The 127,763-nt window shown below is 42.5% G+C and overlaps 4 protein-coding genes and 1 long non-coding RNA gene across 5 annotated transcripts in view; 3 read left to right on the plus strand and 2 right to left on the minus strand.

Annotated features, from left to right (window-relative positions):
• Positions 1-4,493, plus strand: part of adcyap1r1b (adenylate cyclase activating polypeptide 1b (pituitary) receptor type I) — a 30,786-nt gene extending 26,293 nt beyond the window's left edge. Inside the window, 3 exon segments of the mRNA XM_065956417.1 lie at positions 156-285; positions 1,550-1,591; positions 3,022-4,493. Coding sequence (XP_065812489.1) covers positions 156-285; positions 1,550-1,591; positions 3,022-3,468 — 619 coding nt within the window. The 3' untranslated portion in view covers positions 3,469-4,493.
• Positions 4,494-10,719: 6,226 nt separating this feature from the next.
• On the minus strand, positions 10,720-41,217 carry ghrhrb (growth hormone releasing hormone receptor b). The gene is made up of 13 exons (XM_020658718.3): positions 40,847-41,217; positions 34,308-34,416; positions 24,978-25,085; positions 20,932-21,032; positions 19,138-19,235; positions 18,459-18,591; positions 15,905-16,058; positions 15,737-15,797; positions 15,422-15,491; positions 14,370-14,461; positions 13,584-13,713; positions 13,377-13,418; positions 10,720-12,122 (listed from the first exon to the last, which is right to left on the minus strand). Exons 1-13 carry the CDS (start codon positions 40,928-40,930, stop codon positions 11,928-11,930), a joined length of 1,377 nt encoding a protein of 458 aa, XP_020514374.1. The 5' UTR covers positions 40,931-41,217; the 3' UTR covers positions 10,720-11,927.
• Positions 16,071-18,141, plus strand: LOC114921828 (uncharacterized). The gene is made up of 2 exons (XR_010666593.1): positions 16,071-17,547; positions 17,917-18,141. It is a non-coding gene; the product is annotated as an uncharacterized lncRNA (long non-coding RNA).
• Positions 41,218-73,900: 32,683 nt separating the features above from the next.
• Positions 73,901-85,431, minus strand: cyldl (cylindromatosis (turban tumor syndrome), like). Its single transcript, XM_065956420.1, has 15 exons — positions 85,131-85,431; positions 83,710-84,182; positions 83,140-83,418; positions 81,736-81,814; positions 81,455-81,645; positions 80,961-81,126; positions 80,261-80,402; positions 78,622-78,732; positions 78,439-78,530; positions 77,965-78,028; positions 77,716-77,848; positions 76,984-77,092; positions 76,650-76,768; positions 75,122-75,341; positions 73,901-75,044 (listed from the first exon to the last, which is right to left on the minus strand). The coding sequence occupies exons 2-15, from the start codon at positions 84,145-84,147 to the stop codon at positions 74,860-74,862; spliced, it is 2,328 nt and encodes a 775-aa protein (XP_065812492.1). The 5' UTR covers positions 84,148-84,182; positions 85,131-85,431; the 3' UTR covers positions 73,901-74,859.
• Positions 85,432-85,640: 209 nt separating this feature from the next.
• On the plus strand, positions 85,641-121,345 carry zc3h3 (zinc finger CCCH-type containing 3). The gene is made up of 4 exons (XM_065956421.1): positions 85,641-85,769; positions 88,450-90,037; positions 90,285-90,436; positions 121,149-121,345. The coding sequence occupies exons 1-4, from the start codon at positions 85,724-85,726 to the stop codon at positions 121,241-121,243; spliced, it is 1,881 nt and encodes a 626-aa protein (XP_065812493.1). The 5' UTR covers positions 85,641-85,723; the 3' UTR covers positions 121,244-121,345.
• The last annotated feature ends 6,418 nt before the right edge of the window (positions 121,346-127,763 follow it).

Raw genomic sequence — 127,763 nt, forward strand, 5'->3', positions numbered from 1 at the left:
TTAATGAGACAGGATGTTGTTGTAACTTCCTGTGCCGATTTTAATGAGGACATGCATCCTGTGTTCCAGTTTTCCTTTTGTAAACTGTGTGTGTGTGTGTGTGTGTGTGTGTGTGTGTGTGTGTGTGTGTGTGTGTGTGTGTGTGTGCTCTGCAGGAGGTTGGCCCGCTCCACTCTGCTCCTGATTCCTCTGTTTGGGATCCATTACACCGTGTTCGCCTTCTCCCCCGAGAACGTCAGTAAGAGAGAGCGTCTGGTGTTCGAGCTCGGCCTCGGATCCTTCCAGGTGACTGTTCCTCCGTCAACGCCCGTATTTATAAAAATATTTATAACTTAGATAAATAAATAACTCACAGATACAGCCAGGGAAGGAAGGAAGTGGAAATGAACAGAGCTGTAAACTTCAGGGTTTACAAATATTATGGTTTTAGCTAAATGTCTTTTTTTTTAAACAATGACAAGTTGCATAAATCGTTAGAACCTTCAAAAACTCAAATAGGTTCTACAAATCTAAAATTCAATTAGCAGGCATACATCTGAAAGTGAGAACAACACAAGTGAGAAACAGCGAGAAAAAACATTGGAAAGTGCCAATGAGCAGCTTCAGTCTGATGTTTAAGAGGTGCTGACAGGCAGGTAAAGACAAAGGTGATTAATGAGTGTTACTAGGCAACGACTGCTGCTAGTTAACAGTTAGTTAATGAGTAGATGATGAGTCACTCCTCTTCAGTTCAGAGTAAGTACTCATGATGATGCCTCACTTCATCCTCAGTCCATTCAGTGAGCTGTGTAGAGAGTGAGATGATAAAGGTATCTTACTCTCTGATCATTAAGGAAACATGCTATGTTGAAGTGTTGGCTTCTCTGACAACAATGCAGCAGCCAGTATGTCCTCCTTCTAACTTTAGATTCTGCTCCTGAATGCTTTGGATTTGTTTGGACCAGAGAAGGTAGGCGCTTTTAAGACACGCCCCCCACACGGCCGTTTTGGACGCCCCTCGGTTTGTCAGATATGAGAGCAGTTATCAGGTCAACAGGTGTTGCAGCGATGGAAGCGGTCAAGAGAAGTGGTTCAGATAGAAGTGATTGTACCCGACCTAAAAAGCCTCTGCATGTTTCTAATAAGCTCCACGAGCAGAAACGTGCTCAAACTAGGATCAATATTGGAGATGCTTTTGAAAAATGGAGAGAGGTTAGAACACAGAAAGGTTTACAGACCCATGCAGAGCTGGATAAACACTGAAGCTTCAGAGTCCACCACATGGTGACCTGAGTGAGGGGGGGGGGAGACAGCTCTCTACAATGTTTAGAATTTTAACTGCAGTACCCATTTTAAACACTAGGGGTCAGAGTTACATACTGCTCCTTTAAGTAATCTCTACAGAATGGATGAGTAGTAACTCACTATCTACCCTGTAACAGTTAGCTAGTATTTAGTTCCTCATTTGTTCCTCAATAAGTTTTCATAATGTTTGTACCTCATTGTGAAGTGTTAGCAGTTAGAGAAATGAACATGTCGTCTCACACTCTGACTGTTTTTGTCTCCTCAGGGCTTCGTGGTGGCCGTTCTCTACTGCTTCCTGAATGGAGAGGTAAACATCATTTAAATCAGTTTTTACTGGTTTCCATTATCTACACTATTTTAGTACAAACACACAACATTACTGATCAGCAGCTTGAGGAATAGACGAGTGTGTAAATACAAATATCTTGATTTATTGCTCTGTAATGTGTAACGGCTCATTCTTCTAGTTTTGTGTTTCCATTTGTCATTAAAATCACCTGGACATACAAAATGAAACTCCTGCACACTGTCTGTCGCTTTTGCAATTATTGAAAGTTTATTGAGTATAAATGTTTTTGCCTTGTTCCCCAGTATACCAGGATGTATATCTTAGTTTGTTAGCTTAATGCTAAATCATACTACATATATATTAGCATTACAATAATGTTAACTTATAGGAAACAATCTATCCATCCTTAACAAAAGCATTTCAAACACAGAAGACGTCTATCACATCAAAAGTAACCATTATTCAAAGTTGTATGGAAAGTTTCTCGTAGATTTCCCATCATTACAACATCTATAAAAGACAAAGTGCAGCAGTTCTTTGTTTCCAGGTCCATGGTCTTCTCCATCTGGCATCCTACATGCACACACAAATATTTAAAATTAAGTTATCTCGATCTAATGTTTGGTGAAAATCTAAATATCTCACTGAACTGAACCCTGATTGACTTTCTTTCTTTACTTCAGTGTTTGATCATTTTTAGTAATCTGACACATTAAAGCCTGGCTCACACTGTATGAGTGAAATCAGGACGGAGCGTTGACAATTGTTAATTAAGTTTCATTTAAAAAAACAAAAGGACGACGGCTGGTGAAAGAGAAGGAAGTGGAAGTTGTTGTAGGATATAGAAAAGTTGATGTAATCGTAGATATATGGAGACAAGTTTCAGAAAAGTGCTGCACTGATGATCTGTACAGAAACCGCTGGTCGCCATGACTACAGTCCTCCCTTGTCTCTCGTGATTATATTGTAGTCACACACAACTTCTGCCGGACCCTTTCATGACGTATATATATTAAATAAAATAAATATCAAACATGTTTGAAATAAATCAGGGACGTTAAGATTGGATCTTTGGACCGCTCACTCTACGAGATAATCTGAGCAGAGAATCGGGTCCGAGCAGCCTCGAGTCGGGAGAGACCCTGAGATTGTCGGGAAGAAAGAAGAATCGGCCCGATTACCCTGCAGAGTGAGCCAGACTTTAACATGCTCATCTGCATCTTCTCATCCTTTCTGAATTCTTCTCTTCCTATCATGTTGATTATTTAATTATTGCAACAGGAAATGCATTTTATTTTGAAAGTGTGGGGACATAAAAAGTGTGTGATTCTCCTTTAAGGACAGTTTAAGTCAACATGCAGAGCAGTGAGCGTTGAACAGTCAGTTAGAGCGAGGGACAGTGAGTGTGTCTCCTTCCAGCGAGGTCCATTAATAATGACCTTGTGAAGTATATCCCTCAAGGTGCAATCGGAGATCAAGAGGAAATGGCGCAGCTGGACGGTGAACAGATACTTTGCTGTGGACCTGAAGCACCGGCATCCTTCCCTGGCGAGCAGTGGGGTGAACGGGGGAACGCAGCTGTCCATCCTCAGCAAGAGCAGCTCACAGATCCGCATGTCCAGCCTGCAGGCGGAGACCCCGGCCACCTGAGCGCCAACGCCGGGGACGCCGCGTCTGGAAAAGACAACGCCAACTCCACCACCGCCACCGCCGCCTCTGCCGCCTCTGCCGCCTCTGCTTCCCGACCTGACGCAGCCAAACCTGCCACGCCCACCCTCGTCCCCATGACCTGCCTCGACAACCCGTTCCTCAACCCGTTCCCCAACCCGTACCCGGACGGGACCGAGATGGAAACACAGCTCAACTCCACCGACCCAGAACTGCCTCCAGTCTGACCCGCCTCACACACACACACGACCAAACCTGAGTGTCAGGCTGCCAAATAGTAAACAACCTCATGTCCTGACCTTTGACCTGGATCAGGTGCAGCTGGAGAGAAACGTTGTCCTCCTGTTCCTGCAGCCTAGGACGTGTTTAGGATTTGATGTCGAGTCTTGTTGAGCTGAAACCTGCAGAAGAATCGTGTTTTCTCTGTACATATTGTGTGAGTATTTAAACGTGTTTGGTGCTACAGTGTTTGCTGCTGTGAAGCACAGAGAAACCAGTTTACTGCAGCAGCTCCACAGGCTGCTCCCTCTCCCACTGATCATTCCAGTCTGACCCAGGACGTTTTTTTTAAATATATTTTCCTCCTCAAAATGTATTTAAAACATAGATATTGTTCTTTTCTTTTCTCTTTAAATACCGACTTCCAAGCTGCCAGGCCATGAAGTGAGTGGCAGACAACACAGGGAAATGTAAATACCCTAAAAGAGGGGCGCTTATCTATTTAAGTTCAAATATGTAGAGGTGGTAAATAACCCTAGTGATGTCACAGTGATGTCATCAAAAGTTTTTTGAGCATTGGTTGGAAACTTTTAACCGGTGCTCAAAAAACTGACCGAATGTTGAAAGACTGCAAAAGCACAGTGTCTTTAGAAAAGATTAAAAAAAAATGTGTTGCATTGTGGGAAATGTAGTGTGAAGAGGGTAGAAAGAAAAAAAAAAGCTTGTGATGTCATTAGGGGTTATTTTAGACAGTAATGTTGACAGAAGAAACTGAAACGGAAGACTGGGAAACATTCATGAGAAGGAGTTGTTGAGGCAATGTTGCATTATGGGAAATGTAGTGTCCAGTGTTTTTAAAGCTAAGTTTATAAAGCTATAATTCGATAACTCTGCTGCTTCGATTCTTACCGGCCCGGATGTACAGATAATATTGACTGAAGATTAAGACTGAAGAATCACTCCCACATCGGTGTTCATAAAATCTCCATAAAATCAGTGTTATCGAGGGCAGAGGGGGGCGGGGGGGGGGGGGGGGGGGGGGGGCGGGGGCGGCTGGAACTTTATGCACACTAAAATGTGGCTGATTTCAAAACCAAGACTTTACAAATCACATTCAGTGCTGAAGAGGACAAAACAAGGTCTTAAAGTACAAACAGTGACTCTGTATTATTTGCCCCAAAACCGGCACAATTTTTCATTTTTGTGACCGGTCTCTGAAGTTGGAGGAATGTGGAGGAGGAAAATTCATCTGCTCCGCGGCGGGTGAAAAAAAACAGTATTTATGAGAAGGAACTTATTTTCTATCGTTGTGTGAAATACCAAAAAACAGAAAAAAAAAAACACACACCAGGGTGACATGATGACCTCGAGGGTCTTCTTGGGATGTGCGCACAGTGCTGAGGTTTGCCGACTACGACCACAAACACAACACAAGCCTTTGAAATCTCAACACCAGAAAACAAGAGAAGAAGAAGACGCCTTCTGGAGGTCAGAGCGTCTGTAGGTTTTACAAACAGCCGTTAGTACAGAAAATGTCAACTATAACGGACTCATGGCTGAAGTATCATGAGTCTGACTTCTTGCATGAAATTGCAATTATTGTTCATGTGTTTGATTTGTGCAAATTCAGTGTTTTACAGCAATCTTTTTTCTCTTTTCTTTTTGAAACTCTCCGTGTTTATCCGGCTGTTGAGGAAGGGACAGGAAGTTAACAGCCTCCTGCAGGAGACCTCACATTGTTTACTGGTCAGAATGAAAGGGTGGAAAACAACAGGATACGTCTTTTGTTTTTGGGATGAGATATTCCTGATTTCTCTCTGAAATTCTGTTTTTTTTTTATTTCGACTAATGAGGAGTTTCTTTTCCTGATGAATCCCTCGTTCTCCCCCTCTCAGTAACTCTGTCTCTCTGCTAGTGTTTCTCTCTCTGATTTAAAAAAAAGCACACAAAGTTGGATGTTACTTTCAGAGAAAGAGAGAGATTTTAAACCTCCGGGGTAATCCTCTCGTTCCAAAGACAAATGAATCGACTCCTCACTGAGTTTTTCTTTTGTATTTTGTGTTTTCTCTGTCTGAGCGAGCTTTGCGACTGATGTCACTGCAGACCCTTTTTTTTATTTTTTGGTCTCACTCTGAATCCCCGACATCGTGTCTCCAAAAGTGCCTTTAAGCACAAAACAAGTATTCTGACTTCTGTTGAAGATTTCAAACAAGAAAAAGAAAAGAAAGAGAGCGATTTGTCTTTTTTAATTTCAGAACATAACTGCAAAGTCAAGTGAAGGAAAGGGGTTGAACAAAGTGCTTTTTCTGACGCTCCACACTAAATCAGTGTTTTCAAACCCGGAGGCCTTCAAAGTACTTTAACTCATCTCTGCTGCAGATGAGCAGAACATACGACAGATTAGTGTTTCTGTCAATAAAGCACTGCTTCAATATTTACTCGGTATGTCAATGTGCAGAACACTTTATCACATGCACACGAGAATAAAACATGTTTATGCTTATTTTACACATCCTTTACTTTCCCTCAACGGCAGAGAAATGGAAAATGACCGGACTAATCTCCTGCACCTGAAACACTTTCAGACAGGCCGATATATTTAAAATAATCTCCGACAAGTGTCCAACAAGAGGAGCTGTACTCTGATATACAGATATGACTGAACAGCTCAGATCTGCATGGACAGAAATCACTACAGTGTGATCAAGAGTGCAGCCAAAGTCAAACTGCAAAACAACAAACAAGTACTTTTTTTTAAAGCATATTCTTCCTGTTGTGAATGTAAATGAGCTCGGTTCAGCATTGATCTCCATTCTTGTAGAAGTCATAAAGATAAAACATCTTTTTTGGTCATTTGCAGGTTAAAAGACTTTCAGTACGGAGTCTCAGAGCAGACACAAAGTGAACATTTATTTAAAGATAATAAGTAAAACATGTGATAACTGACAGGAAGTGAAGTGAGGGCTGCACAGGGTAAAAAAACAGAAACAGGATGTGAAGGAATCAGGCACTCTTTAAGACAACACTGTCAAGTTCATGTTGAACAAACTGGAAGTCCAAACTGACAATCAGAGGCATGCAGAGTGCCTCCGACTTTCACTTCAGACTCTCCAATTATTCACCAGGAACTTTGTTTGCATAAAACCTGGACAGACGTTTATTAACCTGCTCAGAATATAACTCGACTTTTTGTGTTTCTCCTTCTTGTTGGAGGTGAAAGTCGACACATGAAACCTTTTTTTTATGTTGTTGTCATTCTTCATTGACTATTCTCACATATCTTCTGTTAAATTCATCTCGTTAAGATAGCTTGAAGGTGTTTCAAGACTTCTTTGTTGCTAACTTAAAACGACCGTTTTATCACAAACGGTCCAAAAGGACGAGGCGTCTGCGTCTCCCTTGGCGACGCTGCATCCGGTTTAAGACTCAGACACATTTTAAGAATGTCAAAATCAATGAAAAAATGGATTTAAAGAAATGTGGAGAAAGCTTTTTGACAAATCTGGTTGTTTTGAGAAGTTCTCTAGACAGATGTTTGTTAAATAAAATAACAGGAAAGTTCCGCCTTTTTAATGCTTCGATGCCAAATCCAATCTGAGATAATAAAGACATTTTAATTCTTTAAAAAGACACCAACATTTCAGAGCAGGATTTACTCAAAAAGAGGAAAAGGAGGTTAAAGGGGGGCGGTGTGAGGTGTGTCCGATATCAAAGATAATTCTCTTTTTCTCTGAAATCCGAAATATCCGCACACGTCTTTTAACCTGCAAAATGGCCGACCTCACTCCTCTGGTAGTCAGGACGTGTCAGGGCAGAGAGAGATAAAAAGAAGGGCTGACCGGTTTACTGTCTCGTTCTGTTGCTCTGCTCTGTGTTCAGTGGAAGCTGAAATAATCAGAGTGCAGATCCAACAGCAGCCATAAGGGGGCCCTGTTTCACCGCTGTGATGTTTGAGGAGAAAGGGGAAAGGGCTGGACAATCACCACCTCCTTGCTCTGGTTCACATGAATGTTCAGACGAGCTCGTTTCAGACAATCTCACTTTAGTTTTATCGATGTGTTGACGTGGGAGTCAGAGCCTTATATCGCCCAGTACTAAGTTGATGTCAGACAAAGATGGTTGCTATATAATGAAAAGATCAATCCATTTTCAACCGGTTGTTGTTGTTTTTTAATTTTTTTTTATCTCTGACGTTGTTAGTGGAAGTGTTTTTGAGAGGTGTGTGTGTGTGTGTAGCAAACCTTTGTGATAAATAATCTGCAGCTTCAATGTGCCGCACAGAGACGGGTTGCCATGCCGACGTCGTACCTTGTAAACCTGTGCTTCAAAGTGAATTGCTGTCATTTGAAAATCTTGCGCTGTGACTTTTCTCTTACTTTTTACTTGTTTTTTCGTGTTTGCTGAAGTATACAGCCTCCTGTGATGCCTCTGTACTTTCCTAAAGGCTGATTGATGCATGCGTCCTTTTTTTCAAGCGTTTTGATCTCAGATGTTTCTCACTGGAGGGTCGAGGTATCAGGGAGTGTTTTTTAAAAAAGTGGACGAGCCAATTAGAAGCAGGACGTTGGGGTTTCAACTGTGAAGAAAGTGTTGCTCCAGTCCCACAAAGACCCGCTGAATACTTTTCCTTTGAATGTTGATCTTTTTTCAGACATGAGGAAAAGTAAAGTGCCATAAAAATTGCCATTTTTTTTTTGATCTTCTCTGCAGAGCATGACAAGAAAAACATTTTTACTTTTGAAGCTATGTGATGGTGGTTATGTTTTTTTATCTAGCCTCGTTGTTCCCACTGCCTGTTTGAAGCGTAAATATTCTGTATATAGACAGGGCTGAGCAGTCTGTGCACTGATGTGTGAATGTAACTCTGCTGCTGTGAGCCTGTGTCTGTCTGCTCATGAGCTCTTTTCATTTTCATCTCTTTCTCTGCACAGTGTGACCTTTTCCCCTGTTTTGGTTGTGCACATTAGAAGAGTGTTTTGTACATTATGGAAGTATCGACAATAAATGTTTTTAACTTGCTGGCTCAATGGGTTTTTGTTGCGTGCTACAGTTTTAGAAGTAGACGTGTTAAATGAGGCTGACACATACTGGAATACAACCAGAAGCAAAAATGCATTAGTCTGTTTTTGTTACTCCTGAAATAAAAGTTGTGAATCTTTCAAAAAAATAGGCTCAAAATATACAATATCATCGTCTTTAAAGGTCACATATTAGTCAAAATATACTTCCCCATGTTCCTCTAACTCTAACATGTGTCTCTAGTCCGTCTACAAACCCCCCAATGATGAGAAAAGTCCATCCTCTCCATCTTCTGCCTGCTCCACTTTTCAGAAAATGTGTGCTCAAACAGGCCGTTTGGAGATTTTCCCTTCATGACATCACAAAGGGCAGTAGCCCCTCCCCCAGGTGGGTGACACTCCCACAGCTAGGTGTTTGTTCTGCCCTCTGAGTCTGCCTTCTCACCGTAAACAATAGGACATGGAGAGAGAAAGCACCGAGTACACCCAAGTCCTTCCAGAGAGGGGGCGTGGTCAGACACAGCTCATTTACATATTTAAAGGTACAGACACAGAAACAGCCTGTTTTGAGCAGGGCTGAAATAGAGGGGTTTATAGACATGATCAAAAACAGGATCAGAGTGGATTTAGAACAAGAAACTTCACACACATGTTTTGAGGAGCTCTGAGACTAACTGGTTGAAGAAGAGGAGAATATGTCAACTTTAAAGGAGCAGTCATTTTCTAAAAGTGAAACCTGCAGTAGGCGGACTGGAGGAAGAAGAACTATGCATTTGTCTGAACTATTTTCAACAGTGGATTGATACATTGGCATGATGCAAGCCAAAATTATTAGGAGGGGGTGGGGCAAAGAGAGAGAGAGAGAGAGAGAGAGAGAGAGAGAGTGGGGAATAAAATGCAGCAAAGGAGTAGCAGGTCGGACCCGATCCTGGGCCACCCGCCCCCAGGACCGCAGCCTCCACACATGGGGTACACAAATTAACCACCAGGCCGCCAGCGCCCCTGTAAGACATTTTTTTTAATGACTTTAACCTTAAATGCTTTCACTTTTTTTTTATCTTTGATTAATCTTGATAATGATAAAAAGATCAACAATCCTCTCCTCCATCTCCTCCTCTCGTGTCCGTCTCAACACAAATAAGAAAAAAACACCAAATGAGGAACCTGCATTCAAGTCGTAAACTGCAACCTGTGAAAACAAACAATAACAACAACATCACAGTTTGGAGAGCGCAAAGAAAAAAAAACCATCATGAATATATGTGATAAAAAAAGTGGGAAGTCCACACAACATGAAATCTTTCTTTTAAAGAACATCACATCACAACATGCTCTGATAACATCATCCATCATTAAAAAAAAGTCTGGACTCTGGACAGAAAACTTGTTCTCATTAAAGCAACATAAAGCACAAGATTTGATGCTGCACAGCCCAAAAATAAAAAACCCTGATACAATCTGAAATATATGATTTTATTACAGCGATTTGAACTGCAAACCTACTGAAGGTTCGATCCCCCTGACACGTGGAGTCCACCTGTCCGCTGAAGGCACTGCAGTGATCAGTGATGAACCATACTTTACATAATGTTTGTACTGATAACGGCCTGAAACAAAGAAATGATCAAACATGACAACAGCTCAGATATTCACCCTCAACGTAAAGAGGATCTGAGTTAGCATTAGCATTAGCATCAGCACAGAAATCAGAAGCTCGCCTTCGTTAAAACTTTGCAAAACATCAGAAAGTGCATTTTTCTAAAAAATTTTGCATTATTACAGCATAAAAGACTCAAACTAAAATAACATTAATGATACCAAAAATAAGCTAAATATAAATATCTGCTCTAAAGTCAGTTGTTGTTTCACTCTTTACGTCGTATTGTGAAGGATTTATTTTAAAATGATGACGTCATCTTTTTAAATAAATCTCTTAAAGGAGCTGTGCCGTTGTCATAAAATACATGTAAATTCTAGTTCAGATCTATTTACAGTCACACAAAGACGTGAAATAAATAGCTTTACAGTCTAGTGCTCCAGATGTGCGCTAGTGCACTGTGCAACATGTTGCATGCAGAGCCACACGGGCACGATCGTTCAAACGGGAAGTTTGAGTCAAGACACCAGCGGCACTGAGTCGGTAACAGAGGGAGTGACGAGACGGGGAGTGAAAGGTTTCTTTTGAATTCAAAAAAAATTCAACACAGATTTCTATAACGGAGGAGCAGTAAGGGCTTTAACTGGGATTTGTGACTGAGAAGTTCACTTTTTATTATTTGATGCTGTGACGCCATGATTGACAGCTCTGTTGATGAATGAGGCTCCTGTAGCGCTGCGAGCATCGGATTATCAGAGAAGAGGAGGAACGCTGAGAGGAAACATGACGAACACAAGAGTCATTGAACATTTTCAAACTGACTTCCTGCTGAGAACTTTACCATCCTTTCAATTTTTTTTATCAGTAGCTGTTTTCACACATGCACTCCTTAAATATCTAGATGATTTCAGGAGGACTGCTCCGGATATTCTCCTGACCTGGCTGTTCAAATATGCTCCTCACAGCGGGAGACTATCCCTTTCAGACAGGAGGGGCGGCAGAGGCAAGCTGTGACGTCAAAAAACAACAACGAGGAAGTGGCAGGCAAAAAAAACAAAGTCTAATATACGATACTAAAATGAGAATATTTCCCTTTACGTCAATACTGTGTGTAGCTCAACAGAAACACAAAATCAACAAAAAGAGTCGAGCAGCAGTCGGACACTCGGACTTATATACACAGGATCTGTCAGGAGAAACTCCAGGTGGAGTCAGAGGGAAAAATTCAGCTGTTCCTGGAAATATCAGGATTTTCTCTGGAGTTTTCTGCAAGTGTGAAAGCCCCCCCCCCCCCAAAAAAAAAGTTATATGCATGTTTTGTGGCACTATTAATAGCCGAACATGTAAATATATTTGCAAAAGTTATTACAACATTTTTAGCAACAACAACACAGCAGCTGAGAATAAAACCCAGGAGCACGATGAATAATAATCACAGGTTTTGATAGTTATCTGTCTCAAAAACAAAAGTTTTTTTTACGCCTCATTCATTGTGTACTTGTTGTGTTATTAGTGCTTTTTTGTGAGGGGAGGGGTGAGTTAGTGGCTGCAGGTCCCAGAGCAAAAAATGTTGCCTATGAAAGGAGCCTTGACCTCTCTGACCAAAAGCCCGTAAGGTGACAAATAATGAATATCAAGGGGAAACTTAGATGTTTGGATGATGGTGAATAAAAAGACGTTTAAGTAAACACAGGGTCGACCTGACAGCCCACGCAGGATTCTGAAAACCCTTCACAACAAACAGAGTCAAGAGGAGCTACCTCCAACATTCAACATCAGACTCTGAGTTCAGTCACTTTCTCAGGATGTGGTGTGATCCTGGACATGAAGCCCAGCGTGGTTAAAGTCTTCCTCATACACTGGACACGTTGTTGCGCGTGAGGGCGTGCGTCTCCGATGGCGGCAGGTCTTTGGGGCTGGATTTATCCAGGACAGATATCTGAGTGACCGTGCTGCTTTCAGTGAAGAGGGTACGCCGTCGTTTACTGTAGCTCAGGTAGCTCTGAGTCTGCCACTTCCAAATCCTCTTCTTCAGCTCCGCCTGCACCTGAAAGAAACATGATGCAACATTTTAACTCAAGGAGTTAAATCCCTTATAATGTTGGAGCCAAAAGCTTTTTTTTAACCTGCCAAGAGGACATATTACCCCCCTCCTCCACCTTTTCAAACAGTCCTCCTCCTCCACCTTTTCAAACAGTCCCCTCCTCCACCTTTTCAAACAGTCCCCTCCTCCACCTTTTCAAACAGTCCTCCTCCTCCACCTTTTCAAACAGTCCTCCTCCACCTTTTCAAACAGTCCCCTCCTCCACCTTTTCAAACAGTCCTCCTCCTCCACCTTTTCAAACAGTCCTCCTCCACCTTTTCAAACAGTCCCCTCCTCCACCTTTTCAAACAGTCCTCCTCCACCTTTTCAAACAGTCCTCCTCCTCCACCTTTTCAAACAGTCCCCTCCTCCACCTTTTCAAACAGTCCTCCTCCTCCACCTTTTCAAACAGTCCTCCTCCACCTTTTCAAACAGTCCCCTCTTCCACCTTTTCAAACAGTCCTCCTCCTCCACCTTTTCAAACAGTCCCCTCCTCCACCTTTTCAAACAGTCCCCCTCCTCCACCTTTTCAAACAGTCCCCTCCTCCACCTTTTCAAACAGTCCCCCTCCTCCACCTTTTCAAACAGTCCCCTCCTCCACCTTTTCAAACAGTCCCCCTCCTCCACCTTTTCAAACAGTCCCCTCCTCCACCTTTTCAAACAGTCCCCCTCCTCCACCTTTTCAAACAGTCCCCTCCTCCACCTTTTCAAACAGTCCCCTGTGGTCTAAATGAAACATCTGTGCTGTGCTTTGGTCAAAATATAACATGAATCAAGCACCAGAGGAGGTTTGTGACCCTGTAGAAACCAGCTCTCTCAGAACGCTCCGTTTTGGTGTGTGTGTCTCTTTAAATGAAATGATAACTGATAACATGATATGTTCACAAACACTGTACAAGTGGATTTTTAATAATATGTCAGACGGTCTAAGCTAGTGACACGCCCCCTGCACACAATATGAAGATTTTTTTTATTGATATTTATGGTCTTGGTCTTCACTCGGTCTCAATCCCTAAATGTCTCGGCCTTGGTCTTGGTTAGTGTGCTCTTGACTTTGGACAACATTAGGTTTGCTTTCAAAGAGTCACTACACGTTAAGTTCACTCTGCTGTCAAGACGTTTGAACTGGAAATGAAATAAACTGCACAAAAAGAATGATTGAAGAAAAATAATCACAATTACATCAAAATAAAATACTAAATACTGATGTTTACTTACCTCACCATTCAGGAAACAGTAGAGCAGGGCCACAACAAATCCCTTCAGAGCAGAAACATGTTCAGTATTAAATAGTAGTCATATAGAATACATCCTTTTTAACTTGTCTGTGTGTGTTTCCAATAGATCTGTGTGTTCTTGTTATAAGACAGGTTGATGATCACAAAGGTTCACCTTCTCTAACTTTGTGCCCGTGTTGTGTATTACCTGAAAGGATCCCAAACCAAGCTCTATAAAGAGCCGAGCCTCTGCGCCCGTGTTCTCGGGCAGGAAAGCAAACACCATGTAGTGCATCCCGAACAGAGGGATGAGGAGCAGAGTGGATTTAGCCAGCCGCCTGCACACACACACACACACACACACACACACACACACACACACACACACACACACACACACACACACACACACACACACACACACACACACACACACACACACACACACACACACACACACACACTGATGAGAATGGTGAGAAACAAACCCATGAGGGAGACATATAAGGTGCGTCTGCAGCTCATCTTCTTAAAGGCCTTACATGTGATTTTTTTGATCCAGCAGATGTCGCTCTTGAGCTCCAGCATGAAACCAAAACAACTGCCGCTGCATTGTTGTGTTAGCATGCTAATGCTAGCGATCTTTATTATGCTGGTATCTTCACACTGCATGTAAATTTACCTGAAATGAGCGTGATCTAAAAACACAGTTAAGCAGTGAGTACAGTATGTTATTCTTCTTTTCTCTAGTCCCTCAATTAAACAACTTTTATACACGAGGGGAGGAGTCAGCCGGCCGTCCTGGCGATGTAAACAAACTGAAGATAGGACTCTGAAAACTCTGAAAACATCACAGACAGTGGGACTCGGGTGTTACACCCATTGTAGACAGTCATGACTCACAGAGTTATTTTCAGAGGCGATACTTGATTTCTACATTTAAGTGTGAAAGATCACATATGAAGTCTTTAAGCCTCATTCATTCTCTGCTCACTTGAAGTGACTCGTGTCGTTGCCGCCGACACCAGGAGACGTCAACTTCTGGACCAGAATGCGGATCACGTTGATGAAGATGATGAAGTTCACCTGCAAGAAACAAACACACAAAAAAAAGTCACAAGGAGGCTGATCTCAGACTAACATGTGAGCAGCAGAGTGTAAATCCTTCCCTCTGAAGCTTGTCACTTTTCAACATGTTGCTTGTAGCTTGATATTTAATTTTTTGAGGCATGCTTTAAACAGTTATCACTGAATAACTCAAGTTTGTTTCAACCTCCATCTCTAAGAAACGACACCAAACAAAACGAAACGCCTGGCAGGAAACATGGAGTTCACTGACAGCTAAAGTTAGCTGCCAAAGACAACGAGTAGTTTCCTCTCTGCGATGCAGGAAATGAAGGAACTCTTCTTCACTTGTTGTTGTTAAATGTAAAATAAAGGACAAAAAAAAACAGGCCTGCTCCATCACTCAGGACTCTTATAATCCCTCAACTGTCTCCCAGTGTGACAGCTCTGTATCACAGACTGTTAATATTAATGTTTGAGGCCTGAGTGACGTCCCCCGTCTGTTCCTGCAGGGGGCGCTGGAGTCCCATCGATGGCGGTCTCCATGCTGGAAATGCTGTCTCAGTCTAACTTTCAGTCAACCTAACGACAGGCTGAGAGCTGGAGCTGAGGCGGGTTTTAAACCTCCTGACAAACCGTTACACCGCGCCCACCTGTCAATCAGGTCAGCTACACGCCTTATTGTGAATAACTCTTATCCTTCATCAAATCAAAACTGATGAGTCATCAAAACATTCACCCCCCGTACAGTGTGTGTCCATCCAGACATGAGCTAATCACACCTATTTGGTTTTTTGAACCAGGCTGTAAACATGTTCATCTCTGCTGTAAAAACAGGCTTTTTAGAATGGGTGTGTATGTGACTTCCTGTGCTTCTGCAGCCAGCCTCTAGTGGACACTCCAGGAACTGCAGGAGTTTGCAACTTCAGCATCGGCTTCATTATTCAACACAGGAGGTTTAACCTCTCGCTCTGCACTCACCAGAAGTGACGCTGTTATCGGAGCCTTTATGATCCACCAGACGAAGGCCACGTCTGTGTCGTCCCAGCACCTGAGACACACAGCAGATGTCGTTTAGAAAGACGAGGCGATCACAGGAGGTGTAATAATGAACACGTCACCGTAGAACGCACGACTCACTGTCCCCGAGCAGAAGGCTGTCATAGAGGAAAACCTCGAGGGGAAAGAGTCTAAATCTAACCCCGAGATTAACTCTGAGGATTCTGCAAAAACAACCATGCAGACTTCATATCTGTACAGATTTACACTCATCATGCAATCACTCCAGCAGCTCACCCCGTGTTATCGTAGAAGTTTCGAGTGAGGATCCACACTGTTATGATTGTCGTTGGGAGACCTGGGGGGGGGGGGGGGGGGGGTCACAAAGAGACCGGATCAGTATCACAAGTCCAAGCAGAGTGCTCTACAAATAGAAAAGGAGGCCGTGCATGTTGACAGGCTAACCCCAGCCGATGAGTATGTACCACCAGAAGTATTTCTTCTGGAAGACAAAGGTGAGAGCGAGCAGCGTCTGCAGGTACATCCCCTCCACCAGCAGCCAGAAGTAGTTTGCCAGGATGCTGAACTGGAAGAAGACCACTGCCGATTTACAGGACGCCTGTGAGGGGAGAGAACCACATGCCAACAGTTATGCATAACGTTGTGAGATTACAGAAGAATCCTCCTCTGGGATGTTTTCATTGGATTTTGGATCATTAATAAATAATCTCTGTGTTAAACACACGTTTCTGAAGCGTAGGCGTTTTGTTCAGCAGGATAATCTTCACAGATGAACGCCATCTTTATGATGTTTGAAGCGTTAATGCGGCCGACAGAAGTAAAAAGCTAACGTTATGCTACAAGCTAACTACACCACGGTGGGATGATTGTGACGTCACTAGCGTTATGCTTCAGACGATCTCCGATAAACTAATCCACGTAGTTTAATAAATAGTTTACTAACATAATCTTCACCTTAACCTAAAGATTAAACCTACAGGAGACATCTCCGACTAGTGAGAGAGTTCCCGCCCTCTGTGTCCGGCGTGATGACCTTTAATGTCCCCGACAACCACTGTAGTCACATTTAGCCGCTTGTTAGCAACCGCCTTTTTAAAGACGAGTAAAAACTTCAAACTTCACAAGTGGAGGTATTACCTAACGTAGTTTATGAGCTCTAACAAAACACCAACATCTCTTCAGCTTGTGTTAACCACAGACCTTATTTCAGGAGTCTAACCACAAACACATTCAAAATCCACGTTGACTTTTAGACGTTAGACCCCATGGCGCTCAAATGCTACTTCCTGGTTTTAGGACTCATTCCTGTGGCGCTCTATTCTGCTTCACGTTACTTTGGTGATTTTACAACAAATGTCTTCCTGCCTAAAAACCCGACAGCACTGGATGTCAGTACGCTGCTGCAGCGTGCTTGAGGAAGCTCAAGCTAACGTTAACTAGCAGTAATGAAAAACAGCTGGGCGCCATTAATTACAGAGCAACACACAGCACGGACTGTTCAGAACCAATCAGAACGACTTAGAAGCAATTTATGAGAAGACAAAGTGTTGTTTAAGATGACGACATAATAGCAGATGTGCGACCATGACAGGTTTTGAATGTTGGTTTTGGCGGGCAGCTGCTCGCCCCTCTTTTCAGGACTGCACACCATCACTGAATCTTTTATTGGTAAGTGTTAAAATGAATAAATGGACTCAAGACACGATGCTTCCTCTTTCAGCGTCATGCAGAATGAGGCATTGCGGCCTCAGCAGGCATAACTAATCAATCAAATGCATTATCTCTTGATAGACATTACAGGTAGATCACAGGTTCATAACTCTTGGCAGACACATCTGTATATTTCAAAGTGTTTTAAACAAAAAACTTGTTTTTAAAGTGTTTTAAATCCTTCAGACTGAATCTGTTTTTAACACTGTCTTGTATCTTTTACACATTTTGAACCTTAAATTAACTTCTACAATTGTTTTAGTCTTTAAGCCTCATTCATTCTCTGCTCACTTGAAGTGACTCGTGTCGTTGCCGCCGACGCCAGGAGACGTCAACTTCTGGACCAGAATGCGGATCACATAGATGAAGGTGATGAAGTCGGCGACAAAACCATGTTGCTGCTTCTAATGGTTTATGTCTTCTTACCCCTTTAATATCATATATTTTTGTTTTCTTGATTGCATATGTCATTATGTGCATCTACCTCTGATGATTTTGTGTGGGTGCTGTGGCTTTGCGGGAGGGATACGTGGGCAGATGGGTGTTTGAGAGCCTTTATGTTTATGTATTTTGTGCTCGACTGTCTGCATCACACTGAACTGTTGTGTTTTTGTTTTTGTGTTGGACCCCCCCTCGAAAACAAGATGGTTCATCTCAAGGGGCAATCCATCAAATAAACAGAATTTCTCACTTTTTAAGATAAACACACTGGAGCGCTCTCTCATCGTCTTCTCTCTCTCTTACAGTCGTTCTCCACCTAACAAGTCTCGGTGCTGATTCCGGTCCCTCGTGGTCGGCTTGTGAGAGGCACTCACCTCCTTATCAGCCGGGAAACAGGAAGAGGAGCCCTCGTCTTAATCCTCAGAGAGCGTCTCCTTCTGCATTTTTACCTCCGCTCTCTGAGATAATAAGCTCCTCTCAATCTGAGATGTTCATGTAATACAAAACATAATGTACTTTTCTCAACCTGAGCTACGGACTGGATTATTTCCTCACCTTGTTGTCCTCTATTTCACCGCGTTAAGTCCTTGTTTTCTTGTTCCTTTCTGCTTATTTTCATACTTTCATTTTTTTTTTTTAGCGAATCTTAAAGAACAAAACTCACCAAACATCAAACCTTTAATTCACTCCTCGTTGCATTTTGCAGCATGTTTCCTTTTTCTTAGACGTCTTTATAAACTTTCTTTCCATTACATGTGGTATTTCCCTTCAGTAAAGGACGCGCGTCCTTCATAGGTAAACACACACACACACACTTCTGTAGCTGTAGTCGAGGGTTAGTACTCACACTGGACATGAAGCAATGGTCGAGGTCTTCATCAGAAAAAAGGACGCCATCTTTGATGAAGACAGCGCTCGCTCTCAGGATGAAGGAGAAGAACAGGTTGATGTGGATGTAGTTCCTGGTGCAGTGAAACTTCCTGTACAGCAAAAAATGTTTTTTGTGGATACGTTTAGTTTATAAAGTTAGAGAAATAACAAACAAGTTCTCCAAATGTTTAATGAGTTAATGCTTTTACAAATTACTATTGAAAACATCTACCAGTTTCATGGTTTAATGACATGAAGGCACAAACAGGATATGGTTTGCTACATTGCACCTTTTGTACATTTTGTGTTTTTTATTTTTTAAATATACAATTTTTAAATCCTATTTTATATATTGTAATATCTTCTTATTCTGTATTATTTAAGTTGCTGTTAGTTCTGCTTTATGTCCTTGTTAAGTGTTTAGCACCAACACACCAAGTCAGATTCCTTGTATGTGTAAATGTACTTGGCAATAAACCCAGATTCTGATTCTCATTCTGAAAATGGAATTCAGGATGGGTTCGGCTTTCTTAATCCAATAATGCCCCAACTTTCTTATTTTCAATGCTCAGAGGTACTGCAACCACTAGAGGGCACTGTCCCTTGATAATATTTTCCCGGCGACTTGGACGGAAAGCCCTCAAAACTAAAATTACCTGAAAACAGTGAAGACAAAAATAGCCGATATAAGCGAGATGAGGGAGGTGGCGTAGCCGGCTGTGTACAACTGTTTGAAGTTGGAGAAGTATGTCGTCTGAAAACAAAAAAAATATCCATTCAGAGAAGTATTAGCAGGTTTATATTAGCATTAAACTTCTCACTATATCATGTGATAATGAGTGACAAAAAAATGAAGTCAGTCAGGAGCTGCTGCATCTTAATGGACTGAATTCACATCATGTTGATTATTTGAACAATATCTAGAGCTGGATTTTTTCATTTTTATTTAAAATTCATGAACAAATGGATATCACGTCAATGTCGAGCTACATTCCTGCACATCTGCACTCTGCAAGACTTAGATTAAATCAAATCATTGATATATAGAGAGTAACTTTCACTCCTTCTTTGGTTTACTGACTGTTTCTGATTATGTTGCTTTGCTGCGACTCAAGTCTCGTGCAGTCTTTGCATAACATTTGTTGTCTTGCATCTCTTGCCCTACATCCAAAAAACAGACAATGACACTTGACAATACTTTTCACACTGCAATTTGACACCCTGGACACTTTACATTTCACTGCACATCTGTATGAGCACATGACAAAGAAAAATCTTGAATCTTGAATATTGAATCTTTTTAAGGTATAAGCTCTTGAACTATTGCTTCAGATTTGGCAACATAAAGAAGCTGAAGAGAGCACCGTCCCGTCCCGTGTGAACTTAGAGCCGGAAACAACAACCCAGAGGGAGTTTGACTTCACTCTTACCTTAACATAACTCACAGGTATTTTTAGATTGAATATATGATATCTGCTATATTAATGTTTCAAATGCTGCATAACCTTTAAGGCTGCAGAACGATGCAGCAGGATAGATGTGTCCAAACACGATTTGCAATTCATAGAATTCAAAGTTAGAAATCTGACCACATCCTGCAGGACCTTCAGCACAGAGTCTGAAGTGTCTGCTGAGTCCGACTCGACGTGCTCGACCCTTTAGTGCCTTGTTCTCCTCAACGAGCGAGCGAGTACTCACATTCTGCTTCTAAATTTCATATTGCAGAGCAGTGGCTCTTTGTGCTGGCTGCTAAATGCCACATCCTCCACATGTGCTCGAGTGTTTGATATGCTGTTCACTTGTGCACTCGTTCAAAGAATTTCAAAGATTCTCTCGTCTCTGTATGAACATAAAACCGTCCATCTCGACCTCTTCTCACTGACTCTCTGCACAACTCCAACATCGCATCACTTCCTCTTTCAGAGTCAATATTTAGTCGACAGCAAGAGGTCACCGCTCGGGGAAACGCAGGATATTTATAGAATTTAATAAATGTCCAGCGCTGGAAGGGTTCATGCTGATCTCTCAGAGTAAGAGAGAAGTGTCAATCATTTTTTTGTACCGCCCCGCTTGCTTTTAATAGCATCTGTCACAAAGCCGTACTTAACCATAGCAGGTGAAATTATGGGCTGTCGCTGCCAGGCTAGCAATTAAAGTTCATCAGTGACAAGAAGGCATCAGAGGGGAAGGCGTGTATGACACTCATCTTCAGCAGAGCAACAAGGACTGTCTGGTGAGTCCTCAAATATCCACCAGTAAGAGAAGATGGAAAGGCCGACATCCTGAGGTGAACGCTTAAACACGACCAGCAGACAAACGAGAGGTCGATATGAGAAGGGAAGGCAGGAAATAGCCAAACAATTAAAAGTGAAAGTACTTGAAGAATACTCCAGCCAAAAACAAGAAAAAAACTGAACTGAAAACTGTGAGTTCAAAAAAAAAACACCCACCTCGGGTTCTGTCACTTCGTACTCTGTGAACTCGCAGGCGTCCTCATAGGACGGGTAGAGCTCGGTCCAGCCGTCCTCAGTGCAGTTCCTGTAGACGAAACCTTAAAAGAGAAGAAAGATAAATATCTGTAAGTGGAAAGAAGGAGAAGAGAGGATGACAGTAAACCAGAGGAAGCTTGTACATCAAGACGATGTGTGAATACAAAAAAACAAAAAGAAATTCTTTATCCATACTCATTTTGCTCTCACTGATTCCACTCTAACACGCATGAGGCAGTGCAGTATGAAGAGTGCAAAGTGAGATGTCAGTGGTGTTTGAGGGAATTGAATGTGACACAGAGATACGGGACATGTTTAAGTGTGGTTAAAATGAATATTCCTGAAGTGTCAAAATGTCAAATATTCTAAAGTAAGATGCACTAACGCTACAAGAAGCTTTTCCTCGGTCAGTCCTGGCATGAGGAAAACCTGGAGAACCAGTCTCTCTCGCTCGAGCCAGTAAAAATTAGAGCGGGGTTCAGATGAAACAAGGACGTGATATGTAGCAATTTTATTTATATTCATTGTTGTTTGGATGTGTGTGAGATATGATTGTCAAAGCTAAGGTTGGGGTCTAAACTAATGTCAAGATTTCTGGCCTGCTCGCTGTATTTCATGGACATGGATTTGAGGTGAAGATGGTAACTTTCAGGTAAGGGGCTTTATAGATGTATTGATGCCAGTGAATATTGTGTCTTTCAGTAAGAATGAGAAAGGCAGTATATTTTTGGTATGAAAATAAACGACTCTGACATAGGGTTAAGTTACTAAAAGATCTTTTATCTGTTTTTTTCTGCAGTTTGATCCCAGAGAAGAACAAAAAATTTGTTTGCTCACTTTCCTGAAGGCTTCAGGTAACACTGACAAGGCCCGGTCAACTGAAGGCTGTAAACGATGAATTTAAATGAATTTTCATCCATTTTCTCCCACCATGGCCTGCAGGGAGGATGATGGCGCTCTACAGTACTGCCGCCATGACGCACACACAAGGTCATCCGGTGTTCGGTGAGAATGTGCGTTCACGAGAGGGAGGATAAAAAAAAGTTCTTCGGTGATTTCACGCTGTGTGGAATCTGCTCGACTGGGCAGAGTGTGGAGGTTTTGAGTCGTGGGTGGTTTGAGCGATATCCAGCTGCATTAGCCTCAGAATAAGGTGGCGTGCAGAGCCTGCAGCGCCGCAGCGTCGGCGGGTGAACGGCTGGATGTGAAAGGAGGGTTGAAGGCCGAGGCTCCGGGGAGGACGCTGGTTCAGCTTTAACGAGCAGCTCCAATTCCTTCCCCATGCTCATGGGCTATCGGCGGTGAACTCTTTGATTTTCCAATTCAATATTTTCTCTGCTCGCCGCCTCCCGTTGGAGAGGCTCCATCTAACCGCTCAGCTTCAGCACTTGACTTCTCAGAGCGTCTGTGGAGGAGGAAAACCCAGCGAGGTCCAGGGACCCACTGACACAAAGTTATGAGGTCATTAACAAGAACCCCCCCCCCCCCCCCCGATCCGTCGACACAAAGTATGAGCTCAACTTTCTCTACAAGGAGCTGATCTGTGTTCCTCTTCTCGTCTTTCAATCTTGCTGCTGGAAATCAGTCGAGTGCATCATCTGAAGCTGATCAGCCCACATAGTGAACATGCTCTGAGCTGCTCTCTGTGAGAATCATATATCACCTCCTTGTTACATCTAAACCATGGAAAACTGCTTTTAGTGTTAGTGCTGCATGAACTCCTGGAATATTTTACAACAGGACCCCTTATGGACACTTTAGGAATATTATTTTTAACCGCTCAATACCTAACTGTAACTGTTTGATCTGATTTTAATTGCTGATTTATCACTGTAGTAATTTCAAGCTTTTAAATCATTTTAGTGTATATATTTTATTGCTATTTTATTGATTGTATTTTCTGTAGTAGCTTTAGCATGCTGTGTTGTTCTCTAACATTCAGAAATGATCAACGCTACAAGTTGAATTCACCCTTTTTGAAGGCCCGACATTCAGAGCTGAGACTTTGGAGGGTAATATCAAATCCCCCAGGAACCTCATTCAGACCCTGGTCCCAAAGGTTTCTAGTCCCAGGGGAGGGAGACAGCAGAGGTAAAGCTGCTATTGATTACTAAGAGGAGTTAACATTTGTGTCCAACTAAAATGTTTTCCCAGTTACATCGTAGAGAGAAATGTTTTCTCTTTCCAGAATCACTGCTGTCGGGATAGATGATTGTGGATACACACCTTTCTATAAACACTCCACAGATTGCCTATTTTACAGATAAAAAAGACCAGCGTTTGGTTTAGTTATTGGGAGAAATGGAAGAAGCATTTGTGCACAAGAAATTACTTTTTTTCCTCCTGTGAAAATAATATAATGTTTGATCAAACTGACAGAAGAGAAAACATAACGTCATTCCTCATAGCACACACAAACAAAGCTGCAATTTAAGCTAATCTAATTCATCTTATTATTCTAGAGACCTGAATTTATCCATATAGGGAGTATATGTTTTTTAATATCTGGAGTTCTTCAGGAGTTTTCTGCAAGTGTGAAAGTGAAAAGATAACACAGCTCCTCAGAGAGATGTAAATATAACCTGCATGGTCACTGCGCTGAGCTGGAGGCTGGAAGATGGATAAACTGAGTTTAGTCTGCCTGTTCTGTTTAAGTTTTTTTTTGGCTTCTGATTTTTTTTTTTTTTAAATGAGAAAAATAAACCGTGTTGTACAATCATCGTGGCCTTTAAAACAGAACACCAACAGAAAACATCAATGGAGGAGAAACAGCAGAGGTGGATAAAGAGACGGACTGCGGGCAGAGTTAGTAATCATCTCTCCATGACATGACCATCTCTGCTGCCTCAACTTTCCATTTAAGAAAAAGAAAATGTACAAAACTAAACATGTACAATGCTTACAGAATGTAACAGAGTGTCCCCGAGGAGCAACTTGGTTTCCAACAGCTGTCCACAACAGCTACACATCATCATCATCGCAATAAATAAAAGACGTGCAGTAAATACGTGAATATAGAATATTATAAATAATTCCTGCCGATGTCACCATGGAAGATGTGCACTGAGATATGGGACAGAATGTTTGCCATGGCAACAAGGTCTACAGTTTGTTTGAAGGTAAAAATGGTGCTGGGGCGCCGGTAGCCTAGTGGTCAGTGTACGGAAGCTCTGGGCCTATGAGTGGGCAGCCTGGGCTCAAATTCGACCTGTGGCTGCTTTCCTCCATGTTATTCCCCACCCTCTCTCTCTCTCAGATTGCTGATTCTATCTCCTGTCTGGTCTCTAAATAAAAGCATTAAAAGCCCAAAAATAAACCTTAAAAAATTTAATATTATTCATATGTGACTTTCTGATTTTCTGATCCTGTATTTTGTTCGATGATTACATGCAGTGTTTTATGTCTGTAAGCCTGTCTCGGCTAGACCACTTTTGATCCAGTAGATGTCGCCCTTGAGCTCCAGCATGAAACCAAAACAAACTTCTGTTTGGCCACACCTCCTCCATACTGAAGCCTCCGCTCTCCTCCAGAGACACACCTCCAACCCCCCTCCAAATGAGCGGAGGGGGGTTGGAGTGAAGCGTAAGCGGTGGACAAAATAGTCTTTGGCTCAAGCTCATGTAAACTGACACAGAATGAGCGTGATCTAAAAACTCTTACTAACATCCAAATAATCAGTGAGTATGTTCTTCTTCTTCTCTCTAGTTCTTGACTAAAACAGCTTTTATACACAAGGGGAGGAGCCGGCCGTCCCGTCCATGTAAACACGGCTCTGACAACAACACAGCCAGCAGGACTCGAGCTTCTCCCTCATTGTAGACAGTCAGGACTCAGAGACACATTTACACAGGACAGACTTTATGATTTATTTATGTGGAACATGTTGCACTTTCTTCCATTACCTTGAATATTGCCTTAGAACTATAAACATAAAATGAATAGTGCTTTAGAGAGTCGGGCACCACAGAGTGTGGGGAACTGTGATTAGCTTCTCAGAGGTGACTTACCTTTATTATTAGCAAACAGCTGGGAGACGTTGGAGCACAAGACGCTGACCACCTGACCGACCTCGGCACGAGACCAACAACGAATATCATCCCACAGCGTCGGACAACCTGAGACAGAAACACATTTATGAGTAATGAGCTCAGGGTGCAGGATTCACAAATAAGAAGGGATAATTGGAAAAGTGTACTAAAAGCAAGCGCAGTAAGTCAACCCAGACTTCCCTCTCCCCAGCAACGTTTTCCAGCTCCTCCTCCCGGGGGGGTTCCCAGGCCAGACGGGATATATAATCCCTCCAGTGAGCTCTGGGTCTACCCCTGGGGTCTCCTCCCAGTTGGGCATGCCCAGAAAACCTCCAAAGGGAAGCGCCCAGGAAGCATCCCAATCAGATGCCCAAACCACCTCAACTGTCTCCTCTCGATGTGAAGGAGTAGCAGCTCCCTCTGAAAGTCTGAGCTCCTCACCCTCTCTCTAAGTCTGACACCAGACCCCCTCCAGAGGAAACTGATTTAGGTCACTACCAAAGCTCCTGACCATCAGGTGAGGGTTGGAGCGAAGATTGGCTGGTGAATCGAGAGCTTTGCAGATCCCTCTTCACTTCAACGGTTGGACGCTGAGCCAATCCGCCTGTCAGTCATATCTTACCGACAATCAAGACCCTGAGATACTTAAAACTACTTCACTTGGGGCAAGGAGTCACTCCCCAACCTGAGGGAGCAATCCACAGTTTCCACATCCATGCACGCTATGACTCTGACTCCCTGAAAGAACATTACATAATGCAACATGCAAGAAAAATAAAATGTAATCTGGCAAGGATGCATACAAGCAAACATGTTTTTAAGATCGCACTAAAACAATTTGATGTGCACTTGCCACCAAATCTTCCTCAGTTAAAAGATCATAAAAAAGTATAAAGAAAAGTACGCCATGAGAAGGCAATTTGAGGAGAAGACTTTTCATCCAATCCTGACTACAGACGGAAAGCTCGACTTTTCTTTCCCTCTCTCTCTTCCTGCAGAGTGTTTAAAATTCTGCCAGCGAGCGACTTGTTCGACCTTGAAACACCTTCTGATGCCACAGAAATGCAAATGCCAGGCGCAGATTCCCAAAGCTATTCAGGGACATTTTGATGTGTAGTGAAACTGACTCATCCGATGTCATTTTTAAAAGGGGTTTCCCCCACACTGGGTTCAAAACCAAGAAGTGGGGGGGTGACAGGCTCAGCCCCTCCCGTTTGCCCTCACACGTCTGACTAGCTGTCTTTCAGCCTCTGTTGCTTTGTCGCTCTGAACACAAGGGGGGGAGGAGGGAGGAAGAGGGAGCAGTAATGAGGAGCTGCCACCACAATGTCTCATACATCAAAGCCGCTCGGCCCCGGTGTCAATTAAAAGAGTAGCGCGTGGAGACGCGGCAGCACTCATTCATAATAAAACACAGCTTCTGGCTGCTGCTCCAGGTTCTCCTGCCAAAGCGATGTGATGAGGCAAACATCTCGACGGATAAATGTGACTTTGAACTCTCCTTTCTGGAACATTTTCGACTGTACACTGAGGACTAGCTGCCGCCGCTGACATGTTAATCTGCTGCATCGAGTGAAACTGCGAGTCGTCATATGTGTCTCTAATAATGCTGAAGCCACTCTGTGTTGATTATCAGACTGCAGAAGTATAAAAGGACACCGCTCCTTTCTTTGAACGACAGTGTGTGTGAAAGGATCGCAGCAGGTGTCAGCAGTACGCTCCTTCATTAAGGTGCTAATTAAAGTGAAGCGGCTGACACTCTGACAGGACGATGCAGACGCTGAACAGACTGCTGCTTTCCTCGTTCTGCAGGAATGGACGGATCTCTTTTTAGTCCAGTTAGCAGAAAGCATCCCGAGCACAAAGCCTTGTTTCTCTTCCTACTTTCTTAAATCTTCCTCTCAGGGGTCTCAGTTATCTCGTTGTTATCAGCGGCCTGTGTGGCGACCGTTATGTAACGTTCTTTATCAGTGTTGAAGGCTCACATATGCATGAACATGCCTGTAAATGTCTTCCTTAAATGGCAGTGGTTGGGCGGTGCCCTATTGTCTGCTATTGACGGGGCGCCACTGCATGTAGCAAAGTGGCTTGTTAGCGCAGAGGTAAAGCATTGGGAATTGAGTCTAATATAGCATACGAATACTGCGACGTTGTTTGGCTATCAGTAACCTGCAAACGACCCCGTCTGTATAGCCGTATAGCCTTGCTTTCGGGTCTACACACTCCGGCCGGTCACTCCACGCGGAATGGCATCTCCTGTGGCTAATGTACCTCACACAACCCCCCTAAAAAAAACTATCCCTTTAAGAAATAACCATGACAAAGAGCAAACACATGAAGCCTCATCAGAGCTGCGGAGAGGACGGATGACTTTACTCTCTCGGACGTTCACAGGACAGCCGCCTTCAAACTCCACTTATTAGATCATCTCTCTTTGGCAGGTAAACAAAGTCAAACCCCGAGCTGTACGTCCTGAAACTTCTGTCCTGTTTTTAAAAAGATTCACCCCTCTGACATTAATGTGACTTATAGTCGACATCAAGAAGACGTTATGAGGTGAGTTTGTCATTTCTGAGGGGCAGCCGGGATGTGAGACGGAGAATTAGATTCACCAAGCCTCCATCTTGTATTTCATATCTTTGTGTTTTTTTATTCCTCCTCTGGCCTGACCTCTCACACTTCACTCTCAGGTTTTTGTTCATGGTTCAATAAAGGATTTGTCATTCTGTGTGTCATGTGCAGTGCTGCTGCTGCTGTAATATCGTTTGAAATATTACAGCGGAGAAAGCTCCACAGGGACGTCTGCTTCAATATCTGTCCTCTAATAAACAAGTTAACGTGATAAGAGAGAAGCAGAGGTGGACGGAGGAGATGTGTCAGAGGGGAGAGATTCAAACAGAGATATGGACCTGTGTGGTTAAACACAGATTATGGAAACATAACATTTGTTTTATGTTTCAATCTTTTATCTCAGCTCCCCTCCGCTCTGTAAAGCCAACTTTCAGTCTCTAGACCAAATACTTAAAACACAACGTTTACTGCATGTTCAATCTTTTCCACCTCTTCCTGTAACTTTTATTTCAGGCCTCGGTTCATCTGCTGTTCTTCATGTTTTTCAGTTTTCAACCTGTTCGTTCTGAATCCAAAACAAATCCATGAATTTGTTTTTTTTTCCTTCACTAATTTGGCACTAATAAAACGAAGGTCAGCTCATAGCTAGCTTTAAAGGCAGGGTTGGTAATTTTCCATTGGAGGTTTCCCTGGCAAGGCCAACAGGTGAGGAGACCGAGGTGGACTCAGATTTCACTGGAGGGATTCTATATCCTGCTGGCCTGGAAACGCCTTGGATTAACCCAGAAGAACCCAGGAACGTTGCTGGGGAGAAGGAAGTCTGGGTTGACTTACTGCCACCGCGACCGACCTCATATTAGCAGAAGAAAATGGACTGATGGAAATATGAAACCTGTATGTAAGTGGTCCCTAACTCAAATTATGTAGATGCTGGAGGTGAAGATGTTTTTATTTGAAACTCTCCGTTATCACGTAGCTGGAGTTCTGTCTCATGCATGGACGGCTCGTTCTGAAGAACTGGATATACCACAAACTTTTTTTCTTTGAAAACTAGAACAAGGGAGCCGTCAAATTTAACCCCTCAAAAAATAAATCAGATGTCAGTCTGTCTTCAAACTGTCAGCCCGTCAGTTCAACTTGAACTTCAGGTGTAGACGGAGACGGTCTGGTGTCAGGTGTTGTTCTAAACCTGCAGGCTGCTTCTGAAATATTAAAGACGCTGACAACTTTCAAGTGAGTTTCAAGTGAGTAGGTGCCACATCAACACAACTTTCAGATGTAGGAACAGCTGGTTTGGTGTTTTTATACAAGAGAATGTTCTTTTCTTCATTTTGTTCTGGCTTTTCTTATAAAACTTAAAGGTCACATGTTATTTTAAAATCCACTTCTCCATGTTTCTCTAACTCTAACATGTGTCTCTAGTCCGTCTACAAACCCCCCAATGATGAGAAAAGTCCATCCTCTCCATCTTCTGCCTACTCCACTTTTCAGAAAATGTGTGCTCAAACAGGCCGTTTGGAGATTTTCCCTTCATGACATCACAAAGGGCAGTAGCCCCTCCCCCAGGTGGGTGACACTCCCACAGCTAGGTGTTTGTTCTGCCCTCTGAGTCTGCCTTCTCACTGTAAACAATAGGACACGGAGCGAGAAAGACCGGAGTACACCCGAGCCCTTCCAGAGAGGGAAGACGCTTAGCAGACGCTTTTATCCAAAGCGACGTAACTCAGAGAGTAAGAACAACACAAGCAATGATCTAGAGAGGAGGAAACAACGTCAGGAAGTGCAAACAAATAGCTTTAAGTCTGATCAGATACACAGGAAGTGACCAGAGGCAAAGCACAACATCGACAGCTGTTCTTAAAGAGTTCTAATCTGCATCAAAAACATCCTAAATATCATCATCTTCAATATCGTTAAGGTTGTAGGTGTTCAAAAAGCTGGGTCTTTAGCTTTTTCTTAAAGGTGCAAAGAGACTCTGCGGATCAAATGGAGTTTGGAAGTTCCTTCCTCTACCAAATGCGACAGATGAGAAGAGTCTGGTTCAGTGATACTCAACCCGAGGCTCTCGGGCCATGTGTGGCTCATTTGGGACTAGTTGTGGCTCATTTGGGTCTTGGAAAAAAAAAGTAATTATTTAAAAAAGGGAAACATTGTCAGCAGAAATGATTCTTTGAAAGTCATTGTCACTGTGTTTCCCAAATAATATTTTAGGTATTAGTATTTTGATTGTGGCCAATATGGCTCTTAAGTCTAAGAAGGCTGAGTACCGCTCGTCTTTTAGAGACTTAGGACCCTGTAGTGAAGGTTGGATCAGAAGGAGGAGGAGACGTTTTTGTCGCTGTTTTGTAAGCGAGCGGCAGAGTTAAAACTAAATGTGATGCGAGCAGTAACTGGGAGCCAGTGGAGGGAGATGAACAGCGGAGTGACATGTGCTCCTTTTGGGGAGGTTGAAGACGAGTGGCACTGCTGCGTTTTGAGGATTGATTAGTGGATGCAGCAAGACCCGATTTAATGGGCGTTGGCAGAAAAAGTTTAAGAACCAATTGTTTAAGGAGAATTAACTTATTTCATTCAAATACAGATTGTCTTCACCCGCACACGTACCAGACGGCCAGAGGTTGCACAACGTCAAATTCACCCTCACCTTCCCCCCTCTGGTATTTCATCTGGGTAATTAGTTGTGAAACTTGACAGATGTGAGTGAGGACGTGGAGACGAAGAGGGTCACTGTGTGTAATGATGTGTGGAAATGCCAACAGTGAAACAAACACTCAGACTGTTACTCACTGTGAGTCTAATTACCAGTCTCTCCCTTAGAAAAGGACCAGACTGTTAACCCTCTCACTCTGTTTACTGACTCTCTGTTTCCCTCCCTGTCCCCGCTCCTCCTCTGACGGGGTTTCCTGTGAGGCTGCAGGTGTGAAGCTAATTAACCCGAAGAAGACCAGACTCTCCTTAAAGAGGGCACAGGTGGACAAGTCAAGAATGAGAAACATCCATGAAGTGGTGCTGCTCTTCTAAACTACTTTTTTTATTCATCACAGTCAAATAAAAACCACTGTGAATATAATACAGTTATCCATTAGCAGCCTCTTCCTCTTGAGCGGCCTTTGAAAGTCTTTTGTAACATCGCCATTAGGAAATTTCCCCATCACTCTTCTATCAACCGCGTCGCCCATTCTGCCCGAGCTTCGTTAAGTCACATCTGATGGATGCTTTCACTCACTGATGAATCATAGCGCATTAGTCTGAAAGGGTTTGCAGGTGAATCGTGTCCTTGCATGAACCTGTTTGCGTTCATATTGAAACTAAAAACGTTGTCTTTTTGTGCATCGAACGACAGCAGAGTTTTTGTGTGGTTATCAGATGATGACACGGCCACTTTCACAAAAAAATCTTGAATACACTTACAGACCACACAGAAGCAAAAATAAAAGCATCAGATCTAAGGATTGAAAAGCAGCGATACAAATGTTTTCTGAAGCCCCTCTCGTATTGGACCCCCGAGGTCAGTGTTTGCTGCAGCACATTTGCACAGGAAAAAGCAAAGCCTGTGACTTACTTTACCTGCTGACGTTTCTGACTAAAAACGTTGAGGCGCTGCATGTTTATCGCCTTGTCTCTGGGGGAAGCATCACACTTTACAGCGTACAGCCTGTCAGACATTCATTAGAAGAAGAAGACGTTCCACAGACGGTACTTCAACTTCCACAAAGAACCAAACAACAAGCACTCAAAACACCTGGCAGGAACATGATTCACTCTTTGACATCTGGATCTTTTAATGGATTTTTTTGTTTGCTCCTTCTCCGATGGAGTCCCAGCGAGATGAACCAGCTGAACGATGTCCAAAGTCTTCATGTTGCAATGTCCAGCTGCACAGCCTCCATTATTCTCCAGAGGGAAAATGGGCTGCGGAAACCTTCTTAAAAACAAACTTGCTATCATTAATAGCTGTGATACCGATTCTGAAGGGATTACTTTAAGCAGGAATTGTTTTGCCTTTATTTGACAGGACAGTCGTTACAGTAGGGAATTGGGAGAAAGCAGGGGAATGACATGCAGGAAAGGAGCCACAGGTTGAACCTGAGCCGCCCACATTAAGGCCCTCTGCCCTCTGTACATGGGGCGAGACCTAACCAGCACAGCAGTCCGTCTGCGGCCCCTGGAGTTTTTACTTTACAACTTACAGACATGGTCGATTCACGCTGGTTTAAAAACACAAATGTCCTCCCCAATTATTAGAAATGACTACAGGTCCCCAGGTAAAACTAATCCCATTGTGGATAGCGTTTCAGGTAAAGAAATGGTAGATGATGAATATTGCAGATGGGAGAATCATAGTTTGGCAGGCTCTGACAGAAAACTAAATAGCTTTTATTCTTAACTGTGGAACAGAAATCAGAGGAGGCTGAGAGTCTCAGGTGGGGTGTTTGCTCATAAGGGGAGTGTACAAACGCAGTCAACGCTCCAGTCTGAGTCATTAGTGAAGAGGTCAAAGGCGAGTCCTGGACTTGAGTACCGCATTCGACTGTGAAGTGGGAAAAACAAGATTGAATGCGCCTTGTCACTATAAATCAATGAATCAATCAACCTTCATTTATACTGGAGGAGGGATGTTAAGGGACAACCTTCAATGACATCAGGTGAATTATAAAAGCTCCTTCAAACCTCGCCTTGCATTAAAGCACACAGACGACCGGATGTTTCCGGCGTCTGGAGATTGCAGCTTTTTAATCAAAATCATCAAGAGCGTACATCGGCCTCTCCGATGACCATCCTTTATTTGGCAGAGCAGCCAAAAAAACAATCAAGCTGCCTAATCAGGTGAGGAGAAGTCTGGATTGAAGCGGCTGATTGGTCAACCCGGCCTGGCCTTGTTTTCATCAGTGCAGCTCAGGTAGAAGGTAGAGCAGATTCATCCATTATCCTCCCTCCACCAGCTCAGGAGAAACAAACTCAGCCACCGGAACAGCTCGTCCCTCAACAGGCCAGAGCTCCACTCTCCATCTCAGGTGCTGTCTTTAAAGCTGTGTAGACAACAGCCGATATGTGAATTCTCTTTCCGTAGGAGAGTTATGTGACTGGGGTCATTCCAGGCAGGTAAAGCTCTGCTCTCTCTCTCCTCGCTCCATCTGAAAGCATTGATGAAAGCTACAGACTCCGAGGGGATCGTCTGTGCATGACACATCTGGTGTCACTCAGAATTAATTGCACCGTTTTTTTCCACCTTTCTTGTGATCATGCGAAGCAAAGACGGGACAATTAGCTGTTCAGGCAGCGAGTACGAGTCGCTTCAATCCCCAGACTGAACCCCGGCAGAGGCATTCAGCCGCTTCATTTCTCCAGTCAGCCTCGACCAAACTGGTCCTGTTTGTCTCCCTGCTGGCTTAAGCATCTCCCAGCACTGCGTCATGAAATCAATCAGATTTTATTTGTATAGATTCGGCAAAGGTAAGCAATCTCATTGGGTTAGTGGCAGAGCTGAGGGCGCTGAAGTTATTGGACAGGCTGGCGGGGAATCATCATCCCCGACCGTAGTCTTGACGACCGGGTAAAACCGACCTGAAGAAGAGAATATGTTTACCGACTTGCTAATGTTTCCAAGTAGCAGCACATACAGCAACAGAACGGCAGCTTTCTCATGCAGTGGTCTCCACGGCAACGATAAACATTCTGTCTGTCATGGCGGCTCTACAGTATCTATGTTGGCCATCAAGGCGAGACATGGGCTGTTACAACTAAAAATAAAAAATATATTTTTCTGGCTTTGATAACTGTTGGAAATATTTGAGGTAACTCAAAAAAAAAAAAGGTTTAATCAGTTTTGAATTCATTTAGATTTTTTAATGTAAACATTGCCGTACAATTTTGTACATCTGAAGTAATGACTAAAAATGTGACTTTTTATTGAATGTTCCAGATGTTGTTGACTAAAACTAGACCAAAGCTTTAATGAGTATAAATGACATCAATTTTGGTCTGAAGATGAAGACTGAATCCAAAAAGAGAACGGCAACAACGGGCTTCATTTGGTCTCCAACATGTGGTCTCTGGGTTGGATGAAATCATTACGGGAGGATTATCTGAGGAGCTGAAGTGTTTGTAAGCCAGATGTCCGGGGTTGTTATCCTCTAATGAGAAACCTCGGTACAGTAATCAATTCCCTGGACAAAAGATCTCTCAGAGCTTTGTCGATTTTTTTTTTTCCTTCCGGCTCCTGACATTAACTGTCGATAGCTTCAACACCTCTCAGTCCTCTTAAACGCCCTCTGAAGACGGCGAGGAGGAGAGGGAGGTAAAAGTGACCCTTCAGCCAATAACCATTATGATGTGCACGGTCTAAAGATGGACAATCATTGACAAAGAATAATGACTTTAATGGCATCTTCTTCATCATCTTGAAAAGCGATGAGAAAAAGAGTGTCATGGAGACAGGACGGACGTGCAAGCGCTTTTTTTTCTCAGCGCACAAACACTCCTGAGCACACAGCCAACGCTTTTCTTCCCAGAAAAAAACGCTAGGTGGACACATGGCCAAAGGTCGTTACCTGCTTTTTGTAACGTTTCTCGAGATGACATTTGGCGCTATACAAATAAAGATGATTGAAATCTCGGGTTGCACTTGAGATGGCCAATAAGATTTCAAGGGGGGCCCATGACACTCCTCTGGGAACACCCGTGGTCCCCACTGTGCGACGCACACACACACACACACGCGCACACACACGCACACACCTGTCCTGGTGGAGCGGTTCTTCTCCTCCCCTCGGAGGATCTGGTTGCACTCTTCTTGGGCCTTCATGTGCTGAACCACCAGAGCGCAGTCTGGGTGGATGGCGTCCGTCTGTTAATGGAAAATAAATATCAAATTAACCCTGATAGGATAATCTCATAAAAAAGGTATAGACCGTGCTCTTTGTAATATTGTTTACAAAAAATATTTTTTCTTTGAGACAAACAAAGAAACAATAACAACAGCAAAGACTAAAACAGATGTAGCGCTACAAGTCCTGGAATGAAAAGAACTCTTTAGAAGAAAAGTTAAAAACGTCTTCATTCATCTGGGGTTTTTTTTTCAAAGTGAAAAAATGCTAAAAGCATGAACAACTTAATTTAGAAAAACCAGCAGAGTTCCAACAAACCAAAGTGGCACACATAACTCTGCTGTGGGTGTTAAAAACAGGGCGACCCTGCAGGTACCTGAAGGTGCTCACTTAGCTTCTTGTTAGCGTTTATTGTCCATGCTTGTTGCATTTTCACCGTGCAATATATAACCAAAAGTCAAATTTATTTTTCAGAAAGAGTGCCTTGATTTTTCTCTCGCCTTGAATTTATGTGTTCCCAACCACACAGCAGATAAATTACTTTAAAGGCTTTATATGCTAATTCTTTGATCCAGCAGATGTCGCCCTTGAGCACCAGCATGAAACCAAAACAACTCGAGCTGCATTGTTGTGTTAGCATGCTAATGCTAGTGATCTTTACTATGCTGGTATCTTCAGGTTTGAATCTGACACCCCCCCCCCCCTCACTCTCTCCTCTCTACATGTCCTGTCTCTCTCTTCAGCTGAATTCTTCTTTAACACATCGTTTCACAAACACCTCGGAAAAAAAACAGATGTTTGCTTTTCCTCCCGCAGTGATGATGAACCTCTGCGCAGTGTTGCACCTGACAGCTGAAACATGAGAACTCAACGACCTCCTCTTAAATCCCTGACATCTGTCAAGGCTTCCCATCATGCCGTCTGAACAACATAGAAAGGATGTTGACAAAAATCAATCAATGTTTAGTTCAGTTTGTCTCATTAATTGTCACCATAATGCACAAATTTCCCCCACGGGGGATCAATAAAGTTTATCTTTATCTTAATCTTTATTAAGACTTTTTGACTCCTCATGTTTATCTTTATGCTTTTTTTAAATTCTTGCTAACATTTATTTGTGTTGAATCAAATTCAGAGAAACCCAGATGTTGACTCGTCCCCAGCAGTGAACAACCTCTGTAGGGTGTCTAAATCCCCTGACATCTCATCAGGCCGTCTGAACAACATAGAAAATTTGCAGCTGGACCTGAAATAATCCAAAAGTGTGGATTCCCCCGCAGCTTCTCTGCCCTGCAGTCAAATTAATTATCTGTGCTCTGAAGTCACTCCGTCTATTTATTAGCCGTCAGGTGAGAAAAAAGTCCCAATAATTGCCTCGGATGTGTCTAATTGATTTTCATGGTGAGGGAATTGGATTAGAAATGTGTGAGAAGACCGGCCATGTGGGACAGATGGAGACACGGCAGGTGAGCGTGACCTTTGACCTCATCGTCTCTTGGCGAGCAGGACGAGCATGGCAGGAGGCGCTCGCTGCGATTGGACGGGAACACCTCCCCGGCCTGTTTCAGGACATGTTGCCCCCGCAGCTGTCGAGATGTTGTTTTTTCAGTCCGTGTGTGTGTGCGTGTGTGTTTCTTCTTCATGTAACAGCTCGTTGAGAGTATAAATAATAAGATCTTTTTGTTATTGTTGGAGTCTCTAATCTGAGAAGCACACTCTGGAGACGGACCTCGCTCGCCATGGAAACACAATGATTGACTAGAGTGACAGCGGGGCGCACAGAGAATGTGGAGGGAGGTTGGGGTGGGATATATAGGAGGAATTATTTTCTTTGCCCCCCTCATTTGCCATTATTCTTCACTTATTTTTATACTTCCTGTGTTGTGGTAATCCAGGGCCCCTTTGCCCCTTGTGCCCCTTTTGTCTGCTGTTTTCATCCCTTCTTTTGAAATGTATTGTACAAGGAATTATGTATATGATTCTCCTCTCCTGTATATTTGTGGGCTGTTGTTAAAACCACAACATCTTGTTTTTTCCTTTATTGTAAGTGACAATGTTTAAACATAAATAATAAAAAAGTTATCACAAAAAAAAAGAACGGATCTTAGGTAAAGAAAAAGAGAAGGGAATAAAAACTGTAAAAGAAGGATTTGTTTGCATTTCATTGTTTTTTGTTTCTTGTGGTTCTTTGGAGGTGACGACTCTCTGGTTGTACATTACAGGTTTTAATGTGCTTGGTTGGGACCAGCAGGAGGGACTGTCCGAGCAGCACGACGGGCGAGGTGGTCTTCTCTTGTCAAAAGAGAGTTCTAAATACATCACTCACATCTTCTACTTTAAGAATCAGCTGATAAAAGAACAGTGCCCGTCTAAACACCAAAAGTATAAACAAGGAGAAGTCACAGGGACAGGACTAAATATTTACTACTGGGTGGCCGTGAATCATTTTATAGTTTAACCTGCTGCAGCAAACAAATGACAAGCAGACGTCAAACAGCTCCGTCCTATCTGCTGCAGGTTTATGGAACAAAAAGAAAAAAATCCTCTAGACCAGCGAGACATCAGTGCCACGAGCCGCCTCTGAAATAATCACATCATGTGATGAAAACTGTGAAGAGATGTGCGGAGAATCTGGTGCAAGGCAAGCGATGGCTGGAAGACGCGTTCTGATGTTTATGGAGGCACAATAATGAAATTTAGATTGTGATTGTGCGAGACAATGAAGAGCTTTAAGTGCCATTTAAGCAACACTTCAATAATGGTAACCTTCGCTGCTGAATGGAAACGGTTTACGAGGCTGTAATGTTATTTAAATTCAATCAGTGATTTAATAGGGTCGTTATTGAGGGCGCAGATCACCTCCAGCCAAACATTTACCCAGCCGCCATCCTTTACATTCAAAACTCTGCACGATAGGTAATCACCAGGTAACTGATTTCATTAGTGTGTGTGTGTGTGTGTGTGTGTGTGTGTGTGTGTGTGTGTGTGTGTGTGTGTGTGTGTGTGTTTCCATTATTGGCCCGTTAGTGTTTTTCAATCTACTTCCCACCTCGGGTCAAGTCATTTGCGATATTTCTTGTTATGCTGATGATACACAGAAATCCATCAGAGCTCTCCTAACCAAAACACCCCGCAGACTACGAAGGAACAACAAGAGAGTTTAGGAAAACTCAAGTCAGATTCTGACATAAACCAATGGAACGTCTCATTATCTGCCTTCTGATTGGCTGTAAACACATTCATGGCTCACACACAATATCGACCTATAAAGTTAAACGGTAAATGAAAGCTTGAGCTTGTTTAGTTCTTTTCTCGTCTTCTGACTACTCAAAGTGCTTTTCCATCGCAGGTCACACCTACACACTCACACACTGATGGTAGAGGCTGCTGGATAAAGTGACAATCAAATCCCAGGGATCAGGTAGCGTAGTGGATAGTGCTCCGGGTGTGAATGGCCTGGGTTCAAATCCGACCTGTGTTTCCTTTCCCGCATGTCATTCCCCACTCTCTCTCTCTCTCACCCTGATTTCTGTCCTGTCTCTAAAACTAATCCCATTCACACACAGCCAACAACGCAGCGGGAGCAACTTGGGGTTAAGTGTCTTGCCCGAGGACACATCAGACATATGGCTGCAGGAGCTGGGGATCGAACCCCCGACTTCTCAGTTGTGAGACATCTACCAACTGAGCCACAGGTGCACCTGATCTATCTTTGGGGTCAGCGATTTTAGAATTCAGGGCATGCATTCCCATAGCAGTATTGTAGCACTGCAGGTCATACTTGAGATTTTATTATGTTTTTATTTAGAAAAGATGATATATTGTCAAACTACAGACTTCCAAAGGGGGCATAGGGAACCGACTGTTCACGTCATGAAAGCTAACTACTCCTTTTTATGAACTCAGGCACGAGCCTTCACTTCATTCTCTCCATTAATTCTCTTCAATTCTTATCAGGATAAAAAAAAACTCTAATTCATCCATAGTAAAGGAGGGTCTTTAATATGACATCATTCCCTTATTTCAGGACTCTCAAACCCCTCCAGTGTTTGTTTCCAGCATGTTACTCATTACCAATCCATAAAAACAATCTATGAACAAGATCAGCCAGAACAGAAATCTGTCCACCAGGAGAGGAAACTGAGAGAATTTAGAAAAACAGGATCACATTCCCTCCACTTTGACCTTTCCGTGATGGTCACCTGTGGCATTTAGAAATTGATTTTAAGGTTTCACAGCTTCGAATCAATACCACAGTTTAACAGCTTCTATTTAAGGGAAGAGAGGCATTTAATGTTAGGGCTGTAAAGGTGCGGAAGACCCTTCTGTTGGACATCAGACGGGAAACCAGATTTTCCTTTGTAAACGTTTTGAAATTCCCACATTTTCTTTCCAAGTACGTTTTTTTAAGCCAGTGAAACCGCTCACATAAACTCTCTTCTCCCATCTCCTGAGAGCAGCCCTGCCCTGGCAGCCCTGCAGCGTTCTGCCCCCCTGGAAGGCTTCCCGAGAGCTGACCAATCAGAAGAAAGTGGGCACATGGGTAAAGGGGGGGGGGGGGGGGGGGGGCTTAAAGAGCAGCTGAAACAGAGGCTGAAATAAGGGTTTTTAACAGATAGCAGTCTGTCTTTTTGAGCTGCTCTATAGGATCCACAGACTGATACAAATAATGATTGACTGACTGATTGTGACGTCTGTAAGTTAAGATAAAATTAAAATAAAAAAGTAAAAACAGGAATACAATGTCAACAAAGATCATGAATAAGGACAGAAAGAACTAAAAGATGGATGTGTTCATTCTAAATTACTCCTGCTGTGTGAGCTTTAGATGTCATTACTGAGATCCTGCGGGTAAATAAGAGGTATTTAAAAGTCCCTCCTGCCGCCAATAGAAGAACAATGATCTATAATGAAAAGCAGGGAGGAAAAAAAACACCTTCAGTCCTTCTGCCAAACAGACAAGCTGAAGAGTCTCTGGAGGAAGAAGCTAATAAAAGATGGGACAGCTCCGGATCATACGCAGAATCCTTCAGGATCAGCAGAGACCAAATCCTTCGTCATGATTCAGATTCTGATCGTCCCTCAGGTGAGCTCAGAGATTAAGAGGAGGAGATGTCTCCATATAGCATCCAATCAAAGGTCAAGTGAGGATGAAATCGAGTGAAATGGAAGATTCTTTGGCTGTATTTGAATTTCAAACGTGCATATTCAGGATGTAAAAAAAGAGAAGATATTAATGCTTTCTCTTTGCTGCCGTCCGTCTGCAGCACCGAGGCAGCGGAGTCAAGTGTGTGTCCAGCTTTGATGGAGTCATCGGAGACACGACACCATCGATGCTTTTTCACTGATTGAAGATATTTGTGGTTTCATCACCGGATGCTCCTGTCGGAAGTTGAGTTTCTGTGAGGTCATCGAGGGCTCTTCTTTGAGAAATGTGCTGGTTTACTTTTACTACCAATTGATTTTAGTCTCTGAAGCCCATCAAACATGAAAAACAAAGAAGAAAAAGCTCATCATGGCTTCAGAAAGCTCAACGTGCCATCTTCAAACCCCCCCTATCCAGCGGGCTCTGGGTTCGAATCCGGCCTCATGTCATCCCCCACTCTCTCCTCCCAAAATGTTCCTGTCTCTCTGCAGCTTTTCTTTCCAAAAGTTTGGACTGCAGACGGTTCAAGACATGACAGAACAAAGAAACGGAAACATGTTTGAATAGCTCTTCACAGACTGTTTTTTCCCCAGGTCCACTGAAAAAGTCTTTGCGACCAGCTTTGGGCCCCGACCCACCAGTTGAGAACCACTGATCTAAAAAGCAGCTGAAAGATATCTGCAGAAAAATGCTTCAAAGCCTAAATGATTTTTTTTTTTTTTGAACATACACTCTTTACAACAAACATGAGCAAGACGTAACATGACCCTAAGAAACTCTACTTTTCATATCTGCATTTGCAACTAGGCAGAAAATAGCACAATGTTTTATGAAAGAATCATCAGGGGCGCTGGTGGTTCAGTGGTTAGTGCGCGCCCATCCATGGAGGTTGTGGTCCTCCGAGCAGGCGGCCCAGGCTCAAATCCAACCTGTGGCTCCTTTCCCGCACCACACTTCTCTCCATCTAATTTCCGACCCTACCCACCGTCCTCTCTCTACAATAAAAGCCTCAAAACAAATCTTTCAGAAGAAGAATTGTGCCAACAAATCTGTGAGAGCAACATAATTCTTGTACATGTCCTCCTCCTTCTATTCAGACTCTTTATTTGAGCCGTTTTTGAGATCTGTGGCATCATTACGCATGATGTCTAAAAAGTGGAAAGTGACAATTGTCAAACCTTTAAAACTGGCAGATTGTGACACAGACTGATTTTAGGAAGATCAAATCAGTCTTAAAGAACCTCGTCCTGAATACTTAGTGTAACTATGGAGCTCCGGTGTGAGTGTTTAGAGAGGAGACTCACCGTTTCCAACACCGCCAGCTGCAGAAACAGACCCACGTGAAGGTACGATGCCATCCTTTTCATCCACGAGCCTCCACACAACATCTTCACGATCGGATCACTTTTGGAATCACACGCTCAAAAAAGTTTAAGATTAAGTTGGAAGAAAATTATCAGACTCCAAGAACACGAGATGACAGTCTTGTGAAATGTCCAGGCCAGGAGACAGTCCGTGGAGTGAGCCGCATGTTGGACGTTTTATCAGAGTGAGTGCTGTCCGGTGCAGCAGGAGCAGGATGAGCAGGTCTGCATCAGGCGCGGAGGACAGCACAGACTCGACTGAGCTACACACAGTGCGCTGCGCTCCTCCTTTAAATAAAAAAACAGAGAGGTGCAGCGCGCTCAATCAGAGAGAGAGAGAGAGAGAGAGAGAGAGAGAGAGAGAGAGAGAGGAGACAGGATGTGGATATTACGCACAAATAAAGGTGCACAACTTCCTGTAAACACCAAACGAGCAGATATGAGAGTTCTGATAACTGTGCAGAGGCGGAACTACATTTTTTTGACTGGGGTGGCCCAACTTGGACTTATACAGGGGTGGCCTTTGTGCACACAAACACATGAAAGAATTGCATTAATTTACCTTTTCCGTCTCCACTAATCCTCCTATAGAATAGAATTGAATTACTTTATTGATCCCAAACTGGGAAATTGTTACAGCAGCAGGTTATCAGTGCAAATAAAACAATATAAGAATAGATACTCTGGTTGTTGGTGAATATGATAAACTGCACAGCAATACAGTCATTTAATCCACAATTCAATGATTAAGACTTATAAATCGGAATTATTATTATGTTTCAAAACGATTGCTGTCAAACAATTTACATTTTTAATCACCATTAAATGCTAGATTTCATTAATTGAGTTTAATCACATTTTTAATTGCAGGTTTTAAATTCCTTTGTTTCCCATCTAAAAATACAAATAGCTTTTTTAATTTTATTGTTGTTCTGTCTTAAGCTGAGAGAACTTTACTTGCTGTGTGCTTTTATTTTGAAATACAGTAAGGCCCCTCTGGTAGATGGAAGGTTATGACATGATCTTAAAGGCTTTATATGTGAATTTTTGATCCAGCAGATGTCGCCCTTGAGCACCAGCATGAAACCAAAACAACTGGCGCTGCATTGTTGTGTTAGCATGCTAATGCTAGCTTTCTTTATTATGCTGGTATCTTCACACTGCATGTAAATTTACCTGAAATGAGCGTGATCTAGAAACACAGTTAAGCAGTGAGTACAGTATGTTATTCTTCTTTTCTCTAGTCCCTCAATTAAACAACTTTTATACACGAGGGGAGGAGTCAGCCGGTCGTCCTGGTGATGTAAACAAACTGAAGATAGGACTCTGAAAACTCTGAAAACATCACAGACAGTGGGACTCGGGTGTTACACCCATTGTAGACAGTCATGACTCACAAAGTTATTTTCAGAGGAGATACGCCTTTAAGCACAGAAACAGGAAGTGGTTAGGGATCTGTTAGATTTAGGGGATTAGTTCTTGATTAATTCTTGAGTTACAAACTATCTGTTTCTATTTGGACCACTAAACTCTGATTAGTTCTTCCTTCGGTCTCGGTGGATAATCGAGCAAATGTGAAGATATTCCCTCTGTGTGTTAATGAAATTTCTAATTTACAAATAACTTTGGAAACTGAATAAAGAAAAATGAATCCTCACATGAAAACAAAATTGTTGTATGTAATTATGTTGGAAGCACTCTCTGGGGAAATTTCTCAGACTAAATGTTCATATTAAAACTGACTTAGAGAATCTTACTCGGGAAGTGAATGGGCCTCTTCTGGGGAGGATTACACTTTATAGAATCTCCAAAAGAAGAAATGAGTTGAATTCATCAGCAATGACACACCGCCGTGTTCAATCAAGAACACTCTGAGGCGGTGTTCAGATCAGATGTAAATCAGTGATTGACGCAGAGCGTGCACAGTTTGACCTCGACTCAGAAATTCTTGTGACGTGAAGACACCTGAAATGAGATTGGTGAAGCAGTTGAAGTTGAATAAAACATTCATTAGGGCAGTCAGTGGGCACCCAGAGCTCTATGAGTCAACATCTTCACAGTGACTCTGCAACAAAAGAGGAGATGACGGCGAAGGCAGAAGGATAACCTGAAAGAAATGTACCTCACTTTATTTCAGCTATCAGTGGTTGTCATGAGAACATTTCTGTGGAACTCCAATCGCCATGTTTGGTGATTTCAAGCAGCATCCTCCGCTGTTGAAACATGAAGCCGTGCTGAAGTGCAAAATCCTGCAGTTCATCGAGTGTCCACTAGAGGCTGGCTACAGAAGAACAGGAAGTCACATACACACCCATTCTAAAAAGCCTGTTTTTACAGCAGAGATGAACATGTTTACAGCCTGGTTCAAAAAACCAAATAGGTGTGATTAGCTCATGTCTCCATGGACACACACTGTACGGGGGGTGAATGTTTTGATGACTCATCAGTTTTGATTTGATGAAGGATAAGAGTTATTCACAATAAGGCGTGTAGCTGACCTAATTGACAGGTGGGCGCGGTGTAACGGTTTGTCAGGAGGTTTAAAACCCGCCTCAGCTCCAGCTCTCAGCCTGTTGTTAGGTTGACTCAAAGTTAGACTGAGACAGCATTTCCAGCATGGAGACCGCCATCGATGGGACTCCAGCGCCCCCTGCAGGAACAGACGGGGGACGCCATCGATGGGACTCCAGCGCCCCCTGCAGGAACAGACGGATGACGTCAATCAGGCTTTGTTCGTTAGTTACAGTTATTGCCAACAGCAGTTTGAATCATAAAGCCTATACAAAGAAATTAGACTCTTATTGAACAAATAGTCAGCAAGTGTCACTGCACAGTTAATGTTGTTACTTTGTAGCAACAGTTTGTACTTTCAAAGGTTGATTTAAAGAGGACATATCATACCCCTCCTCCACGTTTTCAAACAGTCCCCTGTGGTCTAAATGAAACATCTGTACTTTGGTCAAAATATAACATGAATCAAGCACCAGAGGAGGTTTGTGACCCTGTATAAACCAGCTCGCTCAGAACGCTCTGTTTTGGTGTGTGTGTCTCTTTAAATGCAATGATTCTCCTGCACAGTGAGGTTACCAAACCAGACTGTCAGTGAGCTGCTGAGAATGCTTTTGATAGCACTCCTGTAAAAGTTATGTAAGATGTGCCCGTTTAAGGTAAAGTCTTTTAATTTCCTTAACAAGAAGAAGAGACACTGTTGGGACTTCTTGACGATGTTACTGGTGTTTAAGTGCCGGCTGAGGTCATCTGAAATAGTGACACCAAGAAATGTAAAACTCCTCACCTTCTCTACGGCCTTGCCGTTTATGATGATGGGAGGATGGGATACCCTTTCCCTTCTGAAGTCAAAGACTAATTCCTTGGTTTTGGAGGAGTTCAGAATTAGATTGTTTAACTCACTCCACCTGACTACGTTTTGTACCTCTGATCTGTAGTGTGGTTCATCAATAGAGTTAATGAGTCAGTAGTATCGTCAGCATATTTTACTATAACGTTATTATCATGTAAAGCAGTACAGTCATAAGTACACAAGGAGAACAACAGTGGGCTTAGAACGCAGCCTTGCGATGCTCCAGTACTTAAAACAAGTTCATCAGACAGACAATCTCCGATTTGAACTCTTTGAGGTCTCAGAGTCAAGAAAGTAAAAATCCATTCACAGATAGCATCACACAAACCAAGGCACAGCAGTTTGCGAATCAGGTTTGAAGGGATAATAGTATTAAAAGCAGAACTTTAGTCTACGAAGAGCATCCTGACATAGGATTTCCCCTTGTCTAAGTGTTCATAGACAGTGTTCAGGGCCACAGAAATAGCCCCCCCTCAGAAACCGGAGTCCATCATGGTCTTATTGTGGTAATGATTGCAAACCTTTAAGTTGATATTCAGTGTGTTCTTAAAGAGCCCATATTCTGCCCTTTTTGGGGTTCGTATATTTAATCTATGTTCCTACTTTTGTACGTTCACAATAGATAAAGTTCTAAAAAAGTGTCTGTTTTCATGTACAGCTCCTCCTTGCTCCCTCTACGCTCTGAGTCCGTCAGCTACACTCTGTTGAGCCCACACTGTTAGACCCCACGTGGGCCAAGCTCTGATTGGTCTGCCGATCTGCTCTGTCGTTATTGGTCAGTTGCTCAGCACGCGTCTCAGAAATTTCAACATGAGCTGCTGGGCCACAACGAGCCAATGGGTTTAGATCAGTGACATCACACTGACAATGACGTCACACTGACAATTTTTTTTTGAGGGGGGCTTGAACCGAGCGTTACATGCAGCTAATGCTACAGCTAACAGGAGGACGTAGGAGAAGCCACGTTTCCGCGGACTTTGAATTTTTACACATAGATGTGACTAAACATGCACAGGACACTTGGAAAACACACTGTGGAGCAGATAAAACCAGAAGAAGAAGAATATGGGACCTTTAAATGCTTCAGAGGTCATTCAGTCCTTTTTATTCAGGCTTCATATCACTGAACACAGATCATATTTACCCTGTTTTATTTCTATACATGGCCTGTGAGAGCGGAGGAGTGTACTATTGCAGGTTTGATTTTTGCCTGCAGTGTTTGTTTGTGCCGAGTGCTCCGCTACAATAGTCATGCCCTCGCAGTTATGTTTCATTACTCAGGACGCTTCATATAAACAGTGAGAGTAAACATAAACAGTGCGGGTTGACAGCAGCCCACAGAGCCGCAGTGTGTGTGTGTGTGTGTGTGTGTGTGTGTGTGTGTGTGTGTGTGTGTGTGTGTGTGTGTGTGTGTATGTGTGGAGGGCACTGTGCTGCACACCTTGCAGAGGTCGATCGATGACAGACGGTGTCTTTGGCGTCGCCCGGCAGACCACCAACACTGCAAATGGTGCAGCACCTGTTTACAAAGAAGAGGAGGGATAACAGGCTGATTAAGCTGCACATGTTAGCAGTTTAATATTTGTTTCGTAAATAATGCAAAGCTGCATTTTAGAGCCTGCAAAACATTTCAGTTTAATGCATGATAACGCTGGTCGTCAAAAGTTAGCTGTTAATATCATCGCCCTGTTTTCATCATGTATGGAGAGGAAAGATTTTGAAACTGACACAATATTGTTCAAATAATGTTTGAATGCTGCTGCAGCCAAGGCAGAAGACCTGCCTGTCGGTGGCGGTGAGGACGAGGAGCCGGGGCCGGCTCGAGCTGGTGCAGACTGGTGGTGTCGGTGCTCTCACTGTTTGCCAGATGCCAATTCCTTCGAGAAGAAATATCAGAAAAAGTTGAGGAAACGGCCGTACGTGAAGTCTGTAAATAGAGGACCTTAGCTTCAGTGGGAGTGGCCTGCGGTGCTGTGTATTCTGGGAGTTGGTGTCTTTCATCCACACGAGCCAAAAAGACACTTTCTGCCTTTTCTCGGTCAAGAAGGCACCAACTTCATTATACATATACTACATATATATGACCCAATGTCAATAGAGTCATGTTTCAACTCCTGTGGACAAGTGTTGTGAATTAGCATGTTTGCTAAGGTAAGATAAGATAAGATAATCCTTTATTTATCCCACAACGGGGAAATTTACTTTGTTACAGCAGCAAAGAGCAAAGATTGCAGACAAAAAGTAAACACAGTACAATTTCAATAAAAAAAAGAAAAATTAAGAATGTACAAAAAAATAGATTTAAAAAATAAAAAATAGATTTAAAAAATAAATCAGCTATTGACAAAAGTGTAGTCCGTAATATTCCGTGTAACACAGACATGCACACAGTGCACATAAAGTGTAACATGTTATTGCACAAAGTGGATTTGGTAAATATAATATAACATTAAAACACTCAAACAATCCACTGGTTCATCCAACATCATTGTGATGTCCATGTCAAATAGAAATCTATCTGACCTACACTTTACTGACAGACATCAACGCTCCGTCCTGATTTAACACGCACAGTGTGAACACTCGTGTTGTGTCCAATCGTAAAGTGTGAGCGCATAAATCATGAGCTTTTGGTCGTGTGTCGGAAAAGATTCTCTTGTATTCATTCTGCACGACATTTATACAATCATACAGTGAAAGCCCTGCAGCCTCAGGTCTAATCAGGTTTGCCGCCTCGTTTTAGAAAAACTAAAGTCCCATCTATTCTGTTTGCACATTAACTTTTTCCCACGCTGTCCTGCCGAGGCCGTTCTCAGTGATGAACAGTTACGAGTGGTTATGAATCACACCAGCTGATAAAGCCGCAACCTGTGCTGTAAGGTGCACACTCACATCCAAACATGTCACAAGGACACTGTCTTGATTAATAACTTCAAGCTGAATGGGAGATGTGTGCTATGTTAGCATAGCATGAGTCAGCATCATCATCAATTATCTAAAAGTTTAAGGAAAGCACAGGCAGAAAAAAAATCATGCAAAGAAAAATGTTCCAGTGGTGGATGAAGGATACCGAGCTCTCGGCTTGTTTCACTTGAGTGAAATAAACTGTTAGAATCTGTAGTCAGAGCTTTTATCCAACATTTAAGGAAACATGAATGAGGACGCCCAAACTTCAAACATAACCGGAGACAGAGGGTTACAAAAAGTGGTCTTGAGACCAGGACCGATCTCAAGTACTAGTAAACACTAGACTCTGGGTTTTCAGGACTATGTGGTTCTTCAGCTCGTTGTTTGCAAACTGTTAGCATGTGAAGTGTGTGTTTGTGTCTTAGCTGTGGCTAAATGTCTACATGTAGAGAGGGGCATTTATTACATGCTAGTTGAGATATGTTTGTGAAGCTGCTATGTCACAACTTACCTCAGGAGTAACCTGATAAGTAACCTCTTATCATTCAGCCATGGGGGACAGGGATGCAATGTCACTTCCTGGTGAAAAATTCAGGGGTGTGGCTTAAATCTAGGCTCAGCCAAACCACTAAAACTCTTGTGTTTCGGTAATGACTTGAAAACAAGGGACATGATTTTTTGAGCATAGTTTTTTAATTTAAAAATTTAATCTAAGTATTTCAACATCTGTTTAAACTTAATCATAAAGATCTTTTAAATTACACCATTAAAACAAATCTAAAATATGTTTTAAGTGGTATTTACATTAATTGAAATTTAGGGGTCAAGATTGGAGACAGCTACTTCTCAATAGAAAGTACCCTATAAATGATGATTTTGTATTTATTTAGCTTATCATTTTCTCATTGAATGCCCTGGGTTTAAATAGATCATAATATAATCTCAGTAAATATCCATGTCTGAATACTTATTGAATAGAATGCCTACAGTAGTTTAGCATGAAGGTTATGGTGTTGTATAAAATAGGATAAGCCTGCAGGGAGCTGATATAAATCTGTACAATCTCCTCTCAAGAACAGAAGTCATAACGCATCAAAGAAGAATAATGTCAATCTGAACGACTTGGGGACAATCTGACCTCCTTTTCCGCTGCTTTTCCACATCTGATGTCCCGGTTCATCACAACAGATTATTTTTTCCATTATGACAGAACCCACCGGAGATTTACTTTCATGTAAGACGTGATTCAGTCCAGCTCAACACATCACAATGCAGCGTTATCGAAAGGCCGGCTGTAAATATTAAAAACATCTGAGAGGGAAAATGGCAGAGAAAATGTAGATTTGACCATCAGGGGACCGATGATGCTTTCTCTGTTTGTTTGATCAGAGACTGCAGCACATGATCGAAAACAAACTCTGAATCAGATATTTACTTAAAATTCCCCATTAGAAAAATATGTTCAGTACATTTACATGAACAGTTAAGTTGAGCTATGGTGACAGCTCAATTAGGTCATTTATTGGACTACTTGTCTTTGTCCTGGTATACATGCACCGAGGGAGAAGCTATGGCAAGCCGTTCAGGAAATTAATATATTGAATATATTGAACAAAGTCTGAATATATTGAATGAAACTTTGAATATATTGAATGAAAACTTGAATATATTGAATGAAACTTTGAATATATTGAATGAAAACTTGAATATATTGAATGAAACTTTGAATATATTGAATGAAAACTTGAATATATTGAACAAAGTCTGAATATATTGAATGAAGTCTGAATATATATTGAATGAAGTCATTCCATATATTCCAAGTTTCATTCAATATATTAATTTCCTGAACGGCTTGCCATAAGAATCGATTCATTGATGGAAAATTTCAGTCCACTAAGGTACAGTAGGTGGTGATACGTCCCCTTACAGTTAGTTACAACTGGACCTTCTTCCATTCGACCTTGCTAACAAGTTAGCAAACGGCAAAGTGGTGGCTGTATGTCGATCGGTTAAAAACATGGACAACTTTACATCTGTGTACATGTTGAACGCTTCATTTTTGGTTCAAATGTGGTGCACGCCATCTGTCATGATTTGGTCTTATATAGTTTGTATTTTCAGTTTATATTTCCTGTTTTAGTAGTTCTCGTTTCCTAGCTTAGTTTCTACTGTTTTTATTTTGGTATTTCTTATCCCAGTGTTCTAGTGTTTATCTACGTTGAGTTCTCTGTCTCTTTAGTGTTTTGTGTTTTAGATTATAGTTCTTGTCCTCAGTGTCTCTTGTCTTGTATTGTCTCCCTGCCTCTGTGTGTTTCCCTCTGGTTTGATTGCCCTGATTGTCTTCACCTGTGTCTTGTTGGTCTCACCTGTGTCTATTTAGTCTCAGGCCCTTTTTCAAACCAACCCCTACACCCTCCCCCTCCGTGACGGACTACACCCCGGCCCTTTCCAAATATCCACAGTTCAGTAGTCAGTACTTTTCAGTAGACTGAACTTTCATAGTCATTCATTGGTCATTTTTTGGGTCCACCTCAGTATACTGAACATTTCAGTATGGATACTAACTTCCTGGTTTTATGCAGTATGGATCGGATGTGTGGTTTCAGGAAATAAATTGTATTTTACCCACAATGCTGTGCGAAATGAAACGTAAATTGTCACGTCACGTCCGCCTCCAAATCAAAACAAACGAGTGTGGATTAATTTAATCCATTTTTAATCAAGAGTTAAAGTCCCGACTGAAATCACTACTTTAAATTAACAACAGAAAATAAAACAAATATCTGCATTATTATAAAACCTTTCTCCCTCTATTTAAATAATGATTTCACTATTTAAATAATGATTTCACTATTTAAATGTGTCTTTATTGGTTTATTCTGTATATTACTGTCTTTCATTTGTTCTTTATGTACTGTATGTGATTTAGTTATTTAATCTTTTACTTGATTTACATTGTAATATTGTTTTTTGTTTACCTGACTGTATATGCGCATTACTCTTCTTGAATAAAGCTAAAAAAAAAAACTTTAAAAAAAACGGGTGAATGCGGCCGGTTCGGGAAACGTAAATGACGTCACTTCCTTACTGAATGAATCAGAAGAAGTAGGAACAAATATCTGCCTACTGAATAGTAGGTACTAACAGTATGCAGCACAGATAGTAGGTACTAACAGTATGCAGCACAGATAGTAGGTACTAACAGTATGCAGCACAGATAGTAGGTACTGAACAGTATGCAGCAGATAGTAGGTACTAACAGTATGCAGCAGATAGTAGGTACTAACAGTATGCAGCACAGATAGTAGGTACTAACAGTATGCAGCAGATAGTAGGTACTAACAGTATGCAGCACAGATAGTAGGTACTAACAGTATGCAGCACAGATAGTAGGTACTAACAGTATGCAGCAGATAGTAGGTACTAACAGTATGCAGCAGATAGTAGGTACTAACAGTATGCAGCAGATAGTAGGTACTAACAGTATGCAGCAGATAGTAGGTACTAACAGTATGCAGCAGATAGTAGGTACTAACAGTATGCAGCACAGATAGTAGGTACTAACAGTATGCAGCAGATAGTAGGTACTAACAGTATGCAGCACAGATAGTAGGTACTAACAGTATGCAGCACAGATAGTAGGTACTAACAGTATGCAGCAGATAGTAGGTACTAACAGTATGCAGCAGATAGTAGGTACTAACAGTATGCAGCACAGATAGTAGGTACTAACAGTATGCAGCAGATAGTAGGTACTAACAGTATGCAGCACAGATAGTAGGTACTAACAGTATGCAGCACAGATAGTAGGTACTAACAGTATGCAGCAGATAGTAGGTACTAACAGTATGCAGCAGATAGTAGGTACTAACAGTATGCAGCACAGATAGTAGGTACTAACAGTATGCAGCAGATAGTAGGTACTAACAGTATGCAGCAGATAGTAGGTACTAACAGTATGCAGCAGATAGTAGGTACTAACAGTATGCAGCACAGATAGTAGGTACTAACAGTATGCAGCAGATAGTAGGTACTAACAGTATGCAGCACAGATAGTAGGTACTAACAGTATGCAGCAGATAGTAGGTACTGAACAGTATACAGCAGATAGTAGGTACTGAACAGTATACAGCAGATAGTAGGTACTAACAGTATGCAGCACAGATAGTAGGTACTAACAGTATGCAGCAGATAGTAGGTACTAACAGTATGCAGCACAGATAGTAGGTACTAACAGTATGCAGCACAGATAGTAGGTACTAACAGTATGCAGCACAGATAGTAGGTACTAACAGTATGCAGCACAGATAGTAGGTACTAACAGTATGCAGCAGATAGTAGGTACTAACAGTATGCAGCAGATAGTAGGTACTAACAGTATGCAGCAGATAGTAGGTACTGAACAGTATACAGCAGATAGTAGGTACTAACAGTATGCAGCACAGATAGTAGGTACTAACAGTATGCAGCACAGATAGTAGGTACTAACAGTATGCAGCACAGATAGTAGGTACTAACAGTATGCAGCAGATAGTAGGTACTAACAGTATGCAGCACAGATAGTAGGTACTAACAGTATGCAGCAGATAGTAGGTACTAACAGTATGCAGCAGATAGTAGGTACTAACAGTATGCAGCACAGATAGTAGGTACTAACAGTATGCAGCACAGATAGTAGGTACTAACAGTATGCAGCAGATAGTAGGTACTAACAGTATGCAGCACAGATAGTAGGTACTAACAGTATGCAGCAGATAGTAGGTACTAACAGTATGCAGCAGATAGTAGGTACTAACAGTATGCAGCACAGATAGTAGGTACTAACAGTATGCAGCAGATAGTAGGTACTAACAGTATGCAGCAGATAGTAGGTACTAACAGTATGCAGCAGATAGTAGGTACTAACAGTATGCAGCAGATAGTAGGTACTAACAGTATGCAGCAGATAGTAGGTACTAACAGTATGCAGCACAGATAGTAGGTACTAACAGTATGCAGCAGATAGTAGGTACTAACAGTATGCAGCAGATAGTAGGTACTAACAGTATGCAGCAGATAGTAGGTACTGACTACTGACAGATTGAGTAGGTACTTGGCAATTTGGATACAGCCTCCGTTAGAAGTCACTCTCTCAGCTGACTGAAGTCCCCTTCATCAAGGTGTAGGTAGAAATACAGCGGCAGGCTTTGGGACAAACTTCCCTCTCTCAGGTGGAAACAGGAACTGTGTGTTACCATGGTTACTCAGCGGTATCTTGCGGGACACGCAAACGGAGGGGTTGTGGGTAGGGAGAGGGTGTAGTGGCCGGTTTGAAAAAGACCCTCTGTGTTTCTTCCCTTCTGTGTCAGATCATTGTTGTAAGTAGAGTGTAGTTTGTCTGTCTATGTCAGAGTTTCTAGTGTTTCCTTGTGGCTCCTTGCTTTCCCCCTTTGGCTTTTTGTTTAATAAATTTAGTTTCCTTTGTATCTGCAGTTGGGTCCACCTAACCTTCGTTTTCCAACCGTTCATGACACTATCCCTCTAGCTTCATGGTGATGCATGAGGGCAGACGACAACGCGACTTATGCTAAGCTACGCGTTTATACTGTTCGCCTTCCAGGTTGTTGTCGGGCGTGGGGATGGTACTTTGGAGAGTGAAGCAGCAGGATGTCAGAGGAATTCCTCTGCACTGTGTGTGTGTGTGTGTGTGTGTGTGTGTGTGTGTGTGTGTGTGTGTGTGTGTGTGTGTGTGTTGTCACTATTGGACACCTGCTGTGTGCAGCTGCAAGTCCCTCAGACCGTCACCAGAGACGCTGTGAGACTCTGAACCCCCTCATGGGACAGACTCGACCACCGATGTGTCACGTATCGACTCCACATCTTGGGAGTTCATCACAGGAAGAGATGTGAAGAGAAGAGGAAGCCCGAAGCTGTCGAATGTCAAACTCAATCATCAGATTTAGATGAATGTAAAGTATACGTTTTGTTTGGATTTCAGTTTGGGATTTTTTTCCCATTTGCCCAAAAATGTGTTCCATGTTAGTTTCCCCCCTTCATGTACAAAACGATCTTCTTATTATGCAGAAAGGTCGAGCACAGAACGACTCTCACCTACATGTGTGTACACACTGTGTATGCTTCATCTCCATATTATCACGCCCCGCTTGTCCTTTGTGCAGCGCCCGTGTGTCCTCTCGCTCCTCATGTCTGCAGCGTCTGGTTTCAGCAGCGAGATCTCTAAAGGCTGATGACGCATCTGACGGACGTTTCATTGACAGGCAGGACGCGATAACCTTCAGACTCCCCCCTCTGGATTCTGTGAGGAGACGTTTAATGAAGATCAGTTGAATGATAATAAAGCAACAGCCCTCATTATGTAACATTTTAATATCTGGTATAAATATCCCGAGTGACTTTTAAATCATCTCATTTGATGATTTCACCGGAAGGACACTCTCTAACCTTTACCGTTTACGCATTTCATCCCGGTGTGTCTTAATGATTTGCTGCTTGTCTTTATGATTGTAGATAAGAATTTACAACATTTGTCCACTTGACACGAACACTGAGACTGTCATCAAACTTTAAGTGATCAAAGTAACCACATGAGCACGGCTCTCTGATATTTACTGTCACTTTCACTAATAACTCTTTCACATTTAAAGACATGTATTAAAGAGGACATATTATCCCCCTCCTCCACCTTTTCAAACAGTCCCCTGTGGTCAAAACCAGCTCTCTCAGAACGCTCCGTTTTGGTGTGTGTCCCTTTAAATGCAATGACCCCCCAGAGTTTTCCCTGTAGACATCACTCCTCTGTAGGGAGAATAAAAATGGCCGATCTGCTCAAACGTTTTGTTCTAGTCTGGAGGTGGAGTCCATGGGTGGAGATACCAGGGGAGGGGAGGGGACTTTTTTTTAAACCAGAATCCCACTGTGACATCACAAGGGGAGCACATTAGAAACAGAGCATTTTCCTCTGTGTTGTAAGACTTATGCAGACCACAAACAAAGGACTGGATGGGTTTATTTCACATGTTGTGGGTCAGTAGACTCTCAGGTTACACAGATAAATGTTCAGAAACACACAGTGGATTTTTCATGATATGTCCCCTTTAAATAATTTAGCCTCTGTTTTTTGTGTACTGTGTAAGTTTAGTCATCAAGTCAACATCGAACATGAGCTCGGGCTGTTTAACATTTTTGTGGTGATTTAAATAAACCTTTTAAAGAGTAAAATTAATGTAAATGTGTGTAAATCTACGGCGGGAATTCAATGTTGAGATGATGTGTGGAGAGCATTTTAAAACATGGTCTCGTAGAGGCATTTGAAGGTCAGATTTAATCATACCACATAGATGAATGTCCAGCTACACAAAAGCTTTTATACGTACGACTCTAACTGAGACGGTCAGAGATGATGCTGACAGAGCTGGTGGTAAAATGGGGCCAAGGTTGATTTTCAGGAAGTCATCTAGTCATCAAACCATATAGTTATTCTGAGGTTGAATGAACGATTTATGGCAGTTCAAAGAATCCACCCTGTGAGCTGAACTCTCTCTAATGGTGTTTTTAATTTGTGTTTTTGTGTCCAGTGGATGAGTAGCAAGCACAACATTTTGCAGCTCCTACTGAAGAAACAGCTCTTTGAGTTTGATGCAGATCAGTTTTAACACGACTGTAGAAGACTTGAAACTAAAGTAAAGCATCTGGACTTTAAAGATACGATAGAAAAGTTAACTTTATTGTTTCCTTTTGTAATAAATTTACTTTGTTACTGCAGCTAATGAAAGTGATACAAAAAATGGAAAATGGTGGTTTGTAAAAAAAATGCAAACAATATATGATATGATGCAAAACATTACGATCCTTACCATGCTGTACGTTACAATCTGATACATCATGATTTGGTACATTATGATGCGATGTGTTGTGGTGCGATGTCAGTTTGTTTGTTCCTTGTTGTTGTTATTGTTGCTAAGTTGTGATTTTTGTATTTGATTTTGTCATTTGTATCCTTTTCTTGTTGTTTTTCACCCCTGTGTATCATGTCTCGTGTTTCTTCTCTTACTTCCTCCCTTGGTCTCCTTTCCCTCCATTTTGGTTGGCCTGATTGTCTTCACCTGTGTCGTTAGTCCCCCCCCCCGAATCATGAAAGGCTCAGACCCCGGGATGGGCAGCATTAATTGAAAGGCGCAAAATAAATTCAAACTTTTGCCAAACTTGCTGTCATAACCTTGTGATGAAAAACTCATGGAGGCCAAAGGTTGGTGCACAGGAATCATCAAAGCTTTTCAACAGACTGCACGTTCCCTACTTTAAAACCAACACGACCTTTAAACGACCACCACTGTGCACGCTGTCTGTCTTTGCACTGAGAGGCACCAGAGGTCAGACTGAAGTTTAAATACTCGATCAGTTCCCTGAGCCACTCTGAAAAGTGTTCTGTTATCAATGAGTCCAAATAGAGTCTCACGCTGTAGAACAACCAGTATGTGGCCTCGACGTCCTGACCCCATACCACTGAGATGCTTTATAACAAGAGCATCATTAAAAATAAACACGATCAGCTTTATCCTAACAAGGACGGAAAACAAAAGCAGCAGCAGGTCCGTCCCTGCTGACTGAGAGGAACTCTTCAGTATAAAGAGTCTGTTTCCTCCTCTCTCATCAGACCTGACCGAGGTCAGAGGTCAGAGGTCAGAGGTCAGGACAAACTCTAAAAGAGAGTAAACAAAAGAGACAAATTAAAGAAGTTTTCTGACTCTCATCATAGACTGTAAGAAGGAGCGGACATTGATTTGTGTTTCAACAGTGAAACTAACAAGGAAATGCCTTTAACCTGCATTCTTCCCAATGGCCAGTAGGGCGAGAATTTCTTAATGAGTGTATGTTCTCAATCACTAGTTTCTCCAACACAGTGTGATAGATGATAAAGTACACTTTCAAACAAAGCCTGTGATCAACCTGTTGCTTCATCCCAACCTGAGAACCAGGTAAGAGAAGTCAAAATGCCTTTTTTACTCTCTCCTGAAAACATTGTGGCTTGATGTTCCAAAAACAATTCCCAACTAGAGGTTTTAGCAGGTGGGGTAACAATCCAAATTGGTGACAACGTGGTCACAACAACCTAATCCTTTTGAAACTCTTACCAAAAGTCTTTATTTGGATGGACAGACGGACAGACAGATGGACTTTTGGGAAATTGTGGAAACTATATAGTAAGTGTGTTATCATGATTTCAGTTCAAATATACAAATCTAATTTTAAAACCTCAAAGCAGACAAAGAAGAAACACACTTTGGAAACATTGAAACATAAATCCTTATAAACCATCGCTTAGACTCCATTGTCTTTACTGCAGACTTCCGAATTTTTAAGTGTTTGAGAGCATGTTAGCTCGCTAAAAACACACTTGTACTATCGTGAACCACGATTATTTGTGTACCAAATATGGTCTGATTACATTTTTAAAGGCGGTGTTGGTCATTTCCTCCAGATCCTCTTTTTTAAGATGTTGGTGTAAATTGTCTTCATGTCCTGACAGAAATTAATAACTCATGTTCTCTGAAAAAGGAACAAATAGAATCCATCATCTGTATCAGTTTGTAAGTCTGTAAAAACTTCCACCAATGTCTGCCACGAGGTACCAATCTGATGAACCAATCAGACGCCTCCCTGTCTCCCTGCTCGCTCTCTACCTCTTGTAGCTCACACTCAGAGAGCGTCACCGATGACTTTAGGTGAGTTTACTGAATGAGACATGAGACGACGTAGTTTCTACACAATGCAAGAGGTGAGCTGAGGGGGCGTGGCTTCTGGAGCAACGCCGCTCGTGCATGTAAGTGAGGGGGGCGTGGCTTTAGAGGGAGCACAGAGGGGAGGGGGTGGGGGTGCAGACAGAGCACTGAGGGAATGCTACTTTCAAAATCATGCTAGTTTTCAAGAATTACCAACCCTGCCTTTAATGAAGCAATAATTCCCAGGATTTACAAATGTCTTGAACAAGCCCTGTCAGCTCTGTTCCTTTGTCTCTTACAGGACGGTGAGCCCACAGCTTCTCTTTGTGCTTCACTGTTCAAAGTGATAATTGAGGAAATCAGGCTGCAAACAGAAAGCTGAGCCCCTCATTAAAACCTCTTCTAAAGGTTGACTCTTGTGCCTCTTAGAGACAATCATCCATCTCCTCATGTTAGCATGTTTTCTCTCTGCAGGACCGAGCTGCTGCTCTCTGTGGTGACAGTTGCTATAGAGCTTCAGAGTCTCGCTTTAATCAGATGAACGCGTTGAGTGGCACGCATTATCTGTGAACACTGCTCACATTCTTTCCATTAGGCTGGCCGACGTTCATTAAGATCATTAGCTGTTTAAAGTGCAGCATCGCTTTCAAGAGCATGGCGCAGTATATCGATCTGTGTAAAAGCTCTCCTCATCTAAACAGCATCTGTGATGCTTCTTTGCATGTTTCCAGGAAGAACACGACCACCTCCTCCTCCTCCTAGGTACACAAGGCAACGTTGGTGTTGTGGAGCCTGATACTCAGCTCTCTTTTTCCAGTTTAATCAGGAACAACTCTGAGATACATCTGGGACTTCAACGTCTAAAATCAGGCTAATATTTACAACGATGTCAATGAAATTAGGAGGAAAGGCCATTTAATGAGGAATGACTTCATTGTTGTTTAGACAGTGATGTGGAATTATAGTTTAATTTTTATTTTTGCAACAATAAGAAAATATAAGTCTCATGGTTATAATGCAAAAAAGCAAAACAACAACGTCCAGAAAAAAGTTGAGGAAACATCCATCTATGGATGATAAAACAAACCGGAACAGATGTGTACCATAGACTGTATATACATATGGACGTAGCCTCAGTGATGTCACTCATGGTCTTTTCCAACATTGTCCATGCATAGTACACGGTGGTCCGGTAAGCACCGCGTTGGCTGCCACTCTACTCAATGATTGTGTTTCCACAGCGTCTCTGGAGCGTGGTCTATTTTCTCCACTTGGAGCGCTGCAGGCGCTGCAGGAACGCTTCAAGCTGGACAGGATATGACAACCCGGACAGGAAGTCAGAAGAGGAAACACACAGAGCATCTGGTCAATTTCAAAATAAAACACAACTTACGGACTCACAGTCGTGTTTTTCATCACTTTATCAACATTACATTAAAAACAGGCACCGAGTGAACAACAACTCATCCTCCGAAAGACAAAGCAACACGTTTGTGTTTGCATGTTTTTCTCTTTTTTTTATCATGTGATCTTGTAGTTCTCGCTACTACGCTCACGTTCAAGAAAGAGATCCAGTGAGGCAGGGAGCGTGCCGTCTGAGGGAGCTAAAACTGTGGCGCTGACAGACGGAGGCGTGCATTATTTTAATTTTTTGTCTTTGTTTGTTTGTTCTCGCTTTAGTTGTCATGTCTATATACTCTTGTTTCATTTTGTTCAACTTATCACCAAGAAAAAATAAATAAATGAAAAATCATGGACACAGAACAGACTGACACACACACACACACACACACACACACACACACACACACACATAACACACTCTCTGGAGATCCAGGGTTTCTGGGGGGGAAAAAAATAATATGTGGAAATTAGAACAAGACCAAGGATCGAAGAAGACCATTGAAGACCTTCACTTTGACTCTGCCTGTTTTTAAATTTTGTAGAAATCTCAAACCTGACATTGTTCAGTCCGGTCTAAAAAGATTTACAGTCAGTGTGGCTAAAAACATCCAAACACTCCCTAGATGAGCAACACAACCTGATATTACACATCGTGATCATTGTGCCTCGTCTCGTCAGAGCTCTGTGCTCTTTCAGTCTGTCATGAGAAGGTGACATTTGGAAGCTGTGGCAGATGTTGTTCTGTTGAAGAGATGCCGAGGGAGCCGAATGAAAGTCCCTCAAAGAGCCGTTAGAAAGAGTGACTCCAGCACCCGCTTTAATCGCAAAGTAGGACATTAACAGACTGCCACCAGTTCTATCGAGGACTGTCGACCGGTGGTTACTCACTAAACACCTTGTCTCAGAGAGAACTCATCTCTGTGTTTATTGTGATGGATAAATCAGTCGCAGTCCCCCTGTGGCAACTTCTCTCTGAGCACGACAACAAACACAACATCATTCATTTATTATTATTTATCATGTCCAGGTGTCATGACGCTGACTTCTTAAACCTCTTTTTTAAACATTTTAATCACAAACTCCTGTCACATGTCTCAGCTGTTTTTGGACGAAGAATAAAATAAATCATGGAAATGTAAACCACTCTGGGACAAATGATGAGACGGGGTTAACCTTTCCGGTGTTTAAATTATGCAGACGAGAAGCTGGCTTGCAAGCTTCCTTTGTGAGTACTTTCTATGACAAACAGCGACTAATGTTCTCATCATGATGGATGCAGATCGGCGTCCCACAGGGGCGGATGACATACAAATCTGCAATCATATGCAAAGATCACCACATTCACACTGCAGCGACAGAAGTCCCACAATCCCCCGTAAAGACATCTGCATTAGGCCAGCGTGTGTGCTTTAATGACACATTTATGAGCGCTAACGCTGATAAGTAATTCAAAGAGCAGATGGTAATGAAAGTCATAATTCTCACGGGGTGAGGAGGGGGCAATAAAAGCTTTTTCTTCTCATGGGAGGAGAGGAACTTTCCATGAATCTGAACTGATTAAAAAGAGGAGTCATCAGTAGAAGAGCGGTGTCCTTAAAAAAAAGAGGGGAGTACATGTGTGACCTTTAATAAGAATGGTTTATTAAGAGGGACGAGGGCAGGAGGAGAAAGTATGACCCGTGCAGAAATGTTCAAAAATTATGCTATGCTGAGTCAAAAAATGGAATGGTCTGAAGTCAGTTGAGAAATTTATAAAATCCAGGCATGTCTTGCAGAAAGAGAAATCCTAAACACCTCGTCCATACGTTGATGAAACTTTACGTTTGAAAAAAAATATATATACACATGGAAAGCCAATGAGAATCCCAATTTGTGACGGACAAACAAATCCTCTTGAAAGTCTGTTGATGTAGTATAAAGATCGGTCGTCTCTCAACTGGAAGGTTGACGGTTCGATCCCCAGCTCCCGCAGCAGCATGTCCGATGTGTCCTTAGGAAAGACATTCAACCACAAGTTGCTCCTATTGCTTTGTCAGCGGTGTATGAATATGTTTGAATGTAATAAGTTACTTCTAATGGACTCTTTACGCAGCAGCCTCTACCATCAGTGTGTGAATGTGTATGAATGGATGAGTTAATACTGACAGACTCTTTACTCAGCGGCCTCTACCATCAGTGTGTGAATGTGTATGAATGGATGAGTTAATACTGACAGACTCTTTACTCAGCAGCCTCTACCATCAGTGTGTGAATGGATGAGTTAATACTGACGGACTCTTTACTCAGCAGCCTCTACCATCAGTGTGTGAATGTGTATGAATGGATGAGTTAATACTGATGGACTCTTTACTCAGCAGCCTCTACCATCAGTGTGTGAATGTGTAGGTTTGACCTGCGGTGTAAAAGCACTTTGAGTAGTCAGAAGACTAGAAAAGAAATATACAAGCTCAAGTCTATTTAAACCTGGACGTAGTCACAGTGAAGTCTGAAGAGGTGTTTTGAAGCCAAATGACGACGGTTGCCATATTGGAAATGTGAAGCTGAGATGGCTGAGAAAAGCTTCAATGCGTCCACCTGTCAGTCAAATCAGTCACGCTCTGAATTATGCAGATGTATGCATTAATCATAGCCTTGATATACCGGGGGAAAAAACACAAGTCACAATGGTGTATCGACGCAATCTGTCTCCCAGAGGGAAAAGGTTTAAACTGTCTTCCTGTGTGACAAAATCCATTGTGTTCAGCAAAGTTCACATCGTACAGTTTCTGTGCAGCTATTTTAATACCATCTGTTTGCACTTTGTCAATATTGCTAGCTAATGGTTTGGTAGTTAAGTTCTCGACCTGCGGAGAACCAGGTTGTGAACCAGAACCTTTAGCCCAGGAGTCCGTCACGCTGTCCACCTCTGCTGGACTCTTGTTGACTTTACTTGAGGAGTTTTTCCAATCAAATCACCGCTCCACAAGGTTTATATATATGGGTTTATTTTATGGAATTAACTGAGTTCTGTCAGACTCCGGTATGGAGTATCTTCTGATCACAGACCTCTTACTGACCAATTCTACAATTCACTTAGCAGACGCTTTAATCCAAAGTGACGTACATCAGAGAGTAAGAACAACACAAGCAAGGATCTAGAAAAAAAGGGAACAATGTCAGTAAGAGCAAACGATCAGCTTTGAGTGTGATTGGACACACAGGTGCTGACAGGAAGTGACCAGAGGCAAAGCACAACATTGAGGGCAGTTCTTGAGAGCTCTAATCAGTATAGAAACCATCTTATGTCGTCGTTATCAAACAAAAACCATCGTCATTGCCATCATCATCATCAATAATATGGAGAACATTATCATTAAGTTAGTAGGTATTCATGAAAGAGCTGGGTCTTTAGCTTTTTCTTAAAGGTGCAGAGGGACTCTGCAGATCACATGGAGTTTGGAAGTTCATTCCACCACCGGGGGGCGACAGAGGAGAAGAGTCTAGTCAGAGACTTAGGACCCTGTTGTGAAGGTTGGATCAGATGCCTTTCATTGGCAGAGCGTAGAGGGGGGGGGAGTGTAGACCTGGATGAGAGAGTTAAAGTAAGGAGGAGACGTTTTTGTCGCTGTTCAGACCAGCACAGTGTTTCTCTTTCAGTCCGTCTCAGATCTTGTTGATCTACTTAAGTTTGTGTCAACGACAGACTCGTCAGAAAGACGTCACTGTGACTTCCAGTCCATGATGACTGATCCTATTTCTTCTCCTTCCTGTTTGCAGCTTCCTGACTGCTGCACACAGAGACGATGAATGTGTTTCAGATCTGAACTGGATAACAAAGACACAGAATGAACTACAGAGCAGTATTTGATCTCTCTGGGGATCAGCAGAGGAGTCGCTGTAGTGACATCGTACATCAGTGTATAGAGATGTTTGTAACCAAGTCCTGTTCGACAACAAAAGACGATGAAGTGCTTCATGCTGATCAGATATTGTGACACTTGAACTGAAACCATCCCAACTGTGGCAGGATGGAGAGCTAAACAACGAGCTGAAAATGGACATAAATCATAAAGCTATAGATGTGACAATAAAGAAAGCAGTCTCCCTCGTTTGATTTTCTTTTTAACTGTTCATGTGATGATTCAGCCCTAACAAGAAGTCTACAAGAAATGACCCAACTTAATTCTTTAGCAATTTGATATTTTAGTTATGAGTTCATTGTCTCAATTAGGGCCCGACTGATACGGGATCTTTGGGGCCGATATCGATATTGGGTAGAGAAAAATCAGATTCCGATATATCAGCTAGATTTTTGTTCGATCCGTAGAGAGATATAGATTTACACATTTATTTTGTTGATCCCTCAAATGCAGTTATCAAACACCTGTGGAAAAAGATTTATAATGAAGACAAGATGGTCACTCCACTGGAACTTAACTGAGCATGTTCGTGCATCACCTCTTTAAACTCTGCAGAGTGATGATGTTTGTTGTAATCCAGATAGCGCCCTCTAGTGGTGAAAGTGAACTGCTAGTGTAATACAATGATACTCAAAAGAAATGCTTTTTGACTGGTGAATAAATTGAGTAATATCTGCAAAAAAAATGAGGCCATACAGATGCTAATATCGGATGGCTGATTAATCAGTCGGGCTCTAGTTCAGTTATTATTTTAAAGTCTTCTTCAATGCAGCATGATGTTCATTTACTAAACAAAGTTCTCATTTAGAGCCAGATGGAGGAGAACAGCTGGGGATCATTTTCTAGCTGTGATTCAGAATTTAACTTCCCAATCAGTTCAAATCAAACAACTTTACTAACACTTGAAACTTGATTTGGGTGATCTACATAAAAGAGATGAATAAAACACAGATTATACACAAGACCTAAAAGTCTTAAACAGGACCTAAAATTGGAACTGATATTATAAATAAACAAACAGGAAAGAAACCTTCGATCGGGATAGAGGTGTAACAGTTTCAACTTGTTCTATTCAGTGTGGTCCAGAGTGTTTATGCATCCATATACCGTATGCGTGGGGCCCATTTGCATCAGTAGAGGTTATCTCTGAGGACTCAGGGGGGATTAATGCGTGGAAACATAGATGAGATGTTCTCCTCAGGTGCACAGGTTCATGTTTTCTGCTGATTGAGTCCTTGAAAAATGGGGTCTGTCCTGTCGTAGACGTTAAGCTCTGATGACTGCTTCCCACCACCGAAGAAGTGCGAGAGCGGCAGTCCAAAACCTCTTATTTAACCAGACAATACAAGTCATGGACAATAAACCTATAAGATGGCATAATTGATGTGTATTCGAGAAACATATGTTAAACTTTGAAAGCTTCATTCATCACTTTAATCCTATAGGGTAAGGATTAGGGGCAAGGGCACTCGGGGGACAATGGGTATTAAAAAATACTTACAAAATAGTGTTTGTTGGGGTTGTATCAAGTCAACTTTGGTTATATTCTTTAATAATTATACTTAATTATTAATAATATAAATAAAAAATCATTAAACTATGTTTAATCTCGTTTTGGGGCACCAACCTGTAATCAGGTAAATATAACCAAAATATCACTCAAATCAGTCTCAAATTAGTTATTTAATTACTAATATTATTAATAATGAATAACTATATTTAATAAATTGAAGGCGTGAAATCCGTACACAAAGCCTTCACACCCAGCTTATATCACAATGCAAATACACCAGTAACCACAAACAACTGCTCTCTTAAATTATAACAGAATTTATTTAAACAAAGCAACATCAAACCAAAATCAATGAACTCAATTAAACAAATAACTATTATAAACTAATCTAAGCAACAAACATTATCAAGCAAAGGCTTGTGGAAGGGGTGTGAAGGTGTGTGTGTGTGTGTGTGTGTGTGTGTGTGTGTGTGTGTGTGAGAGAGAGAGAGGGGGGGGGGGAGAAGAAAGGGGGGAGATGGCTTCGTACCCACGTGGTCGTTCACGATGGCGCAAACCTAACAAAGACCTGGGTGCGTGTGTGGATGAAAGGGAGAGAAAAGGGGGGGAAGATTACTTCGTCCCACGTGGTCGCCCTTCCGATGGCACACACCTAACAAAGGCCTAATGTGGCCTTAAGGTCTAAAAGAGACCGAGTTCGGCCCTACACGATCTGTGTCTCTGAGGCATCTGGATGGCCGCGAGTGTATAGATCTCTGTGCGTAATGGCGCGGTGGTGGAGTTGGTCTCCAGATGTACGTTTACACGGGAATATGTGTGTGTGTATGTTCGTAGAAGGGGAAATATAAGAGAATAAAAGAGAAATGCGTGCCTGAAGAGGCCGGATCACAGTCCGACTCCCGCGCCACAACTCGGAGTAATCCCCTTCATTCACAGAAACAAACCAATAGCCGAATTCAAGTTAATACGGCTTACACTGGCCTTTCTGATCAGAAGAGTAATACCCGGTTATAACGCTGTTACGCTAAACACATATAGGACGCAGCGGTCCGAAACAACAAGAGTTTTAAACAGTTAAAACTCAGGACGCAGCGGTCCAACAAAGATAAAAATTACAGTTTCTGCTTCGATCAACAATTGTTAAAAACACTCTCTAAAGCTAATTCTGCCCAGACCTAATTAAGCCTCACTTGTGAATCGCTTTGTCCGCGATTGGTGAAAGGGAAAGAGTCCGGCGGTAAAACAGATCTTCTGTCCGTCCTGGTGCAGAGGCGTCTGATGGCGGCGAGGGTCCCTTACGGCGAGAGCGGCTTCGTTGGTTCTCCGTCGAGTGGAAAGATGTCCTTTGATGTCCTTTCGTTGCAGGACGGAATAAGACCGTTATCTTTCTGATAATCTGTTATAGTCTGACGCTCTCCGAGAAACTGAGATGTGTTCACTGGACAATCCAAGCTCAGAATTTAGAACACTGCCGGCCGCGGATTACCTGCGCGCCAAAAAAAACATAAAACAAAGGAAGATTGTTGCAGAAACAGGAGGTGAGCTTGTGTCTCCGAGCACCAAAGGTCAGCGCGTGGAAAGAGGTCGAGCAATGGAAGTCTTGGAGTTTTTGTAGCCTGGCCTGCTCCATGGGGGGTCTACCTCAGGTCCCCTCCAATGAGGAGAGAGGTATTTCGGTCCCCCCCTTACTTCACGCGTAGGTGTGAAGTACCGCAGGGGATTCTGGGATTAAGAGTCCTTTTAGGCCTCTTTGTGATCTCAGTGAATAACTCAAATGAGGCTTCAAACAGAGGTGCAGGCCCAAGTCCATTGTTTGACTGTCCTAAGCCTGCGTGGCCCAACATGTTTTATAAAGGCCCTCTAAGACAATATTAAAATTTGGAAAAAATGGTGACCAGCACACTGTTCAGGTGAGGCAGGCGGAGCTCTATCTATTGTTAAATAAAATCCTCCGTTGTCCCAGGGCCTCTGATAAAAACACCTGAGAAGCGCGATGTGTATTCGAGAAACATATGTTAAGCTTTGAAAGCTTCATTCATCACTTCAATCCTAGGGTTAGGGTTAGGGTTAGGGTTAGTCAAGGTTAGTTAGGGTCATCGACAAGCTGCGAATCGGACCATGCCCGTCAGATCATTGAAGGGGGTAAATCAAGCTCAATAAAGATAGATAGATACTTTATTGAGCCGAGGGAAATTCAAACTTAAAGTGATAGGAGCAAAACTTTGGTCTACTGAGCTAAAAATGCACAACGATTTTATTGTTTTTAATAAAGGTATGAAATCACAGCTGAAGGAGAAACCACATTATTCCCACACATGAAGCATAAACTCACATACTGTATGCCTGTAGTCTACTTATACAGCCTTCATTTTGTATTTTATCTGTCTTGCATTCATAACTGCACAGTCTTCATAACTGTATTGTGTTCTCAATTTGTTTTTATTCCTGATTTCTATCTGTAACTTTTAAACGCCTCCTGTGGTCAGCTGTTGCAAATTAACTATAAACTTAATAGCGGTGCATGATGCATCCGGGACTTGTGCACGGTTAATGTTAAAGCACAAATGTTACTGAATGTCCATGTTAAATAAACAATAATAATACCTTTCTCCCTTCTTCTATTTGAGAGAAATCAGATTCATTGTGCCGTTTTTCCCCAATAAATGTTGTTAAAATGTTTGAGTTACGTCGTTTGTTAAAGCACTTAATGGCTGAGTGTATAAAAGCTTCTCACATAAATCTGATGGAACAGCGGACTCACTTTGTTTTTTTACTGGAACATAAATTCTTTTGTTTCTGCTGTTTGCTTCTTGCTTATAAACCTATTTTATCCTCAGTGTGACATTAACCTCTTTTCTTTCTGTTTCTTGTTGCTAAATGTTTTTTATTGTTTGAGTCGGCTTTTGCAGAAGTGCTTTGTGATCGTGTTGTAGTCAAGACCAGACTAACCAAGACCAAGACATACCTGAGACCAGAGTGCTCCGAGACCGAGTCCAGACCAAGATATTTTTGGATTGAGACAGAGTCCAGACAAAGACCAAGACCAAGAGAAAGACCAAGTTAGGACAAGACTGAAACAAGACCAAGACATTTATGGATCGAGATTAAGTGAAGACCAAGACAAAGACAAAGGCAGAGCAAGACCAAGACAAGATCATCAATCAATCAATTTTTATTTGTATAGTGTCATCTCATAACAAGTGTTATCTTGAGACACTTTACAAAAAGCAGGTAAAATACCTTACTCTTTGTCTGTTAACACAAAGGAGACCATACTCATTGTTATGTTACAAAAAGCAGGTAAAAGACCTTACTTATTGCTATATTACAAAGACCCGGCCTATCCATCATGAGCACTTAAGCAAAGCAGCAAAAGTTACAGTGGTAAGTAAAAACTGTCTTATTAAAAGGCAGAAATCTTCGGCCGGATCCCCGGCTCATGACGAAACAGCCTTCACAGGCCTAGACTGCGCCGGGTTTGGAAGGGGATAGGGGGAGAGATGGGATAAGATGCAGGAAGAGGGATAGGGAGCAAGGGGGTGGGGGGAGGCAAGCCGTCCATCAACAATCCGGTGGGGAGGGAGGTTGTTCTGGCAAGCCGTCCATCAACAATCCGGTGGTGAGGGGGTTGTTCTGGCCGGCCGTCAACCAACGATCTCGAGGAGCCTACGAGAGCTCAATAGCCCAGGAAAGTAGGTGGTTAGTGACTGAGATTTACAGATAGATACATGCAGTAATATGATGTATTGTATATGCACAGTTCCCCCGGTAGTCTAAGCCTATAGCAGCATAACTAGGAGCTGGTCTACACCAGCACCAGCCCTAACTTTAACATTTATCAAAAAGGAAAGTTTTAAGTCTATTCTAAAATAAAGATAAAATACAGACTGTGTCTGCCTCCCTGGCGAAGACGGTTCCAGAGTAGAGGAGCCCGATAACTGAAGGCTTTACCCCCCATAGTACACTTAGAGACTGTAGGTACCACTAGCAGGCCTGCATTCTGGGACCGTAATGTTCTCGAGGGGCAGTACGGCACTAGTAGCTCCTTAAGATAAGATGGTGCCTGGCCATTTAGAGCCTTGGAAGTGAGAAGGATCTTGAATTCTATTCTAGACTGTATAGGGAGCCAGTGCAGAGAAGCCAACACAGGAGTAATGTGGTTCCTTTTCCTAGTTCTAGTCAGTACATGAGCTGCAGCGTTCTGGTCTAGTTGAAGAGTCTTTAGAGACTTACCAGAGCACCCTGACAAAAGAGAATTACAATAATCCAATCTGGAGGCAACAAATGCATGAACTAGTTTTTCTGCATCATTTTGCGACAGGATATGCCTGATCTTGGATATATTACGAAGGTGAAAATAGGCTGTTCTTGAAATTTGCCTGATGTGAGAGCTAAAGAACATATCTTGATCAAATATAACTCCTAGATTCCTAACAGTGGTGCTAGATGCCAGGCTGATGTCAATAAGGACAGTCAAATCACTAGAAAAAGTCTCTCTGAGGTTTTTAGGGCCTAGCACAATAACTTCAGTCTTGTCTGAGCGAAGCAGTGTTGCATGTCCTGGACATGCAAAAAGGGGTAATTAACTTTACTATAGCTAACGGAAGCTCACCACCCATTAGTTAACTAGACTACTCTTTTTCTAGAACTAAATGAGAGCTCGCTCCCATACCAACCTGCTAGTCTACTATTTCCTAGTGGAAGGAGCTATGAAAAATTATTCCACTAACATCCTTTGGAGGACGGATGAACAAGTTATAATCACAGCCCCAGGATTATCTGCCTAACATTCATTTCTAGAATAATTAGATTCAAGGCTAACCCCTGGTATAGTACTCTAGATTACCCCCCGGAGGATGAATAACTGTGAACTCCCCTCGCTAGAATGTTAGGTGTGTATGAAGTGTGTAATATAAATCAGTAGTAAAAGTGTGCCGTGGTGTGACTGCTCAAAACTTACCTTCCGAGGTTCACAGGGTCCTTAAGGGGGACTTCCAGTCTTTGTAGTGTAAAAGATTTCAGTCAGAAAATGATTTCAAAAAAGTTTCTGAAAATGTATTAAACAATTTCAAATGATACTCTAAATGCAAATACAAAACAGTAAAAGTAAAAATATAAAAATGTAAAAGAGAAGCAAAACACAAAGACCAAAGTCTAAACCCGAGAGTGTAGACACTTGAGGTTTTTAAAAGATCTTGGTCTCAGAGACTAAGTCCCAAAATGGGATTTCAAAAGTCAGAGTGACGTGGATTCTTTTAGCAAAGCAAAAAAAGAACCTCGATCAGATTTTCTACAGGGTTTTTATAGCCAAAAAGTCTATTTTATTTCAAGATCCTGTAACACCTCAACAATGCACGTTCACAGAAACGTGATGCATCCACAGGTCATACCAAGTTCATAACATAGGTGATACTAAGTTCATATGTGGTTTTAGCTCGAAGACCGTGAACCGAGAAGATACACAGAAACGTTATACGTCTACGAGCTCCTATGTGGTTTTTGCTTCAATGTGTTCCCTCATAATATTTCCCAGAGGAAGCATATATAATGTAAAGAGAATTGGTCCAAGCACTGAACCTTGTGGCACTCCATGGCTAACTTTAGTGTGCATAGAGGACTTATCATTAACATGTACAAACTGAGATCGGTCTGATAAGTAGGATTCAAACCAACTTAAAGCAGTCCCTGTAATTCCAAGTAAATGTTCTAGTCTGTATAATAGGATCTGATGGTCAATGGTGTCAAAAGCAGCACTAAGATCTAACAAGACGAGCACAGAGAGAAGTCCCCTGTCTGAAGCCAGAAGTAGATCGTTTGTAACTTTAACTAGTGCAGTCTCAGTGATATGGTGGACTCTAAATCCTGACTGAAACTCCTCAAATAAACTGTTGTCATGGAGAAAGTCACACAGCTGATTAGCTACCACTTTCTCCAGGATTTTTGAGATAAAAGGAAGGTTGGATATAGGCCTATAGCTAGCTAGAGTTCCTGAATCTAGAGTAGGCTTTTTAAGTAGAGGTTAGATTACCGCTACTTTAAATGACTGTGGTACATAGCCTGACAGTAAAGACATATTGATTCATATCTAATATAGAGTTTCTAACTAAGGGAAAGACTTCCTTAAAGGTTCCAGGAGGTTACCAATTTTGTCTCTGATGTCTAGAATTTTGTTGTTGAAAAAGCTCAGGAAATCATTACTGGTGAGGGCTAAAGGAATACAAGGCTCAATGGAGCTATGACTCTCTGTCAGCCTGGCTACAGTGCTGAAAAGGTATCTAGGATTGCTTTTGTTTTCCTCGATTAGAGAGGAGTAGTAGGCAGCTCGAGCGTGACATAGAGCCTTCATATATTTTCTATGACTATCCTGCCAGAATAAACAAGATTCTACTGTTTTGGTCGAGCGCCATATTCTTTCAAAATTTTGCGACGTTTGTTTTAGAGTACGGGTTTCTAAGTTGAACCATGGAGCTAGTCTCTGCTGATTGATAACCTTCTGTTTTAGGGGAGCAATCGAATCAAGAGTAACTAAGCTATCATAAGAGTTTCCAACTGGGTTGAAACACGGTACTGAATCAAAAGCAGCTGAAATAGCTTCCTTGAATCTAGCTACAGCACTATCAGATAAACTTCTAGAGAGCACATTTTTATTAAGCAGAGATAATTTTGTCGAAATCATTGAAAGTAATAAGGAAATGGTCTGATAGAAGAGGATTTTCGAGGAAAACTGTAAAGTTTTGGATTTCAATGCCATAAGCTAAAACAAGATCCAGGGTGTGGTTAAAACGATGAGTAGGTTCGTTTACACCCTGGGTGAAATCAATAGAGTCTAATAATGACATGAAAGCTGTGCTAAGGCTATCATTATCGACATCCACATGGATATTGAAGTCACCTACAACAATTATTCTGTCACTGCTAAGGACTAAATTTGATAAAAATTCTGCAAATTCAGATAGAAACTCAGAATATGGGCCAGGAGGGCGGTAAACTACAACAACTAGAACTGGCTGAAAGGTTCTTAAGACTGGATGTGAAAGACTAAGAACAAGGCTTTCAAAAGAAGAAAAATTCAGCTTTGGTCGAGGGTTAACTAGATCAAGACCAAGACCAAGACCAAGTTAGGACAAGACTGAAACAAGACCAAGACATTTAGGGATTGACACCGAGTCAGGACGACACAGACAAGACCAAGAACATAAATATCATTGAAAAATCCTCACCTTGTGTTTTGGCGTCACCTATTTAGACTATAACACCGGGAAGGTTGAGGCTGTAACGGGGGGGCGAGAGAGAGGCAACCAAACTACGGATTAATTGAAGTTAATCGTTGTGTTAGAAAGGGGCGTTTCTCCTTCTAATCACAGCGATGACATGAGAAAGAAGCCTATCAGTCAATCTGCTTGACCGAGAACGAGACCTTTAGAAACTGGTCTCTAGTCCAAGAATGATCTCTCTCATAATGGTACATACATACAGTACAAATATTGAGCTTATACAATTAATAAAGGACATTTATACTTCAGCTACAATAAGTGTAGTGTAGCAGCGTGTCAGTGACATCACACCTTCAGATTTTGAAGTTGAAAGTCATTAAATGTCATGTTGACTCTCTGTGTGTTCTATTACGCAGACATTATCTTCTTTCAACAAACCTGGGAGAAGTTCAACTTATACTGCTCAGACCAGCACAACTCTTATGTAAACACACACACACACACACACACACACACACACGCACGATCTGTACTTTTTTTTGTTGCATAATGAGGAATATGCTTGAAAACGCTGAGCATGTTGAACTGAAGGGGTTCTGCTTCGTTGAGTTGCAGCGGCTGAGTATAAAGACAAGGCCTCTCCCCCCTCGCTGTCGAGTTGCTCGTGCCCACGGGTATTAGAAAGCACCCAACTCATCACAGCGCAGAGCCGAGCGCAGCACTCCTAACGAGTGTAGAGGTCATCCGCAGAGCTGAATATACGGTGGACAGCAGGATCAAAAGCATCCCAAGAGAAGACAAATATCCACTGAGGCAAGGCAAAGATGAGAGTGAGAGCTGAACTGACCTACACTTTGAATGTGTGTATTCAGATCACGTGGAGATGTAACACACACAGCGTTGGACTCATTGAGATGGGGTTGGTGTGACACCAGAGCGCACTTCAAAGCAGACGAAGCATGCGTTTTGTTGTACCCTAAGTGTAAAAGACGTTTCAGATCACAGCAAGGTTATGGATCTGACTCTGAAACCTTTGATGTGTGCTCGTTCATTTCCTGCTTGTTTTATGTTTCACACTAACGGCATTAAAGATGACTGTAAAAATATGGAAGTTGAGGAGTCAGAAACAATGAAGGCAAACCCAGAGACTGCTCCAGTGTCCTCATGAAGCAGCGGATCTTTGATTCACCAGAAAGGAGAATACTGTAGGTTTATGTTGAACTGTGTGAGAGGATCATTTGAATAAACCACAAATTTACATTTTGGCCAGCATTTGAATTAATGAGCATTGAATTCCCACCTGATGGAGTCGACCGGAGTATCATAATGTTGACAGGCACATTTTTTAGTTGTACAAAACTGAAAATTCCAGTTACAGAGCTCCACTCTTTAGGCGGCTCTGGTTCCAGAAGTACATTTCTCCATTCAAATCCTCCATTTACATTTCAGAAAATCCTTACATCAATATTTTTCATCCTTGAACCTAACCCACCAGCTACCGAAATACCAGTGACTTTATACCATTTGATTCTGGACAAAAAAGTGATTGGAAAACAGAGAATTGGGTAAAGGTACAAGGCGGGGAGTAAAGGAACTACACTTCCCATAATCCATTTTTGATTCCAACGAAACCCAACAAATGATAGTTTAGAGCGCTACTTTCTGAACGTAGGCTGACCTTCTTTCTACATTTATCTTTATACAGAAGTGTATATTGTTAATAATAATGTTGTAATTAGTGTTTTAGTACTCGAAATTGCTCAAGACGACTTTTTGAAGGGCTCGTCATAGAAATTAAAACATTTTTACTCCGGATATTAATTCAAGACCACCACTGATCGGCTATGTTTTCACATCATCACTGTGATTAGAAGGCTTCTGAAAGAACAAAATAACTAAATTCATTTGTAGTTTGATTTTTTATCCCCCGGTTACGGCCATAACCTTCCTGGTGTTACGGTCTAAGTGAGTGACATGCCCCCTGCACACAAGATGATGATTTGTCATTGATATTTATGGTCTTGGTCATGACTCGGTCTCAAACCCTAAATGTCTCGGTCTTGGAGCAATCTTGTCTTGGGTATGTCTTGAACTTCTATGAACTTCAAATGTAGCAGCCGACAGCTGAAGTTTGAGGCAGCTGTAAACATTTCCATGGTAACAGTGGCCTCCAACAATCAAGAGATGTTGCTGTGACACTCTAGAATTGTGGGTAGTGTAGTTCTCACCCAGAGATCATGAATAAACCATGTTTTTCTTAAAGAGGTTGATATCCTACAAACTTGTGTCTCCTACAGGAGCATATATCATCGTTTCACACTCAGGTAGCTTGGGGCAGGTCTCCCTTGGACTGTAATGACATTATGACTAGTAATCAAATCCGCTATGATTACTTCCTAAATCACACTGTTGAGCTTTATTACGTCTCTTTGATACACTAAATTATTGACCAAACAGGCCTCACGTTTTCAGTGGACATTATTACTATATATGAGCAGTGTGATGAGCATATTTATTGTTAACTTTGAGGATTTATAGGAGCTATTGAGAAGGTAACAGTAGGGGACCAAGGATTGATCCCTGTGGAACACCACCAACAGTTAACCTTAATTACCAGTTAATTATTTGCTTATTAATCATTCTGTGACTCATTTCCTACAAGTGTATAAATGTTTTCACTCAAAATCAAAGTTATAGCATCAATGCTATGGCTAAGACTCAAAGACAGAACTTCATGGAAACATTGACAACTCGTGATTAAACAGTAAACAGGTGTATCTTTAGCTTTAATAAACACCTCAGCAAAAAATGCATGCCTAACGTCCAGAGGCTCACTGTTCCATAATGATGTTTCATAGTTGAGTAAAAACATGATATGCAAAAAAGGACTTGGATATGTTTTGGTATTTATTGATTATTTTAATCAACATCAACACTTGTAGAAACAACCCAACAGTAAATAAAAAAAGGCCAGGACCATGTAGCTCTTTATTTTCCAATGCAATTCCTTATACTGTTATCACAAACAACGTATCAGAGAGTATACAAGAGAAGCAGCAACATTTTTACAACAAAAACATAAAAGTCTGGACAACATTTGTCTTTAATCTCTTAAGAAACTGATTCCAGTTGCCATCCTGAACAATCAGAGGAACTAGTCATACAGCGATGAGACACATTGGTGTAATTATAGAGCAAACTTTTAACATCTTATTTACAACAGGATCCTTTGGTGGCAATAATCAAAACAGGCCACTCTTAAATCTTTTACATTCTGTCTTCTTTAAAAAAAAGGTTTGCCTGAAAGTCATTCATACAATATAAACATTAAGGCCACGTGTCCACCTAGCGCTGGCTTCCCCGCTCCGGAGCGCTTGCTCAGACAGTAGGAAAAGAGCGCCGGTGGTATCAACAGTGCCTTTCTGAAAAGTTGAACAATTTTCAACTTGAGCGCTCGGAGCGGCTGCACAAAAAAGACAGAGCGTTTCTTTCTACTGCGAACGCTCTCTACTCATTGAAAACAATTTTTCAAAGAATTATCTTTCCTAAGAATTCAACTTCTACAGATAATTATCAAACAGCAGCAGCAGCAACAGGAAACAGTAAACTAGAGATTAATCATAGTACCCTGCCTACCATGTGGTCCATCTTTGCAAACACATGCCGATGCATGTCAGTGATTGTCATCTTTGTTTGAATAGTGCAAAATCATCGAGTCAGTTTTGTGCTTTTTTTCTTCATATAACATTTCAGAGAGAAAGTCTGTACAAATGACTGAAGCCTGATACTGTCCCGGCGCCAAGTTTAACATGTTTTAAATACTCATGTGTGCACTCTTCCCCACATTTAGAACAGATTAGCAAACCAAAGAAAATGATCAGAGCAGCAGAAGCAGAAATAGAAGCGTATGAAGTAAGGTCCTCCTGAGTCCCCTCAGCGATAGAGACACATGCTGGTGCTCTCATACAGGTACATGTAGGCGTCACAAAACAGACGTTTGGCCACACCTTTCATGTCTCGAGGCACCTGAGTGGCCAGCTCGGCGGGAGACATTTCCAGGTACATGGCGACCTCAGGGCAGGCCTGAACCTCTGGGATGTTGTAGCCGTCTCTCTCTCCTGAACACAAAGCAGCTGATGAGCCAAAGAGCACATGTAGAAAAACAAAGAATGTAGTGAGACGATGCAGGACTCACCTTCTCGGTCCGCCATGCTGTCAAAGAAGATCCAGTCTTGGCTGTTCGGTCCGTGTTTGATGAAGGACACGTAGTGGCTTGTCTCGATGCAGAGCACAGCGAACAGCTGCATTTTGTCTCTGGTCAGAGCTTGAGGTTGAGGTGTGCCGCGGCTAATATAAGCCTTTGGGATTTCCAAATCAGCTGGTTTATGGGACTGGCGCTGAGGATGAGCGTGCACCTGGAGAGATAAAAACACACAAAGTTAGGAACACTTTCAGCTGTTCAATATTTTACCTCAAAATTTTATTTACTGCAAATTTTCACATGAAACCTCATGATCAGACAAATGAAGGAAATAAAGTGAATCATCCCATATTCTCCTCATGTTCCTGTGTTCATGTGAAACCTATGGAGGAGCTTTTTCATGATTTGTAGCTCAGAAAACTCCTTATCTGATACTGGCATCAGTAAAAACTCTCATGTCAGCCTCTGACTGAATCTGTTCATTTCAGCTGCTGTCTCTTTTGCTACAGCTCTAACGGCTCCTTACACCATTTAAACTAGAGAAGGGAATTTATTTTTTGAGGCGTTTATTTGGATCTTATCTTGACAGCACACAATAAATCCAGAATGCTCTGGCTGAAATAAAAGGTAACGGTGCTGTTAAGACTGTGGTCGTAATCAGAGGTGGGAGGTATTAAACGTATGTTTCTTTTGGATACAGACGGTTTCACATTTCACATTTCTAGAGAATTGTAGGTGGACTGTCCCTGAAATCCTCCTGGCAGGTGGGGGTCTCCTGAGGCATGACTTAAAAACAACGACGTGGAAGTAGCGGACGAAGCAACAGAGTCCTCTATACGACCTTATAATGAGAATATTTGTCTTTCTATCAATGCTCTGTGTAGTTGACCATAATCTCAATGTGAACTGAAGAGAGGAGAAGAACATCCTGGAGAACAGGAAACATGCAGCAGCAGGTTGATTAGAGCACGGAGATCACGGTGTGTGCTTATAGTCGGTGGTCGTGCACTGATCAATAAATGTCTTTTTTCAGGACTTTTGTGTGAAAGCACAGACAGCGTTCCCCTTTAATCATAGCCAGAGCTGACCTACAAAGACAGAGACTCAAATGTTTGACAAAGATACAAGTGGCACGTAAATCTCTGGAAGTCTGACACTGTGCCCCAGTTCAAGACCTGGCTAACTGACCTCACCTGTGTACTGCACATGGAGAAAATCCCGTATGGCATGATGGGCAATCTTACCATACTTTTCAGCATCTGGCAGCCATTTTTTTGATTATCTTGCCCGACTGGACAGAGTTCCCAGACAGTAACTGATTTCACTGCTCACCACTTACCTCTTTTTTAAACGTTTGTCAGAAATATTGTGCTAGTGATGCAATGTAGCATAATGTCCTGCAATGTAAGCCCTGTTTTGTTTTTTGTTTGTTTCTATGTCTGACTTTATATTCTGTAAAACTTTCTGAAAATCTTAATAAAAATATGGTTTAAAAAAAAAAAAAAAAAGGGACAAGTGGCACCTGATGAGAACACCTGCTGCAGAAGATTTTGAATCCTGTTCGGCTGAAAACAGGATCTTCAAAACAGTCCTTGCACTCTTTCTGCGCCAAGTTTCCACACAGCATGCACTGCTGAGGACCTGAAACACACACACACACACACACACACACACACACACACACACACACACACACACACACACACACACACACACACACACACACACACACACACACACACACACACACACACACACACACACACACACGTTGCATTCAGTGTGTCCAATTTCATGTTAGTGTGTGTGTGTGTGTGTGTGTGTGTGTGTGTGTGTGTGTGTGTGCTCAATGTTACCTTCAGAGAGGAGGTCGGTGATGTCCAGCTCCAGAGAGGGAATGATTTTGTCAAACATTTTGAATTTCTTCCCGAAGCGAGGCATCTGGAGGATGAGGCAGGATGGAGCCTGAAATGATGAGACATAAAAACTCAGTGAAATGAAAAGATCTCATCACAGCGTTTGGACAGAATACAGGAGGGAGAAACTCAATAAAGCAGCTGAGAACGATCTGCTGAAAAACTTCAGCAACAGAGACATCTACTGGACGATCAGGGGAAAGCATCAGATGAATACATCTCCTGACAACCAACATGCAAGAAACAAGCGTCTCATTAGTAACAGATTGACATAAATCAAGAAGGTTAAGAAGAATTATCGTAATTATTATAAGTGTGCTCCTGTTTCATACTTCAGGTTTACACCCAGGCATTTCTCACATTCACAAAATTGCACTGGGATCATACTAAATACTCGATGGATGTCAGATTTAGTTTGAATAGAAAGAAAGTATCGACTCTGACTCACAGCCACACTTTGAGTGATTTTAGAGTCACCAACGAGCGTGTGTTTGGACTTTGGGAGGAAGCCCGGAGAGAACCAACGCACGCACTGGGAGAACATGCAAACTCAGACGAGGATTCAAACCAGGAACCTCGTCGCTGTGAGGTGACACCACTAACCGCTGCTCCACCATGCAGCCCAATGCACAGACATTATTACAGTGCAACAAAGAAACGATGTGATCTCACCTCTGCCAGCTTGAGTCCTGTGCTGTGGAAAGAATGCTCCAGAAGCTGCTGGACGGTGGGCAGCACCAGGCTGTGCTTCTGGTCCAAGAAGATCTGATAGCAGTAGCTCTCCTGCACTTTACTCCCAGCTGAGCTGCGACGGGGAGAAAATGTAAAAACAGGATTTTCACTTTTATTCAGAGGTTCAAAGTGTTCCTGCTTTGTACTGAAAAAACAAACAGGGGTGGAGCTGTGATGATGTCACTGTACAGTTTGAGCAGAGGATCCAGAGCCAGGATGTGGTGCATGATGACGGTGAGAAACTCCTCTGGATCTGAAAGACAACAACCACCATCACCATGAGGCTTTTTAAAGGTTCTGGTTTGCTGCAGTAGATTGATTGTCCCTTAGATAAATGTTGATATTAAGGCTCAGAGAAAGGTAAGAGGAAGGTGCACATTTCACTCGCATCTGCACAAATTTGGAGTCAAACACTCGACCTCTGCAACGTGAACCATTAGCTGCCGTTGTTTAAAAGGATTGTCAAGAAGGAACTGTTGCATCGATTAGGCTATTCATCAGGTCCACATTGTGCCCCCGTGCTTGTTGCACATGCATGAGCCAAACAATCCACTGGATATATGAAGCCATGTACTAGATTATTTCCAAAATGATGTCCTGTTAGTCGTTTGGCCTCTAAATATGTAAAAAACAAACAAAAAAAAAACCAGAATTGAAACGGACCCTTCTCATCAGTGGTGAAGGAATGACTGTAGCCGTGTTTCTGCAGCTGTTGCCTCAGCTTCATGACGTGCCGCCCCTCCACAAAGCCTCTCCTGTAAGATGATACAAACAGCATGGAGCACAGAGAGTTTGTCCTCTATTAAATCACCAAGAATAAAAAATAATGAAAGTAAGAGCACACACCTGCGGAGGGGGTTCACGATGTCGTAGAGCAGAGTGTTCTGGATCGGGGCGTCTCGAGGTTTTGTTGATATGAACAGCATGGAGTCGAGCACAGAGGAGCAGGAGAACAAGCTGAACACACGGGGCGAGAGAAACACACACGTTACATTAAAAAGCTTAAAGTTAGGACGTGGCTCTGCTCACAATGTTTGAGAAATGAAGCAACACAGGTCTGAAACTAGCTCGTGAATGCTAATCGAGCGCAGTAAAGTATACGGTGCAGGTGAAGGAAACTCCAGCGTGGTGATCCAGGGCGGCTCAACAACGCGCTATTCTCGCACCACCTCTTTTTTTTTAATGTATTTAGCAAATTTGTTTGTGTGTCACAGGATACATTTGTCTTGTGTGTGTCGCTGATTGTGACAGCGTTGTTGTTAAGAAAATAAGTAAAATTAGTAAAAGTCGATCAAGATATTCCAAAGTTTATCTGAGATTTTCCAGAAACATATCAAACCAGACCCAGTTCTTGCAATGTTTGGGGTTGGATCAGCTGCTATGGAGCTCTCTTTATCAAACAACCAAAAGAATGTGATGTGCTTTGTGACGCTGTTAGCAAGAAGAAGAATTCTGCTGAACTGGAAACAAAAAAATCCTCCAGTTTATCAAGCTTTAATGAATGATGTAATGAAGCATTTGCAGTTAGAAAAAATAAAATTTACCCTGAGAGGAAAGATAAATATGTTTTACTCAATATGGCAGCCATTTATAGAATACTATAACAAAAACAACCCCATGAAAAAATAAGAATTTAGTAAAATGCAGAGCACTTGACATCCTCCAAGTTGTATTATTATTACTATTTAAATCTCTTTTTTTATCTTATTATTATTTTGGTATTTTATTTGTTTTTACTTATGTTTTTTATATCTTATGTTTTTATTTATTTATTATCATTTTGTTTTGTGTTGGTTTGAGGTATGAATAAACATGTCTCAGATTTTATTTAATCTCTATTTGAAAAATAAAAAATCCCACTAAAGAGAAGTTAAAAAAAATAAAAAATAAATTAGTAAAAGTCACAATCGAAATAATTGTGCAGGTCAGATACTATCTGTGAGGTGGATGTTGGATGTTTCCTCGTTTCAAACCGATCTTTTTGGTGCAGGTTTTACTAACTGCATCATCTAAATCAGCTGGTTCTCTGATTTCATTTGGCTTCATTTGGTTCCTGAAGAGAAGAAGTTACATCTGGTTTAGGTACCAGGGCAGCTGCCTTGTTTCTGAACATTAGTTGGGGGGAGGTGACTTCAGGTGCAGTTATGTCGGTTGCCTCTGGTCTCTGTGATTGGCTGGTTTAAACAGCGATAATTGATTTTAGCGGTAACAGTGACAGCCTTCCTGAGCATGGAGACCGTTTTCTGATCTCTCAGTTCATTCAGGTTCACCTTTTTTAGTCCTTAAGTTTACCTGTGCTGTTTCTCTTTTACTATCTGAAGCGTCTGTTGGTATTAAAGGTGCAGAATAAATAAATTAGAGTTGACTTCATCATCCTACATCTGTCTGAAAAAAGGGAAATAGTTACAAGAAATGATTTGATTTGAACAATCCTCAACGATATCACGGAGTTCATGTGGTTTTGTCTTGTCATGGTGATCCTGACCTGAAGAGGGCAGCATCCATGTAGCAGGAGTTGCAGTGGCCTTGGATCCCCTTCATCCGTCCAATCAGAATCTGGTTCACCTGCTCCGTGCTGACAGGAGGAACGGTCTCCAGATTCTCTGTGTCGGGCTCCATCTCTGTGTCTGAAGTAACACACACACACAGAAATCATGATGTTAAACTCCTTCTCTGGTAAATGTTTGGTGGTGGATGTTTTGTCATGCTCGACCTGTCAGAGTGTTTTCTTCTTTGTGTCGTCAGTTTGTGCACAAAGACAGCTTCATAAATAAACATGAGAACACACACACAGAAGAACCTGAGGGGTCTGCACCGAGCTCGGACCTCAACCCATCAGGAGGATTACTTTGCATAACGCAGACTTTAAATAACGGCCTGAGTGTGTCCAAATATGGAATTTACTTTAGATTGTCGTGATGTCTGCAGGATTTCACTTTTCTGAAACAATATACTGAAGCAATGTGTAAACATGATCAAGGTTAAAACAAACACTTCTCTTTAAATTGAACTGAAATCAAAACAGAAACAACACTTTGTACAGACAGTTACTCTGCTTTCTCCACAAGGGGGCGCTAAGTCACCGACTCAGTTTGGATTCTCAAACATGACAAACAACATAATTGTGAACAATGAGCTACTCTTGATTAAAAACATAAAGTTGACTCAGTAGTTCTTGTCCTCACCTGCGGCTTTCGCCGTCTGCATCACCTGGCCGTGATTGGCCGATGGGATCTGAAAGCGCGAGTCAGGACGGCAGGAGCTGAGCTTCACAAACAGAGCTCTCTTGGGGGGACACTCAAAGAAACGCTCACTTTTGAAGGTGCCATTGCTCGTTCCTTTGTCTTCCTCCTGGAGATCAGGGTTACACATTCAAAAGGTATTTTTTTATTCAGATTGTACTGTGTTCACTTTTTGTCTGCAGTCTTTGCTCTTTGCTGCTGTAACAATGTAAATTTCCCCATTGTGGGATAAATAAAGGATTATCTTATCTAATCTTAAATAAAGGGAACACTAGGTTATAAGGCAGTTATCAGCAGTGGATCAGAACCACTATACACAATCAAATATCTCAGGAAATGAAGCTTTCACACATAAGATGATATGTTCCCATAATGGTCATGTGATGAATGAATACCCTTCTTTAATCTGCACAGTAACATGCCCCTGTAAATATTACCAGCTCTAGTCCAGCCATGGTTTCCGGTTGACCGGGAAGACCAGTAAGAGTACCGATCCAGCGGATGATTCCATATAAATTCCCTGAAGTCACAGACACCTCGACCAGAGAGTTCAAGCTCAGATCCTCAGTGTACAGATCCTCAGTGTGTGCTTCCACTGCGGTCGTATCGACGTCCATGCTCTCTGTCTCTACAAGAAGGAAAACACAAGAGGGTTAGAGTTGATAACAAGTGAGGCTTCAAGGCTTCAAGGCCTCATGATGCAAAGAAACGCTGGAACCTGCAGGGACCTCCCCCTTCGCTACATTCAGCAGAGGAACTTCGATCTCGCCCCCTCGCTTTCCACTCTGATCTGTGTCCTGAAAACAACAACAAAGATCACAGATGAGTTGGAGACCGACAACTGAGTGCTGAAGACAGGGACACATTGTGAATATAAAGGTTCAATCAATCAATCAAACAAACTTTATTTATTTATACAGCACCTTTCAGACAAATAAATTGCAGTTCAAAGTGCTTTACAAGAGTGCAGAAAAGTTATTGACAAAAAAGTAGTTTATAAAATCATTGAGAGACTAATGCACACCAATAAGAATTAAAAAATTATAAAAATGAAAAAAAAAAATACGACACATAAAAGCAATAAGATATTAAAATTAATAAATTGGAGAAGAATATTTAAATTGTAGTAGGATAAAAAAAGACAATAATGTTAAGATTAGAATTTTAAGCCAGACTGAATAAATGAGTTTTAAGACAAAATCCAGAGTTGAAATAGCTGGAGTTTTTAAATTATTCCGCGGACCCCCAAGCTACGGTTCACAGACCTCACTTTGAGAATCACTGCTTTAAGGCGTGTTCTCTGAGTGAGTGTTTACTGCTGTCCCACAGTCTCATCATGGTGTGTGTGAGGGCTCTGATGCACTTCATGATAGTGATGATGAGGATGGTTTTAATGCTGATGAGAACTCTCCAGAACAGCTGATGTTAATGACAATATATTAACTTTAATTATTTAAAAAGGTGCTCTGCCTCTGTGTGCGGTGTTGTTGACTCTGGACAGCTCTCTCTCTCTCTCTCTCTCTCTCTCTCTCTCTCTCTCTCTCTCTCTCTCCCTCTCTCTCTCTGTCTCTCTGTCTCGCTCTCTCTCTCTCTCTCTGTCTCTCTCTCTCTCTGTCTCTCTGTCTCTCTCTCCCTCTCTCTCTCTCTCTCTGTCTCTCTCTCCCTCTCTCTCTCTGTCTCTCTGTCTCTCTCTCTCTCTCTGTCTCTCTGTCTCTCTCTCTCTCTCGCTCTCTCTCTCTCTCTCTCCTCTCTCTCTCTCTCTCTCTCCCTCTCTCTCTCTGTCTCTCTGTCTCTCTCTCTCTCTGTCTCTCTGTCTCTCTCTCTCTCTCTCTCTCTCTCTCTCTCCCTCTCTCTCTCTCTGTCTCTCTGTCTCTCTCTCCCCCTCTCTCTCTCTCTCCCTCTCTCTCTCTCTCTCTCTCTCTCTCTCCCTCCCCCTCTCTCCCTCTCTCTCTCTCCCCCTCTCTCTCTCTCTCTCTCTCTCCCCCTCTCTCTCTCCCCCTCTCTCTCTCTCTGTCTCTCTCTCTCTCTCTCTCCCCCTCTCTCTCCCTCTCTCTCTCTCTCTCTCTCTCTCTCTCTCTCTCTCTCCTCCATGTGACACACACAGTATAATACCATGACTTACCGTGGAGATCCGGACCAGGACTTCGCCGCCTTTTTCTTGCACGTTCACCACCATCCCATGAAAAAGTTTGTCATCGATGAAGTAAGTGACTCGATCCCCTGGGGCGAGCTCCTCCATCTCTGGCAGAGGGTTGGACTGACGGACGGACGGTGACAAGGAGCCGGGAACGACAGGCCTGACTCTGGAGAAGGGCGCGAAAACACCACAATCTTTGGGGCAGGAGAAGAGCTTTTTATACTCGAACTTTCCATCAGTTTTCCCCTTCCCCTTGTCTGCCCCCTGTGGAGGAGAGAAGCACAGCAGCACCCTCCAATTAACATCACCCTCACTCTGTGAGACTTTTTTTTAAGAGTTGAAAAATAACAAAAAAACAACTGAAACCAATCTTTCTATTATTATTTAAGTTGTTGTTAGTTCTGCTTTATTTCCTTGTTAATTGTTTAGCACCAATACATCGAGTCAAATTCCTTGTTTGTGTAAATGTACTTGGTAATAAACCCCGATTCTGATTCTGATTCTGATTATCTCTGTGTTATATCTGTATTGTGAATGCATCAGCTTGTGTCCCACCTGCAGTTCAATGCCAAAGAAGGTTCCTGTTAAGGGGGGGTAATATATTGGTGATGTCAGTTTTCCAATGTAGCGGATGATGCCTCTGAGCTCCTCTCCTCCTTCTTCCACGGTCACTGCTGTGCCCTCAGTGAGTTCCAGTGCTGTGTGGAGAGTTTTTTCATCCTTCCACCACTTTAGCCTCTCTGCGTCCTCAGGCAGGGCCAGCAGCAGCGCAGCCTCCTGTTCACTCAGCTCCTCCAGGCAGCTCAACTCCATTTCATAATCCAATGATGAATATGAACCCACAACAATGACAGAAAACTTTGAGGGGGGAGGTTTTTTTTTGGTTGTTGATTTATGTTTGTACACACTCATGTAGCAAATGCAGCCAGCACTGATGTGTTTTGGGTATTCAGGTTGTCTTGTTAAGATGAAGTACACGTTGTCTGACGTCATGTTGCCCAGGACAGGAGATGAAGTATATCAGGATACTGTACAGAAGCAGAACACAACAAAAACTCATTTACATTAACTGAAATAAAATAAAAAGAGGCTTTACTCCAGAAACAAACAATGACTAACTGATACTGTGTTCTGTGTATTGTTGTCAATGTAATATGACAGAGAGAGTTGAAGTTCTCAAAATCGGTTTTGGTATCCAGACCGGTCTCGAGACCCCTTTTTGAAGGTCTCAGTCTCGTCACAGATTCAAAAGCATTTTTACTCGGTCTTGTCTCGGTCTCAGACCGGGCGGACTCCTGATTTTAAATCAAGTTAAGACCACCACTGACAGGCTATCTTTCCACGCCATCACTGTGATTGGAGGTCATTTGATGTTTCTTCGGTATGTTCGGATGTTTCTCCTCTCACTGTCTGACTTTCTTCACCCTGCTCGTCCTCTCTCTGAACTTAAAAAAAAAAACAGCCTGCACAACCAGTCGAGATTCTGGAGTCTGTAGGGGACCGCAGCAAAAATTCACAGGGGGCCCCTCCAAGCCAACATTCAGCACGTTATGTCATAAACCACCTGACACTGATGAAATGGAAGCAGAAGTTAGCGGAGGTTTACAACTGTCACTGAAAACTTTGAACATTTTGAGCTACTGCTGTTTAAAGTTTATCAGCCCTCGGGGGGCCCCCTACTGGCCAGGGGCCCCCAAGCAGTTGCCTGTCATACCCCTCAACAAGCAGCACCTCTGTGCACAACAAACTGCAGCCGTCTGTTGGGGCAGCAGGGCAACATGAGAACGTAATAAAATAAAAAACACAGTAAAACAGGAGTGACCATAAAAATGAACGATTCATCACGACGTCAGAGATTTACGTCAAACAAACGTTTCATGTAACGTCAACGCCACAGCTTTTACCTGGAACCATTCTGACTGTTTCCCTCACTTTCTAACACACCTGTGACACAGTTAAGAGTTAGTAAACGTTACCTTCACTTGTTGGGAGACTTCTGAAGCTTCTTCTGTTTCTGTCTGATGTTCGATCAAGCTGTTTTAAACTTTCACTTCCTCTTTCATTTCATCTCAGAGCGACGTCACCGACATTAAACTACAAACACCCTGAGGGTAAAACACACCGTGTGTTATTAAACCCTGAGAACTGCTTCTTCTGACGATGTTATTCTTTTTGTTTTAGTCAGACGTCATTAATCCTACGAAGGATTATTCTGGAACTGTTGTTTTCAAATCACTTGACAGCTAGCAGCAAGTCTACTGGAGCCCGGGCTGTGTGATCCCTCAGTGCGGTCTCACAGGCGACATTACTAAAGGCTCTTTCTACACTTAACCTGAGTTGTATATCCATAAAGATGAATTAATGTATTTCCTTAATGTCTGATGATATAGTAAGGTAAATTTATGATTTATTGCATCAGATATTTAACACATTTGTCACTTACAGAAGCCTGGAAGACATTACTGAGGGGCTAAGTAATACGATATTTTTGATTGGACATTCCAAGTACGTCATCAGCAATGGCCTCTTTCTCGTCCGTATTTGATGACGCAACGGTTCAGTTGTAAACATGGAGGAGAGAGAAGCGCTGAAGAGACAAATTGAACTTCTACAAAGTAAGTCGTCCTTTTTAAATGTCGACATGTTCTTTTGTTTGAAGCGGAGTAGAAACAGTTTGTCCTGTTCCGTCTTACAATCCGAGAAAGTCCGTTTTTTCTTTGTATTTTTAAATCCGGCCGTTAACCGTTAGCTTTTACCTTGAGCTCAATTTAACGTTTCACCAAAGAGACTCTGGTTCCGTTTGTCTCTGATATGAAGATATTCCTCATGGAGACACTTTAGTGACACAAAAAGCTTTTCATTTACCTTTCAAGTGTTTCATAGGAAGTCGTTGTTAATGCTGTCAACAGGTTACACTACGTGTTACACAGGTAACTACGTGTTACACAGGTAGTGTTACACAGGTAGTGTTACACATGTAACTACGTGTTACACATGTAACTACGTGTTACACATGTAACTACGTGTTACACAGGTAGTGTTACACATGTAACTACGTGTTACACAGGTAACTACGTGTTACACATGTAACTACGTGTTACACATGTAACTACGTGTTACACAGGTAACTACGTGTTACACAGGTAGTGTTACACATGTAACTACGTGTTACACATGTAACTACGTGTTACACAGGTAACTACGTGTTACACATGTAACTACGTGTTACACAGGTAGTGTTACACAGGTAACTACGTGTTACACAGGTAACTACGTGTTACACAGGTAACTACGTGTTACACAGGTAACTACGTGTTACACAGGTAACTACGTGTTACACATGTAACTACGTGTTACACAGGTAACTACGTGTTACACAGGTAGTGTTACACAGGTAACTACGTGTTACACAGGTAGTGTTACACAGGTAACTACGTGTTACACAGGTAGTGTTACACAGGTAACTACGTGTTACACAGGTAGTGTTACACAGGTAACTACGTGTTACACAGGTAGTGTTACACAGGTAACTACGTGTTACACAGGTAACTACGTGTTACACAGGTAGTGTTACACATGTAACTACGTGTTACACAGGTAACTACGTGTTACACAGGTAACTACGTGTTACACATGTAACTACGTGTTACACAGGTAACTACGTGTTACACAGGTAACTACGTGTTACACAGGTAACTACGTGTTCCACATGTAACTACGGGTTACACATGTAACTACGTGTTACACAGGTAGTGTTACACATGTAACTACGTGTTACACAGGTAACTACGTGTTACACATGTAACTACGTGTTACACAGGTAACTACGTGTTACACAGGTAACTAGGTAACTACGTGTTACACAGGTAACTACGTGTTACACATGTAACTACGTGTTACACAGGTAACTACGTGTTACACAGGTAACTAGGTAACTACGTGTTACACAGGTAACTACGTGTTACACAGGTAACTAGGTAACTACGTGTTACACAGGTAACTACGTGTTACACAGGTAACTAGGTAACTACGTGTTACACAGGTAACTACGTGTTACACAGGTAACTAGGTAACTACGTGTTACACAGGTAACTACGTGTTACACAGGTAGTGTTACACAGGTAACTACGTGTTACACAGGTAACTACATTCACCAAGTCATCTTCTTTACAGAAGACAAAAAAATAAACAAACTGTCATTGTTAAAATCAACAACGAACGGGGCGCCGGTAGCCTGGTGGATAGTTCGCATGCCCTGCGTACAGAGGCTGATCTTCTCCAAGCGGGCAGCCCGGGTTCAAATCCAACTTGTGGCTCCTTTCCTGCATGTTTTTTTGACAAAAAACTATTTTTGGCTCTATCCACTGTCTCTAAATAAAGGCATAAAAAGCCCCACCAAAAAAACCGTTGAAGAAACAACAACATACAAACAGATTCAGAAGCACAAAGAAAAAGTGTCAAACTGTCTGTAAACACATTGATAAAAGAACCCTGCACCATCCTGTACAACACATGCACACATGCACCTGTTCCTACTAGATACAGAGGAGCGTACTCCAACCGTACACCATAAGACAAAAGTAACAGTCATAGACAGGAGAGAAAAGCAATGTTTTAAGACCACTCTAAACATAGACAGACCTCAGGTCAGCAGGCAGTTTCTCCAGAGTGACACCATAGTGACTTAATGCACCTCACCTGGGAACTACTGCCTACAAATATTACATCTAAAGAAATAATAAAGGCCAGAAAATATACACTTTTTTTTTTACAATTTTTCAATTTCCTGATCTGATGAAATGATCGAATCTGTGACTTAAATTTGTTATTGATTAAACAGAACATAATGCCTTCTCAATTAAATGTACTGTAACAGATGTGTATGGGACACAAAAACACTATTTGTTATTTTGGCCGGTAAAAAGTATGTTTGGCCGGTGAGTCAAAAAGTTAATTTCGGACCCTGCGTGCCATACCATTAGTCCTTCGTAGAGCAGTAGTAATACTTTGACTTCAATATGAACTGTTACCACTCTGGTCACAGCGTTTGGGTTGAGTTGGAGTTTGTTTACTGCATTTTAAGTCCAATCTGCTGGAATGCATGAATTCTGAATGTGATGAATGCATGTCGTCTTAATGTTGGAACATGCATTGTATCTATCTTATCTTATTTTGAAATGTAGACATGTACTCTATTTGTTGCTATTCATAAGTTTACTGCACAGGTTGGCTTCTTTAATTTGCTATTTTCTGTAAGTGAATGTACAACTGAATATATATTTTTTACATTTCCAGATCTCATCAACACACATAAGAGTGTCCACGGTGACGCGCCGAATGCAAGAGTTGAGCAAAGGCACCCAGAAGCTTCAACATTATCCAGAGGTAGAGGTCACAGCTCGTCGGTCATCCATCCTCAGAGCTCCAGAGGGAGGGGGGTGTACGATCCTCAGAGCTCCAGAGGGAGGGGAGTGTACGATCTTCAGAGCTCCAGAGGGAGGGGAGTGTACGATCTTCAGAGCTCCAGAGGGAGGGGAGTGTACGATCCTCAGAGCTCCAGAGGGAGGGGAGTGTACGATCTTCAGAGCCGTGGAAGTTGGAAGAAGACCTACTCGCTGAGAAACAAAACCCCTCAGTCGTCTGTTGGACCTCCCTCAGCTTCTACCTCCTCTTCTGGTCATCAGTCCGTCTCCACCAGTGCAGCTAACAGCACGTCACTGCCCAGCCACAGCCGAGGAGAGGAAAGCGATGCTGCCAAAGGGACTGCTTTGTCATCAGTGGTCTCTCAGCACAGGAGAGAGGGACGCGTTGAGAACAGTGCAGGGAGTAGTGGAGTTATAACAGAGAAGAAAAACACATTTACTCAAAGCAAAGCAGCCGGGTCAGAGCACGACGATGGAGAAGGAGGTTCAGGCTCAACAGTTGTTAACACCCAACATCAAACACTTCTCCAGCAGGGGCCTGAACACAGACGTGCAGTCCTGCCAGAGAAGAAAGTCAGTGTTTCTGCAGAGGTGCCATCTTCCCCCAAAGCCAAGACCTCCACCGATTTGAATAGCAGCCCCCTAAAGCCTCCCCTATCAAAGAAAACCAGCACTGAGTCAAAACATTCTAATACCTCAAAACATCCAGCCAATCTCCCCACTGGTCATACTGGTCTACCTCTCTCTGCCCCGTCTAAAATACCAAAACAGCTGGCAGTGAAGCCTGCAGCACACTCCAGCCACAGCCAAGTGAGTGCTTCTTATTTAAAAAAGTCAAAGTTCACTTGGGTTAAGAGTCGAAACGTGGAGGGAGCAGAGGCTAAACAAGCTAGCTCTGTTTCTTCACCAGCAGCCAAAGCTGTGACCGTCGCCCAGACGTCGACCTCCAAAGTCGGGGTTGCTGTTGGAAGCTCCCCCTTACTCCCAACTGGTAAAAGAACCCCCAACAAGAAGCTACCTCGAAAGCTAAGCCCAGTCACTGTAGCCCCAAAGACCTCCAAGTACAGATGGGTCTCCTCCTCTGTGGGTTCACAAACTAAAATATATAGAAAATCAACTCCTCCCAAAGCTCTGGAGAAGAGAGAGGCCGCCAAGAAAGTCAGAACACCCTCCGCTCCTTCCGCTAAGTTCAAAAAGGGCACCGCAGGTTCCCCGTCCGGCTCCTCGCCGAGCAGCCGGTACCGCTGGAAGGCGGGAGGTCAGAGTTCTTTTGCAGCAGTGCAAGGAGGCACATCAGTGGTCCGTCGTAAATCTGCATTCCACTGGACGTCGGACAAAAGCTGCAAAAGCGTAAAAGGAGGGCTTGTTTCTCCTCCCTGCCAGCGTACCTCCTTTACACCCTCCCCCGGTGGGTTCAAGCTCCGCAGCAGGATGAAGATCATCAGGAAGTCTGCCACAAAGTAAGAAATGGAAACATGATCTGTATTTATTTTAATATACATTTATATTGCTTAGGTTGATACTTTGATACTATTCTGAGTGTATTTTGTGTGACTTCTTTTGGCCAGCAGGTGGCAGCAAAGTATGTCAGACTGTTGTTTATGTAGGCATGAATAAAATAGAGATTTATCAGTATCACTTGCTTAATCATAGCATCTGGTGTATCAGTGATATAAAACTTTGGCCCCCTGTTCTGTGACCGTACAGTGGAGGAGGGTCAGCATCAAAGGTCTCCCCCCGGAGCAGGATCTACAGCTCAGCCCGGTCTCCCACAGGAGTGAGGAGGACTCCCTCCAGAGAGCTCGTGTCTTTCGGTCTACACAAGTTGAGGCGGCTGTCCCCGACCTTATCAAGAACAAGTAAGAAACACACGTGAAATATGTTGCTAAGCATTGCTTCGTTTTACTTCCAGAGCGTTTTAATCCTCACTGTTTTTAAAGTATTGCATTGCAGTTGGTTCAGTCAACCTGCAAATGTGGAACGTCACTGCAAGTGTGATTTTAAAAAAGGGAATTTTTCAAAAATTAAACTCAAGGCTTAAAAAATTCAAAACCTCAGATTTTTCATTTAATTTTATTTGGGAATTATGTTCAATATTCTGTTTTCCTTTTTATGGGACAATAGTTCATACCACCAGTAGCACACTCAAAAGCATTATTTTCTTCACACCGCATCCTCAAAAACCTGCATTTAATCGGTTTCTATTTTGGAAATGGGACAAAGATATTTGAGTAAGTAAGTGTGCCTGATGCTGCGACTCTGACAGCGGTTGTTCCAGTTATGTCCACTAGAGGGCAGCAGCTCCCACCCATGTAGTGCGTGTAGGGCTTTGTGTTGCATGCTGTCACTGGAGAGGCTTTACAGACACACTATAAGAGGAGGGGGGGGGTTAATTGATTGCCCAATTCAGCCGTGATGGCGAACAAGTGCCGATAGCGGGTAATTTGCAGAGGTGGAGGCAGGCAGCGCCACTCGCTATCAAGCCCTGGCACTGCTCTCCCTCCAGTAGATAAAAAGGAGCTAATGCATAATTATCCTTTTGCAAATTGGATTGTTTTAACGAACTGTAGAATATAGGCCTAACCTGATGGAAAGCAATCATTGTTTTTACAGCCGCCTTCTCCCTCCTCCTCCCTCCTTCCCTTTCCTCTTGCCCCTCCAACCCTTCGGTCATTCTGCGTGTACCCTACACGCCTCATGCCCAATCTCGCTGTAATCTCCCCTACTCAATGGAGTCAGAAGACATTAGAAAAGCCATCACTATTAACATTAGGCTTTATTCGTCCCCATGGTTCTGTGTCTATCAGTCTGCTTCTCTTTGCTGCTTCTTTTTTTCTGATTCTTTAACTTCACGTGTCCTTTTCTCATCCTTCCTACATCCTATCACCTTCTTTCTTCTCCTCATCATCATTTCTCCACATGTCATTTAGAGAAACCTGAATGTGGATTCAGAATCAGAGACACAGGGACAGGTGGGGCAGGGGTGGAGGGTGGAGGGAGATGGAGTGAGGAGAGCTGCATGTAGCCGTCTGTGCCTCCGATAAGAGCTGCTAATAAAGAGCAAATTGAATTACTAATGATGGGAAGCAGAGTCCCTATAGATGAGCCCGTTAAAAAGCAAACCTTATGACCACTCACACATGCATGATAATACACTCACAAACCATGTGTCTTCATTTCGCCTGGCTGCAGCCTCTCCTCTGGGTGTGAGGGGGGGCGGAGGGGTGCTCCGTTATCTGTGCTTTAATTTAAAGAGGGCATACACCTAAGTAAGCAGTTAAGGCTGTAATGAATCGAGAGGTGTGTGTGTGTATATGTATCTATATGTGTGTATCTCAGAGACAGCCATGTAGCCCAGATAATCTAATAAAGCAGATAAATGTCAGGACCGGACAGAACACGGGGAGAGGAGTGCTGAGCCGAGCGTCTTCCAGCCCCCCTGTGACAGGCCTGTGGAAGCGTTGTGTAGGTCTCTATCTCACTTTGGGTCTTATTTTCTCTCTCCCTCTCCATCTCTCATCCAGCATCACTCAGACTCTTCCCTCTCTCTGACGCTGTCCCCGCTGCTCCACTAATATGCCTCCTGACTTTAAGCCCAGTACTGTGTATCACTTTGCAGACTTCAGCCATTTTTCTGTATAATCTTATTCCTGGTCTGTACGATGGAGGATTAAGGCCGCGTTAATTTTTGATTTTTTTTAGTTTCGGGATTAAAGTAGTAAATTAACGAGAATAAAGTCGTAAATTTACGAGTTTAATCTCGTAAATTTACGGGTTCGAGACCAGCCTGCGCGAAAATTATGTAAGTAGAACTCTTAAAGTCTTAAAAGAATAAAGTTGTTATTTTAGTCTATATCAGAAGAGCAGCAGCATCCTATTCTCAAATGACAAACTCGTTAATTTAAGACTTTAATCTCATAAATATATAACTTTATCCTCGTAAATTCACGAGTTTAATCTTGAAATAAAAAAAAAATATTATTATTTTTTTTCAACATGGCCCTTACCCTCCGTCGTAGGTCTGAGCTCTAATGTCATGAATTTTGTAAATCACTTACTGAAAATTAACATTATAAAGCTCTAATGAGCCATGAACATCGACATGTTAAAGGGGAATTCTATTTTAATCCTGTGCTATATTTTATTTTTTGGAGTATGTATGACTTAAAGGTAAAAAAAAAAGGTCCTCATCAGAAGTCATCTGGTAGTTTGATCGATTGATTGAATAGATGAAAGAGGCTGTAATGGCTGAATCCCTGTAGACAAATATCTCTGGTCAACGTCAATCATAAGTAAACAGGAGAACTCACCTCGAGCGAGGGGCGGGTGTTCGTTCCCTGTGATCGCTGCACGACCATAGACTGTCTGCACGCCACCCATACGATCCCTGTGCAGGTTATTAAACTGCTGCATTATTTATTTTTCTCCAGTATGTCCTTCTCCGCTCTTTATTTCATATTGCTGTTTCATCGAAGTAAACATTCATTTTTATTTGTAACTTTATCTTTTAAGAGAGAGGATGAGATCTTTGTTGCTTCGATATGAGTTCTTAAACTCTGTCTCTGGTTTTCTGGATTCAATCTAATGGGTGTAAAACTTAAAGTTTGTCTTCTCAGAGGTACCTGAAGCAACATGCTTTCACTAATGAAGACCCATTAATATTATCATTTTTAAAATGTAGGACTGTTTTCAGATTGACTACAGCCTCTCTGCCACTTTTTGTTTAATAAAAAGTGGATGTATCACACACACACACACACACACACACACACACACACACACACACACAAACACAACACACACACTGTGCTGTAGTAGTGGGCTCTCTCACAGTTGCTGTGCTGCCAACCTTTGCTCTCTCAGCATCAGCTTGCCAACCCCCCCCCCCCCCCCCCCCCCCCCCTTACCCCCATCCATCCAAAGATACCATGGAGCCCATTACCACCACCAAAGATTCCTCCCTCCTCACCCCCCCCCTCTTCCATGGATCCTGTTACCGTGCCAACAGTGATCCCATTTATTTCACCCATAAATCATATGTGCTTCTCTGCATCGAGGTCCTGCTCTCACTGACATTTTCCCCTTTCTCCAGTCTGCAGACCCCACCCCCCCTGCAAACACTGATGTATGGAAACATGGAAAAAACAAGGATTTGGTATACATGCACAAATCTGAGGTGTAATTGATAACTAGCCAAGCTGAGTACTTTTGATATCCTGTCACCTGTCAGACACTGATAACAGAGTGCATAGAGACAGACACATGTTCTACCAGCTGCAACATCTGGATCTAACAAACCTGTTATTTCAATCCTGCTGTTGCAAATTAAAAAAAGCCTTCTGAGTGTCTCCTCCACGCTCAACTTTTGGACGACTATGAGTGCACCCTATGGTACCCATCATGCACTTCAATTTTGCCAATTATGTAATTGTGAAGGCACTCAATACTCAAAAACAGCAGTGTTTAAGCTTGTCCACTTATTGAGTTGAAGACTTTGTATCCTCAGGTTAACGTCCAGGAAGAAGTAATAGCCTAAAGAATTTCATGACACACAAAAACTGCAGAGGAGTTTGTCTCTGATGTCCACGCTTTTCCTTTTTTGGCTTCATCTTGGCACGACGCACATTTGTTTATTTTTGTTTGTTTATTTGCATCACTCTCTGGTTCACACTTGCTCCAGTTTCTCCCACTTTTCCTTCTCACTGCAGCCCCTTGTCGTGCGCTCCCGTCTCACTGTGTCACTCCCACATATGTACCCACTGCACATGCACACACACACAGAGGGGACACTAGCTCAGCCTTGTGTATACTGGAGCTATAACTCTATATCTATCATGTGTGTGTGTGTGTGTGTGTGTGTCTGCTGATCTATCCGAGAACTTTTTATTGGTCAAATAATTTTAATAGTTTGTGTGTTTGTGTGTGTGTGATCATCTCATCAGCTGCTTTTCTACATACCGTTCTCTGGATGCCATTCCCCAGAGCTCCCATAGTATTATCAGTTGGACAACACACACATTTGAACTGTGTGGACCTCAACCTGTAATGCACACACACACACACACACACACACACACACACAGGCATTCTGCTCATTCCTTCTGCACTTTCTCAGGCTCTCTGTGTCAAACAGGTGGACCTCTGTCTGTTGCTTTCTTTCTCTTCCCTTCTATTTATATCCGTCACCATTTGTCATGCACACACATACACACACACACACACACACACACACAACCTCGACAAGTGCCCGACAAGACAAGTGCGCCCACACGCACTCAAATGATTCACACATCCAGGATTGTTGCATTGCCGTAATGATTTAGATAGAGGCTGCTGTTGCTTGTAGCAGATTTAGAATGAGAGGTCGTGTGCGTTTTAAGGATTATTCTTTGACTGTATCAGAAGACGCAGCTCTTTTATTCATTCATCTGTGTGTCTTTATTTAAACGGTATTGCATGAATGATTCATTTTCTCATGCAGGACGGTGTCTTGTGCAGCAGGACGAGCTCGGTATAGCGCTCTGCACGGTGCACTGTAACATTTGGCATTTTAAACAACCTCTCAGGACCCGGGCGGGGTTGGGGGGAGGAGGGGGGGAGTGCATGCTGGTGATCGGACCCCCTACAGTATGTCCACATGAGGAACTCCTCCCTGTCCGTGTTGTAAAAACTCCTCCTCCTCCTCCTCACCACCGCTCTTCAAACTGTCAACTGGCCATAATTAAAGTTCTGACTCATTTGAGGTCAACGTGAAGATGGGCTTCTCTGGCCTCGAGGACGAGCAATTAACGGTCAACAACATCGTCAGAGTCCGGATGACGCTCGTTTGTTAACATTGAAATAGCTCCAGATGATTGAATTATTTAGAAATCTCGGTATCTGTCTTTTTTTTTTTTTAAATGTCCAATGCTGTTTTTTGTATTTTCTTTTCTTTCTCTTTTTTCTTAAATAAAAAAATGCATCATATATTCCAACATGTTCTCCACTGAGCTTCTATGAGCTCATAGTGATGTTTGCCATCATGATGGGGGTGGGCTTATCCTTTGAACCTGTGAGGAGCAGGGGGGTGGGGTGGGGGCAGCATGTGTTGAAATGTGTAATCAATCCTATTGAGTTCAGAAACTTTAGCCTGAGATGACTGTGATCCCTTCCCAGTTAAGGAGGTAAATGTTTTCTTGGTATCCAGAGGAGTGGCCCATGTGCCAGGCTGTCTGAGTAAATCAGAAACCTAACAGGACGCGGGGCAGACTTCTCCCTAATTATTCGAGAACACATGGCGGGGCGCTGCCTCTGCCCGTGTGTCAGTAAATGGCTCGGCTGGGGGTAGGAGGTGTTGCCATCTTTTATGCTGCACATTTCAGACACAGGGAAACACAATGTGCTTCACTTTCAGTGAAAAACAAAATCGAAACAATATCATAGAAGAGGAAAAAAATAAAAAACAACATTTAAGAGCAGAAACACACAGACCGAAATCTGCACAACACGCACTCAACACATATACCTACACACACACTCAAGCACACACACATAAACACACACACACAAATGCATGCACAGACACACAGGGGCAATTGGCAGAAATTCATCGGGCCCCTCCAACCAGCGTTCATTATTATTTTCCTGATAACTCCTCTTCATTTTCCTTCATTGACAAATTTTTGGTTTTCACAGGAATAATACTGCAACGCTTAGCAGGTTATAGAGAGTGAGTGCTGTCAGATGGGGGCTCCCTTAGGGAGGTTTCCTACTGTCGTTGCAAAATTTGCACATTTGAGGCAATGCTGTGGTTTAAAGTTTGTAGGGCCCCAAGCAGTCGCATACCTTGCCTGTTGACAAGCAGCGCCTCTGCAGACACACACACACACACACACACACACACACACACACAGTAGGACTCCTTCACTACAAAATGTGTGTGTGATTGAACTCACATCCACATGATTTCTATTATGGCTTCAGTTTTTAAAAAAACGTTTTTTATGTCCGGGGTCGTAGTGATTTAAAAGCTTCAGTTCAGTAGATCTCAAAGCACCACACTCCTGTTTCTCCATCTTCAATACAAAAGTAGTACATGTCAGACTTTGTGCTTGGGGGAAAGTGAAACTTACAGAGCAAAGAAGTAAATATTTAATGGATGAGGTGGGGACAGCGAGCGTCTGATGCTGTGCATGGCTATTGCGATATCCAACGCTGTGATTTGAGGCTTCATTTGGGAGAAGTGAGCACAAACTCACAACAATGATATTTGAGATTTTTAAACGCAGTTTTATAACTCATTTATTCAGTCTGGCTTTTATATATAAAATTCAAATCTTAACATTATTGTTTTGTCTTTTTTATCCTTCTACAATTATAAATATTCTTCTATTATTCATTTTAATATCTTATTGCTTTTATGTGTTGTATTTTACTTTTTCATATTTTTACTTATAAATATATACTTTTTTATATATATTTTTTAAATTCTTATTGGTGTGCATTAGTCTCACAATGATTTTTAAACTACTTTTTTTGTCAATAACTTTTCTGCACTCTTGTAAAGCACTTTGAACTGCAATTTAATTTGTCTGAAAGGTGCTATATAAATAAAGTTTGATTTGATATGTCACCGTCTAACTTAACACACCAAAAAATCAAGAAAGGCAAACACAACATTAAATGTAATAAATACAAACCAAGTAATATGTAAGATAACTGTATTTCTGTATGAAGTGACTTTAAAGACATGAACTCAGATATGAAAGTTTAAAAGACGTGTTTAGATGTATTGATCAGTTTCTGTTCTGAGCCTTTGGGTCTTGTTTTGTTACATAAAGCATGTCGAGGAGAAAGTCTGGGGCCTTTAGGAGCTGCTCCATAAATCTTACCCTTTAGTCAGCTGGAAAGCATGCTGGTATAGCTCTTGTACCCCCACCCTTAAGAGAGTAACCCGACCCCCCCCCCCAGCTCTTCTCCTGATGTGAAACCATAATAATCATTGAGGTCTGCCGTTTACGTGGGAAGATGAGCAAAGAGAGCAAAGAGTGTAAGGAGCGCTCGGCATGTTAATTATGTCCACACACACACACACACACACACACACACACACACACACACACACACACACACACACACACAGGACGTGGACACATGGTGGGGCACGGATTGTGTGACTGATCTGGGGTAAGGGGGGCGTTGTCACTGGTTGGTCATCATGGTGGAGGCAGGGGGTTAGACTGGCACTGGGTTTGGCTGTTGACATGAGGAGGATGGTTTATGACTTCAGGGTCGTGTCAGGATTTCTAGGAAGTTTATAAATGTCCCTGGACAATTTAATTACACATTACAATCCACTTTTAAAGGAGTTTACTTTGGGACGTCTGTATTAGCTTTACGGAGCCCTTATAGATAAACCTCTTGAGGGGGTCTGAAGTCGGTCCAGACTACGACTTGATTTCTCCTCTCGTAGGCAGATTGATTGTTATGCTTTATAAATTAAGAGCTCCTTAAAAACCATCAAAAACCAATGATATGATGCTTTTACTCTGAACTCTGTGCTCCAAACAGAACACAGCTTCTCTGTCAGTGCTTTTCAGAGTTTTACACCAGAGACTGAAGGACTCGGCTGTCTGGGTCTTACTGAGAACTTATTGAAACTCAGAATCTTGGACTGTAAAGCTTTTTTACTCGGTCTTGTCTCGGTCTCAGACTGGGTGGACTCAGAAGGAAAACGCCTCTTTCTCCCCGATTACGGCCTCAACGTTCCCGGTGTTATGATAATAGACTTTATTTGGAATGGACATCACAGATACATTGGACGAACCAGATGCATTGTTTAAGTGTTTTAGCAAGCATGCTAGTTCTCAACACCGGTCCACAGGAGGCTTTAGAAAGGAAAACAGAATAGGGAGAAAAGTGATAACAGAGAAAAACAATAAGGAGAGAATACATAAATAGACATAAACTGTAGAGCAAAGGCAGCATGATCAAACAATAACCCAGTCAGAAGCTATTCATGTGAGCACTGATGTTTTGATGTTTAGCCATTGTTTGAGTCCTCTGTTAAAAGCGTTACTGTCGCTCTCTAGTTTTATGCCAGTGGCAGAGAGTAATTAACAAAATATGAATTTTAAAGAAACGTGCTGGAGCAGCCAAATAAAGCCAGAGGGGCTCGTCGAGTGGCCCTCTAAGAGAAACATGTAACACAGAGACAAATTATTAATGTAGTCCAAGCAAAAAGAATAAAGCTAACAAGAACACGTACTCAATAAGGTGTAAAAGAAAGCAAAACAAGAACGAGACAAATTAAAGAAGAGGGGGAAAAGGAAAATAAGCTCTTATGGTAGAGAATGATTATGATGGCACATTGGTTAATCGGCCAAGCAGGAAATAAATGGTTTGTCTTTTAAAGAAGTTGAAGCTGGTGCTGTTTCTAATATGATTGGGTAAATTGTTCCAACAATGAGGTCCTCTGAATCTGATGGAGATTATATGCTCTTTTCTTTCTTTTTCAACATGTCAACAGTTGATGTGCAGATTTTACTGCAGTTGTTTGAAACGGAGTCACCAGAAGCTTCCATGTTAATCTTTTGATTTGTATCTTAACACCAATGGTTTGTCAGATTTTCAGTCCTGCAGATCCTGCTGCTTGATAACCCTCACCCTCAGACTGTAACAAACCTGCCTTCATTCTCTGCAGCCTTCTTCTTTTTAAACAACATTTATTTCACTTTTATCAGACTGTGAACTCGCACCTCGATCTAACATCTGTAATGTTTGTAAATGTGATGATTGTCTGACTCTTCAGACAGATTGTTCACAGAGCTGGTGCAACAGGCTACTGGTTGTTGTCTATACTTTTCTCTCTCTCTGCTCTTTTATCTCCTGTCACTGTGTGTGATTGCTCACCAGCACCATCACTCTCCTTCTCTTCTTCCTCCCTCGTCCACAGGGACTAAACGTATTCCCCCTAATTAATGTCTTGGCTGCAAGTTTCAGTCGGTTGTTGGAGCCAAGTAAAGGTCATGACCCATATTCCTGTAATGCTATGGTTTTATCTTTTTTATGTCTGTCGTTCTGTCTGTCTCCATCTCTCTGATCTGACGCCCACCACGGCCGGGCTGCAGGTCGAGGAGGCCAAAGCCCCCGGAGAGAAACCTGACCTCTTGTCGTCTTTCACGTTTAGTTTTTTTTCTGGCCATTTCAACTTTCCATTTTAGTCATACCGGCCCGGACACCCAAACCCCCTCCAAGTCTATTCTGGTCTTATTGAGTTATTCAGTGACCCTCTACTACCCCCCCCCGCCACCAGTCTACACTACTCCACTTCCCATCCCAGTGCCTCCTTTCCTTTCTCTCCTCTGCTTCTTTGTCCCTCCCATGGATAAAGTTAAGTCCCCCCCCCCCCCCCCTCCCCTGGGTATTTGACTGTGTGCCTCCAGCCATGATTGGCATGCAAACCTCTGAGCTTAATGTCCAGACTTTCCCTTACATCCCCTGACCTCCAGGCAGAGGGGTAGGCTTCTTAAGCCACCACGGCCTACCTACAGGTGTCTCCCAGATTTAACCATTAGCACTGATGTTGTGCAGCAGATTCTTGAGCAGAGACATGATGGACAGGTGTAAACTGAATGATAGATGGGTCCTGTCAACCACCTACTTTCCCCTGCCCGCTTTTAAAAGAACATTCCAGTTCAGAACAACTGGGTTTCATTTTTATGGTGTGTTACCAGCAACTTAAGCAAACAAATAAATATCTTTAGAGGTGTACAAACAAACATAATGCTGTCAATGTGTTAATGTGTTTTTATAACTGTCACCAGACTCAGGACTCATTTTGTGTTGCTTTCCCTTTAATCTGTGTTTTATTAGTGCTTAGTGTTCATTGGTCCAGGAGCAATCCATCACAGCAGTCTCCAATTATATTGTGTTTAGCGTTAGCTCCTCCCTCTTTTATAATTGCTTCTCAGTGGAATCGTTCTTTCTGGCCTTTCTCCTGGACCAAGTTAGACGTATATAGACTGGTTACAAGTTCCAGAGTGGTATTGTTTGCATCCTCGTGCTTCCTTTGTGTGCGTCTCCCTGACAGAAGTTAAGTTTTATCTATTTGTGTGAAATTAGAACATTTCTGTAATATTTTGATAGTTTGAGTTTTACAAACGGTCACCAGCCTCTCTGCAGGGCTCACATTCTGTGTTGGGTCATATATGCTAAGCTAACGAGCATGTCTTTGGACTGTGGAGGAAGCCGCAATATACCCGGGGAGAACCCATCTGACGGGATTTGAGCCAGGAACCTCCTCAATGTGAAGCAACAGCGCTAACCGCTGTGCAGCCCGACCGCTTTCTAAATTGCACAAAAAAAACAAACGTTTGAAAGTTGACATTCTAGGGGCGACCAGTGGCCCAGTGGTTATTTTTTGCAGCCCATGTACAGAGGCCATTTCAAGCCACGATATTCACGCCAGAGGCCCCCCCCCCCCCCCCCCCCCCGATGCATTTACTAAAAAGTGAACAGCACATGTGTCCTTAAATCTTTCCTGTAAAGCTGTTTTTCAAACATTCAGTCCTGAAAATGTAAAGAAAAAAAAAGCTGTTGCCCAGACATTTTCCTGAGCTGCTTGTTCACACTTCTCCCTCACAGCATGACAGTTTCCCCTGTCAGTCAAGGGTGAGGGGGGTGAGGGGGGGTGAGGGGGTGAGGGGGGGGTGAGGGGGGTGAGGGGGGAGAGAGGAATATTAGTGGGGCTGGCAGGATAACGTCTGAGTAAAGCCTGGGTGAAAAATGTGGCTGCGTCTTTTTACACCTGCAGCTACTCTCATAAATTCTAAACATTTTGAGGAGCTTTATCTGTTTCTCAACCTCCCCCCCCTAAACTTCCTCCCACTGACCCTCACTCTTTCTGTGTCCCTCTCCTCCTCCTCCACAGGGCCCTGTTTGTGTTCGGGGTATTTAATAATGGATGGCAGTTTGTGTTTGTCAGTCTGCACGCTCTTGTTAAAGGGCTTTAAGATAACTGCTAATTCCAGCAGGGTTGTATTGATTAGCCTCGCTGGGTGTGGATTGTTTTATAGCCTGAGCAGAATGCCCCCCCCCCCTCCCTCCATCACCAGCTTCTCATGCTCTCTCCTATGCTCCCCCTCATCAAGGGTCTCTCTCTCACTGGTTGAATAATTAATGCTTCACCTATTTAATTAGTGAGATCTGCTCTGAACAGAAGCAGGGTAATTGAGTCCTCGTGTTTGTCTTTATCTGTGTGTATCTGTCACACGTACAACCATGGCAGCATTAACCGGCTCACCCCCCCCCCCCCCCCCCTCTCAGTTAAACAGCCACCTCGAGCTCGTCATGCCGAGAGTCCGTGTTAGATGGGTGTTGGCAGTTGTGGTAGCGGTGATGTAACCGTTTGGTATTTTTAAGCCTGGCACTGGAAGCTGTGTGGATTGTCTCCAGCAGCCCGTCACGCCAGCGGCTTTGGCCACTGTGGTTGGAGGAAGATGAGCATTGGTAGGTGGGAGAGCTCAGACTGTTAGCTCCAGTCATGGTATTAATAACTGTTATTACAGTAGGCCCAGATAATGATGGAGGATTTGATGATCATCTTTGGCGTTGCTAACTAAAGCTTGATTTATACATCAGGGCTGCATTTAAGGGACTGGAAGATCCTCTATGATGGTGGAAGGGGGGGGGGGGGGGGGGGGGGTGTCATTTGTGGGTCACAGGAGGAGGGAGGACGTGAGGAGAACTAAGGTAGCACATTTTAAAAGATCTTCAGAACAGATGCAGTATACATGGAGAACTAAGCATCAATGCACCGCACCACATGGTGGTTAGCATTTATAGCTAATGCTAACTTCCATCGCCTGTCCCTGAAAAGGCCTCCGATATAAAACGCACAACTTATATCATAAAAATATATGCAGAACATGCTTACACATATACAGTAAATACAGTAACTAGCTCCCTGATCAGTAGACAGCGTGTTGGTCAGTGAAGGCCCGCTGGTCTTGATTCCATGGCCTTCCTTTTTTGACCTGCACAGACTTGGCAGAAAACCCCGAAACTGGAGGTCAGAGCTATTCATACTCCCCTACTAGTGGGTCAGGGTGTACAGCCAGATTCAGGGACTCACTCACCTGCACGTGTACACTCCCGGCTGCACTTTCTGTGCACCAGCAGATCCTCCTCCCGCTGCGCTCCTGTTGGTGGGCTGCAGAGGGGGCTCTGCACATTGCTCTCTGCTGGCTCAGCAACCTGACCTACTTGCTGGACTTTGAGATGTGATGGTCCTTTAATATTTTGTTTTAGGGGTGGCAGCCAGGTCTCTCTCCCTGGCATTTAAGATAAGTTGGTTGTTTTTTTTGTCATTTTCAGTCTAGGTGAGTTTTTTGTTTGGATTATTTGAACCCAAAAGTCACACAAGGATTGTGCACAAAGCGTTTCACTTTGTTTTACTTGTTTCAGAATATGTGGGTCCCAAAGTTCACTTTGTACACAAGTTAAACTAAAGACCTGTTAGCAAACATGTCACAACCCTGCAGCAAAAACAAGACACCATGTCAGTGAATAAAAAAACAGTTTTTAAATACTTTTTTCATGATTTTCTATATTTTAGGGTCTGAAAGGCTAATGTCAGTCAATCAATTAATAACATCAAATCATCAAGAAATGAAGACACTTTACAAAAAGAGGTCTGGACTCTTTGTTAAACCCAACATCAATCCACCGTTAAACCCAACATCAATCCCACCTTTCGCTGAACACTTTAGCAAAGTAAACAATGACAAGGACAAAGGTCAGCAGGTGAAGGAAAACATTTTATTGGTAAAATTGCATAAAAATAGTGACGATAATCACAAAACAAAAAGAAGCTTGAATTGCAGAATACGACGACCAGCAGACAATGTATTGTAAAAAATGAAGGTGCAAAATTTTAAACAAAGAAAGTGCATGTAAGTTGTTTAAAATATCTCAAATCAAAATCGGAGTGAAAAATGTAAATAAAAAACAAAAGAAGGATTGATTTATACTCTGCGTCAAATCGACACTATAGCATACGCTGTACGTACACGTAGCCTTACTGAGAAGCATTTGTACATAGCTCCGGCGTGCTCCTTCCTTAAAAATGTATCTACGCATCAAAACGACGCAGACCACAAGCCCTGTGATTGGTCGGCTGGGTAGCATTGTATTTCCTGCATGTGCAACATCTCCGCCATCGTCACCTTTTTTAAAAATTCTGCAGAAGGGAGAATGCTACAAGCTTCTCGATATTTATCATGCTCCAATTCTAACACAAGAGGCTCTGTTTCAGTCGCCATGGTTACCTATACAACAAACAAGCAGAGAATGATAGATAGATACTTCATTGATCCTGAGGGAAATGAACGGTGCATAGAGTTTACTGTATCTGTTGCTTCAGAATCAGAATCAGGGTTTATTTATTGCCAAGTACATTTACACGTACAAGGAATCTGACTTGGTGTGTTGGTGCTAAACAGTTAACAAGGAAATAAAGCAGAACTAACAACAACTTAAATAATACAGAATAAGAAGATATTACCAGCTGAACTGATCAAGGCATTTATGTTGATGTAGCTGTTTTTCGTCTTGGTCAGGAATTTCTAGTAAAGGAGATTCTTTATATCAATTAGTTTTTTTCTGTGTTAAAATCAACCTAAAAAACATGTTGAGGGGCGTCACTGTCTCTGCTGCTCAGTTTGGACTCCCTCCAAAGCTTCTTTTAGACTTTGATACTTCTGTTGGCAGATCTCTGTATCTGTGGGCATCCTGCTCCAGGTGTATGGTTCATACGTGGAAAAAGAGATATTGAGTTTCAGTATATTTAAGATGCATGTAAGCATGTTGACCTTAACCAGAGTGTGACAAATCGCCCGGCTGCATCATGAATGTAACATTCAGAAAAAACTCCAACACAGGTACGCTGTAGCTCCAGGACTCTCTCTAATCAAAACCTCTGCACACTTAAACCTTTGAAGTTCTTCACTTCTAAAACACTTATTCTTATTTATTTTACCTCATATCTTAAGTGTTTCCCTCCTGGGGGGGAGGGGGGGGTCACTCTTTGTTAAGTGTCTTCAGAGGAGAGCAGAGATCGCTGCAGTGAGAGAGAGTCCAGTATTGATCCGGGGCAGTTCATTTTCTGCTGTCCCCGGTGAGTTGCTTTGGGGGAAATAGCTAGTTTGTCTCCTGTCGTTGTAGCTTCAGAGTTAAAGAGGAGTAAAAAAAAAATGGCACTTGTCTTAACGGGAACAAGAGGCTCGTTCATACAGGAACAGCGGGATGAAATCGTCTTTTAAGGGCCTAATGTAAAACACTCCAAACAGGATGGATAATGGATTCTGTTTATGTGTCTGAACATGTACTAAAATGTATTCAACGTTTCCACATGTGAGGCGTACACACTGTGTGGGCGATGCTGAAGAAAGCGATATTGATCATTTGCCATTTACTGTCCCCTGCTCCCCTGTGAATTGCTCTGTGGGAAGTGGTTAATTTGTCTCCTGTCTGGGGGGCTTCTCTCTCTCCCTCTGTGTGTGTGTGTGTGTGTGTGTGTGTGTGTGTGTGTGTGTGTGTGTGTGTGTGTGTGTGTGTGTGTGTGTGTGTGTGTGTGTGTGTGTGTGTGTGTGTGTGTGTGTGTGTGTGTGTGTGTGTGTGTGTGTGTGTGTGTGTGTGTGTGTGTGTGTGTGTGTGTGTGTGTGTGTGTGTGTGTGTGTCTGTGGTTAATTTGTGTCCTCTCTGTGGGGGGCTTAACTGTTAAATACTTCACTCTGTCTCTGTGGAGACGCACGCTGATATCATTGACCGTCTTCTTCACTCATTTTGGACTGATTGTTAAATAGCTGCCATTAACAATGAAAACTAATGAAGTCAGGGTCTGAAATTAACACCCGCCAAGCGCCAAATGCGAGTAGATTTTTTCTTTTTGGTGAGTACTTTTCAGAGGGCTATCAACCAGGCGGGTAAATGTTTTATCAAAAAGTCATAAAAAAATGATGCTGAGTATTAATATAGCATACACACGTCCAATAATGAACAGGCTACTACTGCCTACAAATAATACATTAAGAAAAAAATAAAGGCCAGCAAATATAGATATTTTTTTTTTTACAATTTTTCAATTTCCTGATCTGATGACATGATTGAATCTGTGACTTATATTTGTTATTGATTAAACAGAACATAATGCCTTCTCAATTAAATGTTCTGTAACAGATGTGTATAGGAAACAAAAACACTATTTTTTATTTTGGCCAGTAAAGAAATATGTTTTGCCGGTGAATTTTTCCATCTACCTGCCACCTCGGCCGGTGAGTCAAAAAGTTAATTTCGGACCCTGGTTGAAGTTGTCCCAGTAATATGAAGGAATAACCACCAGTAAGAAAAAATGTAATCCTTTATCCTTTAATACGTATGTACATATGTATGTGTGCGATCACACTCGGCAGTCCCGTTCACCTTTGACCCCCAAAGCCCCAGTTTGTTTGTGTGCTCCGTACACTTCTTGGCGCTGGTGTGAAGAGGTGGGCTTAGGCACGGTAAGGTTTCTCATGCATGAAGCACGGGTACGCGATGTGGACATGACATGTAAACGATGTGACCCTGCTCTCAACAATCTTTGTCAATCAAACTCTGACAACCTGAAACTCCTCCATTATTCATTATTATATTATTTATTTAAACTGTTCAACAATCTGTTTAAATCTCTTCTTAGAAGGCGACTCCCCTAGTAATGTGCTTTTGTATTTATTGAAGATTTCTTCAGTTCTCTGTGCTTTTTTGTGCACAGCTTTACTCCTTCAACATGCTTTCTTACTGTACTTACTGCTTTATTTCTTATTTACATCTTTTTTATTCATATTTCTATTTATATATTTCTACTAGGGTTGCAGAAATGCATAATTTTCTCTAATCGATGACTCTTCCCATTGTTAAAGCGAGTACTCGAGTAATCGTTTTGTAGTTCTTTTTTTTCTGTGATTCTTTACCCCCACGGGAGGCCCCGCCCCCAACTATAACGCGATGCCGACTGTATCTATTGATTAATTTGAATCTATTGCATATTTCGTTTGTTTGGGACTTTTTGTTCATTGTGAATTCATAAAGGGGAAAATTAAAGGGATGTTTTTCTTGACGCGTTTCAGCACAGCGCCTTTATCAGCGCTTTGTTTGTCATCGATTTTCTTTTTGCGCTCGTGCACCTGAAGTCTTATTTCTATTTGAGTGTCTATGCCCCTTTTTTTCTGTTTTGAATTAGGCCTATCCTAGAACCCACAATGCAACAAGAAACATTTACTAAAATGTGGACTACAAAACGATTATCGATTACATTTTTTTTGTAACAGGTACTCGTTTGCACCCCTAATTTCTACTGCTAAAGGCCAACTGTGTGTCGGAACAATTGGAAGGACCGATTTTTCTCCTGTGAATTAGTATAGATTCAATGATGAAAGCATCATTATAACTGAAAAATGACGCCTTGCATGATTGATAAATCTATGCGTTAGACGGTCCTTTCTGACCAAAAGGACTCAAAATAATCCACAGTCAGTAAAGAAAGATGCGTTCATGTTCTCTGTGTTGTTATCCATAATGAGCCCGCGCCTCTCCTTAACTAAAGGGTGAGACTTACTTTCAAACTTCTCCTCTCTCTTACAGTTTAGCTTGGCTCCTCAGGGTTCATGAACCCTGGTCTATTTTTTGACAGGATTTCCACACTGCTCCCCCCCCCACCCCCCCCCCCCACCCCCCCTCACACCCAGGCTTCTCTTTCAGTACATTCTCGTCTTAATGAGTTTGTTCATATAAATGACCAGTTAGGGAGCAGCATGTGTTGAATTACCACAATGATGGAGATTGCATAACGGACTAACTCGGAGTTCCACCATGCAGACTCAATTTGGTCTTTTTCCAAATCTTTTGAAATGAAAACTTTGAAGCATGTCATTTCTACTTGACATGTGTTATTGCCATGACTTTATATTCTGTGAGTGACCTGACGAGTGTCGGTCTCATTTCACTGCTGTGACTTTGAAGGACCTTTTCCTGGCTACATGTGCGTCTCTGTGTGTTTGTAAGCGGACTACACCAGAGGTTCAGCAGCGGTGTGTCTGCACCGAGCAGATGCCCGCTCCTCCTCCTGGTTCTGATCAGCATTTTAGTTGGCTTCTGCCCGCTCTTCTTCCCCCGGCCCAAAGGGACCAATTAGGTCCTGGCAGCTGGACCCAGAATGCCCGCCATGGAATGATGGGGGGCAGTGGGTGGATTGGCGAGGATGCTGCACAAGAGAAGGGCACTTTAGCAAAGGACACTGATGTAGACTAAAGCGTAGTTGTTAGTGTTGATAAGGAAAAGAAAGATGGAGAATGGTTGGAGGGGCAGTTTGTTTATTTGGAGCCTGTTTTTCTTCAGACCACCTGCTGCTCTTTTAAAGGATCAGACAGGGGTGTGTGGGAGCCTTGGCCCCCTGACCTCACCAAATTAGCACCCATGCACAAGAGACCTGACTGTCCCTCATCACGCCATCTTTCCCCTTTCTCCCTCCTGAACTTTACCCCCCCCCGATCCCTCACTTTTCACCCCGGTAAATGCTGTGCCATGTCGAGGTCCCCCCCCCCCCTCCCCGTTACTGAGCTGACCATGGACCGGGGCCAAAGTGAACCTTCAGGCACAAGTTCTGTAGTTATTTCAGCAGGCCATCTTCATTACACCCAGACTCAAAGGTCAAATATCAGCGTAACTGCCAAGAGTTGTGTGTAAATCTATACTCTATATATTATTGGAGACACAAACCTTACAGTTACTCTGTGATTCATCATCCTAAATGCTGTCGTCAGAAACCGAGTGGAACATTTCTAAAAATAGGAGTGGTCGAATTCTTAACTAAGTCTGCTTCAAAATCTTTTAAATGCATCTTTGATAAGAGTTAAAGTTAAGCCTGACATACAGTGTACCATTTTATAAGATTCATGGTGAAATGTCAGCTAACAATGCGTGATGGCCGTTTTGAAATGAGTCGTACGACCGACTCTGAATCAGGCTGAAACCGTACAGTGTCCATCTGGCTTTAGAGAAGCACAAGAAAGAAACAAGACTGCACATTAAGGAGACGGCAATTCATTTGAATGTAAGATAAGACGATTAAAGGAGTTAACTTGTGGAATACTTATGACATGGAATTAAGAATGTGTAGTTCACTTTCCAGATTTAAATTTGTGTTTAAAAAAAATGGTTTAATAAATATAAAAGGTCGGTTTGATTATTTTTTGTGAGTGTGACTTCTTTTGTTTTTTTTGTTTTGTTTTGAAAGAAATTCTTGGAAAAAATGTTGTTCTGATATGTTTTGTTTTTTTAGTAATCAAATTAGTAGTGTCTTAAATAATATGATTTGTAACAAGGGTATAAGATAAAGCTTCAGCCTACACCTTTACGGTCAAAATGCTTTTGTTTATTTCTTGACCAAAATAAATTATTTCTACTACTAAAAAACAAAAACAAAGACAGTAAAGCATTCTTATCCAAACCAAATGGGGAGTGCTATCGATCATGTCGACGGTAAATATGCAACCTTTGTTCCCAGATATTTTCAAGGCTGTAGGGACCAATAAGATGGAGCAGATCAGTGAACAGTTTAAAAAAAAAAAAAAAAGTCTAACATGAAGGGACTAATATGTTTACTATGTACAAAAGTAGGTGGACACAAACATCCAGATCGATGAGCATTAACCTGCTGCCATACCAGCCTTCGCTTGTTTTACATCACCTTTCATCACATCTCAAACTAAGCTGCAGAACGATCTCTAATTTATTCACAAGAATCAGTTCTGTCGTCACAGTATGGATGTTGGGTGATAAGTCCTGGATCACTGAGTCCATCACTTCAGTCCATTGGAAAGGTGTTGGACAGGGGTAAAGGTCACCTTGGGATCAAAAGAAAGTTACACGAGGAAGAGAAGTTATGTTGTTGCTTTCGATTGACCATGAATTTCAAATAAATGCTAAAACAACAAGGAGATCAATAACATTGCTTTGCCAGGTTCAAAACAATCTCATCCTGCTCTCTTTTAACAGCCAAATGTATCACTAATCAAGAGTTCAATGTTTGGTAGTTAATCACTTTGTCTGGCTGGCTTCAGTGGTTTAAGGCATCAAAAGTCATTAAGAAAGAGTCGATCATGTCACTGATGGTCTGGTTTGCTCTTGTAATTGTAATAAAGAGACTCAATAATTCATTTTAATCTGTTAACTGTTTAAAAAAGAACCCATAAAAGGAGATCCAAAAAAATGAATAAATAAATTCAAATAACTATAGTCATTAAGTGTTCATGCCACCTTTATCTGTTAGTAATGCTGTACATACCACCAGACGGGGGTTGGACGATTCAATTCTCAAAATTTCCCCAACCACTGTTGCTCATTGCTTCTTTTTTTTTTTTTTGAAACGCCCACCACCCCTTTTCCCCTTGGCCCACACTCGGCTTCCCCGCTCCCTTCTCACTCTCTCACATTAGTGATGCCTGTGTCTCCCGGCGGGCGTGTACATCACCTCCTCGTCTCTCACTCAGTGGCTGAAACAGAAGTTGTAGGACGGTGTCTGACCGGCTGACTGGGGTCCATCAGTCACTGGCCAAAAAGAATCAGCAGCATGATGGATGCTCCCCACCGCTGGCATCTGCAACCAGAACCTCAGTCCTGGTTTCAAATCTACACCACTGAGCCACCTCTGCTCCCTGTGTGTGTGTGTGTGTGTGTGTGTGTGTGTGTGTGTGTGTGTGTGTGTGCTGACAGACATACAGTCCTGCTGCAGCTCCCTAAACCCATCACTCAGTGACCAACACACTGTAGGTCCATCTCTTCTTTCTCAAAAATCCCTTTATTCAAGTTTAAGAATGTTGTCAGCTTAGACGTCCAGGGCAAAAATCTATTTCTGGATCTAAAGTTCTGCCTCTGAAAAATAACACAACTTTCAATTGAGACCAGCACACACATGATGGAACAAAAGTTGGTCTGCTCTGTACTGGAAATAAAAATATCACTCAAATGGAAAGTAACTGTGCATGTACGTGTGTCACCACTTGACACTCTGGAGCTTGATGATGCTTGTTGTAATCCATAATCCAACTGCTAGTGTGGTATAATGATACTCAAATGAAATGTATGTAATGTGTGATAATGAGTAATATCGGTGCATAACTGCGATAAAATTGGCCGATACGATAGTCACTTAATACTCTAATATCGTCCGGCCGATATTATCGATAGGGCTGTTATTCTTAATCACATATACGGTCCACAACAAACATAATCGTTATATTTTGGTTCTCTAAAAAAGCCTTTCCCAAACTTAAGACTGCCGCGGCCCGCTTTCAAATACAAAATTGCCCATTATAAAAAAAATGTTATGAGTGCATCTATAACTTTCAGTAAGGGTAAAATTATTAGACATGACAACATGATATTATGGCAAGAGAGACACAAAAGTTAATAAACTTTATGTCCATGAATAGTCATGACACGCCTTACTAATCACTCAAAGGGTTGACTCATGGTGAATCATCATTCTTGTGATATTTCTTTTAAATATGGAGGGCTTTTCGCGGCCCACCAGGGGGAACATTTTGGGAAGCACTGCTCTAAAAGTTCTTCTTCATCCGAACAATCCCCGTCCTCTTTCTACCACATTAGATTCAGACCTCTGACATCAACCTCCGACTTACCTCCAAAACTAGAAAGGTTGTTTTTTAAGTCCTGTGCTTTCACCTCCCTGGTGGAATCTTGTGTTTCCCTTTAGGGATGCACTCACTTAACCTTCAGGTGCCTCAGTGCCCCCCCCCCCCTGTGCTTTCACTCTCACACACACACACACACACACACACACACACACACACACACACACACACACACACACACACACACACACACACACACACACACACACACACACACTCTCTATCCTCCAAAACACATGCACATGTAACATATGTAAAGATGGCCGTCCTTAAGTGGACAAAGCCCCGGGCTCTTCCTCTTGATGCGTCTAATGGGATCTGCTGATTGACAGCCACAGTCATCCCCTTTGACCTAACACGACACTGTGTGTGTGACAACACATCATGGGACGGACACGATGTGTTTGAGGGGAATCAAAACCCTGACGGAGTTCTGATCATCACAGAGGACTGTGTCAGCTCTCAGGGTCAGGGTCAGGGTCAAGGTTGGGTTCAAGGGAAATGCATGTTTTGGTCATGTCTTATTCACGTTATTGATGTTCTTTACGGCTATAAGAGCATGTGGCTACTCTGGAAAAGCACAGGGGCTATTCTTATTGAATTATTCATCAGGGATGTTGTCAGGTCTCCTTCTATTTCATTCAACAATTGGAAAAATACTTAAGACATGGCTTGTGCTCTAACCCTAACCCATGTGCAAATATTGATTAAGATGACACTGTTTTTGGAGCTCTAAAGAGTCACACATGCAGCTCCTCCTGGAGAGTTTTTCAGGAGATTTCTGCGAGTGTGAAAGCACTAACAGGTTCTCGGAATCGCCCGATCCATGCATTTTACATAATGTCTGTTTTTCTGAGGTTTTCAGGTGATGTAAACATTAGGGCTGTTGAAATGAATAATTTAATCGAGACTAGAAGATTAATGCATCGATGCAGGGACAGGACGTAATCGATGCTGACGAGGATTAGAAAAAAGCATCTGCTAACTGTTAAATGTGGTTATTTTGCGCAGCGTTGAGTGAGTTTGTGGTGTGTGATGAAAGTAACGTAGGCTAACAGAGGGATTTGTGACAGAAAACAACATCAATTGAGTCCCGGTCCTGGTCTTGCTGACTTTATGAGCAGAGTCAGCTGGTCCTGCAGGCTCAGACCACAGTGCTCCGCTGCAGGCTGAAACGACTTGACTCGGTGTCTCTTTAGCCGACCGCAGCTCGGGTTAGCATCTTCATCACAGCTAAAGGTTTAAACTGATGCCTCGCTGTCTTAAGTCACAAAAACATATTCTTACTACCTATACTGTAGGCTACCTCTATAATGTATTAATTTTAACTTACAATGTAAAGATATTGATCATGACATTGTTGTCTAAAGCAGGGATTCCCAAACTTTTCAGCTCGCATCCCCCAAAGTAACGTTGCTATCAGCTGGGGACCCCCATTGTCCTTGGAAGTGGTTAAAACATTTAATCATGCGCACAACCAGGCACCCTTTTGCGCCTATCCAAATAGTGGCATTAGAACATCTCTTGAATTCCTTTTTTTATATACCTTCACAATAAAGGCTAAGATATGCTATCTTAAATTTTTACATGTTTTTCGAAAGAATCTCACGACCCCCCTCTTACTGTCTCAAGACCCCCCAGTAGGTCTCGACCCCCACTTTGGGAACCACTGGTCTGAAGCACTTTTTATATTATACAAAATGAGTTCATATTTCTAAGACTGTTTGTCTCTGCTTATGAAAAAGTATTCATGTGCAGTAAAATAGAAAATTGTGGATGAATCGTGATGCATCGTGATATCGAATTGTTGACTGGATAATCGAATCGTGAGACGAGTGAAGATGCACAGCTCTAGTAAACATGTGTCAGTGCTGTTGCATAATCGCACACTGACATGGCTTCTGTGTATTATATATCGGCATTTAAAAGTTACAAACATACAAAGCCCATACTGGTTTAACTGTGCTCAAATAATTTTTCCTTTCCAGACTGTTCATAGTCTTTTAATGTCCTTTATGTTATTTTATTCCCTTTTGGTTTAAACCATTATAGTGATGCTTAGTGTTTGATTTTTTTTTCGTATCGTGTGGTATATTGTATAATCCTATTTGTGAAAGCGATACATATCATACACTCTATAAATCATAGCAACAGCCTTCCAGAAAACATTTGTGTTTTTTATTTGCCTGTGTGCGGCTGATTAGAAGAATTCCCTGGCTGGCCCGAGGTTCCCCGGGTCAGCTGGTGTATGTTACAGCTGATGGCTCCACTGCGATGATGGACGAGGCCACAAGCCAGTAGCTCCCCTCCCCCCCTCCCAAGCCCCACCGCCCTCCCCCAAATCATCACCACCACCACCCCAGCACACTCTTCCCCCTTGAACACGCCTCTCTGTGGTGACATCACCACCAAACTGGCTGACAGCTGAGGGCACACACCGGGGGCCTCCTGTGTCAGTGCGTGGCCCCCCACACAGCCGCCCGCCTGTCAGCCAGTGTCAACTCTTCATCCACATGCACACTAATGGAGCACCTCGCTGGAAGAGTGTAGCATGGTCCACCATACAGAAATACTTTTCTTAAATATAATACTGTATATTCTCAGGCGTCTCGCTTGCAGCCGGGTGTTAATTCAGTCATGACACGGAACAGGACTGAAGAGTAATTGATTGTCGAGCCATCTGTCTGTCATTGCACTTATAGTAACCTTGATTCTCTGAAGGCAGATCTTTTTTTAGTCTACATGAATAAATCGGGGGCAGAATTACTGGAATGGATTCAAAGAAAATAAACATCTATAAATATGGACAAATGTTTAAATGTTGCTGTTTCCCTGTTCTCGTTTTAAAGGCCAGCCTCCACAAAGAGCATTTTTTTATTTTATTTTATTTTTTTAACCAATGTAGTTCAACAAATGCCCTCTGCACTCACAGTGCTCTCAGTTGAAGCAGAACAACTTTTTCCATGCTCTTCAATGTCACTTCTCCCACACCGACAAATCAAAATCAAGACAGGGCCGGACTTCCACCATCAGCTCAACGAGCTAATCTGACTCGTCTTTGTGAGGGAACAAACTCCAGGTGTAGAGCTGCTAATGCCAGGACATGACTCCTTTAAATTGTGTTTATGTTTTCTTGAATAACAGAAAATATAAGCACACTGAGCTATCTCGAACTCACCTAACGGACGCTAAAGAGGGAAGGACATGCTAACTTTGGTAGCCTAGCACATGGTGAGAAATCAAATCAAATGTAATCGTTTATTTGTATAGCACATTTAAAAACAGCTTCATCTGACCAAAGTGCTTTACAGGCAATGCATAAAAAGAAAGAAATAGAAAATGAATCTATACATATGCATCTATATATATATATATATATGTATGCAGCATACATACATATTACAAACACATACATGCACCTTCATACATACAGATACATACCTAAGCTAAATATATGGGGTTTGTTTCAACTTGTTTTAAATGCCAGGGAAAAAAGGTGAGTTTTGAGTTTTGATGTGAAGCACTTTGAAACTCAGTTTGTGGGCGCTGCCAGCACAAAAAGCGCCCTCTGTGGACACAGCCCCTCTGTGGACACAGACCCTCTGTGGACACAGGCCCTCTGTGGACACAGACCCTCTGTGGACACAGACCCTCTGTGGACACAGACCCTCTGTGGACACAGGCCCTCTGTGGACACAGGCCCTCTGTGGACACAGACCCTCTGTGGACACAGGCCCTCTGTGGACACAGGCCCTCTGTGGACACAGACCCTCTGTGGACACAGACCCTCTGTGGACACAGGCCCTCTGTGGACACAGGCCCTCTGTGGACACAGGCCCTCTGTGGACACAGACCCTCTGTGGACACAGGCCCTCTGTGGACACAGGCCCTCTGTGGACACAGGCCCTCTGTGTTTCTTGCAGTGCAATTTGGATCAAATAGTCCATATGTATGTATGTGTGTGTGTGTGTGTGTGTATATATATATATATATAGATATATATATATATATATCAACTGGTTGCACATCTATTAAACCACTACATGACACATTAAGCACATGCACACACAAATCTTGGACTCTGACAGCAGGTCAGGAATTTTAAATGGATCCACATCCTGCAGCAGTGAACCCATCGGCCTTGTGTATGTGCTTGTATCAATATAATATTACACTTGTAGAAATGTACACGCAGCTAGGTTACAGGATGCAGTATTTATAAGACCCTGGAACGCGGCTCTGTGTTGGCAGGGTGGTGGGCATCAAACTCCGTTGACAACTCGTGGTAGTCCATCAGAAAGTGCTGCTGGGTGGCAGACATGCAGAGATCATATTATCATAACCACACATGGCTTACAGTGGGATATTAAACTGTGGTAACTCCCTTGTTAAATCTGATGTTAGCATGGCACCGCTGTCTCCTGTAAGAGCGCCGGAGCAGTGGGAGTCAGAAGATGAGCCCCAGGGGAGGGGGGACACGGGATGGCAGGGGGAACAGGCACTGTCAATAATAAGATTTATTATCCATCGACTCGTCCCAGGGAGGGGGCAGACGGAGACCGCTGTTCACTGAATTAGCCGTCAGGTATGGAGAAGGAGATCACTGGGGGGATCGCTAAGAGGCTGGAGAAGGGGGGTGGGGGTGGGGGTGGGGGTGGGTGTGGGGGTGGTGCTATGCCCTGTCAGTAGACCCCAGTCAGAGGGCTGAGGCTAGAGAGATAGAAAAGCTCTGTAGCAGCAGACAACTTTATCCAAAGTCTAGTCCACATCAGTGAGACGAGGCTCAGTCGTCTTAAAGGATGTGACTCTAGTTCAACACCTCCAGATCCACTTATGTGTGCTGGAACATTTATGCTGATAATGCAGCATCTACATCAGTGATTTGTCACAACTTTGAGTGGAGTCCTCAGCTGGACTTCTATGTATCCTCTTATATCACAGAGAGGATATAAAAAAATAACCTTTGATTTGGTTTGAAGAGTTGGTTTTTCCAAAAGTTTCACTGAGAGGGCTCCAGGCCTTCAAGGATGTCGTAGTTTTGGGGCGCTGGTGGCGCGGTGGGTGGTGCGCGCGCCCAATGTGTGGAGGCTGTGGTCCTCCGGGCGGGCGGCCCGGGTTCGAATCCAGCCCGTGGCTCCTTTCCTGCATGTCATTCCCTACTCTCTCTCTCCCGCTGATTTCCGACTCTATCCACTGTCCTCTCTCTCCATTAAAGGCCCAAAAATAAAACCCAAGAATGTCGTTGTTTTATTTTCCCGGTTTCTGAGATGTCCTTTACATTTTTGGCTCTGCTCCTTTTAAAATGCAGTTGAATATAACTTGATTCACTTATTAAGCCATCATTTTTAATGCTGATAATTTAAAGGCTCCTGTTTCCTTAAAATCCTGGAATTCCTCCCAAAATTCAATGTTTTCATTTTTTTTTTAAAACGAAGAAAGCTATTTGAATAAGTCACTTGAGCTTTTAAAAATTTAAATTGCAATTGGTAACAGCTGCATGCTGATCTGTCGAGGGGCTGATGCCTTCAGGCTCTACCTCTGTGAGAGGAGCTAAATGTTTGCAACATACAAGTCAAAGACAAATCTAAATTCTGCTATGTCGTCCTGCCATCCTGTTAGGCTTGTGGGAGACAAGCTGACTAAAGGGTTAATGTTGTCACCCTCATTAGTTGGCACCTGAATGACCAGTTGCTTATTAATATTTTTGTTATTTCTGGTCCACAATGCCAGTCACATGTTGTGTCTAAGCTGTAACGCAGACACCCACCACTAGGACAACAAGGACAGCAAATATAAAAAAACAGGCAGGTCATAGAATAATAAACAGCAAGATTAAGGAATAAAAATCACTTTTAAAAGAACTGTAAAATACATACAATTCTTTTAAAGGAATTCTAAAAAGTGAAAATAGTAACAATTTAAATTAAAAAAAAATCAGGAAAGGCTCACTGGAAAAAGTGTGTCTCAAGAAGGGACTTTAAAGAGATGACTGATTGTGCCGACCTGATCTCCTCGGGCAGGTCGTTCCAGAGTCTTAGTCAGGTAATGCTTTCTGTGTAGGCTGTGGCAGGTTAACCCGGCATATAACCACTCGACCGGAGCAATGCACAACACACATCCAGTAGAGGTTCTTAAGTTTTCCTACAATTCTACAATTCACTAAGCGACGTTTATCCAAAGCGACGTCCATCAGAGAGTAAGAACAACACAAGCAAGGATCTAGAAAAAAGGGAACAATGTGAGTAAGAGCAAACGATCAGCTTTGAGTCTGATTGGACACACAGGTGCTGACAGGAAGTGACCAGAGGCAAAGCACAACATTGAGGGCAGTTCTTGAGAGCTCTAATCAGTATAGAAACCATCTTATAAGTCGTCGTTATCAAACAAAAACCATCGTCACTACCATCATCATCATCAATAATCTGGAGTAGATTATCTGTAGCAGCAGCGAGTCAGAGGGAGATAGATGGGCGGCGTGCGAGCTGCATGCGTTTTACAAACGGTGTCTTCACAGCTTCGCAGGGCAACACTGTGCTCGCTCCCCCACACACTGCAAAGGCAGGCCACTGTCAAAGGTCTATTAGGGGGAAGATTGAGACCCCAGGTGTATATGTGTGTGAGTGTGTGTGTGTGTGTGTGTGTGTGTGTGTGTGCTCACATGCTCATTGGTCATGGGGCCCACAGTGGAAGATTGAGACCCCATTGCTCCCAGAGCCACTCAACCAACACAACCTGCAGTGGTTTACAATCAGAGCAACAGCGTCCATCCATCCCTGCTGACACACACACACACACACACACACACACACACACACACACACACACACACACACACACACACACACACACACACACACACACACAGGAATACACACTAACAATACAGCTCACTATAGATGTCATTTAACAGGAGCTGGGGTGGAACAGCTGTGTGACAATGTTGTGGACACGGCAGGTGTCAAGATGTTGAAGCGAGAGGGTTTAGAGGCAGATTGAGGTGCAGGTTAGAGATGCTGGGGTGCGAGGGGGGGGGGGGGGGGGGGGGGCGGGGGGTTGGGAGTTGCGTTTACAAGGTGGGAGGTAGAGAATCGAGGCAACACCTTTGACAAGCCCTATTTGTCATCTGCCAGGACGCCCAAATAGCTCTGACTGCAATACAGATGGATTGTGGGAGAAAAAGTGACTTCAAGCCGGGCAACTAATACAAACCTCCTCGCTCCCTCCACCTGTACACTCTCCTCCTTCTTACTCCCTTGCACACTTGTTAGCATACCTTTCCCACTGTCAGAAAGGACCGGGATGTTGTTGCAGGTACCCTGGTACAGGACTTAAAACATATCCATTAATAGCTTGAACCTTCATATATGTGAACGATGTTTACTATTAAGTGAACGTCTGTAATAAACAGAATCAGAATCAGAAATACTTTATTAATCCCAGGGGGAAATTTGTTTGCTACAGTTGCTCATAAAACCAAAAATCAGTAGGAAGTACAGATAAGTTCACAAAATAAAAATAGTATAACAATATAATAAGCATAAGTACCAAGTGAAAGCAATAATAGTATAGGTAAAAAAGTAGTATAGGTAATAAGCTGTGTTCAAGCGCAGGTAATTGAGAATATAAACAATATTTACAAATATGAATCTACACTGATGGATTAACAGCGTAGATATTGCACGGTTCATGTATAGATAGCACTTCTGATGTATCAATATTGTCCAGTTTTCAGCAGATTGCACAGTTTTAGTAGAGAAATAGTCATGGTTAGCTTTCTGTGTGTGTCCTCGACGTGCAGCCAGCACTCTGGTGGGGCGCCTAGCTCGCAGTGATTTGTTCAGCGGTAACTGTTTGTCTGAGATGAATTCTCCAGCTGATCCAGAGCTGCATCCCGGCTGACAAATGAAAGCAGCGCCTGGGGGGGGGGGGGGGGGAATGAGAGGGAGTAGAAGTGTGTAGAAGTGGAAATCGAATCATTTTATTGTTTGTCACTGCGGCCCTTGTGGTCACGGTTTGGTTATTGGATGCTAATTAAAACGGCAACAATCCTGACAATTGGCAATTAAAGACTTGTGAGAGAGGTGATAGGAAATGAGCTCCTCTCTGCGGGTATATAAACTCATTTGTTATCCCTCTTTCACACCTCTCTTCACTCTGTCTTTTCCTCACTCATTAGGAAGACAGAGTGCTGTCACTGACCACCTCGGTGAATGATTGGTTGGAGGGGGAGGGAGCGCTGATAATGACATGCAAGACAGTTGTTTCTTCTTCTGGTGGAATAATAGAAATGGATAGAGTGAGAAGCTGATTCATGTTGCATTAAACCTTGTTTTTCAGGCTTCAGTAGTTACGTCTTTTTTCTTTTTTATGAAGAAAAGCTTGTGTTTTTATTTCATCCATTTTTAGGAGACCGACTTAAATTCTTTATCTGTGATTCTTCTCACTTAAATGTAGAAATCAAGTATCTCCTCTGAAAATAACTCTGTGAGTCATGACTGTCTACAATGGGTGTAACACCCGAGTCCCACTGTCTGTGATGTTTTCAGAGTTTTCAGAGTCCTATCTTCACTTTGTTTACATCGCCCCGGACGGCCGGCTGACTCCTCCCCTCGTGTATAAAAGTTGTTTAATTGAGGGACTAGAGAAAAGAAGAATAACATACTGTACTCACTTTAAGGACAACTTTACCTTTTTCTCTTTTTTCTCCATCATGTTTGACCTCAGCAAAGAGGATCCTGGGTAATGTAGTGTTTGATTTGGGTTTAAAACTTAAAGGCAGGGTTGGTCATTTTCAAAAAACTAGCATGATTTTGAAAGTAGCATTCCCTCAGTGCTACGTCTGCACCCCCACCCCCTCCCCTCTGTGCTCCCTCATAAGCCACGCCCCCCTCACTTAAATGCACGAGCGGCGTTGCTCCAGAAGCCACGCCCCCTCAGCTCATCTCTTGCATTGTGTAGAAACTACGTCGTCTCATGTCTCATTCAGTAAACTCACAGTATAAAGTCATCGGTGACGCTCTCTGAGTGTGAGCTACAAGAGGTAGAGAGCGAGCAGGGAGACAGGGAGGCGTCTGATTGGTTCATCAGATTGGTACCTCGTGGCAGACATTGGTAAGTTTTTACAGACTTACAAACTGATACAGATGATGGATTCTATTTGTTCCTTTTTCAGAGAACATGAGTTATTCATTTCTGTCAGGACCTAAAGACAATTTACACCAACATCTTAAAAAAATGGATCTGGAAGAAAATTAACAACCCCGCCTTTAAAGTGACCAAAGACTTACACGACCCTCGATGCAAATCCTCCTCTCAGCCAGCGCAGGCCGTCATAAAACAACGTGATGGATACACAGCTCAAATAAATAAATAAATACACTCAGTCCTCTCTTTTTTTCTTTCCCCGATCTCTCGACTCTTACGCCTCTACTCTGATGGATCTGTGAAATGATATAACGAATGAGACTTATAGTGGGGGGGTGGGGGGGAGCAGGCAGGAGGGATGAGGGCAGCGAGGAAACAGACAGAGGATGTGATTTATTAGGCTCATAAAAATTCTGCCTTTGTTATTCCCTCTCATTTTTATATGTGAAGCTTATTAAAGAGCACACCTGCCAGAGTCCTCACACAAACTCCTGACTGTGTGTGTGCGTGTGTGCGTGTGTGCGTGTGTGCGTGTGTGTGTGTGTGTGTGTGTGTGTGTGTGTGCGTGTGTGTGTGCGTGTGTGTGTGTGTGTGTGTGTGTGTGTGTGTGTGTGTGTGTGTGTGTGTGTGTGTGTGTTAAAAATGGATTTTTAAAATGATCAGATTTTCACACCGATCTGTCCCTGCTCTCCTTTAGGCCATGTCGCCTCCTCCTCCTCCTCCTCCTCCTCCTCCTCCTCCAATCGCAGCCCACATATCAGCGGGTGTTCAGGACACGCTACAAGATGGTGACCCGTCCAGGCTCCAGCACCGCGCACATATCCCACTATAACCCCGCCCTCACATGGCGAGCCAAGAGGATCCAGACTGCCAGGTACACACACACACACACACACACACACACACACACACACACACACACACAGCTCGTGCATGTCTGACTTTAATGTGCCTCAGTGGGGGTAACATTCTTCAGTGCAGCGCGGCGCCCTTTTATGTCACCGTCATGTGCAGCACGAGTGGAAGAGGTCGGGAATTTATGGTGCTCATTTTTACACAGTAGATAACCCAGAGAATAAACCATTTACACCACTGAGCTGCTCACATTAATTTCCTGCAGAAGGGGAAAGCTCCTCACTCAGGACACATGCACAGAAAGAGAAACGGGTTGGTTGGTTGGTCTTTTTTTCTTAATGTCATTACAACTCCTCCCTCTTCTTTCCCCGTGTTTGTTCATCTTTCAAACGTCAATCCCCTCGCACTCGGTCGTTCACATTTATTCTCACAGGGGCCGCAGGATATGACGAAACAAATGCAATGTGCAATAACACTGGTAAATAATTCAATAATGAAGTGTGAAGGTTTAGTCAAGTTGGGATTCATTTTGATATTTTAATGTACAAATTCTAACAATATCTACATATTGTACGTTTGACAAAGACAAACTTTAATTTGAGCTAATCAGGTAATTCTGTTCCTGTTTAACTGAAGTTCAGAGCAGCGTTAATGGGTACAATGTGGATAGATTTGAGTTTTTAAGAGGCCTTGATGACAAAGAAACTTCAAAATGATTCACATGTCCGTATTGAAAATCTGCAAATAATGGAAGTTTTGTCGTACATTACCATCACAAACTTTTATCCCCGTCATCCCTGGCGTCCAACCCCTGATTTGTCATTGGCTGGGAGAAACCCAGAACATCCTGAGTCAACCAGAACAGTAAAATCCAGTCATAGGACGGGCGTCTCTGCAGACTCAGTCAGCACCACCTCACATGTACGGAGGCCCAGAAGGGACGGTTGAGCTGTGCATGTTGAAAATAAATGAAACATTGAACACAGATAATTAACCTTTAACAAATGAGTAGAGGTGTACCCAGCTCTGTTAGAGAGTGAGAACCTTCGAGTGCAAACCCCCCCCCCTCCCCCCCAACGCAGAATAACTAACACACAATAACAAGAAGTTCAGAAATCTGATGTTTAATGTCCAAAAATATGTCTTCAACTTACTCTTCTACTTTTTGTTTAAAACTGAAGCACTTTGTTCTTATCTGTGTGTGTGTGTGTGTGTGTGTGTGTGTGTGTGTGTGTGTGTGTGTGTGTGTGTGTGTGTGTGTGTGTGTGTGTGTGTGTGTGTGTGTGTGTGTGTGTGTGTGTGTGTGTGTGTGTGTGTGTGTGTGTGTGTGTGTGTGCTGGTGATGGGGGTTCATTTGTGTAATCCAGATTTGGTGAGACAGAGGGGGGGGGCCTGTGTGGTGACTGGACTCTTGTGACTTATTACTATTCATTTAGCTGCTGCAGTAAATATTGATTCATCAAGGGATTTTCAATTTGAGCCCCGTGACATCTCGTGAAATATCACCAAGTGTGTAGAAGTAAGGGAAGAGATAGGGAGGGAGGGGGGGGGGCAGGTCGGGTCCCCTGGGATAGTTGATTACCCCCCCACCACCTCCCTGCACCCATCAATGTGCTACCTTCTCATGCTTATCTATCTGTTTAACACTTTTCTCACTTTGAAGAGCTCATATTCTCTGAGTGTTGCTCTTCATCTTTGGCCTATCAGACCCACTGGATCCTGTCCTCATATGTTCTCTGCTCTTATCTGTGGCCCTGCTCATAGCTGACACCCCCCCCCCCCCCCCCCCCCCCCCCCCCCCCCCTCCTCCTCCCCCTTAGGGCCATCTTTAACAAAATAGCAGAGCCAGTGATGTGATGTTTAACACAGGACTCTAAGGTGAAATCCAGCTGTTTATGTACGATTATCAGGGCACCTGAGATGCTCTGTGGTGTGATTTTTAATCCTTCATTTCTTCATTTTGAACTCCTGGTTGATGCACTTTCAAAAACATCATGATACAAACGATGATATTTTCTTTTTTTAAAGGATTATTTTTGGGGCTTTTGATTACTTCATTTTGAGATAGGACAGAGGATAGAGTCAGAAATCAGAGAGAGAGAGCGAAGGGAATGACATGCGGGAAAGGAGCCACTGGTCGGATTCGAACCCTGGCTGCATGCCCACTCGGAGGACCATAGCCTCCCTCCGGGCACACATTGATAAAGCCAAATAAACGTCGAGGAGAGGGAGGATTATTTACACATTTTCTTTCATCACATCACAAACCTTCTCATGGATTTTTTTTTTTTGTTCCCAGCCCCACAGGAAGACAAGTTCTCACTACCCAGAATGCCTTGCTCTTACCTGTTTCCAGACAGAGTGCATGGCGAGTGATTTAAAGGGGGGGGGGTGTTGGAATCGGCTGCAGTATTTCAGCCCGTGCCACCAGCAAATAGATATAATCTCAACATTAACTCCATTAACTCCAGTAGCAGGAGTTGAATTAAAAAAAGCTGTAAAGCACGCACACACCAGAGGGATAAATTACAGTCCCCCCCCCATCATCGCCCCTCACCCCCCCCCCCCCCCCCCCCCCCCCCCGCTTCTCTCTCTCAGCCGCCTCCTCTTTCATTTCAATATCTCGGTGTGCTCGGCCCGTTTGTGAGGGATTGAAATCTTCCAATTCTCGATGCTTAATCTTGCCCCTTTGTTTTTCTTTTTTAGTTTATTTAACCCCCCAACTCTAAAGAAGTACACTATTTTTGGGTGTATACATCCACACACACACACACACACACACACACGCTCATCTCCTTTAGTGCTTCAGTATCGATCAGTACAGGATGTAAGAGACCGGGCAATAAAGTGAAGCAGCGCTCCCTCTTCTTCACTTCTCTCCTCTTTTCCCCTCCCCCGTTCATCGCCTCTGATTCCCCTGATTCATTCATTCACTCATTACTTATCACATCAGTCATCCGCCCATCACCTACAGGCTCCTCTCGCTCCGCACTCAGCACAAACTCCCTCCTAAGAGTTTGTTTCTCACTCTGATAGTGGAGTTTTGTTCATTACACTCGGATCCCTTTAAGTTGGATTTGATGGCGTCTCGATGGCGTAATGAGCCCGCGTTGGTTTCCTTTAAGTGCCCTGAAGAAGAGCAGCAGAATTAGCCCGATGACTGTTTTTCGCTGCGCTCTGTTTCAAGGGTAACTGTTTCCCAATATGAGCTTACTAATGCTTGGGTTTGCAGACAAATAAGACGAGAGCAGCATTATTCAGAGCAGCCGCGCGACCCTCCAAATTCTTCCCTGTCACTAAAACAAAAGTCGGATCATTCATCAACGCGGGCCGTAGTGCTGAGTTGCGCTCTCCTTTTATCCGTGCATTGCATGGTCAGAGCGGTGCACACACACACACCTGCCTGCACACACACACACACACGCCTGCGCATGCTGACGACTCTCTGGGGGATTTGATTGTGTCCTTGTCCCCGCCTTCATTACTCCCTTTTATTACTCCCTGGTAATTTCACCTTTTCTTTTTTAGGAAGTTATTTTTTCTCTTACTGTGACCTGAAATTATTTCCTTTAAAGTCTTTATATGTGATTTGTCACACTTAAATATATAAATCAAGTATCTCCTCTGAAAATAACTCTGTGAGTCATGACTGTCTACAATGGGTGTAACACCCGAGTCCCACTGTCTGTGATGTTTTCAGAGTTTTCAGAGTCCTATCTTCACTTTGTTTACATCGCCTGGACGGCCGGCTGACTCCTCCCCTCGTGTATAAAAGTTGTTTAATTGAGGGACTAGAGAAAAGAAGAATAACATACTGTACTCACTACTTAACTGTGTTTCTAGATCACGCTCATTTCAGGTAAATTTACATGCAGTGTGAAGATACCAGCAGAATAAAGATCGCTAGCATTAGCATGCTAACACAACAATGCAGCGCCAGTTGTTTTGGTTTCATGGTGGTGGAGTTTGGTGCTCAAGGGCGACATCTGCTGGATCAAAAATTCACATATAAAGACTTTAAGTTTTGCAAGACAACACAAGGAACTACAAACTGCTGTTAACTTTGTCCGAAGGAATTTTAACAAACTGAGACTAATTTGGATCCAAAGTGACGACCATCAGAGGATCAAGAGAGGAGGAAACAACGAACAGCTTTAAGTCTGATCAGACAGGAAGTGACCAGAGGAAGAACACTTTTTTTTAACAATTAAAGGTGATATTTTAATAATAATAAAGTTTATTTATAAAGCACTTTGTGATAAAGGTCACAAAGTGCTTTACATCAACAAAAAACAGCAACAGCATACATACAATAAAAGAAGAACAAAGAAAAAAAGGAGTATGTCATGGACGACAATATAAGATCCTATAAAACATCGATGAGTAGGTACACTGGGTGGACCTGATTACCCATAAGCCTGACTAAACATTAACGTTTTTAATTGTTTTTTAAAGACGTAGTGAGATGGGTAGAGGATTGGTGCTATGGACTGAAACGCACGATCCCCGTATATCATCATCAGCAACAACATGGACAGCTGTTCTTAAAAGTTCTGATTAAACATCAAAACCTTAAATATCATCATCATCGTTCTGTGAGTGAAACTTGTAAAAGTCAGGTCGTTATGAGTCACTGAGTTTAATCACGTCATCTCTTACTTACAAATGTTGGACTGAGTGAACCATACTTGTTTTCAGACCTTACAAACTCGGCAAGAAAAAGGAGGCAAAGAGAAAAAACATGAATAATAATACAAGTAAAACAGGAAGTTGACCGAGAATCTGGTCTAATGAACTCCATGTTGCCCAGTTTTCAATAAAAGCATCATTTTTTGTGTCACAGTTAAAGAACTTGTTGTTATTCTAAACACCATATTAACACATTCATCAGCCTCTTCCTGGTTAAGGACTTATTCTGATATTCTGATCTGGTTTTTAAACTTCTTTCTCCACTCAAGTTCCTCTAGATCTACCGGGTACAACACTTTTAGAGGAACAAATCAGTCTCCAGTGTAGTGAACAAGACTTCTAATGTTTCGTATTTGGTTTGAGATTCTACAGAAATCAGTCAGTTGTTTTTTTAAACTTCTTGTTCAATCATATGTTGGAGCATCCGTACATCTTTCTTTGTAAGGACACACATGATGAGTCGTGATATCTTGAATATTTTATGTCGATCTGAAGTACTTCTATTTAGTTGGATGACCTTAAAGTTATTTTGTTTCTGTGAAACAATTACATTACGTTAGGTTCGACTTGATCTAACTTAATATATTTAGATGGAAAAAGTCTACTTAATACATTTAATTAGTGGTGCAGTGGTTAGTGTGCCCCATGTACAGAGGCTGTAGTCCTCAAAGTGGGCGGCCCAGGTTCAAATCCAGCCTGTGGCTCCTTTCCTGCACGTCATTCCCACACTTTCTCTCTCCCTGATTACCGACTCTATCCACTGTCCTATCTCTACATTAAAGGCACAAAAGCCCAAAATAGATCTTTCAAAAATAATAATAATTTAATTAAAGTAAACATTTTATGTTTTTGAGTGCATGAAGTGTCTTTCCCGGTCCCTTGTCAGGGGACGTATGAAAAGAAGAAGAAGATATACTGTATTAATCCTGCGAGGTGATGTGTGAAGGGAACGTTGATTTGTCTCTGGGAGGATTTGTTCATCAGGGTCCTGGAGAGTCCAGAGACAAAGAGTCCTTTATATATTTGTTGTTCTTGGAGTTGTTCTTGATGCTTTGTCTCTTTTCTCCAGTCCCCTCATTGCAGGCAGATTGCCTTAATGCAGAGCTAATCTCCTCCTTTAGAGGCTGTTTACACTAATGCTGAAACACATTCACATTATATATATATATATGTGTGTGTGTGTGTGGTGCTGTTCCACAGGAGTCTGAGGACTTCATTTCAGTCCAAATGAAGCTTTCAGGACACCTTGACCAAATAACAAACACAACTACCAACCCAGATATGTTCACGTTTGTATGAAATCTTCACACTGCTTTAAAACATGCTGGCTCATCTGAGTGTATCACAAAAAAATATGTGGCAGGTTTCAGTCACCATATGAACCCCCCGTGTGAAAACCCTTCTAACAGACTGGTCTACCCCCCCCCCCCCCGTGTCAGGGTTAACTGCTGTCTGTGTTAACTGTTCATGTCATATCCCCATTAACCTCCATTGTGGCTCCCCGCGCCGCCCGCTTCTTGTTTAAGCCTCCCCGGGTGGCAGTCAGCGCTCCAACATTAGCCTCCATTACGGCTCCCATGGCTGCAGTTGCCCCGTGTAGGGCAGCCACTGATCTTGTATCAGGTGAAACTGAGTGTCTGTGCGGCTGAGTTATGACACGCAGTCAGGTAGATCGTGTACGTGAGTGCAGCTGGTAGTCGCTCTGTTTTTTGTTTTTTATTTATTTGCAGCAGTGCAGCAGCTCTCGACCGGCTGCAAGCGTGTTAAG

The sequence above is a fragment of the Labrus bergylta genome, chromosome 6 (genome assembly GCF_963930695.1).
Source record: "Labrus bergylta chromosome 6, fLabBer1.1, whole genome shotgun sequence".
Taxonomy (NCBI): Eukaryota; Metazoa; Chordata; class Actinopteri; order Labriformes; family Labridae; genus Labrus; species Labrus bergylta.

Coding starts and splice junctions, on each gene's coding strand:
- cyldl (XM_065956420.1), bottom strand. CDS start 84,147: ATGACGTCAGACAACGTGTACTTCATCTTAACAAGACAACCTGAATAC. Junction 78,531..78,621: donor ATCGTGAACCCCCTCCGCAG/GTGTGTGCTCTT, acceptor ATCATCTTACAG/GAGAGGCTTTGTGGAGGGGC. Junction 78,029..78,438: donor CTTCACCACTGATGAGAAGG/GTCCGTTTCAAT, acceptor GTTGTCTTTCAG/ATCCAGAGGAGTTTCTCACC.
- zc3h3 (XM_065956421.1), top strand. CDS start 85,724: ATGGAGGAGAGAGAAGCGCTGAAGAGACAAATTGAACTTCTACAAA. Junction 85,770..88,449: donor ACAAATTGAACTTCTACAAA/GTAAGTCGTCCT, acceptor TTACATTTCCAG/ATCTCATCAACACACATAAG. Junction 90,038..90,284: donor ATCAGGAAGTCTGCCACAAA/GTAAGAAATGGA, acceptor GTGACCGTACAG/TGGAGGAGGGTCAGCATCAA.
- ghrhrb (XM_020658718.3), bottom strand. CDS start 40,930: ATGTTGTGTGGAGGCTCGTGGATGAAAAGGATGGCATCGTACCTTCAC. Junction 19,236..20,931: donor ACGAAGTGACAGAACCCGAG/GTGGGTGTTTTT, acceptor TTTTGTTTTCAG/ACGACATACTTCTCCAACTT. Junction 13,714..14,369: donor AACGACACGAGTCACTTCAA/GTGAGCAGAGAA, acceptor GTGTGTGTGCAG/GCGGCTGGCTAAATCCACTC.